The 123,335-nt window shown below is 43.9% G+C and overlaps 2 protein-coding genes and 1 long non-coding RNA gene across 3 annotated transcripts; 1 reads left to right on the top strand and 2 right to left on the bottom strand.

Moving 5' to 3' along the window:
* Nucleotides 1-4,175: 4,175 nt before the first annotated feature.
* On the bottom strand, nt 4,176-11,501 carry LOC309855197. The gene is made up of 3 exons (XR_014306657.1): nt 11,315-11,501; nt 8,105-8,158; nt 4,176-4,366 (listed from the first exon to the last, which is right to left on the bottom strand). It is a non-coding gene; the product is annotated as an uncharacterized lncRNA (long non-coding RNA).
* Nucleotides 11,502-35,935: 24,434 nt separating this feature from the next.
* Nucleotides 35,936-89,405, bottom strand: AGPAT5 (1-acylglycerol-3-phosphate O-acyltransferase 5; the record flags this gene model as incomplete). Its single annotated transcript, XM_082715129.1, has 8 exons — nt 35,936-38,518; nt 40,624-40,747; nt 47,435-47,596; nt 56,661-56,751; nt 67,955-68,044; nt 70,198-70,313; nt 75,581-75,650; nt 89,187-89,405. 8 exons carry the CDS (start codon nt 89,403-89,405, stop codon nt 38,293-38,295), a joined length of 1,098 nt encoding a protein of 365 aa, XP_082571255.1. The 3' UTR covers nt 35,936-38,292.
* LOC309855141 (uncharacterized protein) lies at nt 89,380-92,865 on the top strand (the record flags this gene model as incomplete). Its single annotated transcript, XM_082715130.1, has 2 exons — nt 89,380-89,963; nt 90,872-92,865. The coding sequence occupies 2 exons, from the start codon at nt 89,380-89,382 to the stop codon at nt 90,954-90,956; spliced, it is 669 nt and encodes a 222-aa protein (XP_082571256.1). The 3' UTR covers nt 90,957-92,865.
* Between the last annotated feature and the right edge of the window lie 30,470 nt (nt 92,866-123,335).

The following is a 123,335-nucleotide window of genomic DNA, read 5'->3' on the forward strand; positions in this document are numbered from 1 at the left end:
CCAAGGTCAACGAAGGGCATCACTGAGATGTGACAGTTCTTCCTTTAAAGGCAACACTTTGTCTTTAACTTACTTTAAAAAATGGAATGTTTGATAAAAGGACAAAGATGTGCTTCTTCTTCTTCTTCTTCTTTTTTTTTTTAATTTTTCTTATACCTGAGGTTTAGTCAACCACAAATGTGAGCTTTGGGCTCTCCGTGCCTTCAGGGAAGCAGCATGACCGGGAGACCGTGTGGGAGATTAGACCTGGGCTCTCTCTGGACTCTTTCTCTAGCTAATTCCCTCACTGTCCCTAAACCAGTCCCCCTTCCTAAGCCTCAGAGTCCTCTCCTGTCAGGAGGGGTACTATACGCTGGCCTGGCGAGGTTATAGGATTCTTACTCATGCCCACCAAGGCACAGGGTGAACTGTCCGGCCCTGGTGTCAGGAGCCTTCTCCCCCTTTCCATCTCTCATGCTGACCCTCTAAAGAGTCACAGTCTGACAGGCATCCTGTGCGTCCAGGGGTCTGCTGTTTGCCGCGGCCACGGAACCTGAGGGGCCTCCATCCCCTGTCCTGGATCTTGGCTTGTCCCAGAATAAATGCATATGGGATCCTGGTGAAGAGTTAAACTTGTTTTCACTAAAAAGTTTCACAGAATTTGCTCCAAGGTCATAGCCACATTTGGGGGGCATCTTGCTTTGGGCTCGTGACCTTGTTTGGCCTGAGAGCCAGAACCATCATCCATGGTTAAAGGGTAGGGCCGAGACCCTTCTCAGGCCTCGTGGGCTCCAGGGTGATGAAATGGTGCCCGTGGAAGGACCAGCACACACGCTGGGAATCTGCGGAAGTTCTGGGAATCGGGAAGAGGACCGAGTCTAGCCGGGCCGCATGTATCCGTTTGCTTTAAACCCAGCCTCGGTAAAGCGAACGAGAAGGTTTACCTGCCTCCTCCGGCCGCGCTTCCCGTGCTCAGACGTCCTAAGGGCTGGGAGGTCAGTACGGAGTTGTCCCCAGCGGTCGGCAAGCAACGTGATTCATCCGAGTGCGGGGTCAGGCGACGAGGGGCCCAGGTGAATTTTGTATGGCTGTAAGAACTGGAGTCGTTTGAGCTGGTTATACGGTTTGGAGTCATTTGTTGTTGTTGTTGTTGTTGTAATTTTTTATATTTTTTATAAACATATATTTTTATCCCCAGGGCTACAGGTCTGTGAATCGCCAGGTTTACACACTTCACAGCACTCACCAAAGCACATACCCTCCCCAATGTCCATAACCCCACCCCGCCTCTCCCCTGCTCCCCCAGCAAGCCTCAGTTTGTTTTGTGAGATTAAGAGTCTCTTAGGGTTTGTCTCCCTCCCGATCCCATCTTGTTTCATTGATTCTTCTCCTATGGAGTCATTTGCTTGAAATACCTGTCTGCTCGAAGCTCAGCCTGGCTTAGTTCCCACTTGGGCTGGGAATAACAGGCCCGGTGCCCTCTTCTCTCCTACTCCACGGTCGTGTCTCGCCCTAAGGACGAGGTCTGGGTAGGACCTGCGCCGCGCAGAGGTCAATGCCCTGCGTGCTCACCGACCGGCGGACGTGGCTGATGGGGACCTTCCGCGGGGGCGAGCTGAGGGGGCAGATCTTGTGAGTTCAGCACAACTTCCCACTCATGTTTTACTCTGAGACTTAATGCCCTTGTAATCTGGCCGGATTCCCAGCCCTGGCCAGAGCGCAGCATCCTCCCCGCCACGGCCCGCGGCTGGCCCCAGGTCCCCACCCCCACCCCCCACCGCGCAGGCGCGCGCTCCCTCCCGCGCACGCAGGGCCGCGCGGGCTCGGCAGGTGGCGCTGTTGCCTCTGCCGCGGCGGCGCCGGAGCCCGCGCCCTCCCGGGTCCTCCCGCCAGCATCCCTCGCAGTGTAGCGCAAGCTGCTGTGACGGACGGTCACGCCCGGACCCCACGGGGACGGCGCCACGCGCGTGTGCGCGCTCGGCACACACAGAGCCTGCTGTCTTTCCTCAGCAAGCTCATGACCTCTCCGAGTTGCAGTCGCGGGCTCAAGGGTTTACTGAGACCGTTAGGTTATCCTTCCCCATGGAAGGAACATGAGGAATGTCCCCTTTCAGTAGCAAGTGCCCTTCAGTTCGAAGTCAGCACTGTGAGCTACCCAGCGTCTAATCCTTGAAGCTCATCTTGAGACCCGACGTGCATAATACCTAGCCGGCATTTCGGATGACAGGGGCCATCGGGCTGGTTTTTATTACGGGGACAACTACTATTGCTGTTAAGGAAGAAAACAAGCCCTTTTCTGTGGCCCTTTAGGGACAGCGGATTCTGGAATGTGCCAGCAATTCTGTTTTCTGGCTTCCACGTTCAGTCTGATTTCCATGGAGCTAGAGAGCGCTTTTCATGTCTATAAGTTGAGAGTCACCCCCTTTTAGACAATGGAATCTGAGTTAGTAGTGAAGATGAGTGACCCGGGAAGCCATGAGTAGCCACGGAGGAACTGTAAGAGCATATCCCTAAGTGAAAGAAGCCAGTCTGAAAAGTCTACACGGTGTGTGATTCCAACCACATGACATTCTAGGAAAGGCAAAAGTATGGACACGGCCAGATCCGTGCTCGCCAGAGGGTGGGTGTGGAGGGAGTAACGGGCAGAGCAGAGAGGAATTTTTAGGGCAGTAAAACTCTCCTGTGTGATTCCGTATGCGGACACATGTCATTATACATTTGTCTAGAGCCACAGAATGAGCAGCACCAAGACTGACCCTGATGTCCGCGATGGCCTCTGGCCGACCAGGATGGGGCGGGGGGTGTGGGTTCATCATTTGCAACACTGCATGTCTGGTGGGGCCGTGGTGGGAGGGAGGCAGAGCGGGTGTCAGGGTGGAGGGATGTGGGAAGTCTCTGTGGTGTTCCCTCAACTTTGCTGTGAATCTAACACCACTCTAAAAAGGAGTCTATTTCCAAAAAACAAAAACCAAAAACCAAGGAACGTATGTACGTTCTCTTCTCAGGGATAGACCAAAACTTAATCCTTATCAAAACATCGACTCAGGTCCCTGTAAGCGGCCGGTGCTGGAAACGGAGGCCCTGCTCTTGGGTGTGGGAGCCCAACAGAAGACAGACACGGGGGGGCGGGCAATGATGGGTCATCTCCCCTGTGGCCTTGCTCTGAAGATCAGATGCGGCCGCTCATGGATCAGTTCCCTTCACTCATTACGGGGGCTCTGCCGATGTTGGCTTGGAACCTGTGAGTAGGATGTGGTCTTGAAAGACCCGCAGGATTCCCACCACCCTCCGCAGAGGCATCTCCATGGAAGTCTGGTCCGGTGGACAGAGCACCCACATTCGGTCCGCCTCCCTGGGTTTGAATCCCCGCTCCCTTCCTTGTGAGGTGAATAGCTTCACCTTTCTGCGGGAAGTGTCCCTCTCTGCAAAGGAAAAGTGACAGGAGCAGCCTGCATATTAGGACTGTGTGTCGAATCGAGTAGGATAAGACCCAAAAGGCATCTAGCCAAGTGTTTGGCACAGATTAAGAACACGGCGTTTAGTGAAGATTAGTTTTCCAGGTGGCGGGCCTGTGAAGAGAGGTGAGTAAGCCATGAACTCATTATCTTTGTGACTACATAGAATTACACGACTTTTCTCTGAGATGTTTGAAGTTCCCTCAAAACTCGCAATACCCACGTGGCAGCTTTTGTCGGCCCTGTCCTCCCCGGGAGGAGCCCACGATGGGGACAGAGACGGCACCCAGCCTTCACTCGGTCCTGGGGTCTCACTGTCAACCCCCTGGCAGGTGTGTTCAGACTTTCTGAAAGCCAATGTGAAACTCCTATGGGGGCTTTTTGAGCCCGAGATAAAGTCAAAGAGTAGCTCTCCTAGAACTTTCTCCTGGAAAGAAAAAAAGGTTACAGTTTTTGTTTTGTTTTGTTTTCTGTGTTTCTTCTGGTTTAGAGAGTTCCTGACGTGCTTCTTCTTGTTTTTCTTCATACTTAGGGACAGCAGAAATGATGCACAACCTCCCCATAATCGCGGGGTGCTGTGCGCTGGACCAAGTTATATTTACTGAGAAATTTTTAATAAATAAACCACAGCCATGAACCCATGCGCCCTTATAAACCAGCCGTTTCTCATGGGGAGAGTTCAGGAGATTTTATGGAGCAATACTGTGTTCTCATGAGAATTTTATTAGAAATCAGAGACTTGAAATCCATCAAGCAGGAAATTTATGAGGTTACATGGGAACTATCCATTCATTGTGACATTCTGGGTTAATTTACTTCTTATATTATGTTGATTTACTTTGTAAATTTCAGCCCTGAACGTTGTCCTGAATTTCTCAGCAAACTCAAGCCAGCTAATTGATTTCTTGAACTTTTCACTTTCCATTTTTATCCTTAAAAGAAGATAGATAATTATTGATGGTCTATATAAGAAAGCAACCCCCCCACATCTGTGGGAAATGCATATTGCTGGTCAGAAACGTGTCCAAGCAGGTCTTTTCAAATGCCAGGGGATAAACAGAGCTTAGTGGAAAAACATTTTTATAACCACTTGCAATTCTTTACGTCTCTAACTTTTCCGCTCAATAGTTTCTTCAAATAACGTTTTTTTTTTTTTTTTTAATTGTGTTTTGCGAAGCACCCGGATAAAATTTCACTTACCAAAAAAACAAAACAAAACAAAAAAAACAACTTGTTTATCATCATGTAACCCAACTTGGAAAATAGCCCAAACCCAGAATAGATGTTTGTGCCGGGGAAGTGAGAGGAAGTGTTCTAAACAAGTGTTTCGTCTGGGCCTGTTCCAGCCCTGCATTAATTGTCGTGTTAATGGTGTGAGGAAGGAGGCCAGGCGGGGACTGGCCTTGAGCAGAGGCTAGAAAGTGAGTGGTGACACAGGAACTGGGCTTCCATTAACCAGATGACCCCTTTGCTGACATTTGAGCATGTCTCCTGGGGGTAAAGTCCCCAAATTAGCTCATTCTCTTAATCTCTAAATTTAATTTTTTTTTAAGATTTTATTTACTTATCTGTCGGGGGGGGGAGCAGGGGGAGCAGTAGGAAGGGGGAGAAGGAGAGGCAGGCTCCCCGCTGAGCAGGGGAGCTCCATGCAGGTCTCCATCCCAGGACCCAGGGGTCATCACCTGCGCTGAAGGCAGAGACTTAACCCACTGAGCCACCCAGGTGCCCCAAGACCTTTTTTTTTTTTTTTTTAAAGATTTTATTTATTTAATTGACAGACAGAGATCACAAGTAGGCAGAGAGGCAGACAGAGAGAGAGGAGGAAGCAGGCTCCCCCCTGAACAGAGAGTCCAGTGCAGGGCTCGATCCCAGGACCCTCGGATCATGCCCTGAGCTGAAGGCAGGGGCTGAACCCACTGAGCCACGCAGGCGCCCCAGGGAGTTAGAATTTACTGAGATGCCACAGTGGTATGGTTACTTTGTTTTAACCTTTTCTACCCAGCCACGAACCAAAGTTGCTAATTTTAGAAATAATATTTGTAAGAAAACAATCAAGAAGTCACCTGCTTGCTGGCCTCAAGTTTCTTGGTATCAGAGAGTGATAGCAGCTGCCCCATCCCGGTTCTGCTCCTCTTTGAACCAGCAGAACTTAGTTGTTCTAAAAAGCCATTAACCGTTGTTGCCACTAGCTCGTCTTTCTGAGTGCTGCCCTGTGCCAGGCTCTGAGCTACGTGTATCTATCAGCACGTTTACCCCTGGAAGCTCTCTAACGTGGAGCCTTTTCCTCTCCCATTTCCCAGATGGAGAGCTTGAGGCTCAGGTTGGGGAAGCAGTCTCTCTAGGATCACACAAGCAGACGCGGGGCCCAGAATATTCGGGGGCAAGCTGCTACCTAGCTGTTGGGGGTGGGGGGGGCAGACCATTCACACAAGCTCCGCCTTCAGGAAGCTCTCGTTCTGGTTTCAGGGGCAGAGGACTTGAGAGGGTAGCCAGTACTCGGGTCCGTGATGGCCCGGGGTGACCGCCGTTGTGTCTGTCTGTGTGGGGGGAGGAAGAAGCCCGGATGGGAAATAAGCCCAAGGAAAGAGGCTCCATGTCGTGTGTCATCGGGGAAGCGCAGAGGCAATCAGGGAGATGCCGCGGCGCAGCATGAGTGGCCCAACTCTGGGAGCACCGACGACACCAAGTCCTGGAGAGGCTGTGGAGCAATGGGGACTGTCACCCACCAATGGGGGCCTGCAGAGTGTGCCTTGGAGACAACTTGGAGACAAGTTGGCAATTTCTTACAGATTGAACCTGTTCTAACCGTACGATCCAGGGGCTGTGCTCCTTGGAACTTACCCAAAGGAGTTGAAAACTCAGGTCCAGGCAAAAATCTGCACATGGATATTTATAGGGGGTTTATTCATAATTGCCCAAACTTGGATACAACCAAAAGGTCCTTCAGGAGGTGATGGATACGTCAACAGTGGTCCATCCAGACGAAGAGAACTACGGAAGAGAATCACGGCCGTAAAGAAATGAGCTATTGGGCCGCGGGAAGACGGGAGGAGCCTTAAATGCATGTCCCTCGCTAAGTGAAAGAAGCCGATCTGGGAAGGCCCTGTGGTGTGTGACTCCAACTCTCTGACGTTCCAGAAAATGCAGAACCATGGGGGCTGTGCAGAGATCGGAGGCTGCCCAGGACTGGGGGGGTAGGAAGGAAGGACTAGAGCTCAGAGGGGTTTTCAGGCGGCGAAAAGGCCCCCTACAGCACCATCACGGTGGAAACACATCATTATACATCCGGGCAAACCCACAGAACATCCAACAACAAGAGTGACCTCTGGTGCAAACCACGGACTCCGGGTGATGACGACGTGTCCCCGGACGTTCATGATTCTAACAAAGGTACCGTGTGGCTCAGGATGCAGGTCGTGGGGAGACTGTGGAAGGGGGATCAGGGACCGCTGGGAAATCGCTGCACCTTCCATTTAATTTTGCTATGAACCTCTAACGGTTCTAAAAAAATTAACACTCTGAAAAACAAAACAAGGAAATAAGAACGTCCTTGACTTTAGGAAACATTCACTCCAGTGGTTTGGGAGCAGGGCACTTTGAAACAGGGCTGTACATATCAAGAAACATAAAAACAAATCAAAATGACAAATCTGGCTCGTTGATGTGGAGACCATATCAACGAGTGCTGGTAAGAAGGGAAGACTGCCTGGTGGAGGAGGTCTGGAAGGGCTGGAGGGTGTGTTTGACTCATGGCCAGAGGAGGAGGTGAAGGCCAGCCCTGGACCAGACCTCTCACTCGGCCTGGGGTCTTTCCCTTGGGATTTTGCCTCCAGATTCTTATCCCTCCCCTCCTCTGGTCTCTTGTTAGGGGAATTGGTAACCAGTTGATTTGCTCTAACCCTGGGCAAGCTGTGTTTGGTGATGGACCAAGGAAAATCCCCACAGAATACAAACCAGTCTCCCAGAACATACGCAGGAAAGTGTTGCTGGCAACAATCTGTCTTTAGCAAGCAGCCTCAGAATCAGGGTCTCTTGGTCCTTCCACAGAGGTCTGAGGGCCCCGAGTGCAGACTACACATTCCAGGGGTGTGGCCTCGGCAGGACCGCCAGGAAGGACCAGCAGGTGTCGGCAGGGCCTTCTTGCCTCTCCGCTGGGACATGGGATATTCCCAGCATCACACACTAAGCGAAGTCCCCCAGCCCTCAGAAGCTCTGGCCCCGAGGGAAGAGATCCAGAGAGCACCCCCTCCAGATCAGAGCGGTGCGGGGGGGGGGGGGTGCCACAGCAGGGTCAGAGGGCAACGTGGTAAGTCCCCGTGGCTCTGACTGCTGCCCAAGTCTCCTCCACATCCTCTCGCCCAGCTGGGGGAGGAGCAAAGGGCACACACTTCATATTTGAGATCCAAGCAGGCTTCCCACGGGCACCCTCACTGCAGAGGGTCCCCAAGCCCCTGTCACAACCTGGGCCAAGAAGGTGACCCACTTTCCACTGTCTCCTGCTTTCAACCCATTGTCTTGTTGGGGGTTGGAATGGCAAGGGTTACAGGTGGCTTCTCTCTGCCTAGAGAGAGTTCTGGAACATTTGAAAAGGCTCTGACTCAACCAGAGGCCAAAGATATGGGGGTTGAGCAGCAGTCTAGCAGTGTCTTCTAGAAAAGGTGCTGACTCACCCTTGGATTGCGGGTTTTCTCCCAAACAGCGATGTCTTCATCCAGAAGGTTGAGCTGAAAGCAGGACAGGGGTCAAAGCCATTGCACCTGATTCCCTTCAAAGAGAAAGCCGTTTCCTCACCGAGGTAGAGCAGAAACACTGGCCAGAGCCCCAGGTGATGGGGCATTCCCGCTGGAGATTAAGCTAACTTTTGCAATATGTTCCTGCCCCACAAGAGCCTGTGTTGAGCACTTAGTGCACTGGGTTTAAGAAGCATCCACAACGGTTCTGCTTTCTACCAGCTGTTTTCCTCCACAGAAGGCCATCAGGGGACACCCTCTCCCCAGAAACTTCTGGCAGCCAGGGACCTCATCCGCCCTGCTCCCCTGCATCCCCAGGGCTTACAACCATGCCCAGAATACCCTGTAGGCAATACAAGTTTACTCAAGAAAGTGATTTTTTTTTTGAGATTTTATTTATTTATTTGAGAGAGAGAGAGAGAGAGAGAGGCAGGCAGAGAGGGAGAAGCAGAATCCTTGCTGAGCAGGAAGCCCAATGCGGGGCTCAATCCTGGAAGTCCAGGACCACGACCTGAGCTGAAGGCAGATTCTTTTTTTTTTTTTTTTTTTTTAAAGATTTTATTTATTTATTTGACAGAGAGAAATCACAAGTAGATGGAGAGGCAGGCAGAGAGAGAGAGAGAGAGGGAAGCAGGCTCCCTGCCGAGCAGAGAGCCCGATGTGGGACTCGATCCCAGGACCCTGAGATCATGACCTGAGCCGAAAGCAGCGGCTTAACCCACTGAGCCACCCAGGCGCCCCTGAAGGCAGATTCTTAACCAACGTAGCCACCTAGGGGTCCCTAAAGTGATTTTTTAGTGCCTTTGACTCTGCAGTGCAGTCGTAAAGAGATCTAAGCTCTTCCTGTCATTGATGAAGAGCCTGAAGTGAGGAAAGCCCACAGAGCCCGAGGACAGAAGGCTGCCCCGCCACTAACTGAAGGGCCACGTGTGCTGGCAGCCCAGCCCTGGGGCTCGGCGTGGGGGTGCAGCCCGTGCTGCCCAGGCCCCCTATCCCCGCCTCATCTGAGCCTCTGCAGGCCAGACTGAGTCACACAGGCAGGACATGCGACGGCACCATGAGCCCTACACTCGCACCATAGTGACCATCCTCCAGGCTCCTGGAGAAAACCAGCAGAGTGGGAAACCGAGTTCACTGTAAATTCAGCCTCTTGATTCCAAGCAGGGATCTTCGTGCTTTTTCAAAAATGCTTGATTCACCTCCCCTCAGTCCCTAAGACCTTGCCCATGACGTTGACCCCAGCACGGTCCTTTCTGGGAAGATGGAAAACGTGTGTGCAGAACCTGCTTAATTCCCCACGTCTTCCCACTGTAGAGGCTTTGGATTTTCCCTCATCCTCTCCTCGCCGTCCTGTCCCTCCACCATACAAAAGCCCGTCTCCCAGCCGGCATGTCAGCACCCCTGCTTTGTCCTTCCCTTTCTCCCTGAGTGACCCACTTCTCTGTCTCTAGATGCTTCCCCTAAGATCCCGAGCGGAAGATATGTCGCCCGACACCTTTCCCTCGGCCCTGCTGCTCTCCCTCCCCGAGCCTCACTACCCCCAGCTCAGCCCCACTTCTGGCTCCTTCCCAAACAGGGGCGGCCCCCCGCTGAACACCAAGAATATATTGGAACTAGAAGAAATCTCAGAGGCCACCAACCCAACACTCTCCTTTTAGGCTGCAAGATGAATGGAGGTGACATTCCTGCCCAAAGTCATAGGCGTTCAGGTGGGCTCGGAATCAGAGCCCTGACCCCCTTTCCCATTCAGGGCTTCCCAGTCCCACATGGCTTCCCCGTCCCCGGACCCCCAAAGGCAATGTGCTCACTCCCTTGCCCACAACTCGGCTGGACCTCTGCCAGCAGCTCCCACTGCTCCCCCGTGGGCTGAATTTGCGCCTGATTGTCTGCACACAGACAATCCCTCACTCTCCAAAAGCTACCCATGGTGCTTTTGACCTCAACGCTCTGCGCATGGGAAGTGATGCTCTTACCCCTTCTCTCCCACAGTGCGATGCATGGCACAGACTATCTCCTTTTGCTTCTGGAGGCTTTGCCCTTGAAATGGGGAGTCTTTCCTCTCTTGTTCCATTTCTGTAGGAATTACGACAGTGATATAAACAGATGGCCCCGGTGTTACTCAAACAGTGGGGTAAAGGGTTGAGGCAAAATACATCTTAGAATAATTTAATACCTAATAATGGGATTGTTACACATGAATATTTTCCTGATTTCCATTCAACAGCATACAGTTCCCCTTCAGGGGTCAGATTCAGCAATCCTCATCAGATGCTTCCAGCATCCTTCTAGAGGCTTGAGTTAAAGGAGCTCTCTAGGGCTGTGCCCTGGAAGAGATAACAGATGTAATAGCATCTAACTGACGATTAGGGTCAGGGTTTTTATAGGAGAAATTACTCCTCAGCGGCACGTTTTCAGTCATTCATTTTTCACTGATTTCTTTAGCAAATTCTCTCTCGGTGAGGCTGAAGTCTGTCTGGATGGACCGCGAGTGCCTGGTGCCCACACCTCGGCTAGCTTCTGTCTGGACCACGGGTCAGAGAAGTCCTTTCTTCCTCTCCCTTCCCTCCTATCTCCAAGTCAGCCTTTATGTAGAAGAAGAAGAAGAAAAAGAACAATTTCAGGACACGTTTTCAGCATCGTCATCACAGAAACCACAAGCCCTTGTGTGAAAATGTGCAACGATGCCCTTTGCCATCTCATCTTCGAACACTTTGAACGTTCCAAGATACCTGCTTCTACTTTTGCCATCTCACGGAAAGATACATTTGTATTTGAAAGTTTACACAGTATTTGTAAAAGCAGAGCAGAAAATAAAGTACATTGATGAGGGGCGCCTGGGTGGCTCAGTCAGTATGGCGTCTGCCTTCAGCTCAGGTCATGATCCCAGGGTGCTGCGATCGAGCCCCACATCGGGCTCTCTGCTCAGCAAGGAGCCTGCTTCCCCCTCTCTTCCACTCCCCCCTGCCTGTGCTCCCTGTCTCTCTAACAACAAATAAATAAATAAAATCTTTTTTAAAAAAACAAAACCATCAGTGGGCAGCAGAGACCTCCATGGAGGGTGGGGGGTGGCGGGGAGCAGGCAAATTTGAAGAAAAGTTCTCAGCTGTCGAGTCTCTCAGGCCTGCTGGTGGCCATGGCCAGGGCACCTACCTTGGGCCTCAGTCTCCTCGTTCACAAACTGGGCCTCCTCCAACACGTGCCCAGCAGCAAGGTTGTCGGCGAATTTGAGATCGCGTAAGTGAAGCACCTACTATGGTGTTTGGCATATTACATCTATAATAAATATTCATGACAGAAAAACCCGAAAGGCAAAAGAAAAAAACTTGGTTGAAATACTTGAGCGATAAACACTAGTTTCTTCCTTCTATGGGTTATCCGCGCTTCACTCATCGGGAGGGGGTTCCAGCCATGATCAGCTCCCACGCCCCCCATACAGGTCAATAAAAGGCTGCCCCGTCTGGGTTGGGTTCCACTCCCCCTGTCCCCTCCGCCGGAATTCCTGTCACAAACTACAACTTCCACGGCTGTGCCCCGTGGCCGCTTTGTCACAAACCAGAAGATTCCGTATGTGCTTCCACCATACCCTGACGGATTTGCGTATCCGGTTCTCCAATCAGTTGGTCTTGCTCCGTGCACGTAGGGCTTCGTTTTCCACAAGACTGTGCTCGCTTTGCAGCACATATACTAAAATTGGAACGTTTTCCACTGGGCCCCCGATTTCAAAGGATCCATGGAACCACACAAATGGGGCCTGGAACTCTTCTCACAAAATCTAACCAAAACGTCCCCCTGGCCAAGGGCCGGGTGTCAGCTGGAACGCAGGAGCTGGGACGAGGGCCGACCGCGCGAGGAGCAGCCGTGGGGACACCCGGACGAGGGGCTGTCCCGGTGCCTGCCCGAGAGCGGCCAGGAAACGCTTCCTCGGAACCGCGTGAACACGGACGGCACCTCAAGCCGGTGTCCGTGCAGGTGCACAGAATTTCCCGGCCCTTCTCAGCCCCTCCACGGGCGTCCTGGCCTCTGTGCAGCCAAGCTCTTAGGGGTGGCCTTGTGGGGCCCCTCTTTCTGCTCAGTGTCTGGGGAGTTCTGGCAAATCGTCTTGGCCCCACAGATGCGACACTGGAGTAGTCAAACCCCACCATGGGGCCCTATTCATGCATGGGGCTAACGTGCAAGGAGAAACCTCGCAAGGCCGATATGGGGGCGGCTCTGGGCTTGAATTCACGGGGAGGGTCCAGGAAGCTCCCTGGGGGAGGAGAAGAGGAGATTGGAACAACCAAACCTTCTCTCTCAGCGATGGGGGGTTTTTTGACAGCAGCGGTGGGGGTGGGAGGCTGTGCTCACGTACACAGGTGACTGGGACCACCTAGGATCAGGCCATGACTGTCCGTCACATTCAGTCATAATCGTGGCTGTAGTTTAGGGCACACACGCAGCGTCCCAATCTATTCCTCAAACTGGTCCTACTCTCCTCATTTTGTAGATACCAAAACGGCTGTTTAGGAAAACCCAGGGATTCATCCAATGTCCCAAGGCGGCAGTTGGCAGAATCAGAAACAGAGCCAAGTCCGTCTGACCATTTGCCCTTCTCCTCGCCAACCCCCAGCGGCTCCTCATGGCCCCCCGAGTGTCACCCCATTTTCCCGGACACACTCGCCGTCCTCCACAACACTGAGGGTGTGCACGTTCACGTCTTCTGCCCATAGAGAGAATGCTCTACGGATTCTCGAAAACCCTCTGAGGGATCCTCCCAGCCCGGGCTGAAGCCACGTGGCGGCCACGAAGGCACGTGCTCACCACGAGCCGAGGCTGCCGCTGTGGCTCCCCCCCGCCCCCGGAAAGCATGTTACTAGGCAGCATTTTCAGCCACGTCTCGTCTGTATTAGGTGTTTAAATATTGGGGAAATTGGAGAATTGAGATTTTAGACAAAGATTTGATTATCTGCGTCTGAAAAAAAAAAAAAAAGGTCTATACGCACAGTGGTTTTAACAGAACCCCTTCGCGCTGGGATAGTCATCAGGGCTTTGGGCAAAGGTCCTGACTCTCCTCTCCTTCCCGTTACACGGAGGTAAGCGCGGCTGTGCAGGTGCCGCGGCCAGTGACATGGGAAAGTGGAGGAGAGTGTGTGGCCCTTCTGGATGGGAGCTCCAGGGAGCGCCACGGCCAGGCCGGGGCTCAGGATGGCGGTTCCTGGAGAGCCCCTGGACCACCTCGCCGGCACTGGTGGGCCAGATGATGACCCTGCAGGCCACACCCCGAGCTCGATCACAGCAGCCCGAGAGGGGAGTCCCCCGGCCCGCCCCGCTCCCCTGCCCCCTGCCAGCCGGCTTGCGGTGCTCCGTTCTGTGCCTCTTGAAAAAAACGAGGGCCGTTTCCTGAAACAAAACCAGGAGACCTCAGCCAAGCCAGTCAGTAATTCCTCCCACTTGCAGTCCGCCTCGGTGCCAATGTGGAAAACTACTAGGCTGGAGGGAACTTTCCCCTCTCGCAGCGTTCGTATTTGGTCTATAGGAAAGGTCACAGGGACCCCAGGGAGGCTGTGCTGCCGGAGAGCTGGTCCTTACCTGCACCCATCCTCCGCCCCCACCAGAAAACCCTGCTTCCCGATGGCGTGCTTATCCTTCCTTTTTTTTTTTTTTTTTTTTTGGTCTTTTTCCAGTCCCATGAGCTGAAGCAATTTTTAGGGGAAAGACATTGATTACCAAGGACAACTCTAGTGATCGGATGTGAAGATTAATGAGGAGGAAATGCCCCGGACGCATGGGCCAGGGGTGAGTGAGGTCTCAAAAAGGTAGCGACAGCCAAGAGGTAGAAACAGCCCACGCGTGCATCCAGGTTGGAAGGATAAACAGGATGTGGGGTCGCCCGACAGCAGAGTGTGAATGAGCCTTGGAAAGGAATGGGATCCCGACACCTGGCCCAGCACGGATGGGCCTCGAGGATGCCATGCCCAGTGACAGATGCCCGTGGGGTCAGGAGAGGTGCTGTGTGATTGCACTTACACGAGGTCCCTGGCGTAGCCTAATTTTAGGGACAGAAAACAGAGCAGAGCTCTCCAGGGGCTGACAGAGGGGGAATGCAGCGTCCGTGGGTAGTGGGAACAGAGTTTCAGTTCGAGAAAATGGAAAAGTTCAGGCAGTGGACCACGGTGATGACTGACCAGCCATGAGACTGCGCCGAGTGCCACTGAACTAAAAACTGTGAAAATGGTAAATTTAGGTCAGGTATTTTTTTTACCATAATTTTTAAAAGTAAGAAAAGAAAAGGGTACCTTGTTCAAAGTAGTCTTTGGAGTAGGCCAACCTTCTTGCATTTTCTGTCATGGGCAGAACCCACATGGTGCCCTCTGCCCGGTCCGACACCCACCACACCCTGGGTGGTCTGATGCCAGGCCTTGTCCGGGCTGTGCCGACCGTCCCATCCTCTGCGCCCACCCTCCCCCCAGGTAACGGAGCTAAGGTGAGGGCCCTGGAAGCTCAATGAAGAGGATCAACTAGATGTTGACTGGCAGTTACCGTGCTAAAAGCCAGTGCCATGTAGGCCCTGCTGTGTGTCAGGGGCTTTGTATGAATGTTTCATATTCGAAACAAGCCTAGAGGTGGGTAAGTGGAGCTCCCATACTAGGTTATGGGCTGAACTATTTCCCCAAAAATCCATACGTGGAAGTCCCAACCTCCAGGCCCTCAGAATGTGGCATGATCTGGAGAAAGAGTCTTTGCAGAGGTGAGTGAGTTAAAATGAGGTCATTGGAGTACGCTCAGGTCCAATGTGACTTGTTCTATCGTTTCCCAGGATGATGGTAACCAACGACCACGACCAAGGCTGAAGCTGGGGCTCAAACAGCAGAGGTGCCTTTCTCCCAGTTTCGGAGCTGCGGACCTAAGAGGAAGGTTCTGGCCCAGCTGCTTTCTTGCGAGGCTGTCTTCCTGGTTTGCTGATGGCTATCTCCTCGCCGTGTGCTCACACGGCTTTCCTCTGTGTGCGTGCACGCCTGTGTGCGCAGCGAGACACACACACAGAGAAAGTGGGCTCTCTGGTGTTCCTTGTCATCAGGATGCTCATCCTGTTGGCTCAGGGCTCCACCCCTCAGACCCCACTGAACTCTAATCCCTCTCCTGGAGGACACATCTCCACATACAGTCAAGCTGGGTGTTGGGGCTTCAACACATGAACCTTGCAGGGACACAGTCCTTTTGTCTCTAACACTGCTGTCCTGATGAAAAGGGGGATTGGAGCACAGAGACTGACCCACAGCGGGAAGATGTGAAGAGCTACGGAGAGGAGACAGCCATCTACGAGCCAAGCAGAGGGACCTGCGACAGATCCTTCCTCTCAGGCCTCAGAAGGAACCAACAACACAGACAACTCACTTTCACACCTCCAGACTCCAGAACTACGATTTAAGCCCCAGTCTGTGGTATTTTGTTATGCCTGCCCCAGCCAACAAATACAGAAGAGAAAATCCAGGCTGGCCGTGGCTAAGTGATGGACAAAGAGTCATGTAGCTGGCAAGGAGCAGGGCAGTAATTCAAATCTGGTCCAATGGTGTGCTGGTGGCTCTCAGGCACGGGCGTGGGGGTCCTGACTTAGAGCTTCTTCCAGTTAGTGCAGTGTTAATACCCCCCATGGTGGATTGCCAGCTTCCAACATGGCGTCACCGACCAAGGCACTGGGGAGAAACATGCCCGGGGCTTTTGGCTCCCACAAAGGAAGCTAGCCAGCTCCAGTCCAACCCTGTCTGAGAACTGTGTGGTTTTTCCTGGTCTTTCCTACTAACAAATGCTTTTTTAAATTTTACTTTTTAAACACATAAATGCTTTTACATGTATGGCTGGATAGGGTAGAAGTTGGGATACAAACTGGAAAGTTATTTTCCTATTCCCTCCCCTTACACGGTGTTAAAACCAGAAGGACTTCGGCAACCTCGAGACTTAATCACCTTGTAACTGTACCAGGGCTTGAACATCTTGTAGCTTCTCTGGTATCATTTATCGAAAACAAGGGTGAGGTGGGATGGGAAGGCATTGGTCAAAGGCACAAAGTTTCAGTGATGCGAGAGGAGAGAGTTCTGGAGCAGTCACAGCAGGCCGGTGATGGTCCACAGTCCTGGGCAGTGTACCTGCAAGTCAGTAAGGAGACAGATCTTCAATTCAATCTTCTCAACACACATACCCCGTGCTACTGGGCTGAGGTGATGCCCAAGTTATATTTAGTTTGATTGTGGTGGTTATTTCAGGATGAAAACATCGTAGGGGACATCTTACCATGAAACCATCAAAGATATCTCAGTAAAGTGGTTAGAGAAAAATAAAATAAAACAATGGGGAAAGCAGTAGCAATTATTAAATAACTGAGCGAGATAAGCTCTACCCCTTGTTTTGGAAACATGGAATAAACTAGCCATTTAAGAAGGTCTGTTGCATGACGTCTAGTCTATCCTGGGCATATTGGGTTACATCGTCTTAAAATACTACCTCCACTGTGTCAAAACAGCAGCATCCACAGGCGGGTCAAGTGCTCATGGCTCACGGCAGTGTCCCGTGGTGCTCAAGACACCAGGAGACCCCAGCTTCCAGGGGAGCGTCCCCCAGGCCCCGCCTTGTAAGACTGTGGGAAGCAAGCTCTTAGGAGGATGCCAAGGGTCTGGACGCATGCACCCTTCTCCTCCCTTTAACACGCCCCCTCTCAGCTTCCATCAGCTTCTCTCTGGGAAGTTCTCTGCCCGGGAGCAGGGTTCCCTCTGCCGCTCAGAGAGAATCCTGTCTCTGATGCATGTCTGGACCCTCTCTTCTGGAACAGCTCTGCCTCCTCCTGAGCCGCTTCAGAGCAGAGCCGTGGTCTTTGTTGCCCTCACTGGGGACGCAGAGTCTGAAAGCAGCACGTTAAGTCCCGCCCAACACGTAGATTAGACAACCTTGTCAAGCACCTTTGGGACCCAACAAAAGTCCCATATCTCTCAGTCCAGACAGGATTCTTCAAGGCAGCGAGCAGAGAAGTTGAGGAAAAGCCATGTTTGCTGAAGTTGGCTGGCCCAGGAGAGGTCACTGAATGCCCGAAGCACAGCCCCCTCTTGCAGCAGGGCGCAGCAAGGCTTTCCAGGGTGCAGTGGTGTGCTGAGCAAGAGAGAGAAACAGTTTGATGGTAACATAGTAGCCGGCACGGCAGCGAAGTCCTTGAGGAAATGCCAGTTGAATGAATGAAGAGGTGAGTGGACAAGTGGGTGAATGTCAGGAACCAGGTCCCTGCGGTCATAGCCCCATCAGCTCCCCAAAGTAGACAGAGAAGGCGTGTCCACGCAGGGACCCCTCTGAGGGATCGCAGTTACCAGCACACGACAGGGATAAATGAACAAAGGACTGGCTTTGCATCTCCGATCTCAGCGTTGCCCTCAGGGCAGACACAGATCGGAAAAGAACAGACAAGGTTGCATCCCTGCAGTTCGCTTTGGAGGGGGAAGTAGAAGCGACCTATCTGTGTAGAACCCGTCTGTGATCCGTGGTGCAGCATCTCTGAGGATTTTCCTGCTGCACATTGGCAAATTCTGATCTAGGGCAAAGATTTTATTTCCATGGGAAGAGTCTGCGATAGAGCCTTCCGTGTTCTAGGAATGATTCAACATGCAAGCTGAAGTTCACGGCGTGCTAGTGCCTGTCCTCATGTAATTTCTTCTCGGTCTGTATCAAATGCTCTTACAGATGAAGTTTTATGATGATTGTTCCCATTATAACTGGAACCAGAGCAATTGAATTTTTCCTGAGATTAACACGTAAGGAGATAGATGGTCTTAATGGATACAGGAAAATTTAGAGTGAACATGTTGAATGAACTGTTTTTTCTTTTTCTATGAGGACGGGAAGAACACTCATCAGATAGCGTCTGTGGCAAATCCATGCTAACTGAGCTACTGATATTCATGTAATTCATATACTATGTTCATGGAACTCATCCATCTTTATGTCGTAGATATGCAACTAGAATATTTATATAAACAAAATACTATTTGTAACAAAGTAATCTTGAATTCTTTAGTAAACTTACTATCTAAAGGCATTCTACACATCTTTAAAACAAACAACCGATATTTTGAAAGGAGACGATGATTTTCTAATTTGTCTGTTTTCAATCACCTAGCAAACGATGTATGTGTAAATCCTGTCGATTTATAGGTTTTGGTCTTCATAGCCGACTTGCAGGTGCTTATCTGTTTTTAGAAACTTCTTCTGAAAATGGGGTTAACTGCATTTGGCAGTAGGTTTTTCTCTGGTCCAACAATTTCGCTACCCATAATACTTGTTCATGAGACCTAAGAGAACCTCGAGTTCTCCACTTAATTTTGTTCTCTAAGGAGTCAGAATCCTCGATGAAATCAGTTAAACCTCCTTGCTGAGCCCACATGGGTTTCCTAGGATAGCCATACTGAGGTGCCACGGTCTGTGTGGCCAGAGCATCATCTCCCAGGTCTGGAGACTGGAAATCCAAGCTCAAGGTATCAGCAAGGCCATGTCCTGTCTGAAACCCCTCAGGCAGCCTTTTCTCACCTCTTCCCAGCTCCTGGTGGTTGGCGGGCAAGCTCTGGTGGTCCTAGGCTTGTGGATGAAATCTCCAGTCCTCCTTGTTCTCGTGCACTCTCCTTCCTGCCTCCATCGCGCGTGTGGGCGAATTCTTCAGTGCAATTAGAAACCTTCTTAACAATCTCCAGTCACTGTCTCCTCTCTGCCATTGCTGACATCCAACGGGTTTCCACCTTCAAACTCAACTAGAACACAGCTCCAAATTCACTCTCAAACTTGCAAAAGTGAGACTTTTTCTGACTCCTCTATGGGTTTTTCACCAAAATTCCTTATAAGCAGCTATCCTATGGCTTTTGATGCTCACAGATGTCAGACTCCTCAAAATCCTGCTCTGCTGGAAGCTTTCTGCTTTGCAACTTGCCCAGCCACAAGGTAGAACACAAGACAAACGGGCTGGTGGCCCCGGAGTTTCCTGGTGGTTATACCAGCCTCATTCTGATAAGCGAGATGCTGGCTTTCCTGCCATCCTGCTCTCTCCTTCCTCAAAACTCCACCTCCTTCCTATGCAAGATATTGAATTTCTATTTTTTAATTGACCTCCCCGACATCTGATTGCTTTAAAATAAGAACTGTTTGGTCTTGGCTGGGACTTGGAGTAGTTAGGACAAGAATGTGTTGATCTGAGTCTTAAAGGCTGCAAGGAACAGACAGGCTGATGTCACCATCCAGAAGGGGCCCTTGGAAGGTCAGCTACGGGACACACAGGGTCTCTAAGTTTCGTAGACCAGGGAACGCAGCCAGATGTAGGTAGAAGTAGGGCAGGGGTTCCCCACAATCCAGAATACAGCCTCATTCACCTGCTTCTCAGGGTTCACCCTCACTTTACAGGGCTCCAGAAAGGGGATTCAATGGGGTGGTTTGCCACCATCCAATACGGTGGACCAGTATCAGATGGAAACTCACACCAAGTCCTTTGGGACTCAGCAGGACTTCTTCCCGGTCTGTGCTCTATTACGCAGGAGGTCTTCTGTGTTTCTTCCCATGCACACAGCAGAGTCCATAATAGCTTTGTTGGGGAAAACCTGTTGCCGTCAGCATTCTTAAAATGCAACAGGCATCTAAAGCTTCAGAGACTTTTCCAAAAGTCTTTAGGAAACATGGTAACCCCTCTTGCACTTCTACTGACAGTGTTACAGGGCACTGACCTACCTTATCACATAAGCAGAATCATTTGACATACATTCACAAACGTGCAGCAAGTTTGTTCTCATGGTTCCCATAATCCTTTGGCAAATCCAAACCCGACCAGCATGGCAGCCCTTCCCCTCCCACACTGTATCACAAAGCTTCACATTCCTGGATTTTATTTTTCACAGGCTAACCCTGTTAGTCTCTACCACCTCAATTTGCAGATTGATATACAGACGCTAAAAAGGAAGAATGCATCTAGATCCCACAGTCTGTGTATAAATACCGTTAGGGCAGCACGTGGCCCACGTGGAGCCTAATCCCTGTTCATCCTCAGACGATCTCGAAGCCAATGAGGGACATCACATTCCCAGTGCTTTCCAACTGAGTCAAGTGGCGGCGGTTGGGGAAAAAATTCAAGTTAGACCAGATGGACTTTCATCTTTCCAACAAGGTCACGGCTTCTGTGGTCAGACTCCGGGGAAATGAAGTAGGAAATGCTTCTGACATCATGACGGGCAGAGGACTCCAGGGCGGGGATCTCTCCCATTAGGTGTGGTTTTTCCACGTGGAAAGAAAGCCATCACCTAGCCGGCAGCCTCAGACTGGTCCGTGGCCAACAGGAACCTTCCCCACTTCATGGCAGACGTCATACGTGGAAAATGAGCCTACATCGTTTTGTCGTGTCCCAGGAAGGGTACTCGTGAGTGACTGGGCGGTCGGGCGTGATGCAGCCAGGGGCTTCCGGCCTGTCCCAGGGGAGGCCTTGCGATGGGATGCCTACCCACAGCTGTAAATTTCCTTCAGTTCATTTGCTTGTTTACATTTGCGAAGTTTTTTTGTCGTTTTTTTTTAACGGAAAACCAAGCCAAAACGGAATTTTGTTTTCTTTTTAGCCTGAAGATGGTAGTTTCCCATTCTAGAAAAACATACTAGCTTAAAATTTGTGTTGATGATGGGGCACCTGGGTGGCTCAGTGGATTAAAGCCTCTGCCTTCGGCTCAGGTCATGATCCCAGGGTCCTGGGATCGAGCCCCACATCGGGCTCCCTGCTCAGCAAAGAGTCTGCTTCCCTTCTTCTCTCTCTGCCTGCCTCTCTGCCTACTTGTGATCTCTGTCTGTCAAATAAATAAATAAATAAATCTTTAAAAAAAATTGCGTTGATGTCCTTGGACTTCTTGTAATGCGTTTTAGTCTTCAGGTAATAATAGCAGATACTCATCAAGCCCTTGTTACGTGTCCGCTGTGATGTCCTGCTTCGCCGGATTTCTCCAACAATCCAGTGGGGAAGGAACGGTTACCCTTTCCTGTGCTGCCAATGAGGGAAGCCGAACTCAGAGACTCGTACCCAGAGCCGACCAGTAGCGGCCGGAAGCCCACAGGACAGGGGAGAGAAAGCCCACACTTTCCACACTTCATAACCTTCCCGTCCACGCCAGCCTCACTCAAGTTGGAAACCAGCACGGTATAGCAGGAGCCCTAAGCATTTTGAATCGTTGCAGGCTATGCACGGGCCCGAACCCTATTTTCATAACATTTTATAATGTTTTCAGAACATTCCATAACGTTTTCCTCCTCCGAGACCCTCGTCCACCCCAGGCCTGCAAGGCCAGGCTCTCTGCGAGTCCCCTCTTTGCAGCTCTTGGAAACTGTCCCTTTGCTTTAGATTTCCGGCCAATATCCTTCCCCTGGGGTCCAGAGAGAAAGCAGAACTCTCTATTTCTGGGTGTTCTGCACAGAGTGAAAGCCCGCCTGTGCCCCACATGTCAGAGGACCCTGACCAGGTGTCCCGCCACCACCAGGCTCCTCTGAAAGAGGAAGGCCCTGTGCCTCCCGACCGTCAGTGGAAGACGGTCACTGGGGTGTGAGACGGCGGCCGTGGAAAGCTGGGCAGAAAGTGTGGGGTGGACAACACGAGCCAACACCCCTTGGCCGCTGCTGTCTGCCGTTGGGGGCCATCTCCCTCCTCCGCAGCGCCTGGGGCGCGGTCACCGGCAGGCGTCGGAGACAGTGAGTTTCTGGGATCCTCTCAGACCTACTGACTCAGGCTCTGTGGGATGCACCGGGGACAGTCAGTGACCAGACAGGGGTCAACGCCTACTTCACGACCCCCAGCTCGGCTTCTGTCCCCAGCGGCCGAAAGCCCAAAGTGAAAGGGGCCCCCTCACATGCCACCCAGCCGGACCCCCGCCTGGAGAAGGTTGCGGGCGAGAAGCCAGAAAGAGAAGGGACGTCAAGTCTAGACGTGGTTTTCCTCAGGAACAAGGGGGAAAGCACCGAATGCAAAGGCCTGAACCCGGAGGCCAGTCTGGGAAACAGGATTCAGCCAAAGTGGGTCTCAGAAGCAGGAACGCTCGTCTGTGAAGGTCAAGGTTGGCACAGGCCTAACTGCCTTCCTCCCAACTCCGCCAAGTGCAGGAGAAACGGGTCGTCCCCAGCCGGTGCCGTGGGAACCGGCTGCTTTCTGTCCAAAGGCCACATCAAAAGTCGTGGTACTGGTTTTTATGTTTCTGTGGGTTTAGCCTCTGGGGCTCTGCATCCCCCGCAGGAACCCCCGAGCTGTTTACGCCTCTGGGTCCCCGGGAGGGGCTTTTCCCCCACCAGACCGGCTCGGGTGCTGTGTTTACGAGGCTGGTGTAAATCCTTCAGAGCCAGCGGCCTGGACCCTCCCGGGGCAGACACCTGCCACCGTCCTCATGAGCCCCGCGTACCCAGGCCCCCCGGGCACGCTGCTGTGACTTTCCACCGGAGCCAGCGCTGCGGAGGCGGGAGAAGCTGAAGCGAGCTGGCCCAGAGGTTGGGACCCCCACATGTCCCCTACCCCAGGGGCAAAGACTGACTTGGGGTGGACAGTGAGTCCCTCCGAATCTGCACCAGTTGGGGCATCTGTCCGCTTGGGCGGTCTTATTCTGTGTGCTCGGTCCGAGCGAAACCCAGGGGGTGAACAGCAGGTGGGACACGAGGCAGGCGTTTCTCTGGGCAGGAGCTGTTTGCAGAGGGGCTCCTGCCTGCCTCCTTCCTGCGGGAGGTCTGCGGGCTCCCGAAAAACAGGAAGGCCTGGGGAGAGGAAGCAAGAAACAGCCTTCAGCCTCCTGCTCTTTATTGTGATCCCCTTTAGTAAATGGTCTTTTTGTCAAATAAAGGAGGCCTTTCCTCACCCCGAAAATATCACCAGCTTGTTCTCGCCTGCCTCTGAAGTAAAACAAGCGGACACAGTAGCATCCAAAGTTTACAGCGTAAGTTCCCAGGTTGCTTCCGACCTGTGGGGCGGCGGACCCTGGGCATCCTGGTAGCTGGGTCCTTCCTGCTAGGTGCCAAGCTCTGCCCTGTGCTGCCGAAACCCGGCCCCCCTCCACGGGGCCCCCTCAGCGGAGAGCCAGCAGCCTGCGTCTCTGCTACTCCAGCCGCTATAAGAAAACGCTACAGCCCGCAGGCCTGAGCCGCCCACAGGTGTTTCTCCAGCTCTGGAGGCTGGGGTCCGAGGTCAAGGTGCCCACAGGTCCCATGTCTGGGGAAGGCCTGTGTCCTGGTTCGTACACAGGGGTGGGGGGTGGGTCAGGGCTGGGGGGTAGCCAGCTCTGGTCTCTTCCTCTTCTTTTCTTATCAGGATGCTAATTGCCTCACTTGAGCCCTGCTGTCAGGACTTCATCTAACCTAATTACCTTCCAAGGGGCCCCACCTCCAAATACAATCACATTGGGGATTGGGGCTTGAACATTAATTTGAAGGGGACCCATTCAGTCCATGGCACTCTGGCCAGAGTCTGTTTAACAAAGACTGATCCTGTTAAGGAGGGGCCGGTCAGCTCAGCTTGGGGAAGACAAACCCCTGAGATGGGTTTTGAGACATGTGTAGGAGTTTGTTAAGAATGAAATACATGACAGACCGAAAGAAAGGGGATCCTACCCAAGCATTTAGGTAGTCACAGTTATTCTTAATTGTCCCAAGAGCAAAACAAGAAGCCAATCCATCCAATAAATCTCTCCTCCACGAAGCATTTAAGGCACTCAGATGGGAGTCCCTCAGTGAACAGCTGAGAAGTGAGTCCCTGTAGACTCTCCAGAGCAACCGTTCTGCTATAACGGACCTTCAGAGATCTCCAGACAGAGGGAGAAGTGTTGAGTCGTTTTTAGAATGTCAGCATTGTGGGGGATGTAGGTCTCGGCAAGTTTAGGATGGCAGGGAGGTCTAGAAGCCTTATGGCCATCTCAAGTCACCTCCGTCTGGGACAGCCTCAGTGCGCATGTGCTCTGCCTGCTGCGGTGTCCTGAAATGGGAATTAAATACAGGTGTGAAGGGAGCAGCGCGGGGGAGAGGCAGAGAGAGGCAGGACAGTCCTGCAGGGGCTCCACCAGCATTCAGAGATGACGGGGGCAGGCACAGGGAAAGCACGTTGCTGGCACACAGACATTTAGGCACGAGTCCCACCTGCTGGACAGTGAGTCCTCTGAGCTCGGGGATGGCTTCTCATTGATCCGTCAGTCTGCCCTAACAAAATACCACAGACCGGGCAGCTTCAATGGCAGGAATTAATTTGCTCCCAGTGCTGGAGGCTGGAGGTCTGAGGTCAAGATGTTGGACCTCCGGAGGCCACTCTCCTTGACATATAGATGCCACCTATTTGCTGTGTGTCCCCCTGCAGCCTGCCCCCCTCCAGTCCCCGTGCACATGCATCCCTGGGCTCCCTTCCAGTTCTTATAAGGACATCAGTCAGACAGGATTAAAGCCCAACCTTGATGACCTCATTTTACTTCCGTCACCTCTTTTAAGACCCTATCACCAAATATAGTCACATTCTGAGGTCCTGGGGTTAAGAGTTCGATCTATGAATTTGGGAGGACACAGTTCAGTCCGTAACAATCCCCATGAGCCCAGAACCAAGCACAAGCACCTGGCACGTTGGTGGGGGTAGGGCTGACATGTACTGATTCACTCAACCTAAACATCTTTTTCCTTCCACTGGACTCTGCTAACTCTACTAATGTGCTAACTTGCCAACGATGTATTTACAGAGGCTACACATTAACAGATATTTTGAGAGCAGGAGGATCTATGAATTAGGCTGGGGAGGTCGGAGTGCCACGGAAGGAGGCAGTCAGGAGCCCCTCTGCAAACAGCTCCTGCCCAGAGAAACGCCTGCCTCGTGTCCCACCTGCTGTTCATCCCCTGGGTTTCACCTTGACTGAGCACACAGAGTAAGACCGCCCAAGCGGACAGATGCCCCAACCAGCGTGGATACAGAGGGACTCACTGTCCACCCCAAGTCAGTCTTTGCCCCAGGTGTCACCTGCGGCAAATAAAGGCAGAGCTGACTGCTCCACACTTGCTTTCTTCATCATACACGCAAGCCCCCGGGCGCAGGCACCCGCCTGAAGAAGACACAGCTGCTGAGAGCGGACAAGCCCTGCAGGAGAATGTGAGCGGCGCAGCCTCTCCTCCGAGTCTCTGGTTGAGCTGGGACAATGTGGCCATGCGTGTCCCCGCCACAGCTCCCCCGGAGGCAGACACGTCGTAAGCAGGAAGGACGCGTAGAAAGCAGGAGGAACAGGCACCAGGAAGTATCCACTGTTCCTTGGGCCCGAGCTCGGTCCTGCCCAGCAGGTCTGCTCTGCAGAAAGGAGGCGGCGAGCCTGGGTTTCTGCACCCGCTGTGTGAGGGCTAACGCAGGTCGCCAAGCCCACGCGTGTGCTTTTCCAGCTGCCGGAGAGCTTGCAGGTTACCCGAGCTACTTATTTTGCAAAGATGCGGGGACGGACCCCGTGCCGGGTGCCTTACAAGCTGAGCCAAGGGAGCAGATCGGCCTCTTCTCACATCCAGGGGCTGGTGCTTCCTAAGGTCCCATCAGAGGTCCCGGGGAATGGGGTCAGGCCAACAGAGGGGGGGCCAGCCCCTGCGGGGGCTTTGCAGTGGCCTTTCTGCGTGACTAACCTGTGCAGGGAAGGCTCGATGCACGCCTGTCCCCTTGGGGTCTGGTGGGGAATGAGCAGGAGAGTGCACATCAAGGCTTTCCGGGCCGGTGTAGGCCAGGCAAGACTGAACGAATGTGGGGCCATTTCCTTCTAGTTCCTCAGCCCCATTCTCCCAGCGGCTCTGCGCCCACAGTCCTGCATGCTGTCGCTGTCACAGGCAGGCCCCCCCCACCTGGAGACCCCCAAATTTCCTCCCATGTGCTCGGGCCTGAAACTGCCTTCCTGCCTCCGACGACTTTGCAGAGAAGCACACGTGTCATCATGGACGGCAGCTCTTCGGCGGCTGGTTCGGCCGGAGACGGGGGCGTCTTTGGCCGGTTCCGGGCCTGGTCCTCTCAGCGACACGGCGGGACCCATCGTGCCTGCTTTATAAATCCGTGCGCATGAGGTAAAGGCGGGCCAGCAGCCGCCAGGAGGTGGGCACGGGGGACACGATGGCCGTCGCAGCTGGTGGGACTACTCGGTCCAGCTCACGGTCCGCGTGCTCTGCGAAGCCGGATTCTTCCTGGAAAGCAGAAGCCGTTAGATGCGGTTGGACACTTACCTGGTCTCAGTCATGAGCTCGTCTGGCTGCATGTCGCCCGCCGGGCCGTGCGCTGTGTGAAGAGATAGTGGCCGTGGAAATGGGAGGACGTTGCTACTCTGGATGATGACAGGCAAGACTAACTGTCACCCTCAGCAGCTGGGCTGTCCCGGCGGGCCCCATGGGACATGCCAATGGCGCATCTTCCCAGAGCATTGCTGGAAGCGTCCCCATCCTTTTAGGGCGGTTCAGATCTGCTGAGGGTCATGGGTGTTGTTCCTCCTATTGTTCAGGAAGACGCCAGACACTGACCTTCAGGCTGACAAGAGTCCGGCTGAGGTTGTCTCTCAGGGAAGACATAGGCAAGGTCGAAAGCTTCGAATGTAAAGGGTTAAGCGTGACATGATGATGTCCCTGTGCCCTCTCCTTGGGTTTAACACAAATTTCCATGTAAGCCTTGGGGGAAACCAATGGGGTCATCCTGGGGGAGGACAGCCCAGAGGTGGGGAGGGGAGCTGTAGCCGTGGCCTCCGAGACCCGGGCCTAGACCCACCAGTGCCCTCTGTGGACCGCCTCCCGGGACAGTCCTGCCAGGTCTTGGTGGCTCAGAGCCAGAGAGGGTTCTCCAGCTCCTGGGGGGACAATGAGAGTCGGGGGGCGGGAGGCAGAGGCTCGTGTGTGGCGGAAAGGGCTTGGGCTCTGCTCTCACGGCCGCCCGCCCCTCCTGCCGGCCTGACCGATGGCGTCCGTGTCTCTGGGCCTCGCCCATGGTGGGCAATGTGCTGGGGCAGCAACATGCTCAGCATGCCGCCGCCGCCGCTGTCAGGGGACCCTGGTCCCAGTCCTCTCGGAGGAAGGGAGCCCGGCCCGGCGTCTCCACTGTGGCCTCGGCCTCCTCGTCTGAACATCGCTGTCCAGCTCCGGGATGCGGGGCTCCCGCCTCCCACACGGCCAGCCTGTCTCGGAGGTGCGGTGGGGTGCCGGGGGGGGGGGGGGGGGGGGGGGGCGCAGTGGCGGCGAGGAAACAGGCACGTCCAGAACCTTCGTGGGGACTGGGTGCCAGGCTGGCCTCGGGAGACTGAGCCTCCTCAGCGGGGCACTGCAGGCACGTCGGACCGAGGCACCGAGCCGGAGCCATGCTTGCCGGCTCGCTGGCCATCCCAGCCAGTTAGGGTACCGGGAACGGCGCTCCCGGGGGCGGGGGCGGCTGGACTGTGCCCCTGGGCCTCGGGTGGCCTCGAAGAGAGGGCAGCCCCCAGACGGGGACACGGGCCGGGAGCTGAGCTCTGGCTGCGGGTTTGCCATTTGCCTGCGGGGAGCACGGCCTGCCCGGTGCGGCGGGTCTCTGGCACCCGCGCCCCTGGAAGAGGCTGAGATGAGGTGGTTGAGGCGGGAGCCGGGGAGAGAAGACGCCGGCAATGTTTGCTGTGGCTCCGTTGGTGCTCGGGCGTGGCAGGACGTGTGAGCGCCCCCCAGCGGTCTGTCCTCTTCCCGAAGCACTCTGCTGCTGGGATGTGGCCACCAAGGGGTGGCAGACAGTTGTGGCGAAGACTTGGACCCCAAGAGATGCCGCTGGGCCCCCAGCTCGGTCCCTGTCCCCATGCTTGTGTCGTGGCAACCGCACCCTTCCCCACGTGGCCCGTCGAGACAGGCCTCAAAGCCGGAAAGCCTGAGCTGTGTTTGATCGCGTCCATGAACCGGGCCTCAGCTGATGCATGTTGGCCGCATCCAAGGTCTGTGGCTGATCGTCTCGGTGGTGGCGTCTCTTACTCTTCAGAGTCCCATGCTTGTCCTACATCTCCCAGGGCAGGGGAGGCGTCCTTCCCGCTGGGGCCCCACCAGACGTGCTCCGTCCTCTCTGGGGCGGAAGAGTCAATGTCAGGCATCTCTTAGGACTCAGCTCTGCTTGGGATATTTTAAAAAATGAAATCCGTATTCACTGAAGGACATCTGGGGATCCTTCCCTACCCCACGAGGTTATCAAGAGAAAGTAGAACACGTGAAGCGCTTTGCACATTGTCTGAGTTCGTAAACAACATAGGATGGTCTTCCGCTATGATGCAGCGTTTATTTCAATTATGGATACGGCTGAGACTTTGGGAATTTGTCAGCTGTAAAAGTTTACGTTATCTACATTATCCATCACATATTGCCACATAAAGACCCATCGCTGTCGTGGACCAGCAGAGGCAGATGAACACGGCGTGAATATGCATATAGATGTAACACGTTATACTAAGTAAAGATTTCTACAAGTGGTTTAGAGAGAGGGTAATTGCACAGGTGTGGAAATTAAGGAACACAGGGCAAGTCATTTATGTCAGAGTCACTGTCTCCAAACTGACGGAGGCTTCAGGGTGGAGGTTGGTTGAAGACCTCACTGTGCCCTTGAATGGAGAAGCAGGTCACCCACCTACAAACCAGGGGGGACTCTTTTCAGAGGTCACCTAGACCCTGGGTTCAACATTAAAAATGTGAAGACAGGGGGCGCCTGGGTGGCTCAGTGGATTAAAGCCTCTGCCTTGGGCTCAGGTCATGATCTCAGGGTCCTGGGATGGAGGCCTGTATCAGGCTCTCTGCTTAGCAGGGAGCCTGCTTCCTCCTCTCTCTCTCTCTGCCTCCTTGTGATCTCTGTCTGTTAAATAAATAAATAAAATATTTAAAAAACAATGTGGAGACAGGTAATGCATCACTCTGAAAAATCCTTATCCTCAGTGGGAAGTATTTTCTGCACCGCTGGGTATGTATGCGCACACATGCGTATTTCATATATCTGAAAGCACACTTACGTATCGTGTACCTTCTCTTATTATTTTTATTTTATTATGGATCGATGTGACTTTATTATCAGCAATAAAATAAGAGAAGATACATGATACTGTGATAACCTAATCAAGTCACCGTATTTCCTTTTGTTTGATGATTGTTCTGCATCTGGACAGTGAACCGGCTGTGCACCACACCCCTCTGCTTCTTTTCTTCCAACTCTTCAAGTTTCTCAACTGTATCACAGCACTGAGTTTTTTTTTTTTTTTTTTTTTTTTTTTTTTTTTTTTTTTACGATTTTATTTATTTATTCGACAGAGAAAGACACAGAGAGAGGAAACACAAGCATGGGGGACCAGGAGAGGGAGAAGCAGGCTTCCCTTCGACCAGGGATCCCAATGTGGGCCTTGATCCCAGGACCCTGGGGTCATGACCTGAGCCGAAGGCAGCCGCTTAACGACTGAGCCACCCAGGCGCCCTGTAACTACCAGTCTTAGTCTGCAGTGTCAAAATCATTTACTAGATAAAAAAAGCATTCTTTTAGCAAAACAAGGGGAGTCATCTGGTTTCCTATGCACTTCTCGGAGCTAGTGGCTGCTGCCTTGTTAAAACCCTCATTCTTTTGCTGTCCCCATTTTTAATGTGTCTTCTGAGGCCACCATAAACACTCTGTTTTTCAACACAATGCATCTCAAATAATTTCCTTTGGGAAGAGTAAAAGGAGCAGACAGAAGTAAAAAATTTTAGATCTTTATTACAAGCAGATGCAACCGCAAATATTTCCATTAATTATTTGGTATCGTAGTACCAGGTACCATTAACTGATTACATCCATTTAGATACACCAGAGGAACTTCCAATTATTTGCAGATTGTCAGAGTTTACTGATTGCATTCATACTTGGACACGTGATCAAGGGAAAGTGGTGACTTATTTAACTAGTGATCATGATACAATATGGAATCACCTTCAGATAATATTGCTTGAACAATAACCTATGTGCTTCAATTTAACATTTTCTAATTTGTTAAAATTTAAGGATACAAAAACTACAAAGAATAGTATGACATAGTGACCACTGCAAGCCCAATCCAAAATCACATGACTCGGTACGGTCGTATTTCTTCCGACTTTGTTTATTGGTTGTACTTTGCTGTCCCGAACACCAATAATTTCTAGAGGATCCTTCCAAATCATACCTTCCATATCACTTATTAAATATTTACTGCATATACCATTGACTTTTAAAAAGGAATTTGTTGGCTTCAGGGAGTAAAGTCAAAACATAATGGCTTTAGAGACTCTTCAGCTTTTAATCACTGAATCCGATACTGCAATTAATCACACAATGTCTAGCCTCAGATGTCTATCTGTTGAATAAACACGTCCTGCTGAGTGCCAGATATGAGCTGGGAATTGTGGTCGAGTCTCAGGATAGAAAAGTCCAATAGAAATATAATGCCACACAACAATATAATCTTTCATTTTCCAGTAACCACGTTAGAAAAAGGTGAAATTTTAATATGTTTTATTGAACACAATATATCCAATGTTATTACAATCTGTGACCAACAAAAATACTAATGGACTACATTTTTTAAACTAACCAAAAAACAGTCTGGTATGCATTCTACCCTTACAGCACAGCTCGCATATGGGGGACCCGGGACGATGGTCACATGGGAAGGAGCAGGTGTGGAGGCGGGGCGTGACTCCCACATCGTCAGAGGGGAACTGGGAAGCGGTGTCCTGGCCGGGAATTTGGGGGTTAAGGGGCCGTGATGGGGTGAAAGTTGAGAGAGAGGAAGCTACTGGGGGCAGGAGGGAGAAACCCGCAGGCAGTCTGGCCCGAGGAGAGAGGTGGAGGGTGGCCATGCGTCAGATGTGGGGGGCTGGGAGGCCGCCTGGACAGGGCGGCACGACAGATGGGCAGGTGGAACGTCTGCGGGAGATGGACTCGATTCGTGGAAGTGACCCACTGTCACAGATTTGGGACCTGGCTGCCCACATCGGCAGGTCTCCTGACTCTCAGACTAACGTTTCTGTGCCCTGCACTGCTTCCACGCCAAGTGCGGTTTGGGCCTGGTGCCGCTCTCGGTTTTATCAGAGCTCGCGTCAGTGACAAAACAGATCCGGGAACAGAACGACACGCTAGGGAAATTCAGAGAACCAGGAACCAGAGTGGGCGCGGGAATAAGCCCGCTGAGGACAACCAGAGCCAAGAATACAGACACATGGAGGCTGCTCGGTACCCGACTTACTTCTGATCTAAAATCCCTTTTTTATCTCAACTTCTAGAAACAGAGGAGAGGACACAGAGAGACAACAACATAAAATAAAGATATTAGCACACGAGAACAGAGGGATACGGGTGTTTTAAACACACTCTATTTCACAGTGTCACGCTTGTGTTTGTCTCCTGCCAGCCTAGAGCAACAGATCACAAAGGCACAACAGAAACGGCCTTGGTCCTTGGTTCGAGCGTGAGCAGCACGTGCTTGTCGACATCGTAGGAAGTGTCTGAGGGGTTTACAGCAAAAGGCACGAGTGTAGCAGAACCTGAGCCAGTGTCCTCCCCAGTACTAGGATTTCTGGGAACAGGGGTTACCGCCTTCACCGGGGCACAGGTCGCCAGAGCGCGAACACTGGTACCCCGGGCACCGGGCGCCTACCACGTGGCAGGCACGGACCCAGGTACAATCCGCGTGTCATTTTGGTTCTTCCTCACAGACAATTATTGCCGTCTGTGTTTTGTAATTAAGGAATCAGAGGTTGCGGACTAAACCAAGTCCCCTCAGCTGGCGGGGGGCCAGGGGAGGGACTCGAAGGCCAGTGGCCCGGCACCGGAATCCACGCTCTCACTCCTCCCCGAATGTCCTTCACAAAGAGTAAGAGGGCAAATGAGTTCTACAAACCTATTTCCACCACCTGCACCGCAGAAGGCCCTGATTTTAAGACCCACATGGTGCATGAGCATCCGTGGTGTCAGTGGTGTGACCGACGTGTGTGTGGCCATCGGGCGCACGGGAGTCAGGGGCCAGTGCGTGGACTCGGTCTGGGATCAGGGGCGTCGCCTCCTGCAAAGAAACAGCCCCCGATGGCCTGCGTCGGGAGCAGCTCTCGCGCCCCCCAACCCCGGGCCTGGCATCACGCCCTCGCTGCGGGGAGGGCCGGGGCAGGGCCGCCCAGGCCAGTCCGCGGGCGGGACCCAGCCCCGACCCGGCCCCCGGCTCCCGGCCGGCGGGCTCCCCGGGGTCCCAGGCGGGCAGCCCCCGCGGCCTTCCAGGCTCCTGCAGGGACAGCACGGGAGCAGCCGCGGACAGGGACGGGACAGCCGCGGACAGGGACGGCATCGCAGCCCGGCGTTCTCAGAAGGGACGAGCGCGGTGCTGCCCGCGACTCTGCCTGGCCTCCTACGAAAGGGTCAGCCTTCAGCGGCCACCATTCCGAGTAAAACCCAGACAGCCGGGGCAACACCGCCCCACCGGGCGTCTCACAGACGGACTCACTGCCATGGCGCCCTCACAGCCGCCGCCCGGGGACCAGATTCTCCTTCACCTACCGCGCTCTTCCTTCTACACTAGGTTTTCTTCATCCCCTTTTCCGTTAGACAAGAAATCATCTTCCAGGGCGGTCCCTGCCACGTCCCATTCGGGCCAGTGACAAAACAGTGGCACGAGGGGTCGAGGGGAGGAACAAATCCCCTCTGCCATCTTTCCGTCTGTCCACAAGACGGGGCACAAGACAGGACAGACAGAAGGCGCCCAGGAACGAGCGAGACGTGGGGCACCGTCCAGGAATCACTCAGCGGACCTGGGACCCAGACCCACAGTAACTCGGGACGCGAGGACAGGACGCGGCACCGCGGGGGACACGCTGGGTCATAAACACTGCTAACCGTCGAGCGTCCGAACTCCAGAATGCGGCCGAGAATAACGGACGATTAATTATCCACACGTCATAGGCGGGAAGTAGAGCCGAGATGGTCTAGGAAGAATTATGATAATCTCTCACATTTATGTCCAACTTTATTTAAACATGGATTTTACAACTATTATCTCCTTGGACTCTAGGCTCTAGGAGGCAAATAAGCGGTTCCCTTACGTTATTGCTAAAGGAGGGCTCCAACAGGGGACGTCGTGTGCTGCAGGTTACACGTCTGTGGAGTGAGAAGGCACAGACCATCTGATAATGGGGCGTTTCCCACGGGAAGCGACCCTCAGCAGGACCATTTCGAATATTACTGTGCTCTGTGCCTCTGCAAGGAAAGACCTTCGACTCTGCCAGTCCGCATCTCCCTTTGCCAACGTGAGGACCCCGTGCTACCAACACAAGGGACAGGCACCCCTCAGCCCTCAAGCCCACCACGGAGTCCGTTTGGACACCATGACGACTCCTCATCAAAGATGGAGAATCTTTCCTTTTGTAATTTCTGTGTTTGACTTAGATTTTAAACGAAGCCTCTTTAAGTGACTATGATTAGTTAAGACCATCTACTTGTAAAGGCACCGAGGCAGTAGGAAATACTGCAGTACATCTTTGTTAAGCAGAAAAGAATGGGCACACGTTTTTCTGCTAGAAGTATTTGTGGGACTTCGGGGTATTTTATTCACACTCTCAGAGTCTCCGTTTCCTCATCTGTAAAACTGGGAGCAAGAGAAGTTGAAGGACAAGATTCACTGAGCAGCGGCTACCTTCCATGGGCTACGACCAGGGCTCGGATAACTCGGGATAACTCACTGAGTCACCAGCCACCCTTTGAGATAAATGCGACGATCATCAGTAATGTGCAGGGGAGAGCATTTAAACAGAAACATCAGGTAGAAACAGAAACTTTAAAGAACTCGTCCAAGGTGGAACACCAAGTGGGAGGACCAGGACTCACTAGCTGGCGGTTGGCCCGCGGCTGTTCGCCTCCGGGCTGAGCGGGCTGAGCGACCCTGCTGCCCAGGGTCACATGTGAGGAGATGAGACAACTCGCTAGGATGTGAGCACACGGCCCGGCACGCAGTAAGCACTCAACAAACCTTGGCAAGTATCAGAAAAAAGCAAAATTATAACGTATCCTATAGCTGTTACCTGGCAATAAAACATCCACGTACATAAAACATATACATTATTATAAATATGTGAAATAACCATCACCCAACAGATATTTTATCATCCTATATCACCAAGCAGATTTTGAGATTTATATATATATATATATATATATATATATATATATATATAATTTTTTTCTGGATTAATGAAGCACCAATAAACTCAAGATAAATCAGAATTTATTCTGAACATACCATAAGGAGACAAGACTGTTAGGCAAATATCCTTTGCTCCTGAACATACAGAGAATATCGGTGGCATCTTTTTATTTTTTTCTTTAAGGCGCAATGATTTATAAAAATATAATTAGCAGAATAGGTCTTTCTTACATATTCACACATAAAGTCATGAACCACTACTAATTTAGAAGGCATAAGTGACCATGGATAAATAGGTATTGAGGGTTTGCTCTACAGATCATATTTTAATACAGAAGTAACTGAGCTTCCTATTTGGAGTGGCTTTCCGAACAATCACTTTTCCCCCAGCTCGGGGTAGGGTATTTGTCCCTCTGACCTCATGCATGACTACTCTGAGAATAACTCCCCAGCTGGTAAAAGTAACAGATTTACTTTCTTGTCCACAAACTGGAAAAGGTGGCAAATGATGAAATCTTGGGGATAATGTTGAGTCATAACTACTCTAAACTAAGTCAGTAATTGTATATCTAGCAGTTCAAAATACCTGAGCAAAGTTGTATATTCAATTACAAGGAGCTTACCCATATAATATCAAATATCTGAATGTTTCCAAATTGTCAGTTTGACTAAGTACCAATTTTCATTCTAATGTTTGACTCTTAGGTTAAATTAGTCTGTGTATAATGCCAAAATACTACATGGTAACACATTCCAAGTAAGCCAATCTTTAAAATTATGTGTAACCCATAATAAAAACCATTCTAACCCCACCCTCTCCCCCCAGAAATCCTACTTAACAAAGATATGTAACTCACTACAAGGTGGTATCTGGAATATCTGCCAGGACAGCCTTTTATTCAATCTAATACATCAAGAACAATACTATTATGGTTAAAATCTATTAGTACATCTGCAATTGTACACATGAATTATCATTATGATTAACATTTCTCTTCCTAAAGGTGTGTCCAATAGGTATCTGGCAGTTACTTCGTGTCTCCACCTGTTGGGCAAATTTTATATATACCCTATTTGTATAATGGTCCATCTATTTAAAAGATCACTTTCTTGACACGGATCTGTTCAGTGAATGTAATAATAAACCATGTAACATTGCAAAGGAAAAATAAAGCTTTATATGTGAATAACAGAAAATTGGGACCATGGTACAGGAAACAAAATCACATGGGAATGGAAGACATGAAAGAAACCATTGGTATGTACAGGGCAGGGATCAGTCAGATTGGTTCTTCACTTACCAACCTGGCTAAGTTGAGGCCCCGGACAAGCCTCAGTGAGGTACCCTAATGATTACGGAACTGTCAAACAACTAACACTTGCGATATACATTGTGTAAGAGGCATAGATGAGTTTGTATAATGAAACTAAAAGATTGCTTCACAATTTTGAGTATTGTAATGTATTTTTTTAAAAGTTTGCTCAATATTTATGAAAAAATATTGTAATTTTATACGTTCAGAATGTAGGGCCAGTCACAAAGCTTAGGATGTAACTGAAGAGTGTTGGGGAATTTCTGGGTCGCAAAATGTTAAATAGCACAGACAGGAGAGACAGTGAAAGATTTTATTTTTTCTTTTACTTCCATCCAAACACACCCTTTTCTGGAAAACATAAAAGCATGCACATTGATGGCATTCTTATAAAGAAAACAAGTAATAACTAAGCTGCAAATCAATAATGAGAATAACATAAACATAGGCTTAAATGATATGTGAAGAGATTTACAGGTAGATCCAGGGCTCTTAATTTTAGAAAATAATAATTCAAGTCATATCAGCACATGTTAAAAAGAAGCTTCTAATTTTCCAAATATTTGGATACAAAATTTTTAAACTAACAAATATATTTTATAGAACTGCTATGAGAATATAAGTATGTTCATAAGAAATAAGATGTTCAAAGTGATCTTATGCAGTTCACTGTGACTTCTTAAAATCAGTTATAATCAACATAATTCCAATGTACTACTACTTAAAATTGAAATGTAGAGCATATCCATGATATTCAAAGTAAGTTGCCCAACTTACATATACTTTGATCTAATTAGAAACAGGTTCTAACTTTAGGATTGTTAAAAAATATATATATTAACAAAGACATGGGATGGATTTAAATTTCACTTTACAAGTAAGAGAAAATGACAATTTGGCATGAGAACAATTTTCAGAAGTGTGACCCACACTGCCGTGCATAATTAGGCCGCTGTGTCCTGTGGGGATGTGTGTACACACACTCACACTATTGTACACGGACAACTCACACTACCCAGCGGTGCAAGGTGCTGTCTGACATGGCCTGCTCTCTGGGTCTGGAGAAAAACTTGGACGAAATTTCCTTTCTTTATTATTTTCATTTTGTTCATCATGATTCAGCTGGTGTGTTTCATCTGGTGCACAGATACAATTTTGCAACAAAAATCCATGAAGCAGAAATGTTATCCTAACGGACTGGTAGGCAATCAAGCTGAAGTTGTAACATCAACACTGAGCAGATCCAAAAAAGGTCATCCTCTTGCACATCCATTATTTCGTGACTGAAAACTGAATCGGGTGATCTGTTTCCTGAAACAGCGCTCTTGTTCGGAGGTGATATGGATTAACTGTGTAGCCCCATTAAAAGTACTGAGAACTAAACAAATTCATTCAGGTGATGGATTCAATCTTCCTGGCTCGTGGAAGGTCAATCTCTTGACATGAGACCAGCGCCAACTGCCTGTGGCGCAGCCAGCAGGGCCGCTCACGAGAGCTCCCACGGGCCCGCCCTGTGGCGGGACAGACACTGGCTGGCTCAGAGCCCTCCTGCGCGTGTCCTGTGCCAGGCACGGGGCAGCACGCGGACAGTCGTCCAAAGGAAGAGAATCCAAACACAGTGGAAACTGACTGTGATGACGTGAAAAAAAAAAAAAAAAAAAAAACGACTTCCGAACTAAATGTTGTGCTAAACTCAAGAGTAACAAGCAAAGGCACGTGCTAGTAAATCTAGTCAGACGTCTGGAGGCTCCCATCTCCTCAAATATCTGTGGACTCAGGTCCAACAAAGGTTCACACTGATTATTTTGATATAAAAAATAATAGGAAACCTGAAGGTTTTCAAGTAGTTATGGCACAGATGTTGGGAAGTACTAAGAGCTTAGCTTAACTCTTCAAAAAGCCGGGCAATGTAAAGTTCTGCTACAGTGAATCAGGGTCACGATTCTAACTTAAACTTAATTCTCATATTTTATACATTATTCTTTTGTAGACAATACAGGGTGTGCAAATTTAGCTGTTTCAATAAATATTAGAAATGTTAATTACTCTGCAAATATAAAGTAAAATCAGCTAATAATGCAGTACAACAAAAGCATGCGCTAACCAGAGCTTCCTCCCCATGGACAATTTCTTGCCCTTTTCCTTGGTATCTCTCTTGATACTTACATACAATTTCTTTCACTCACTTGGAGAAATTAAGCAGAAAGCAAAATATTACATAGCTCCAAGATACTAAATACTTTAGTGATAAATGCTGGACTAGTCAAAGTTGTAAAAAACTAAAAGTAACAAATACAGTGAAATATACGCGAATTAATGTTCATGAATGCAGCTATCTGAATTACAAAACAATAACAAATTATACAATCCTAATAGTCTTCTGAAGATGACATTAGTTCATAGGAAATGCCAAGTATAGCATAAACTGTTTAGCTTTCCCCTTTCCAGCAGCTTCTGTTCTAAAGTTGTAAAACCATGTATGCTTGCCCAAGACCATCTGCATGCCGGCTTTAATCAGAAATTCTATTTTACCCAATGTTCAATCAACAAGGCTTTATTTACACTTCTTATTAAAATCAGGAAACAATTTGACGGAAGGTGTGGCTGCCAACACTGAACCACGGAGCACATCCCACTGCCTGCAGACAGCTACTGCTCAAGCTTTTATACTAACCCACAAGCAGCCAATTAAGGTTCCATAAATCCACGTTCTTACATAGAGTTTCCTTCCAGCCTCGGTCATAAGCAGACCAGCAGTCAAACCACTTAAGATCAATAATGATGGTAAAGTCTTCTTGAGACTTAATTTAGAATTAACACTTTCTCCAGGAAATTTGTTTCTTCTTTCTGGATCCACTGAATCATAAAATTCTATAAGCAACCTATGGCCAGAATGGGAAAAAAAAAAAATTAAAGTTTCAGGTTTAGTCATTTAATATTCTAATTTAACAAATAGCTCTGTTTGCCTATTACATGCTAGAGAAGCTAAAGGTCCTTGGGATAAGGAAATACCTAGAGACTTGATTTAATTGGGCTTTCTAGACTTTGAAAATAGCTTTATATGTTCATGATTAGTGATGAATTGTATTATATGTCATTTTTTAAAAAAGATAGTTTTAAGTAATTTTGTGGGGATGATTTTTTTAAACTTCAGATTTTTAATAATTTTGCAAGCACCAGACTCACTCACACATGGGTAATAACCAACCCCACTTTGTCTCCACCTTCCCCCCGTCTCCACTCCTCCCTTCTGTGGCTCCCAATCCATCAGAAGTTAAAGAGAAGATCAGCAGTTCTTATAACGTATAATGGAGTTTCCCTCAAAAAGCCCTTATTTGCATGGGATTATAAAAATAGGTATAAGAAGGAAAAAATGGCATAGTTAATTCATTTTCCTATCTTATTTAAAAAATGTAAAGTTATAACAGCAGGAGAGACTCAGCAAAAAACTCTCAAACACAAATACAAAGCAGAAAACCCTTCTACTACCTTAACACACTCCTCAGAGATAACCACTGTTTTAAAAGGTCCAGGCTCATTCTAAGTATGTATTAGCGCCTATAACATGAAGTACATTGGATGTTAAGCGTATTGTTCGGGGTTTTTTTCTGAGAACTGATTTTCATGTCAAAACACACATATTTTACTTTTGAAATTTCTTCTGTAACCCACGTGGGTGACAGTGAATGGCTGGTGGTATAAATTCCATCACGTACAACTGATGGGACACGAACTAAGGGAATGTAGCTACTTGTCCATAAACTTCATAAAGTTTCATTTTCAATGCAGCACACTTTTAATAATTTTCATTTTCTAAAGTTAACTCAAAAGGGTTAACTGAGGAAATAATTTTATTGTAATACAACAAAGAAAGGGGGACCAGAGCAGTCTGCTGAGAATCGTATCAGGAGAATTAAACACAAGTCAAATTTCTGAACACAAGCCTAATTTTGGAAATCTTACTTCTGAGTCTGTAAAAACGCCATAGTTGGGGTTTTAGTAAACCATACATACTATAACTAATGGATCTGTTTTTTTCAAAAAGAGGGTAAAAAGTAGAGATGTTTAAAACATATCTTTCAAAAAACAGGATATGCACCAAAGGATAAAACTCCCACTGACACCAAACAAACAACAAATAATATATCCTAAAGTTTTCATCCAAGAGAATTCAGTTTCTAAGCATCATATCAAAACCTGACATCCACTTTTTATCTTCCTAAAAAGAGAAGAAAATTCTAAAATTTTTTCCTTTAGAAAACTGTATTAAATCCAAGGGGTTCTATCATCCCCTATGGAGGGCCCCTGGCCCTTCCAGATTTGCTCTTGGGTAAGCAGAACTTCACACTCTCTCCCTCGGTTCGACCTCATTAAGTCGTGCCTCACCCAGGCGGTGTCTAAATACACCCGTAATTCACGGGCAGCCAACGCTCAACAAGGGTCCACACCACTGTCTTGCTCTGAAGTGATGTGAATAGCACAGATGAACACAAGCTCAACCCCAGAAACTGTTTAGGCCCCAAAACACTAACAGCAAAAGACATTCTGGTCAGAATGTCACCTGGCCCTTCTTCCAGCAAGTATATCCATGTCATTTCTACACGTACCCCAGACACAATGCTCTATCCCACAGCCTCGCTCTCTGGGCACCGCGGGCCTGCCAGCTAGTTCTCAAACACAACACCACTTTGCCTGACCCGGGAATGCAGACGTGGGGCATCTCACAGTGAAAAGCTGTGTGTGTGTGTGTGTGTGTTTTCTAATTTTATATCGCACCACAGAGTACCTCTGGAAAATATAGAGAATGAAAACAGGAAGGCCTCCTAAAACAAGTTCTTTCACAGACAACAAAACAGTAAGATTTAAAACATGAACAGACTGGACTTGAGTTTACAAAAAAACATACATTAGTTTAAAATTGTTTATTTACTACACTGAAATGTAGCCAAACCCAAGTTTTTGAAGTAGGAGAACTGCTGTTACTCACTTATCTTTAATTTCAAAACGCTCATGAAGCCATCTTCTCATAAATGCTTGTTCTTCTGGGACATCTTTTTTGTCTATACGATCAATGTGAATATGAATTTTTGGACATTCTTTGCAAAGAAATTCTAACAAGAAACAAGAAAATTCATTTTTCGTTATTTTACAACTCATCGTTATATAAAACAACTGAAAATGAGGTAAAATATATTTTTAAAAGATGAAAAAGCAGATTCTTAAGCTTAAAAAAGAAAAAAGTTAATAGAAAAAAGAAATATATACTGATGGTTTTAGGTTTCAAGCTGAAGTAGAAGAGTGCTATAATGTCCTAGTCTACCACAATTACCTGAAGTCATTCAGTTAAATCAAAAGTACCAAATGTTACTCTGCATACACAAACCTTCCAGTCCGTACGTGGCCCAGGAACAGAAACTTGTCCCCAAATGCCAACCACCCTCAGGCTCACTAATCACCTGCATGAGCACACCATGTCGCTGCGTCCAAGTGTATCACTCGTCACACACTGTCACTGCTCTTCCCACTAGACTGTGAGTCCCCGAAGGGCAGAGGTGAAGTCTGGCAGGTTCACTCTGCCAGAGCACTGGCAGGACGAGGCACTTAACCCCCTGAGTCCCTAGTGCCTCGGCCGGGTATGTCAGCCTGTCACGGAGGGTCACACACCCAGCACAGACGTGGGAAAGAGAGCTCCACTCCTCCAGGACTTGATGTTGGTTTCTACTCACTGGTACCCCCAGCTCTCCTGCCTTTGCCATATTTTCACATTCATACTCTTTCTGTGGAATAGCTACGAGCTTTGAAGTGACTACAGTTCCTAAGACACGCTAATTTGAACAAAGCAGGCAGTTCCTTCTCAGCCTGCACTGCACAAGCCATGAGTCCAAGACAAGGACTCGGAGCTGGGAAATTCCTCTTCTCATGGACGCCTTTCGGTGAAGAGCTGATATCATGAACAGATTAAATTCCCTGGACAATGAGGAGATGGTCCGAAGAGATTTCAAAGGAGACTACGTTCCCTAGGTGGGAATGCAAGGAGGCTTAGACCTGTTTTCTCGAGTTGAAATGCGTTCAAAGACAGGGTTCCAAGAAGTGGTGACTCACATGGTCTGCAGCTGAAGGACGTTTCTGCTTCAATAGGAGTCTTGGGACTCCACAGGCATCTCTTTTTCGCTCCGGATTCTCTATGATGGTTCTTAACCACCGGTGTCAAGCCTTAATAGCACGAGGCATCTCCAACGTCAAAACTGTCCTGTTACATACTTTCAGGAGTGAACTGGCTTTGAAGATAAAGGCACAGAAAGCACAGGGGGAAGACCCGACTCTGCAGAGTTTTGGTCCTTGCTTTCTCAAGTTCCGCTCTCATTTATGCAGTCGAAGGATCTCAGCGGCAGAGCCGCACAGAGGTTCAGAGCACGTTTAGGGAGCCAGGCAGGCTGGGTCCCCTCCCTGGTCAGCCCCAGGCAGAGCGGTTCGCAGTTGGTGCCTGTCTCCCAGTCCGCAAGACAGAGATGAGGGAGCAGCGCTGGTCTGATGGGGCCGCCGTGAGGAGTCTGGATGCCGAGCGCTGTGAGCAGCACCAGCACACCGTACGCCCTACAAGTCGGCGATTCCAACTTTCTGGCTGCACATTACTTCTCATCTTGCCCTCTCACTTGCATTTCTGATCCATAAAAATGCAGTGCCTGATACCAAGTCCCCAACCTTCACCTAATCATCTACATCCCCCGCTCAGCATCGCCATCATTCAACGGTAGGCCAACCCGTAGTTAGCCCTGATGCCGCAGGGATGCGCAGGGCCGCAGGCTGGAGATAAACGTGAGCAGCCTTGGGGGGAGGGGGTTGGGAGAAGGGGGGTGGGGTTATGGACATTGGGGAGGGTATGTGCTATGGTGAGTGCTGTGAAGTGTGTAAACCTGGCGATTCACAGACCTGTACCCCTGGGGATAAAAATATATGTTTATAAAAAAAAAAAAAGTGAGCAGCCTTGAACTTGTAATTGTGGTGCCTGGGAAGTGTAGCAGTGTCTCTTGCGAGACATCAGCTGAGGATGGAAGACACACGGATACTGAGAAGGACTCCCAAATTCATATGGGAGTAAAATCTACATGGTACCCTGGTGTTTACAACCCAGTTTCGTCTACACTATTTCATTCGACCTGCAGGAGTCCGTGTAGGCAAGTGCTACTACCCTTGGCGGGCTTGGAGAGGACCAAGACCCAGCACGGACGGCCGTGGAACCCCAACAGCCCAGTTCCTGGGGTGGGGACCCAAATGGAAACTAGGAGAGAATCATCAGAAAAACACTAAAAGACTTTCAGGAGACCAGAAAGAAGTGACATAAATGTTTTCTTCCAAATTGAATAAAGCTCGTGTCTCTATACTTGTAAAAACTACATTAGTTGGTGCTTATTTTATTGTATAAGCAAAAATTTTCTCATACTATTCAGAAATATATGGAAAAAGTATTTTAATTAAGGTATAACGTTTTTTAAAGATTTATTTTTTTAGGAGGGAGTGAGAACACGAGGCGGGGCTGGAAGGGGAGGGAGAAGCAGGACCCGCCAACCAGGTGCTCCAAGGTATCATTTTTTTCCAATTAGAACTTTCCCGGTGGAGCCCTCATAGAGCCCTAGAGGACATATATGCTAGGGTAATAGGAGTCTTTCAAGTATTCATACCTGTCACAAGGACTAGTCTCTGGAGAAACTAAGTTCCACTTGGTCTGTGCCTGGGGAGCCAGGCAAGGTGGAGACAGGAGAGAAAAGCAGAGCTCCAGCAGCAGGAGCAGAGAATGTCCATGTGCCGCATGGGGACAAGCTCCACACACCTGGGCCTCACCTGGCTCCCACACTGCTGGCTCGTAACCCACCCCCTTCGCCTCTGGGGAAAAATGACATAAATCCAGGAGTAGAAAACTAGGTAGATAAGCCAGTATACCCTCACATCAATGGACATCATGTAGCATTTTTAAGACATTCTAGAAGTGTATATACTGACAGATAAAGATGTTTATGACTAAAAGCAGGACATAAAGAAAACAATATATACAAATGACCTTATCTAAAAATATCCAAAGGCACATACTCCAATACAGTGACTTTATAAAAAGGAAGATTTTGAGGAAAATATTCAAATTGTTAACTGCATCTGGACAGGTCAGCCTGTGGAGTTTCTTCCTTCTTCTTTTGGACCACCTGTAATTTTCCCCTCCCAGTAAGTTTTATTTTCATATAAGAAAATGTTAATAGGAAGAAGCAGCCTAGCACCATACTAAGTGGTTAAACAGAACATCAAACGTTATCTTTAACTTCACAATTTATTGTGGTATACCTCCTACTATAGAAAAGGATTTTAAGTAAGTCTATAATGAGACTGGCCTGTCTCTCCTCTGCCTAGTGAACACTGTTCAGGGAAGACAAAGACCCTTATAACAAGCCCAGATGAATCACAAAGCACAGAGCCAGGTGGGCTGCGATCAGTATGCACCTTATAACAAAGACACCACAAAACGGGAAGCACCAGGGACACTACCTGCTGCCTAGCTCTCTAACATGAGGCCTCATTAAGGCCCAAACTGTAAGACTCGTGATCACAACAGTTCATTAACCCTGCAGGTTCTGCCCTCCCTTGCAGCCAATCCACACTAGCAGTCTAGGGTGAGCAGAGGCCTGCGCAGTCAGCAGTCGTCCCAGGTGACTCGGAGGGAACTGCAATACGTTTGGAGTATAATGCAACTCAGTACGCTTTGAGAAAGACTGGCCTGTGGCATATAAAAGCACAATCTAGCAACTATGGAAATAATGTTTTTTAACTGGGCTATCAAATATGAATACTAAGTGATAGTATGTATGGAGATACTATTTAATACTTATCACACGGAACCACCAAGTACTTATGATACTCTAACTTATGGAATTTTATACCTAACTCAACGTACATCATCAATTTAAAGTGCATCTTAATCTATTCTAATTAAAAGTTGAGCAGAATAGCAATCAATTTATATAATAATGAGAGTGGGGATTTTCAAGCCACAGGTCCCAAACTCACAATTAAAATCAACATGTGACACGGAAAACCAGATGTCGCCTCTCCCGTGCACAGGCACACTGGCAGCAGTGGCGATGTCCATGCATTTGTGGAGCTGGCAGACCCTGCCAGGGCGGCTTCTGCGGAGGCTGCACAGCCCTGCACCCCAAACAGCAAAGTACAGACGTGACTCTTGTACTTGAGTTTCATCCATGGGCCTGTTACCAAACCCGATACTGGGATTTTTGCCAATCTGATAGTAAAGATGATACCTCGCTAAAAATCTTAATTTGTATTTTTCTTACTATGAATGAGATGAAGCATTTTTTTCTGTAACCTACTACTGAGTTACTGATCACCTTCTTCTCAATTTGTAGAAGCACTTTCTACATCAAGAAAACCAACTTTTTTCCTGTGATCTAAGCTGCAAATATTTTCCCAGTTTGTCTTCAGTCTTTTGATTTTACTCTGGAATATTCTTCCTTGTGGAAATATTCACCCTTAACTGACTGAAATGACAGATTTACTTTTCACATGGCTTCAGGGTGTGATAGTTAGAAAGGCCAACCTCTCAAAGAGACAATTTGTAAGGAAAACACAAAGCCACTGGCACTAATGTGTATGCAGTAGAGGAAGCAGAGCAGTAGGAGCGGTGCTGGGCTGCAATCTAGACAACGCAGCTCTAACGCGGTTTCCTCCTCAAGGCTGCCCACCCATGGGGGAAGGTAAGTGATTGCCATATGCTGAGCGCCAACCTTGTGGCTTAAGCACTTAGTGCCACAGGACCTCTAAAGCAAGAGAAAGCAAATGAGTGAGGGAAGAGGAATGTTGCGGTAACAGCCAAGTTGGGGGGGGGCACCAGAGGAGAGGGGTTTCGTCCTGGCCCTCACACAGCCTTCCATTCCAGAAGGCAGTGGAGTGGAAGAGAGCGGACAGCTAGGATACAGACTCCTCGCAGGGCAGGCTACAGAGGGCAGGACTCGGCCTGTGAGCACTGCCAAAGCCAGGAGTTCCTTATGACGGGACAGCGGCATAATGAAAGCGGCCGGCGAAGGTTCTCATAAACGTCAGATCTGCTTCTCCTGAACAATAAAACAATGCTCAATCTTTGTTTTTTTTAAAGATAAACTAGTGATAATATTGTTGAACTAAATGAATGTGTTTTCAAATATAAAAATAGGTCAATGACTCCTCTGATGGTAAAAAAAAGAAAAATATTGACTTTTTGACAAGAAGGGAAGAATTTCTAGAGTTAAGAATATAGATTTAATTTTGCACATGTGATACACAAACACTTATGAAAAGTGGTTACCTCTGGGCAGGGGAAGGTGGACCTAGGCGAAGGGGGATGTGGTGGAAAGCAAGCCATTTCACTGTACATTTTATACAGTTGTGGTTTTTAAACTATCTGATGTAGGATATGTTCCAAAAATTTTCATTTAAAGTGAAACAAATTGGGGCGCCTGGGTGGCTCAGTGGGTTAAAGCCTCTGCCTTCGGCTCAGGTCATGATCCCGGGGTCATGGGATCGAGTCCCGCATCGGGCTCTCTGCTCAGCAGGGAGCCTGCTTCCCCCCCTCTCTCTGACTGCCTCTGCCTACCTGTGATCTCTGTCAAATAAATAAATAAAATATTTAAAGAAAAAAAAAGTGAAAAAAATCTTCAGCTTCCTACATGACAACTGCTCTGTGTCAAAGGCAATGTGAGAGCGATCAGTCTACTACTTCAGATTTGTACTTCCAGTCACTGTGACCGAGTTCACCCCATTCACCTCCAGTTAGTGCTTCATCCTTCGGTACCTCTCTCCCAACTTCCTGCTCTGGGAAGCTACTCTCTATGTCTTCTGGAAGTACTTTGGACATCAGTCATTAGGAGGTCCCACTGACACACATACTTGACAGGCCTGGTATTTCACTCTTCAACACAAGTGTTTGTATATCACATGTGACATACAAAGTTCGGGTTCGCTCTCTCGATCACAGCTCGAATGGACACTTCGGTAAGGCAACACTTCCCATTTCCTTGTTTGCCTAATCCTGTATTTAAATTTCTCTACCAGTCAAGAGTGTCTTTTTGGTTATATTCAATTAAAATATTCTGCCCACTTAAAATTCTATTTTTTCTTGTTACATCTGACATATATATATAGGCAACAGCTAAAAAGTCTTTAAAACCCAACATAGGTTAGAATGTCTGGGTGGCTCTGTCAGTTAACTGTCAAACTCTTGATCTCAACTCAGGTCTCAGTCACAAGGTCGTGGGTTCAGGCCCTTTGCTGGGCTCCACGCTGGGTATGGAGCCTACTTAAAAAACCAAAACAAACAAAAAAACAAAACCCCCACAAAAACCCCAGCACAGGTTTGAAAAAAGAGAGAGTCATATTTAACTGTTTCTTCTTGCCAAAGAGATACTAAATTTCACAAGTCCACACAAAGGTGGCGCTGACCATCAGCAGACCTACATACGGCTGGGTTAGCTCTCTCCTCCCCATCCTGCTCTCTGATGTCTGCAGCCTTCCGTCCTTACGTGCCAACTCTGGGTAGAAGGAAACTGAGCTAATGATAATGGGGAAGTCTAAAGGACTACTGTGGCAACCAGGAAAGACTTGTAAAATTCAAACTGTTATGGATTAGTAAAAAAATACCTGGAAAACAGATCAAGCATACACTTGGAAAATACATCAAGTAAATATTATGAAGTACATGTACCCGCTGAAGAGACTAATGACACACTCGCCAATATAGGACGTCACTGAAAATATCAACTCACCGGCCATGGACGGTGCTTCTTTCCGCTGTCCTTTATCATCAATAGTCCCTTCAAAAGCCACTGTCACATCATAGACCGCATCTAAATAATTCTTCATAGAGTCAAAAGCAACGTGAGTTGCCTTTATTCTTGGTGTCAGCACATGCTTTAATACTGCAAAGCCTAAAAGAGAGGTTGTGGCCATGAGTTAATTACAAAACATCTCAGCAGAATATAATATCCAGACTGTCTTTAAATTTCTAGGAATAGACCACAATATATTAAATATATTAAAGCTATATCTCATATACATGGACAGGGCTTGAGGTTTAGAAAGCACTCTTAATTAAGACTTGATATATTTAAATCAACATTCATTTATTACATATTTATTAAGCATCTCAGGTACGAGACGCTGGGGAAAGCTGTTAGAACACTGGCCCTCAGGAAGCTTATGACCTATCAGAAACCCTTCAATCTGCTAACCCCGGGCACAGGCAAGTACTACCATCCTTATCTCTGGCCACAGAATCAAGGCTGCATCATCCTGCCCAGGATCACTGCAGATTCAGGAGTACGATATGTAATTCTGACTCCTAGTCCACGATTTAATTTTATTTCTATTCAAATAGGGACGCAGGAGGGAGGCAGTACCTGAAAGACCCCTGCCACATCGAGTGCCCAAGGGAAGAGCTGCTGTGGTCTAGTTCATGTGGCACACTGGGCTTGATGCTTAGAACACTGTTGTTGTTGTTTTAAAATTAAACTGAGATACCATTTACATGCCATAAAATTCATCATTCCAAACTACGATTCAGTGGTTCTTAGTAGCTTCACAAAGCTGAGCCACCATCACCACCATCAAATTCCAGACCATGTCCGTCCCTCCAGACAGACGCCCCCGCCCTTCTGCAGATACGGAGGGCTCTCCTTGCCTGGGCCTGCCTGTTCTGGACAGTCTGCACAAATGCAGTCCCAGTACTGTGGCCCTTCGTGCCTGGCTTCTTTCACTGAGCACAGTGTTTCTGAGGCTCATCCCTGCTGGGGCAGGGATCAGTGCTTCCTTACTTTCCGTGGCTGAGTAATGCTCCGCTGTATGGCTCGGCTACACTCGGTTTATCTGCTGCTTGGATGATAACCCTGGAGTTGTTGTCAACCTTTGGCTACTATACATAACGCTGCTGTGAACATTCATATGAACTGTGAGGGCTCAACGAGTTTCTGCATGAACACAGGCTCTCTGTTCTCTTGGGTATATCTGAGACACAGACACAGACACACACACACATTGTATATACTTCTCAAAGTTTCTGTAATTGAGAAAACACTGTACTTTATACAGGATAATCAATCACATCCATTGAGTGTCCCACTACTGTTCATACTCCCCACGGCCTCTCTTCCTCTTGATTAGAATATTTACTGACCGTGTAACAGAACAGAGTAGCTTTCTGAAGTAACATGAAAACAGACTAGACAAAAGTTAATTTGGATCTTCTCCTGCCTCTCTCCAGGGAAAATCAGCTGCACAAGGAAGAACAGCTATAGTATGTTGGGATCCTCCTGCAGAAGAATTTTTAAAATGCAAAGCGGTGTGGGAAAGAAGAAGATCCCCACAACCACATATCTGACTGAAGTCCCCAGGGAAGAAGCAGCTTAATTTATTCAAAAACTTCTAACAAAAAGCTGAGTAGTATACAAGGCTGGGAAACATTCATTTGTCGATTAAATTAGTTAATACATCCTTCTTTGCTTTTGGAGCTCACCCAATTTTATTAAGTCCAAAGCTCCACAGAATCACTCTGTGGTATTCAGTAAGAACACTTACTAGAATTCATTAAGTTAGTGAGAAGACAGAAAGGCAAAGCAGTATTTTAAAAAATTATGCTGAAAGACAGAAAAATCAGTTTTGTAACAGATGAATAAGAAATGCCCATCATTAATATGTAAGAAAAGCTAAGGAAAAAAAAAAATCTTCTCACTGCAGAATGTGCCAGGAGCAGCTCGAGTGCCCCGACACATTTTCTCGATCCGACCCACATTCTGCAGCTCCCACCTTTTATCTTCCAGCTCTTGAAAGAGAACAGCCAAAGAGGAAGGAGAAAAACAAGGAGAATGGGCTGACACAGAGGCTCTGAGAAGAAAACATCTCAAGAAGGAACTAGTCAACGAAAGAAACGGAAAGATCCAGAACTGAGAAGTGGCCCCCTGGCCAAACAAAGGTCACCTGTTACCTGGAGGAGTACTTTCTGAGGAGGGGTGGGAATGGAAGCTTACAGAACGGGTGAAGTGAGGTGAGAAAACACCAACAGCCCACTCCGTCCTGCATGTGTTTATTAACGCCCAGTCTGTTGCTCTTCCAAGCTTAGAAAACCACAGGACCCCCTTACCGTCCAACAAACGGATGCCGCTAAGCGAGAGGTCACTGGGAAACTGGAAGGGAACAGACCTCTTCAGAACAGGTGGAGTCAAATAGGAAAATGACAGGGGCCCAAACTTCTCCTTTAGCACAAAAGAGAGGGAGAAGAGTGACACCACCTGTGTGCTACACGTGGGTGTGTGAACACGCACGCACACATAGAGTTTGCTTATATGAGAATCAGACCACGGCAAACCGGGGCAAAGCGAGTAGACAAGAGCGTGCTGGTGAGGTGTGCAAAAGGCAGGTCTTAGAGCAGTGACATTAAAATCGTGAACTACAGAAGGATATGCATGACTCATTGATGCAATCTTGTCAGAGAAACAAAACTCCTTCAAGGCAAAGACACCCTGAGATGTGAGGTGAAAAAAGAACAGATAGTTCTGTTCAAAAGGGAAAAGGAAAACAGAACTGCTCGGGTAGGGAGGAGCCAAAGTGGATCAGGCAGGGCTGAGAACCGGCAGGGTCCAGTCACACCGGCAGGAGCAGGAGCGGAGTGCGAACTGCAGGGCGGTGGCAGCAGGCCGCAGGGCAGGGCAGGCGAGAGCTACACAAGGCCCAGAGCCGAAGAAACCAAGGAAAGCGAGGTTAGAATCAGGCCGAAAGCAGGCTCAAGGCAAGGAAGAGCGAGCAAGAGGGAGAAGGAGACAGAATTTGCAGGCCCCACTACAATTTCAAGACTGTGAAACAGAGCACCGGACCGAGCCCAGGATCCTGTGCAAGCAGAGATCTCCCCTAAAAGCCTCCAAAAAGGACCACAGCCCACCACCCCACCCCTCCCCACTCCAGCCCAGGGAGACCCACATCAGACTTCTGGCCTCCTGACCCATGAAAGAACACACGCGTAGCGCTGTAAGACACCAAGGTCTCCGAATGTGCTTCCACAAGGAGCAAACACGCCCCCTCAGCTCCCTGCTAAAGAAGTGTGCCCGCTCCACCAAATGTGGGTCAACACTGGGCAGTAACTTTCTTTTTTAATGTTTGCCAGGTTGACATTTGTTCGTGTGTGGATCATTCATATCTCTTAATCTTCCCATTCATGAGCTTTTCCCATTTTTCCAGTTTATATTTTTTTCTTAGGTTAGCATGTGCTCTTTTAATATTGAGTTGATTAACACCATATACTGCAAATACTAGTTTAGCCTGCCACCTAAACTTATTAACATGACATTGCAAGGCGTAATAATTTTTATTTAGTCTACAAAGGAAAAAAATTCCTTTTTTGTTTTAAAAGGACAATTAAACCTACACAACAGTCTGTGCTATTCATAGGATAAAAGCAAATGCTATTAAGCCTAAGGAGTTTTAAAACTACAAGGATCTTATTTTACTTGTTCCAATAATTCGAAAATTCGAGGTATTCAGTTTGCCATTATAGATACGTCCCTAAGTTCATCTTTTTTATTATTACTAGGGTTACTAAGTCTAAATATGTCACCTTGCCAGCTGCTATAGTAAAAAACAAAACAAAACAATATGAAGCTCACTTTAACAGGTTTAGGAGGATTAAGATGCATTAAGATTCCAAATTTCTTAGTAACCTCTGAAAAGCAATATATCTATAATGACTACGGGAACTTAGTCAAAATCAAACATTTCACATAAGAGAAGGGTAGGAGCTATTACAGCAGCAGCAGTGTCTGGATGTTACCAGGACCCACGTGGAGAGCCTCCCTGTACCCACCTCCAAGTCTCCTACAGTGGGTACGTAACTGCCACCAAACTCCCCTGTCTCTTAGTTAGGCCTAAGTATAAAATAAAGGTTCGCTCACCAATAAATATTAGATCCACATGTCCTAGAAAACACAAAAATCTGACTCAAGTAACCTGCTGAGCACATGACTAATCTTATTTAAATGAGTGGTTCTAAAACTTTCGGAGGCACCAGAATCGTGGGGAAGGCAGAACGCTACCCCTGGAATGTCTGATGTAGCAGATGTGGGGTGGATCTGGATGTCAAGGCATTTCCAAGACAATGCTGATGTTGCTGGCTCAGACGACACTTCAATAACCACGGACTCAGAACGTGGGCCATGGCCTGAACAGCTGAATTCTTAATCACAAATGAGCCAGTCAAGGAGTGAAAAGGCTAGGGGAATAAGGGATAATATTTATTTTGGTAAAAATTTTAAGTAAATGGTATGGAAGTGGCCTCAAGCAAAACCAAACTTTAAAAAGTCCTGGACATTTGCTCTGTCCAAAGCCCTGCACGAGCATACAGTGGTGACTTGATCCTCTCTACACTACTCCCCTTGGTGCTCCCGGCTATCATCCCCAAGGCTGTGACTTGCCTAGGGGCCAGGCGGAAACATGCTACAGAACCGGGGAGGAAGAGTAGACCAAAGGATGAGAATGAGATATAGCTGTAATTCAGACAGTGATGGAGAGGTTGATATGCAAAGTGAAACAACCAGTTTCTTGGGAAGCACTATAAATATAAATATAATTTAAAAGCTATCTTACTCCCTTTATTCATCCCTATTCTTTTCCAAAAATGCCTTGCATACAGGAATAAAAAATTCTAGAGGTGCTTGAGTGCCTCAGTTGGTTAGCTTAAGCGTCTGTCTCCGGCTCAGGTCCTGATCCCAGGATCCTGGGATCGAGCCCCACATCGGGCTCCCTGCTCGGTGGGGAGCATCCTTCTCCCTCTGCCTCTGCTCCTCTCCTCACTTGTGCTCTCTCTCTCTCTCTCTTACTCTCTGTCTCAAACAAATAAATAAATACAAAGAATAAAGAATTCTAGACTGGGAATACAAGTCCAATGTGATTCTTTTCGATTTTTATATCCTGAACCATCTATGATCTTTCATTCAATAGTAACTGAGGCCCATGAGATTTATGTTGTAGCCTTCCTAGGAACAGGCAGAATCCTACACCTCACAAATCACTGCAAAGATTGACAGATACCTGACAACACAAAACTGCATTAATAGTTCAAAAACTGATAAAGAAATGAACTACCATGGGAAGTCAGAAGAGGAAGACGTCATTCCTTGACCAGTTTGTTGGATTTAAATTAAAATGATCTAATTGGGCATGTCACAAAACAAACATTTAATAAACACAATTTTAGAATGATCATTTTTATCTGATACTATTTTATTTATATTCATATAATACTATTATATTTACATATTCTGTTGCAGTTTTTCTTACTAAATGTTTCATCACTGATTTTATTTGTTTGTTTGAGACAGAGAGAGCACAAGCAGGGGGAGCAGCAGGCAGATGGAGAGGGAGAAGCAGACTCCTTGCTAGGCAGGGAGCCCAACATGGGCTCAATCCCAGGACCCCAAGATCATGACCCGAGCTGAAGGTGGCCACTTAACCGACTGAGCCACCCAGGTGCTCCTCACCATTGATTTTTTTAAATGACAAGTTGCATGCTAGCCTTTCTAAAAATAAAATTCCCTTTTCCCTAATTTACTATTACAAAGTGAAACAGTTTCAATATATACCTTGCTTACCTGACATTTAAGAGTTTCTTGAAGAGTCTACTTATATTTCAGACCTTTTAAAATCTTAATTTTTGTCTTGGAGAGACTGTAACTAAAAACAAAATCTTGACTAATTTGTTTAGAAATATGAGTAAGTCTTCTTTAAAGAAGTAACTAACATTCAGTTTGAAGTGAGAAGGAAATTTAGAAAGCATTACAATGACAACCTCTGAGGGGAACAATTAATATTGTTAAGAATATTAATATTCTTAATAGAATTCATGACATGGTAACACAGACATTCTCTTAAATAACAACCTTAATACCGAATGGCCATAGTCTGTGGCTAATACATTTTTTTTTTTTTTAAAGATTTTATTTATTTATTTGACAGAGAGAAATCACAAGTAGATGGAGAGGTAGGCAGAGAGAGAGAGAGAGAGAGGGAAGCAGGCTCCCTGCCGAGCAGAGAGCCCGATGCGGGACTCGATCCCAGGACCCTGAGATCATGACCTGAGCCGAAGGCAGCGGCTTAACCCACTGAGCCACCCAGGTGCCCCCTAATACATTTTTTAAGTAAAACGCTTCTAAGAAATAGTAATAACCAGAACCTTAAAATATTTAGAGTTAAGACAGACACACCCATATCCATCACTCATACTTCTTAAGCCAGCCAGTACCAATGACCATGAAAAACTAAAGAGTAGAAGGTGTAATTATTTAAACACATTAACACATATCACATGTTAAAAATCTAAATTAAACAGGCTGGTTTGGGTTTTTCTATTATTTTTTAAAGTTAGATTCAAAGGAAGGTATTTTAGGAGCAATATTAATAATGTGACTATCACGGACTAAAAGGTGCTACTAAGTTTCAACTTTCTCGAAGAAAAATTAGTTTAACAGATGGAGAAACAAGTTCTTTCATTTTTATTTTGAAGTAATCTTGATTATAGTTGTGACCTAAGAGGAAAGAAAACAGGAAACACTTTTTTCTAGATATATGGTTCACAAATCAATTTCTTTTGTGTATGGTAGAAAATAGTTACCTTATAGTCATGAGAAAATACAGTTTTGATAGAGAGCAATAGTTTCTCCAATTGTAGAATTTAAAGAAAGAACAATCAGTAATTAAAAATTATATCTATAAGACAAATTATTCATTTTCCCCCCTTCTGGTAACTTTAAAAAGATCTACAACTCAGAGAAAAAGAACAGATTAATAATGATTAATTACAGGTGAGTGGGTTATTATCAGATTAAAAAGCTAGGGTATATATCATGATTATGCCATTTTAAGAATTACTTAAAAATACTTGATCTAGCATTACAAAATTACTGTGGATTTTTAAATTTAAGTATCTTTTAGGAACTATCTTAAACAGACATCTTAGTGAGATTGGATAATACAAGGTAAATATTCATCTTAAATTATTTTAAAAAGTAATGAATTAAGAAATATTAGTATTAAATAGAGTAACATATAGGAAGATAATAGAAGACCCTGTTATGGACTCATGTGACCCCTCCATCCTCCAACCCCCCAAATTCATTTTGAAGCCCTAACCCCTAAGTGACTGCATTTGGAGATGAGGTCCTCAGGAAATAAATAAGATTATGCAAAGTCTTTCTCTGACTTACGTCACCTAGCATTATAACTCTCAAGATCCACCCACATCTTACAAATAGCAAATTTCATTCCTTTTACGGCTGAGTAATATTCCATTGTATATAGAGACCACATCTTTATCTATTCATCAGTTGATGGACATTTGGTTCTTTCCACAATTTGGCTATTGTTGACAATGCTGCTGTAAACACTGGGGTGTATTTGTCCCTTTGAATTAGCATTTTTGTACTCGTTGGGTAAATACCCAGTAGTGCAACTGCTGGATGGCGGGGTAACTCTATTTTTAACTTTCTGAGGAAACTCCATACTGTTTTCCAGAGTGGCTGCACTACTCTGCATTCCCACAAACAGAGCATGCGGGTTCCTCTTTCTCTACATCCTCACCAACACCTGTTGTTTCTTGTGTTTTGATTTTAGTCACTCTGACAGGTGTGAGGTGATATCTCATTGTAGTTTTGATTTGTTTATCCTTAATGGTGAGTGATGTCGAGCATCACTGGCCTTTGGGCCAATCAAGTGAAGATCTCTTCTGGGCAGCTACACCTACAGGTCTAGAGTCAAACAGATGCGGGTGGAAGAAAGCTTTTTTGAGCCATCAGCAATCAAATAAACGGTGGTCAAAGCTATGGATCTGGATGAAGGCCATAAGAAAAAATATGAAAATGAAATGAATGAAGGAGCAAAGTCAGACATTAGAACAACATATGAAACAGGAGAGAATGAAGCAGACGAGGAGGCTAGAAAGGAGACTGCCGGGAATCACCAGATAGGGAGGAGGAAATGGAGACAAGCCCTACAGAAGTCTAGGGAAAGAATTCCAATAATGGAATTATCAAGAATTTTGTATCAGATCCCAATGAATTAGTTAAAATTAACAAAAATAAAAATTCATTTCCCCTGATGCACTACCACATGTGGGTAGGAGCTGCCATGTTGGTCAGAGCAGATTGAGACACTGCTCTTGCTGCCAACAAGTTCTCCGAGACAGCCCCATACACACCTCAAGGCATGGGCTCAGGAAGTGCTTAGGGATCAATGTACGGAGATCGTATACTAATTCACAGCCCATCATTAAGGGCAATAGGGAGAACACAGCTCAGCCACTGTTTTCTGTTTATATCCCAAACTGGCGAAACTGAATAGGTTATAGGTATATTAGTTTTCCAACTTTCTAAAACACAGATACTAAGAACATTCCTGTTATTGGGGACATTTGTAACTTCCAAGTACTGTGAACCAAATTTGCATGACATTCTCCAGTAGGAACTTGACATACTTCTAATGTAATTCGTATACATAGGCAATCATAGGTATACCTCTGAGGTACTATGTCCCAAGAGATGAGGAGACAAGCTGAGTCCATGAGGCAACTCGCACCCACATACCTGACGGACGTCAGAGTTGGGACTCTAGCCCAGGTCTGTCAGCCCACAGAACAGAGACTCTTTCCATCACACAACCCACAATGGAGAAAAAGCTCCACAATCTGGTACCCAGCCAGATTTTCACTAAATCCATGGCACTGGAATATGTATTTTAGCAAGGCCTCGAATTTAATCTCATATATATATATATAAACATGCATAAGATTTAATGAAGAAACTTCATTTCCAAAGAGATGACACATATATTCTCTAAAGAAATAAACACATTAACTCATTTCCATTGCTTTAAGACATAAATATCCTCTCCAGGAACAAAAATGAAAAAGATATTTATTTTTAAAAATTATTTTTCAAGTACAGTCAAGTTTTTACTTACCTTCTTGAGCAGCAAATGTTTGACTAGCTGAAATGACTTTTGTTAGTTCTGGATTATACCTTGTTCCTTCTGGAAAAATCACTAGATACATCTGTGAAACATAAAGAAATTTGGTTTGTTTTGTGTGAGCTTTTTTTTGTTGTTCTTGTGAACCTACCAGTGCCAATCCTATTAATGCTGAGAGAGTACATTCTATGGTAGGAAAAAAGTATATTCGTTTTACATGTGACCTTCATTTCAAGCAGAGCAAACAAAATGCAAAAATGCAATTAAATCTTAGCATGAATTATATTTAAAACGCAGTCATAACATTCACTGGTAGGTCAATCATTAAGATTCTAACAATGTTTCTAATTACACACCAATATTCATTAATTAAAATTTTGCCCATGAAATTCTGACTCATTTAAAGCCTCAATTAATTAAAGAGCTTTTTCCCCCTAAGATTCTGAAAAATGACATTTTTAAATGATGCAAATTTTAGACATTAGTGTCCCTAACTATTAATAATAAAAGCTTATCCCATCCAAAGCAATATCTAAATTTCCACAATATTAAATGTAGTAAGTATTCACATTTCAAAATTCCCACTATTATTTTACACAGCTTCCTTAATGCATTTTAAATAATTCAATTTTTAAGCAGCTTCATAAATTGAAATAAAGCACTTATAAAGGAGAAAGCTGGATGTTTACTAAGTAATCTACGTTTTTACTTTTATCTGCTTGGGAAAATAAAGACAGAAACAGTGAAACTATACAATGAGAAACTCCTAACGTTAGAAGTGAGTTACCCAAAGTACACCGACATTGCTACTTGATAGCCAGAACACACGACTGAGGCATTTGTAGCAAATCTTTTCAAATACAAACAGAATACAGGAAACACAGGGATAGGAGGATAGCAGGAAAGAAAATTATGTTCCTTTTATCCAACCTCATCTGATTCCAGGTGATGCTGTCTATCTATATACCTGGTACAGACTCGTTCCCTTATCTAAATGGTCTAGGATTATCAAACTCCTACATAATAAATTTATGGGAGAGTTCACATTTTTTCATTAGATTAACATGATTAATCTCTTCCAAACTTTCACCCGAAAAACTTGTATTAATGGCAGCTCTACAATTCTGCATTTTCAACTTCCCTGAAAATACATACATTTTTTATTCATCCATATAAATTGTCTTTAGAACCCACTATCATTGCCTAACTTAGAAGTTAACAGATTTCTATGTATCCTGATGTTTGATAAGAAAGGTTAACCATAGCTGCCACAAAAATGTAGAAAAATGAGTAAAATTAAAATTAGTTCCCAAACCCACAAATTCATTATCATGAGAACATATTTTAAATCAGCTTATGGGGCAACTAGCTGGCTCACTCGGCAGAGCATAGGAATCCCCATTGTGAGGTCATAGGTTCCAGCCCCACACTGAATGTAGAGGTTACTTAAAAAAATAATAATAATTTAAAAAATAAAATCTTTAAATAAGTGAACTTTGTAATCAAAGCCATGAAAGCAATTACTGATGATTTTTAGCTTTTGGTTCAAGCATTCAAAAATAAAGTGATTCAAGATTTGAATGGTTAAAAAAAAAAGAAGATTTGAATGGTTATTAATAATTCATGTGGTATTATTTTCCCATTTCTTATACATTTCATTAAAAAGAACACTGATGGTCAACAGGAAAGCAAGAATGAACAGTTTTTTCAGGGCTCATTCAAAAAGTATTTCGTATACACCTACTGCGTGCCAGGTCCTAGGGAGGATAATGATACAGATACAGTCTTTGGAGACAAGTGAGAAAAAAGTACATTAAGCAAATTTTATAATTACACTTCTGTGACTGTGAAGAAAAAGAGCAAGATGTTATGAAGGAGAATTACAAGAGGTTAACTGGAGTGAATGATGGGTCTGAGACCTAAAGAATGGGAACAGAATGAGTGCTTTCACCAACACATGGGGAACAAGGCAAGGACGCCTACTCTCCCCAGTGCTAGTTAAGGCTGTACTAGAGGTTCTAGCCAGGGCGCAAGGCAGGACAAAGAAACAAAAGGCATCCAGATTAAAAGAAAGAAGTAAAACTGTATTTATACACAAATGGCATGACTGTTCATGTAAGAAGTCTAAGAAATATTACTATTTTTAATGTTGCTAAATAATAGGTCCAGCAAGGTTACAGAACAAAAAGTCAATAAACTGAATGTTTAGATACTAACAATCATAAACTAAAATAAAAAACAATGTCATCTACAACAGCATCAAAAGACATGAAATTAAGAATTTATTTCAGCAAATGTGGATACCTTTGGCAAAAGATGAGTAAATCTGTAGAGTTAAAAGCCACAAAACACTGCGGAGAGACATTAAAGAGGACCTAAATAACCACTGCATTAAAGAGGACCTAAATAAACACTGTATTTTTGGATCCAAAGATCCAATATTGTTATGATAGCAATTCTTCCCAGAATGATCTATAGATTCAATGCAATTCAAATTAAAAAATCCCAGCAAGCTTTTATGCAGAAACTGACAAGCTGATTTTAGAATTTATACAGGAAATGCCAAGGACCTAAAACAGCCACGCAGCTTTGAAAAAGAATAAATATAGGAGATTTAACCACACCAGATTTCAGAACTTATCATAATCAAGCAAGAATAATCACGAGAGTGTGGTAGAGGCGGGGGGAGATCCAGATGGATCCGTGGAACAGAATAGATGGCTCAGAAACAGACACATGTGTCTGCAGTCACTTGATTTCAAACAACGGGGAAAAGAATGACCTTCTCAGTACGTGGAGATGGATGTCCGTATTCGGACACACAAATCCTCACCTTACACCATATACAAAAGTTAACTTGAAATGGGCCACAGACCTAAATGCAAACTAAAACTAAAACTTCCAAAAGAAAAACAAAGAAGAAAATCTTAGTATCACTGAGTTTGGCAAACCCTTTTACAGTAGGACAGAAAAAGCGGAAATTTTAGGAAAGAACAATAAATCAGACTTCAGCAAAATTTTTTAAACTTTTGTTAAGACTCTGTTATCATATGAAAAGGCATGTCACTGATGCAAAGAAAGACCTGTACAGAGGCACCTGGGTGGCTCAGTGGGTTAAGTCTCTGCCTTTGGCTTAGATCGGGATCTCAGGGTCCTGGGATCAAATCCCAAGTCTGGCTCTCTGCTCAGCATGGAGCCTGCTTCCCCCTTTCTCTCTGCCTGCCTCTCTGCTTACTTGTGATCTCTCTCTCTGTCAAAAAAAGAAAAAAAAAATTTTAAGACTCGTACAGGAACATTCTGAAGGTCACATTTTAACAGCCGCAAACTGGCCACCACTGCACAAAGCAGATGACCTTCTGCAGGGAATCAAACACACAAAGACTGCAACTAGAGAAAGAAGACAGAAGAGTCTGACTACTTGGCTTCAACCTCCAGACTCCACTTTCAGGCCCCGAGAGCCGGGATAAATTCCTTATCCTCTCTGTGCCTGAAGCTTCTTGTCTGCAGGAGGAAAGGATGATCGTACCTCACCTCCAAGAGCTACGGTAATGATAGCAGGTGATAATTTACGTAGTCTAATTAGCGTGCGCTTGGCACAAACTATACTGCAACTTGCTGTTGTTAAAATGAGGACAGATGTGCTTTCCCAATGTGAGACGAAGCATCGGGACAAAGGGGAGCGACAGGAGCTGCGCAGCAGCCTCGAGCCTTCCCCGGAATCAGCTCCGCACGCCGTGTTCCCAAAAATGGCCTCTGAGGGCCACACGGCCGAAGCAGGACTCCTCATCCTAAGGAGAGCTGAGCATGCCACAGAGCACACACGCAGAGTCACGATTCTAGAGTAAAACTTTTCTCCTCCTTCAGCTGTTCCCACCTGATAACTTCCTCACCGCCGCTATCACACGCCAACCAGAAAGACCGAACTCTTCCGCAGTTCCCATGGAGATGCAGAAGGTGGCAACAGAGGGGAAGGAAGAAACATGAGGAATCGGGGCAAGAAAAGAACTCCGGGGAGGTGTGACATCTCTGGACTGACTTCTCAATCCAGGAAAACCCCTGCTCGAGGACAGGGAGGCCCCAAGGAAGACAGGAAAGAACTGGCACACAGTCCCGACAAGCCGAAGTATGTACAAGGTTATTGCCACTGCTCACAGAATCTTTTATTCTGCTAAATTTTCATTTGGAAGGAACCAGAGATTCTGTTTTCTTTAATGAGGGCTGACTTTGCATCTAAGATCTCTGGTTAAGATGTGGGGCACCATTCTAAGTGTAGATACTTCCGCCTCTAGTGGAAATCAGCAAGCTATTTCATACTAAAATTTCATTCAGAAAGAAAAGAGCTATTTAAGAATTTGAAATATACTCATATTGCAACCAGTTATGGAACTGATGACTTTCTGTTAAAAACAGCCTTTCCTCCGTGCTTTGGATAAGTTAATTTACTTTTAATTGAGCCTCAGTTTAGTCGCCAAAGGAAGACTGAAGATAGCTGTGAGCAGGAAAGGAAAATGTGAAAATGTCAAGCACTGTGTGGCAGTCTCGTTACATTGTTTCCTTCCCCTCCGGTTTTTAAAAATTCTGTCTAGTTCACTAAAGAGTTTCAAAGCAGGCACATTGATATGGAAATGATATCTCAGAACTTAATATACTTTGATTAGCTAGACATCTCTTAATTACTGCTTTGGCTTTAAATAAAAATCCATTTCATATTTAGACGTACAGAATATAAATAAGATAGTTCATCTCTGCTTTCTTCCCCCCAAATTAATCCAGTCTAGTAAATCACAACTGTTAAAAAGAGTTTACAATTACAATCAGAAACATTCAACTCATTAAAAAATTCCATTATACATTTACAGAGGGAAAAATGCAAAAAAAGTGATGGGATACAAAGTAACAATCTCCTTCCTCAAAGAGATTATTATTTAAGTATGGAAGTGCTACACATATGATCAGAAAACAATTACAAAGTCACACAAATGCATACATGAACGTAGCAGGCAGAATAATGTCCCCTCCCCCAAATGTCCACATTTGGATCTTTAGAATCTGTGAAAACATTACAGAACATGGCAAGGGGGCTGAAGACTGCTAGCACTGGACTGAGGGATAATGAGGTCAGCCTAGAATGTCTAGGTGGGGCCAATGTTATCTCAAGGGTTCTGAAGATGAAAGGGGGAGGCAGAAGAGTCAGAACCAGAATGACGGCTGCAAAAAAGACCAGAACAGCCATTGCTGGCTTTGAAGACAGAAAGAAGCCATGACCTAGGGAATGCAGGCAACCTCTAGAATCTAAAAGAGGCAAGAAAATGGATTCTCCCTTAGAGTTTCCAGAAGGGACCTCCACCCCAATGACACCACAATTTTAGTCGGTGGGATCCATTTTGCACTGCTTATCTCCAGAATGGTTAAAATAATAAATATATGTTGTTATTTTTCCTAGGTGTTTAAGGGTATGATTGACAATAAAAATTATACACACTTGAGGTATATAATGTAATGTCTTAATATACACAGACATTGTGAAACGATTACCACAAAGTAATTAACCTATCCATCACTTTGCACAGTTACCATATTTCTTTGTGTGTGTTAAGAACACTTAGAATCTACTCTTTTTAACAAATTTCAAGTATACAATATAGCATTATTACCTACAGGTACCACGCCTACCGTATGTCCTCGAACTTACTCCTCCTATAACGGAAAGGTGGAACCCTTTGACCTACATATCCCCATTCCCCCCAATCCCTAAGGCCCTGGTAAACCACTGCTCTACTCCCCAGTTCTTTGAATTCAACTTTTTAAAATTCCATATGTAAGTGAGACTACGCAGTACTTGTCGTGCTAGGATTTATTTCAGTTACTGTAATGCCTTCGAGGTTCACCCACATTGTCATCAATGACAGAACTTCCTTCTTTTTTAACACTGAAAAATATTCTGTTGTGTATACATACTACATTTTTTTAATTCACTCATTTGTTGATGCACATTTAGGTTATGTCCACAGCCGGCTGTTGTGCACAGTGCTGCAGTGACTACAGCGCAGGACAGAATCCCATTTCCTTTGAATATATACCGGGAGCGGAATTGCCGGATGTGATATTTCTACTTTTAATCTTCTGGGAAAACTCCGCTCCATTTTTTGTAGTGGGTGTACCAATTTATAGTCCTGCCAACAATGTCTAAGGGTTCTCTAAGTCCTCAACCAACCCTTAACTTTTGAGAACTATTTAAGAACAGTCACTGTAACAGGTGTGAGGTGTTCATCTCATTAAGCTGTGTCTGGCATTTGCCTGACGATGACTGAGGTTGAGCACCTTTTCATACAACTGTCGGCCATTTATTTGTATGTCTTCTTTGGAGAAATGTCTACTCAAGTCCTTTGCCCAAATAACTCAACTCAAAGTTGAGTTATTTGCTCTTTCTTTTTTTGCTGCTGGGCTGCATGCTAATCTTAAAAATTAACATCAGGTATGTCACTTGCAAATGTTTTCTTCCTTTCTGCAGGTTGTTTTTCATTTTGTTATTATTTCCTTTGCTGTGCAGAAACATTTTAGTTTGGCGTGGTCCTACTTACTTATTTTTGCTTCTGCCACCTGTGCTTTTGTGTCAGTGAGTTTGTGGTAAACTGTTACAGCAGCAGTTGGAAACTGCTACAATATGCCTAACTTTCAATCATGTTATTTAATCCTAGCTGCCCAATGAATTATTAACAGCTGTAACATATAAAGAAAACAAGCTTACGAAGTTAAGTGACTTGTGCAAGGTAACAAAGTTTACATGGCAGACCTGAGATACGACCCCAAATCTGGTCTGGCCTCAAAGCGACAAGCACTCATGGCAGCGCCAGTCTGTAACTCAGCACTGTTGCACGAACATTGAAAAGCTAGACTTCTGCCCTGGAAAAACAGAAAGTTCTCTGGTAGCCCAAAGTAAAAGATTAGGTTATTTGAACAAGCCTTCCTAATGAAAATTTTAAAAGCTGGATATAACATCATTTAAAGAGTATCAAAGAGCTGAAAAGATCAAAATAAAGCCCGCAGACCTTCTAATAAGAGTGAAAAGAAGTTCGGACACCTGGGTGGCTCAGTCGGTTAAGTGTCTGCCTTCAGCTCAGGTCATGATCCCAGGGTTGTGGGATGGAGAGTCCCACATCGTGCTCCTTGCTTAGCAAGGAGCCTGCTTCTCCTCCTGTCTGCCACTCCCCCTACTTCTGCTCGCTCTCTCTCTCAAAAAAAAAAAAAAAAAAAAGAGTGAAGCGAAGTAAAGGAACACCGAAGACCATATTCTTAGGGCAAAAGTAAACCAGAAGTCAATCAGTCTCACATGGATTTGCAACTTTAGTCCAGTTAACCTCAAGTTCAGAATTTGGTCTGGGTGGGCTCACAGTGAAGAAGCCTTAAGGGGCCCAACTAAAACAAATGCAAAGATTCTCTGGAGGAAGGCACTTTTTACTCTTTGGAGTTTATTTCTACAGATAATTTTCCAAATAGAATCAGGAGCAGATAAAGTTAACCAAGCACATAAGGAAAGAAAGTACCATAAGCAAGAACTGGTAGAAAATGACAGGGATTCACATACTGATATTACTAAACACATATTTACTCAATACAACTTTTAAGTGATGCCTTCAAAATTTAAAGAAACAAAGTTTGAAGATTAAATCAAAAATAACATGGGCGCCTGGGTGGCTCAGTTGTTAGGCATCTGCCTTCAGCTCAGGTCATGGTCCCAAGGTCCTGGAATTGAGTCCAGCACTGGGCACTCTGCTCAGCAGGAAGCCTGCTTCTCCCTCTCCCGCTCCCCCTGCTTATATTCCCTGTCTCTTTCTCTCTGTCAAATAAATAAATAAAGCAAAAATAACAGATTTGATAATAGCCATACAGTATGGCATACCATGAAAAATACAAAATAAAGTTTAAAAACAGGTATTAAAAGGATTTATGGTATAGTGGATTGCATCTTGAAACAAACAAATAAAAAAGGACATTAGAAAAACTAGAGAAATTTGAATAGTCTGTAGCTCAATTAGTAGTACGACTTCAATGTTTCTTTCTAAGTTTTGACAAACGTACCATGGTTCGGAAAGATGTTAACATTAAGACTAGGTGAAGAATAAATGGGAAACTCTGTACTATCCATGCCACGTTTTTGTAGATCTAAAATCATTCCAACTTTTACAACACATTAACAAAAGAACAGGACGAGGCTTCCATTTAGGACAAAGATATTACAAGAGTATCTCTCCAATGTAAAAACAAACAAACAAACAAACAGGACAGAAAACAACAAGCTGAACCCATCAGAGTTGAAGTTGCAAGGCAACAGCTCACCTGGACATCTAAAAGAAGAAAGGCAATTCAGAGAGAGGAGATGCACGCATTTATTTACCTGGGGCAAATGCCAACCGTTGGCAAAAACAAGATTTAGTTACAATTTTAAGCTGCAAAGGCTAAGTAGGGCTAGTTCAAAAGAAGAAGCCCTGGGGGCTACAGACACAAGATAATTCACCACAACTCAGAAGATTTACTCTACAACCACACTTTACACACACACACACCCCACATATACACACAAACCGCACAAACCAAAAAAAAAAAAAAAATGAAAAAGAAAAAAACAGCCGGGCCAAGGCAATGTCCTGCACACTCATTCTGGTGATGACGATGACAGCGGTGATGGTGATGGAAGGCTTCCGGGAGGAGAGAGCCGGTGCTGGGAAGGCACAAAGCCTGGCTGAGAGCCTTCTTCTCTACCTTGGCTGCAGAACATTCTTAAACTCTCAAGTGATGAAAATCCAATGCGGCTGGGAGATGTGTATAGCAGGTTAAAACTCTCTGCCGAGAATGGGGCAGGAGCACATCCTGGGCACAGATGCAGAATCAGAGAAGGCTGTACCCACGACCTCCCTGAGACAGACAAGAAGCCACCCCTCCCACCTCCGCCTCCTTTCCCCTCCCAAGCCTCCTCTCCACCCTACTAGCGAGAATCCAGAGGACATTGTTGGGGGAGGTGCAAAAAGGAGACTCTAAGTGTAGTGCCAAAAACTGAGTGTGGAACAGGAACTGAGAAAAACTCTCCAGCAAAACATCTCCGGCCCTATACACAGAGTAAAGAACGCTACAATAATTTGAAGTCTCTGAGAAAAATTATTTCAACAGTAAAACCCAAAGTCAATATAACTCCTGACTAAACTGGTTCAAGCCCTCTGGAAGCCTCGAAAAGGGACCAGTGTAGCCATTCTCAGATATCAAGACTACTTCAGTCTCGACTATTCTACTCAAGAGGCCCAATGTTCAACAAAATCCTAAGAGTTATTAAAAAAGTGAGATAAGTCCAAAGAGACAGAGCAATGAAAAATTTGAGGATCAGATATAGCAGGGATGTTGTAATTATCACATGGGGAATTTCAAGTACATGCCAGCAACATAATAAAGGTTATAGCAGAAAAGGAGGTCAATCCTCATCATCAGACGGCTGCCGTTAGCACAGATGTGCAAACCATGAGACAGCATCCAAAGAAATTCCAGGAATGAAAAACAGGAACAGAGATGAACAACACTTCTAACTGGCGCCACCAGCCGGCTAGGCAAAGCCAAGAGAACCATCAGTGAACAGGAAAATAGGTCAATGGGTATTATCAACACTAACACAATGGTGAAAGAAAGTGGAAAAAAAAAAAAAAAACATCGAAAAAAGCTTCCAAAGACTGGGGAACAAACAGCCCCAAAGATGGGTAATTGGAGAAGAAAGAGAGAACAGGACAGGAATAACATTTACAGAAATAAGAGCCAGGGATGTTCCAAAATTAATGACAGACACGAAGCCAAAAGTCCAAGTTCAGAGAAGACCGAGAAGAACAAATAGGGAGGGAAAAAGAAAAAGAGCGCACTAAGATGTACAGTACTTAAAGTGTTGCAAACCGAAACCAAAGAGAAACTTGTGAAGGTAGCCAGAGAGAAAAAACACATAACACAGAGGAGGCAGTGGGGTGGGGGAGCCAGGGAGAAAAACACCTAACAGAGAAGCTGGGGAAACTGCATATAGAACGCTGAAATCCGTGCAAAGAGGGGACTGTCCCCATCTGTCTGGCGCAGACGAATGTCTATAGAATAGCCAAGAAACCAACTGGCAGCTCCCCTGCCCGAGATGGCACACAGCCAGAAGGCAGCAGAGGGACGGACTCTGTAATGTGTAAGTCACTGCTGAAATTTAAAATTATTTTCTGAAAAGACAGTAAATATACATATTGCCAATCTATTTTGTCTTGTGGTGATCTATAAACAACAGCCCCCATTCTGCCCAAATATACCAAATTGTTCAGAGTAAACATATCTTTCAAAAGGCTACACTGCGTTCTCAAGGGTAAGTAGTAACTGGCTCAAGGGGCAGTGTTTATCTCACCACATTCTACACCAGCTCTTCCCCAAATGATGCAACGTCATAAGGTTGACACAGCCAGACGAGGTTCCTAAGCAAAACTCTTGGCCATTAGGGCACCTCATCAGCCGACTGTAGTAGACTCGTCTTTAAATATGAGCTCTGTGCTACCTCTGGGCGCCAGCAAGGAGAGGAGAAGAGAAGGACAGCTCGAGAGAAAACAAAAGGGAGGAGGAGCTGAGAGAGGACAGGGCGGTGGGGGGGGGGGGGGGATGATAACAAAACAGTAGCCGCAAGCCAAGGCCCTGAGCGCTGGTGACCAAAGTGGCTGCAAGCAGGTGCTCTGCCCTCAGTGGGGCCAGGGGGCAAAGCCATTGGGCAGCAGTTAGCATTCTTCGAAGAGAATACCAAGATGCCTTTTCCAGGGAGCAAGTTTTTATAACCAATATTTACACTGAATGATTCTTCATTTGTAGATATTCATACCTTTTTTAAAATAACTGAATATACACAAGCAGTCCAAATTTACACGGACACACAGAAAAGCTGTTCCTTCTCAAACTACATGTGATGCCGGAGAGCAGCGGTGAGCAGCGGAAGTGCAGGGTCGCGGGTGTGGTCTGGCCGTCCAGCCTCAGGCCGCAGACACCCACCGTTCTCGCTGGTCCTCTGGGAGGTCCTTACTGGCCCCCCAGCGAAGGACAGAACCATCAGCAGCCTCCTCCGGGGCCGAAAGCAGCCGCTCACCTACACGGAGACGGCGTGTACTGCCTCAGCAAAGCTCCCAATCATTTACCACCCACAGGACAACACATTTCCAAAACAATTCTTAAGTTCTAATTTAGTTCTTAAATGAAAAACTGGGAATTGATAAGGAAAACAGTAAGAAGGAGCATGATCTTACTGGAGTTCCCGCGTTCATGTACCTCTGCAGCTTGTTTCTCATGTCCTTTTCGTTAAATTTGGCACTTCGCTTTACATAGATCCCTCCGTGCTGCCGCATTTTAAAAAAAAAAAAAAGGTGGAGGAAAGAATTTACTATTAAAACATCCAATGGCTGGTCATCAAAAAGGTAACTTTACTCCCCAAAAGAATAAAATTACATTTTAGGAATTAAACTGTATTTAATATATTCAAATATGAGCATCTCACAAACGTTTAACTGAAAGCTGTCCTAGGTGTCAACATAACTGACATAAAAACCACATGCTACATGACACTCGAAAAACACATGAACATTCTGTTTTGTGGACAGTTAAAAACGCTTTCATTTTTTAAAATAAAAAGCTTGATCAGTAACATAGTTCTTAGTGCCATAATCACTAAAAGTGTCCTTAGAATGTCAATACTCACAGTCTTTAGGGATTTTTAAAACTGTCCCAGCTACAGGTGCTTATGTAGCACGGTTATGAACTCAATTGTGTTCCCCCAAAATTTATATCTTGAGGCCCTAATCCCCCCAGTGTGACGGTATTCAGAGACAGGGTATTTAAGAAGGTAATCAGGTTAAAAAAAAAAAAAGAAGGTAATCAGGTTAAACAAAGTCTTTAAGGATGGGCTTGAATCCAGAGGACGAGGAGGTTACGCATCAACAGGCATATGCACAGAGGAGAGACACAGGCAGAAAGCAGCTGACTGTGGGCCAAGAAGAGAGGCCTCGGCAAAAAACAATGCCAGTAACACATTGATCTGGTGCTTCCAGCCTCTAGAGCTGTGGGGAAACAAGTATCTGTTATCTAAGATCCAATCTGTGGTATTTGGTTAGGGCAGTCCTAGCCAACTAACACAGGCACGGTCCTACCAATTAAGAGATCCTTCATGAAACTTCCTACGTGTATGTCACCAAAACTTTGCATCAAGTTCCCATGCTAATTGTCTATGCTAAATTTGAACTCATCTGTAAAATAAACCAACTGGCTGAATTTGATTTCATCTTAACCAAGAATATGAATAAAAGGAAATGCACAGATAGGGACAAGGAGGGGACTGTACAGAGACCCTAAAGAGGAGAGGAAGCAAGGGAGCCCTCCATCTTGGTGGTGGTTCCTTCCAGATCGAAACTGGCGTGCCTGACTGCAAAGGAAAAACTCCAAGTGCTCTACAGAAGGCATGCCACTGCTAGCCCAAGTAAGAATAGATTCATTCTTTACGCAACCTTTAGAATCAAAAACCACAGCATGCGTATACCACAACGTAAAATTTCCCCAAGCTGTAGCAGACGTGATGCCTACTCTTTACATACTAGTTAGTTCTCGCCATCATTGAATTTGCTTCTTAAAGCCTATTTTAATTCAAAAGCACCTGGGTTCCTGCCAGGTATATGGAAGCCACGGAAGTGAAGGCCAGATATCTTTCCTTACAGAACTTAAAAACTAGTGGGGAAGTGAAATATGTATACAAGTGCGATACCAAGAGAATCTGGTAAGTGTAGTAATAAAGAGAGCCCAAGACAAAAGCAGGGTGGAGGGAACCGCCAGGCTCAGGAAGGGCTCCTAATCGCAATTAAACTGAGCCTTGGAGACAGGAAGGCCTACTGCCTTGAACTAAGCAACAGCCTGAAGAAGGACAGGGAGGGAGAAACCGGGTCAGGCTGGAAAAAGAAAGGTGGGCTGTAGGGAGGCAGGGCACGGTGGAGCGTGAATGCCACACACGGGAACTGGCTCGTGATACAGCTGAGAAACACACACTTGGAGCAGGTCAGTGGCCTGACCAAATGTATGCTGCAGAAGCAAATTAAGGGTATTTTGGAAAATATCATTCACTAAATGTTTATTATGCACCTGATACTCATGCTCAACACGCTGTCTTACAGCACACTATTTTTTAATATCCTACATATCATAATTCAGTTTTACTATTAATTTCTTAAGGGAATCATCTATCAGATTGTATGCCTTTAAATTTTCCTAGTTGTCTGATTTTTGTATGCTTGTATTTTTCCTATTTAACTACCTGGGTGATCAGACATGCACAAAAATGCACACCATTAAAAATGTCCCAGTAAAATTACTTCTGTTTGGAATAAGTAATTAAACCCATAAAAATAAACAAAACAACCTACACATTTATATTAAGTGCATATTAAATTTCCAAATCTAAAATTCTTATAAGCTACATATATAATGAAGAAAACATGGGAAAAGTTACCTGAGAAAAATAACACCCATACAATGGAAGCCACTTTAACCCATCTTTCAGCACGTAGCGGACATGTCCAAGAGCATTCTGCCTGATGGCCAAAATATCCGCAATAATCCAGTCCACTGCAAAGATACAACCCGAATAGTGCGTAAGTCTGGCACTCCTTTCCCAGAAACAGAAAAGGCCTCTTCAGAAGATTATACTAGAAATATACTTTTGGAAATATGAGTAGAATTTCAAAACTATATCAACTGCAGATATTTAAAAATTACAAATTTCATTTTAAAACATTTTTGTTGGTTTTTTTTTCTTTTTGCATTTCTTTCTTTTTTTTCTTTTTTTTTTTTTTTTAAAGATTTTATCTATTTATTTGACAGAGATCACAAGTAGACAGAGAGAGGGAGGAAGCAGGCTCAGGCTCCCTGCCCAACAGCGATGCTGGGCTCCACCCCAGGACCCTGAAATTATGACCTGAGCTGAAGGCAAAGGCTTTAACCCACTGAGCCACCCAGGCAAACTTCTTTTTGCATTTCCGAAGGGCTTTTGATTTCAGAGGCAAAATGCAAAAAGTCACAAACTGCCAAATGAAAGTAGCATGAACAAAAGTAGCATGAACAAAGAATAAAGCGTCTCTAATTCTTAGTCTAAAAAAATAACAAAATTATAAGCAAAAAATGGCTAAGTGAGACTGTCATATATATTGTATATATACTAATACGTTCCACACAAGGCGAGGACACTTCATCTTTACTGGTGAATTCCAGGACACAATCCTAGCTTACAACGTCAGAGCAAAGCCTCACAGCTGCACTCGGCAGATACGTCCCTTACAGACCCATGGCACACGTACCCAGGGGGCGAGTAACAGTCATACATGGGTATGTCATCACTAAAGGGTTGCAAAAGCAAAAATAAGAAGCCATGAGCGTGTTAACAACAACGTTTATAGGCAGAGAAGAAAATCCAAACAGAAGGACTAGTCCGTGCCGAAGCAAAGATCCAGAAACCAGGCAACTGTGCATAGAAGGTGGCAAATAGGAGACAAGGTCGAAAGAGTCTGAGGAAATGAAGCAAATGAAGCAGGAAAATAGTAAAGAGTCTTGAGGACCAGAGACTTGGGTCTGAAAGCAAATGGCTACAAACTATCTCTTTGATAACAATGAAAACTGAACTGGAGTTTGGGATACCGGAGGGAAAATAATAGTAAGAATCTCTGAAAAAAATATAGTCTTACCATCACGTATGTATCCAGGGCCATAAAAGCCAGAACAAAAGGACTGAATTAGAGGGGAAAATGTTAAAATAAGATCTGTGGCAAATAAAAGCCTGGAAACTTAAGCAGTTAACAATAGTTTAAACAAAAACGGACAGTTTTCCACAGGATTACAGCTGTTTGCAATCCTCTAGACTATACATCATATTAGAGAGAATATTCTAAAGAAGAGTTAAACACTAAAAATTATTCTTGTGAAAAATCATTTTATCAATTATTGCAAATCTTTTTTAAAAAGATTTATTTATTTATTTATTTATTTATTTATTTATTTGACACAGAGAGAGAGATCATAAGTAGGCAGAGAGGCAGGCAGAGGGAAAGGGGGGAAGCAGGCTCCCTGCTGAGTAGCGAGCCCAATGTGGGGCTCAATCTCAGGACCTGAGCTGAAGGCAGAGGCTTAACCCACTGAGCCACCCAGGCACCTCTGCAAATCTCTTTTTAATGTCTATCATTCACAAATTCTTTCTTGATGACTCAAGTTATAATTATACACTTTAATGTATTACAGCTCCTTTTAAGTAGAGTGTCGCGGAGATATCCTCCTACACGGGGGAGCCCTCAAAGCTGTCAGCGGAAGACACCTATATACAGAACAATCAACCGTCACTCTACTCTGAGGTCTGTGCTGCCTGTGGAGGCCATCTCCCTAAGCCCCTTCCTTCTCATTCAAATCACCTCCACAATACTGATAAGCACAGCTCTTTCTGATTATATCTTGGAAACCAAATGACCTACCTTGTAGCAACCGTACCTAATGTAAATAAACAGTGAGAACTAAATCATCCTGGAACATATTTGGGGTACAAGTCTAAAAACAAGATATGGTATTTTTTCTTGGAACAATTATATTTTTAAAGTTTGAAGGAATTTTTAATAACACATTTTTATATTGAAACAAGCAGGGCTACACATGGCCTAGAATGCACCTTCCAAAACTTTCAAGATTCAGTGTAAAATGTGTCATGTTGGTATTAAGTCCCCTGGGCTTATGACCTTAAGCTTGTGTAAATTTTAGTGGAACAGCTTAAGAACAAATTAAGTAGTTAAAACACCCAGACTTTGTGCCATCAATTTTTGCTACTCAATTACCTTTACTTTTCCTGTTTATTCTCACCCAGATTTCTGATAGGAGACACGAGACTACAGCTAGGTTGCCGACAGCTGACATGAGAATATGCACCTTTGCAATAACTACTCACACAGCTACAGCAGTGTCATTGTTCCCATGAACAAGGGAGAGACAGCATGAAAAGTGAGGCTTTTCTCATCTACGTTCTTATGTAACAAGAGGCCCTAAGTCCTAAGGTACTGTGTATGTAACCGAGATGCCAGGCAGGAAGCACTTGCCCAGCAGGGACACAGCCGCCGTCATCGGAGTCACCACCACCACCCCTGCTGCTGAAAGCCTCCCATAAACCAGGCACACTGAGAGACTAGGAGCTAGCCCATGTAAACTGCCTAAAAACCCTGAGCAGTAGACCTTCTCACAGCGTACAAATAATGTTAAGAGAAGCTAAGTAATTTGCCCATGGTCACAGAGCCCACTGCAGAACAGCACATGAACCAGGGTGTGACGGCAAAGCTCACACCTTTTTATGATGATCTACTCACCACTCGTTTTGTTAGTTAAGGCGAGTATCACTGAAACCAAGAAAAGGGTTCATTTCATGAGATCAAGGTAACCGTGGCAAAAGCAGGGATTTAAAAAGGTCAAGAGGAAGGAATAAGAGCCACTATACCCTCTCGGCAGAGAAGTAAGAGACCAAGAACAGAAAGACAGCAAGGACGATCACGTGAAAACGCCAGAGAAGAGATATTAATTAAAACATCAATGGTTTGGAACATGAGGCCCAGAATAGACTTACATTCTGGCAGGCCTACTAGAGGACAAACAAGAAAATCCAGGTTGAACAGCAGTCCTTGAAATATGCTTCCTGCTACTTACATTTTTAGATACTCATTTGTGGTTCTTAATATATCTCAGAAGGGTCTGGATAAAAGGGTACCCAGACCCCACCGGCCAATGACCTATGACCATGGGTAAGCTTCAGGAACCTAAAACTATACATAAATTCATATGTGCCCATTTTTCTGGGCATCATCTATCATATTCTGACTAAAACCTGCAATTCTAAGGTGAGTTAAAAATCACTATCTAGTTTTGTTCCAAAGTTACGGGTTTTTTAAAAGGCATTCAAAAAAGCAGCTTTCTCAAATCCCAAAGGCTAACTGGTATAGGACCTGGTCCCAGAGTCTGAAGCCCTGAGGGGTCAGATAAAGGGACGAGGAAATGGCTCTCCTCGCTGAGAAGTGAGGCTTTTCCAGGCTGGTTGTGGGCTGACTTTGGAGCTCTTGCTTCCCTTATTATCTTCCAGTTCTAAATACGTAAGTCAGAAAGAAAACAAAACTGCTTTCTTCCAAATGTTTTTCCCAGAGGCCTCACTCTGAAGTAATGTATATAAAGGTCACACGTAGTAAGCACACCAGTGACAGCAGTGGTTCTCCTTTTATTGCTAGTGTTACTGCCACCACCTCCAACGTGGAGAGTACTTACTCCGCACGGTCAGCCTAGGTCTGCAGCTCTGTTAATACGGCTACTTCCACACTGAAACCCAGCAAAAAAAGTTGGCAGAGAACCTGAACAAGGAATTTTGAGAGAGATCCTCTTTAAACACATACAAAAAAACTCCAATAAAATGAACCAATGGGTCAATATAAAGGAAATTTGGGTTGTCCTGAGTCACTCCCTACCCTGGACTTATAAATCCTTCATATCTGGATATCGGAAGCCTGGTAGAAACGTGCCATTGGCAACAAGACTGCAGCAGCAGGACTCGTTAGTTAGTAGACCCAGCGTGTCTGCAGAAACGGAATACAGGAAGAGTAAGGCCGCTCTGTAGGCCAGCGCTGCAAGCGGACCCTGACCCAATCAGGCTGCGTGCTCTGCTAAAGTCAAGTATAATTATACTGTCCAAGCCAGTCACATTCATAAAGTCAGGGAAAAACACAGATACTCAAAATTCCTATCAACCCTTCATAGAATCAACTCTTGCCCCATAAAACTGAGTGTAATCATTAATATGCTTAACTGAGAAAAATACATTTCAACTTTTTACTTTCTTTACCTTATCCATAGTATAGGCAGTAATAAAAGCAACAAAACCATAAAGAGACACAAGTGACAGGAGGAAGATAAAGAACAGCCATAGGCTTAAGTGACATTTCCATTATCCTATAATCCATTCAGGTTGTTTTTAGCTTTGAACTTCTGGGTACTATATTTCTTAAAGTAATAAAAATGGAATTTAGGAAGTGTGCATCAAAAGCAGTTATAGGCTTAAAAAAAAAAGTGAGGTGGGATTTTCTTTGGACTGAATTTTTCGTATGACTAAAAAGTACCTTAACCAATGTCAATTTCTTGGGCTTTGATACTGTATGTACAACAGCTATATAACATGTCATCATGGGGAGACAACTGACTAACAGGTCACGGGACTCCATATACTGCTTTTGCAAATTCCTAAGAATCTACAACTATTTCAAGACAAAAAGTTTTTTGAAAAGGTACTTTAAAGTATATACTGCACTATAATTGAAGACCAGACTCTTCTGAGTCTTCTGACAAAACAGCAACCTGTAATTAAACCAAAACATTTGATGAGGCAAAAGGAACTGCAGACATTAGAAATTAGTACTGTCTTTAGGGAAGTGGTAGTCACTTACTAGCACAACCTTTCTGCTTACCAATCAAAAATGTAAAATGTGTATACACTTAGACCCAATTTTACTTCCAGAAACAGAACTTACAAAAGGAAGAATGCATAATTTTTTCAAAGAACTATTCAAAGAAACAAAATAAATGAAAGAAAATGGCTCATTTATACCCATCAGAGGGAAGAAGGCAAATTTGGGAAAATTCATAGTTTTCCTATGACCAACTTTCCAAAAAAGTAAAATCACAAGAATACAAGGTCACAATATAATATCTGCATTGAAAATTCATGCTATAACAATAACCAAAAAATTTTTTCATGTAAATAAATAAATATATTACTTTGAATACCCATCTACTTTTTGTAGAAGACCTAAATTTCATGGAAATGAAATACAAACCTGTGCTTTGATGATTTGCTAAATATATTATATTTTCTTTATTTTTTGGCAAATCTCCATATAGCAATATCTAAAAGATAAAACAAAAAGAAACATTAATATTTCAAAACATGCACCACTGTAACAAACAAAATAGGACTGGCAAAAAATTGAAAATGTCATGACTATTTCCATCCATGATTAACAAAAATTAGACTTCTCTTAGAAGCAGCAGAGACCATAAATGACACATTGATAAAGTAGTTAAGTGCAGGGCAGGTAAATTATAAAGTGAAACACAGTAATCAACAGCCCCATGAGAAAAAGACAACAAGCATTTATTTACTGACTGCTCACAATATCTGAAGCTTTTTCTGGAAGATACATCTTCCTTCAAAAAGCCTATAGTGGGAGAGACAGCCATATAATACTTAACTGCAGTAAGACATAACACTTACAATATAAAAGGACACATTTTATATTCAAGAACTGTCGACCACAGAACAGAAGCAGCATCCATTAGGTGTGGTTTCAGCAGATGAGATGAAGGAAGTTCATGAAAATGTGGACAAAGAAATGGAGTGGTAGCGTCCAAGGCCTGTGGACTCCGCGCCCCGCCCCCCACTGCAATTTCACAGTAAAACCACGGCTGCATGCAGAGTTGGTAAGGAGGAGCAAGGAGACCCCTGGGAAATCTGGACCAGAATGGGAAAAGTCTTTTGAATATCAAATTGAAGATGATTTTGTAAGTAACAGGGAAACATGGCTCATGATTAGGACTCTCTGTATCTCTGTAAAGAACAGAGAAATGTCACTGGGATGCCTGGCTGGCTCAGCAGGTGGTGTGTGACTTGATCTCAGGGTCATGGGTTCCAGCCCCATGCTGGGCGTAGAGCTTAAAAAATAAATAAAATCAGAAAGAAAGAAAGACAGACGGACAAAGTTCAGGATACAGGTGACTTCCAGGACTGGGCCGGGGGAGGGAGGTGACATGGTAGTGGCACATGGCGGTTTCAGCTCTAACAGTCATGTTTTATTCCTTAAACTAGATGGTGGGTACACAGGTGTTCATTATGAGTCTGTATGTAGTTCGGTACGTCTTAAATACTTCACACAAATTATATAAAGAAATTAAAAGTATATTTTTATAGACTTTAAAGGAAAGGACTGCTAATAGTGGTATTTTATTTTTTTTAAGTCAGGGCATTTTTACTTATCTTGTCATCATGGCTTATGCAAGATTATAAATTAACTAAGGGTTTTTAGGTCTATGTCGTTAGATGTCCACACAGATCTCTTGGTCACAACACTCTTCGTTAACATTTTCACACAAGAAGAAAGAAAATGACATTAACTCAGCATCTCTGTAGAAAAGTGGAACTTAACACTGTGGAGGTCAGGGACTCAGACTGAAGTTTCTATTCTTTCCCAGAAAACTATACCTTGCTACACACGTGCAGTATGTATTTAGATATTTGCTCGATTTTTTTTTTATTAATAAAGTCTATCAGTGCCAAAAGACAAAACAAAATCTTAAACCAGCGGTTTGATCTCTGCAGGGTTAAAAGGGGAGCTCTTGCTCGTGAACGATCCCCATTCTCTTGCCAATACGTCCTGCTTCGAGAGCACTGGGTATGACTCACTGCGCTGACAATACTGCAGCCACGCGACCTTCTATTTTTTGGCTTAAGGTCCCTGGATGGGAGATTCACATTTAAGGGTTTCAGTTTAGTTGATTCAACCTGATTGCCACTCCTTGGAGACCTGCTGCCCCCAAGCTGAAGCCAGCACCTGAACCATCCAACAAAAGGGTCTCCCTTTCCTTTCTTACTCTGAGCTTGAATAACAGACTGTCAGGCTGAAGTCTTTGAAGGTAGATTAAAAGGCTTTTTTTAAGTTTGATTGTGGTATTTCTGGCATGTTCTGACTCTGTTTGGGGCCGGCAGCACGGGTTGTGAAAAAAAATCACCCAAGGCAAAGCATAGGAGACAGAAGTTGATTGAATACACTGCGAGAACAGGAGCAGGCAGGCTGGCCAAGGAGAGACTGTCTATCCAGGCAGAGGTGAGGGACTGTAGTAATAGGTGCAGGAACATATGGAATTCTTCCTTTTTTGGTAACTGTGCCTGGTTGTAAGCAGCCCTTTGGTAGGTGAGGGCCTATAGCCATTTCCAGGTGGGCCGCTTAATGAGCCTGTTTGCATCCAGCTCAGTGGTCCCTGTGGGCTCTTTTCCCTTGCTCACATTTCCACTGCTGAAGCCTGCTGCCTGCCTCAAAGTGGCCTCAACGGTATCTACAGAAAATCAGTAGTGAATTTAATTGGGCAACACAGATGGCAAAAACATAGTTCTACTGCTAGATCACTCTGAAGGAAAAAAAAACCCAATTCATAGCTACTGAAGGGAAAATATATACATGCATCCTTCCAAACTTTTTAAAAACTATTCTTCAATATGCATAGTATCTCACTGAAATAAAAGGCATTTCCAAATAAAATGCACGAAGATAGGGAAAAAAAGAGGGTAAGGACCCTCACAAAACATAATTTAGTTATCTTAAAGTAAATATGTGGACTGATTGCCTATTTAAATTTTTTTCATTTGCCACTATAAATTGGTTGGGATTCATCAGAAGTGAGAAAAGAGGAGCCCTTCGTAATTAAAACCTGAAAAAATCTAAAAGCAAAGTAAATGAAATTATGAACTATAAATCTTATTGTAATAGTTGAAAATCTTTATTAAGTATTCTGAATAATGTTGACAAATGAAAAATGTTTCAAAGAAAAAGCATTTCATTCTAATTTAAAATTGTCAAATTTCTTTCATTCATTTAAGTGGAAGGTTTGTTTTTAAATTTACTAACAAGGAGGAAAACAAAAAATTTTTACTCTTTAAGAATGCAGATTCTCAAAATACTTAACAGCTATCACTATGTTATTCACAAATACATGGTTAATTAGATAGCCGTAGTTTCTAAATTAGAGTTCTAAGAACTTACAAAATACCTATACATATTAACATATTAATTATTAAATGATTATACAGGGACCAAGGGCAGGCTGCCCCTAGACAGTCCACTCTGGCATAAAGATTAAGTAAAAAGTAATCAAAACCCAGCAGATGCAGGAAAAGCTATCTGCCTGGCTCTCAAAGGCCTACCTTTGTGTTGGAAAGGAGAGCCTGTTCCAGAAATGGAGCTCTAACCAGACTCCCCTTTACCTAAGAAACTTAACTACATCATAAGGCACCTCCTTTCACCTTCCTGCTAACAGCCTTCTCCTTGTTGTATCCTAACCCCCTCCCCTTAGCTCAGGTACGCTTCCCATTGACTATCTTTGGAATCTCATGTGGGTGTGGAGTCCCCATACACACACCATTAAATTTGGTTATCTCCCATTAATCTGTCCATGGGAATCTGATTCTAGTCCTGCTAGAAGGACCACTGGGCAGGAGACGGTCTTCTTCCCTGACCTTTATATGATGACCTATAAGCCTACCAGCGCTGTCTCAGTGTAATCATCTTAAATCCACTCCTCAGCACGCACTCACCTCTTCTCTGAAGCGTTCCCGCCTTTTAACCCAGAGCCCGGGATTAATCTCACACACACACACACACACACACACACACTCCCATTTTGCCCTGGAACAAACCCATTCACACTCCTATGGGAGCATCAACCACATGTTGTGCGGATTTATCTGCAAGTCACGTGTGGGGGGCTCATAAGCTCTTCCGTGGCACGGTCTTCATTTTTCTACCCCCGGAGCCTGGCACTCAGATGGCTTTCAGCACAAGTTTACTAAATTATTAACTTGCACTTTTACTTTTCACAAGTAGATAAGGCTAGATCTCATTTTCAGCACTAAAAGGTTTTGGAATAAATGTAAGTAAAACACTTTAAATGCACCAATGACTTTTTAAGGCGTTCTGTGAATCTTCTAGTACATATATTTTTAATCACATTAGTCAGGTCTTCTGCAGATAATTTGTTCCTTCAAAACAAGGCACATGAAAAACATGGCTTTTTTTCTTCTTCCTAATTCTTTAATTTTAGGTTCATCATAATTGTTTAATTTTAGGTTATCCATTTTTTAAAAGCTCATCTAAAGTCTCTACAGAGGGCTGCCTGGGTGGCTCAGTCAGTTTAGGTGTCTGCCTTCGGCTCAGGTCTTGATCCCAGGGTCCTGAGATCAAGCCCCACAGCGTAGAGAGCCTGCTCCCCCTGCTTATGTGCGTGCGCTCTCTCTCTCTCAGTCAAATAAATAAATAAAATCTTGTGGAAAAAAAAAGAAAGTCCCTATAGAAAAAAGAACAATTTTTCCTTTTCATTTTATTAATTCAGAAGGGGACAATAAAAATGCTCTTTGAATAAATTATCTTCATTGCAACTGATCCTCTAGTTACTATTATTAGTCAAACAAACTTGTTTAACCTGCACAAACCGGCTCTCAGAAGGTGGCCTGGATGTAGAGGCAGACTTCTTTCACCTCATGTTGACTGTATCTTTATATTATTTTTAATTTTCTCCCATGATATGTAAACAACCTAAAAACTCTTTATATCCTGAAAAAAGGGAGTAAAATGGAATCTATAGTGACCATGTGTTTAAAACAGCAGAGTATCTAATAATCCCACCAGGACATAAGTGGACAGCAATTTTTTGGGGGGGGGGGGACAGATTCTTTATCTCAATGATATCCATTTTCTTTCTGTATGCAAAATGAAATATTTTTTAAAAAAACTTTTCACTGCCCTTAGATCTAGACTCTGTTCAGGGTGACCAGAATATGCTACCCCAAAATATGTCACATGGCATAAGCATATTTGAGGTGAAGACAAGGGAGAAGCAGCAAACACAGGAAGACCTCTCTGCACCCCCCTTCTGCCTGAGTCCTAAGCTTCCCTTTGGAAGGGTGATGTTAATACCCATTCCTAAAGGTGTTCCCTTCTACAATGCCAGAAAAAAACAGAGATAGCACATGATAAGTCTGCCTGGCAAACGTTACTAAACCGCTCTGATCTCTCACCCATTCCCTAGTGACCTGCCCACAATTTACCAGCCCTAATGGCCAAAAGCCCTTTCTCTGTCATGTTGAGTTACTGCCCTTGTTAAAATGACATATAAACCCCTCAAGCTGAGTCTATTCACTTCTTTTCATTTTCACTTATTTTCTGTGAGGCACCAACATGTAAAAATATTAACATCAGTAAAATAATGTGTCTTTTCTGCTGTTAATCTGACTTTTGCCAGTTCAATTTGCAGATCTCAGCTAGGAAACTAATATTAACATCAGTAAAATATGTGTCTTTTCTGCTGTTAATTTGACTTTTGCCAGTTCAATTTGCAGATCTCAGCTACGAACCTAAGAGTAGAGGAAAAGTTTTTCTTCCTCCACTGCAACATAATAGTTCACCTAGAACACAGGTTAAAGTATTTAAGACTTGGATTTGAATCCTAGTCCATCACCTTACTAACTGTGTGAAATTGAGCAAGTCCCTTACCTCTACACATCTATTTCTTTACATGTAAAATGAATGTCCTAATGGCAACTACTCCTAATTAATGAGACCAGGTAAGCTACTTCATACAATGCCTTGAACATAGTAACCATCTCCCCAAAACTTAGCTGTTGTTATTATTATTGTCCAATAAATTGAAATTTTTTACTCACAACTATGCTATGTGATTAATGGATAAGAGGGGAAAAAAGTCTGTAATACATAAAAATGCAACTATAAATTGTTTTAATATGATTACATATATAATTTATACTCTATGATATTTATAATCATTTGAAATGAATTTTTAAATGCATTTTTATGCCAATGAAATATATCACAAGTTAACCAGCATAAGGTATCTACTGTAACACATACAAACATGATGTTCTTTTTCTGCCCAATCTCAAACACTTCACTGAATAGGAAAATTACAATGCCCTCTGATTAAAGTAGAAACGTAGTCATTTGTCTAATAAGCAGTATGCTATAAGGACCATGCAACATTTAAAAGGAACCTTACAAAACACAAGGCTTTCTTACACATTCTTCATGTGTGTCCCTTGGCACAGTCCTTACCCTACAGGGTGTTTCGCTAAGCACCTATGACATGCAAGTCACTGAGGGCAGCTCCGCACGCTGCCTCATTCAGTCTTCCAGACGGCATGACTAAGTATTCACTGAAGGAGCAGAATATGGAGCTGGGAAGCTGATGAACTCAAGCTGACACATACTCTGTCAGAGAGCTAGGAATTACGCCCAGGTTTCTCCCACCAAGATCCAAAACTCCTTCGAACGTTACAAAAGTATTCTTTGCACAAATTCCAAATACGAACTTTGAATGAGGAAACTTCCCATTTATTAGAAGCTTATGTGATTTTTTTTTTCAGTCTGAACACTAAGGAGATAAGAAACTCACAAAAAATTAAATTATTTTTTAAATTATTTTAAATTATTTAATATTTAATTAATAATAATTATTATTAAATATTAAATAATATTAAATTATTAAATATTAATATTAAATATATTTTATAAATTTGATATATTTAATATTAAATGTTGATATTAAATTATTAAATATTAAATATATTGTTTAATTAATAACAATAATAAATAATTATTTAATTATTTTAATTTTTAATTATTTTGGACACAAAAAATATTCCTCCAGAAAGGCAAACGAAGGCAGGGAACAAAGCAATACACGGGACACGAAGAGCAGTGGCCTTTCGCTCCCTCCATGGGCCCTGCAGTCCCCGGGTCCTCCACTGAGCCCACAAGCTCCCTGCAGTGTGGCAAGCGCTGGGATTCAGCTGCAGAGCTCTTGTTTTCCCATGACTCTTGATTCCTTTCTTTTGTAACTTACCTCATACATGCTTTTATAAAACTGACTTCTTTCTACACTGCTAAACTGTGTGTTGAGAGTACCGATTATTTTCTCATTCTAAACCACGAGTGCCCAGGGAGAGAGCCTGGATGGCTCAGTCGGTTAAGCGTCTGCCTTGGGCTTGGTTCATGATCTTGGGGTCCTGGGATCAAGCCCCAAGTCGGGCTCCCTGCTCAGACCAGAGTCTGCTTCTCCTCCTGCTGCTATCTGCCCCCTGCTCATGCTCTTTTTCAAATAAAATTGTTTTAAAAAATTAAATTAAGTTTAAAAATAAAAGAAAACATGAACGCCTAGAATATGATTAGCATTTTAGGTAATGCTCCAGGTATCACTCCTGATTTCTTCTTCCTCCTGAACTCCACCTGAAGACCAGGCAGAATCAAGCTGTCTTCCAAATACCACTTTCACTTCCAGAAGCATACAGTCCTCTAAAATACTCAGACAACACTTGGTTATTTGGGATCTCCAGTGCTAGTTCCCATACAGAAAGAGGAAACAAAATAAGCCTTAGAGAACTTCATAGGTTCAAAAGTAGCAAAAATTACAGGTTTTTATGGACAAGCAAACAAAGGTTTCTCTATTTTGCTGGCTGTTGCAGAACTGCCTCCTTTATAAGGTCTCTGACCTTATTCTTTCACAGTCTTACTTCTAAGTGTGTGGTTCACGTTTCTTTCCCTTTTATCTATTTAAGTAAAAAATACAATTAGACTCACTAGACCTGTAGTCCCTATTAAATCAAAACCTGTCAACTAGTAAGCTCATTCAAGAACCCACTCCCGTTAAAAGTGAGATTCATCTACATTTCCACAAAAACTCAGACCAGTATTCCCTGTACTCTGCCCTTTTGTTAAAAGGGAAAAATTAAGATATTGTCCCCTTTAATGCCATCTCCACAAGTTTACAAACTTGTAGAAGGGATAATACAAACATTAGAAGACGCTAATGTTATGTTACTATTTCATATGTTAATTCATGTGTGATGCTGACACTGGGAGAGTGGGTGAGGGCAAGTTGAGGCTTCAGCTAGAAGAAAGTATACACAGGAGTCCACAGGCACATGCTTGAAAAGACACTGGTGATTTGGAGAGGCTGGGGAAGAAGCAGCAGTTGGGCTACAGTGAAACCAATAAACAGAAATACTGGCCAGCGCAAAATTTAGACAGCTTTGAAGGCCACACTTAGTTGTCTTCATTTTCATTCAGGTGTCCGGTGATGGCCTCTTTCCTAAACACACCATGATACTTTCTCCCATTTGAAGTAAAGATTCAAAGCAACTCAGAATAATTGATAGAGCCTTCTTGAAGAATCCAGGTGAAGTTATGTTATCTTTGTATCACAAAGCTAACAAACACTCCGATTTCAGTATTATCCTCTACTGGAATTGTTTGTCCGTATTTTTCCTAGCACGAATAAACTGAGAGCAGGAATCTCATTTCAACCAATATTATCACACCATCAAGCAAAGCATCTTCGGAAAATGGATCCTGAAGACAGAGAGCCTTGTACTGAATCCTGCCTTAACTCCTACAGAGGTGAACTACGGGCGCCTCCGTGCTCATCGGTAAAATGGGAAGTTCGGTGCCTATCTTGTGACAGGGACACGACTGACACAGTCAGCCCCAAGTTTGTTACAGACCCCTCCCTCTCCTTTCTCTTCCACAGCCAGTCACAAAGCCCTATCAGCTACTTCGAAAATAGATCCGGGAGGGAGGGGAGTCTTTACATTCTCTCCATGTCCATTCTGTCCACAACTCCGACCACCATCCCTCGCCTGGCTTACTGCTCCGATTGGCCCTTTTTTCAGAGCTCAATACAAATGTCGTCGGTTTGGGCACACTTCCTCAACCACTAGCCTAACAATCTCACAGAGCACAGTATATTTTCGTTTTCCTGTCATCATTTGTCTCTCACTAGAATGCGAGCTCCAGAAGGGCAGGGATCTTGCCCCCAGTTCTCCTCACTGTGTCCCGCAGCATCCAGCTAAGGATCTGGAACAAGGTACCCACTCCGACACTGCACGAATGAAGGAATGAAGAGCAGTTTGGGGGGCTTCCTTAGAACTTACTACTTAGTTTTGGGTTACATTATCAACCTGTGGTTGAGAAACCATAATAAAACAAGAAAATATTAAAGGAAAAATCAATTTCTTTCTCTCTTTTTTTTCAGATTTTATTTATTTGACAGAGAGAAGCACAGCGAGAGAGGGGACATAAGCAGGGAGAGTGTGAGAGGGAGAAGCAAGCTTCCTGCTGAGCAGGGAGCCTGATACGATGCCAGGACCCTGGGATCATGCCCCGAGCCGCAGGCAGCAGCAGGCAGACGCTTAACGACTGAGCCATCCAGGCGTCCCAGGAAAAATCAATTTCTAGTCCATTTACGAAGAGTCAGCTGTCAGTTCATTCGGCTCGACAAATTCAGACAAATTCACGAAGAGGGAAAGTAAATTATGCCTATAGATTCATATTTTCCTATCCTCATCATAAAAGTATTGAGGTGTCCCCACAGGTTACAGACATATTGGGTGCGACTATAAAACCCTCCTGAGAAGTTAATTAATTGGAGAAGTCTTCCCACAATTTACGTTTATTTAAAAACTCTTAGAAGGAATCTAAAGTTACACACCAAACGGTTGCATACCTGGGAAAGGTATGTGTAGGCAGAGGGAACTTTAACTTTCTCAAAATATTTTGGCAGTGCATGAATGTTTTATTGCATCTGTGATTTAAAATAGAAAAATAAGACATTAAAAGGAATCTTAGACCAATGCAACCAAAACAAAAAACTTTCTTGCTCAATCAGGGATTTTTATTTATAACAAAGTACAACAATTTTTATTTATAGGAAAGTTCTAATTACAGTTCTCTAAGATTTTTTTTTTAAGATTTTATTTATTTGACAGATAGAAATCACAAGTAGGCAGAGAGAGAGGAGGAAGCAGGCTCCCCGCTGAGCAGAGAGCTCCTCCCAGGACCCTGAGATCATGACCTGAGCTGAAGGCAGAGGCTTTAACCCACTGAGCCACCCAGGCGCCCCTCTAAGATTTTCTTATAAGTCTATTCCCTATACAGACTCAAAATGTGTTAGACTGGAATCCTATTTGATTTGGGAAATATTTAATTTCCCCTATGAAAGGCTGGAGTCATTCTTAAACACACAGAGGCAGAAGCACAACCGAATCTGCCGGGCTCTGTCAGGCCCCAGCTAAACTGAAGGAAGTCCTCTCATGTCTTTTAAGGTCTTCACATGGATGATAAATAAGCAGAGGAAAATGAAATTAAGGATACAAAGTATTCATATTCTCTTTAGGACTACTGATACTCAAGATGACTCTGGGCAACGTTTCAGCAGAAATGCAGACAGAATCCAGATGTGGTAAAAAGGAGGTGGGCTTGCAAGGTCCCTTTTCCCATTTTAAATAAACATGTTTTATTCAAATAGTTTAGCTGCCTTTAGCTATAAGACACAAATTTAACTAAAAGTCTAGAACTATGTTTGATGAGACAGTGCTACAAAAAGAACCAGTTATAAATGGTCTCCAGATATGAATGCCTTGGTTGTTCCGGAAGAACTTGAAACAATGTTTCAATTAAAAGTATGAATTAGAGAAGTTAAGAGTATTCTAACTGAATACATTTTTAAAAAATCAAAATTTTAGGCTTAAATTCTGTCATCTTGTTTCCAGTGTTTTCTGGACTACTTTATATTTGAAGTAGGTCAGTTGAAAAATTAAATTCATCTTATCTCAAAGTCCACATTTTGTTGTTCTATCATGTTAGCATTTGAGGAACAGCAAATCAGAAAATAGGGCCTGTAATGTAAAATACATTTTAAAGTAAATTCCAAATGTTAGAAAAGGATTTAAGCAGAAAAAAAATCTGACTAAAATACTTATTAGATGTTAATGAGGAGGCATGTATTATATCACTAGATATTTTTGTTCTGCAAATATCATGATCAGTTTTTAGTTCATCCCATTGGAAGGAGGGAAAAAAGCAGAACTTTATTTATTTATTTTTTTTAATAATGAGAAAGGAATTCTGACATTTAGGAAAAAAATACATTAACTTTTAACAGCTTCCAAAGCAACTACTTCCATCCAGTTCTTTTTTAAAACTTACAATTAAAAAGCATTAAAAATTCCATTTAAAATTATTCTAATTTATGCTCAACATCACTCATCAACAGGCAAATGCAAATCAAAATCATCAGTTATCACCTTACACCTGACAGAATGGTTAGTATCAGAAAGACATTTAGCAAGGATGTGGAGAAAAGGGAACCCTCGTGCTCTGCTGGTGGAAACGTTAATTGGTGAAGCACCGGTGGAGGTTCCTCAAAAAATTAAAAATAGAAATACTACCTGACCCAGTAACTCCACTATTGGGTATTTACTCAAAGAAAACAAAAACACTCATCAAAAAGATATACATATACCCCTATGTTTATTGCAGCATTGTTCCCAATAGCTGAGATACAGAAGAAACCTATGTGTCCACTGATAAATGAAGATGTGCTACACACACACACACACACACACACACACACACACACATACACACAGAGGAATATCACTGAGACAGAAAAAGGAATGATCTTGGCATTGGGGACAACATGGCTGGACCCAGAGGATATTATGCTAAGCGAAATAAGTCAGACAAATACCATTCGGTTTCACTTCATGTGTTATCTAAAAAACGAAACAAACAAAAAGGAAACAAACCCATAAACACAGAGATCAGACTGGTGGTTGCCTGATGAGAGGGGGTGGAAAAAATTCCAATTTAAATATACTTCTATAATTTATATAATTTAATAGCGAACTTCCTTTCATCCCAAAACTCAAAATTACTAACACTTCTTCAGAAATGAATCAACATTCTTATATTCAGAACAGAGATGAGGATCATCTCTGTTCTTTGCAAACTAGAGGTGAAAAACAATTCAAGGAGGGGAAAAAAAGTCCCCTAGCAAAAGAAGAAAAACTAGAATGTTAATCAAATCTTTACAATGACACTCACTGATGAAAACTAGTAAGTAATACTATAAATTAGGTGATAGAATGTCCTTATAAATACATTTCCTTTCCTTTATTATCCTGGATATTGTCATTCATGCATCTATAAAAGGATATCTAATGGCCCTTGAGTACAATTCAAAGTTTTATTTAATGTGTGTTCCTTAAAGTTTGTTAGGAATTCTAGAACTGATTGCCCACTGAGGATCAGTAGATTCAATTTTTTAAAAAAACCAAGTGCTGAGAACTCAAAAATTAAACTGGAGGTCTACACTGAACAGGGTATAAGACATACAATTTAGAAACACTGGAATTTTATAATTTTTAAAATAAGAAACTTGCTAAACACACTGGTATATTATCCATTATATTGCATGGAACATGCTATATTCTTTGAACAAAAATGAAATAACCCACCACAGGCAGTATTCTTTTTCTAAAAGGTAACTGACTTTGTCCTATGTTCTGGCTGTACCCTAGCCCAGGTCAGCTATCATCAGGTCACCATACATTTAGACAAATACGGTGAAGAGCAAAGGGAGGCAAGTGATTGGTCTGAATTTGTGAAAATTGTAAATGAAGACCATTTTTTTAAAAGCCAATTAACAGGAAACCATGATCTGAAAGAGCGTTCTTTCTTTTCTAGGAAGCACTTACAGATACTGGTTTAAATGTAGGCCCTGGCTTCTCCTACTTCCCCTCCCCCAAACAACCTCCAACTGGGGCAAACTCAAGAGTCATCAGGGATCCACAGCAGTGCAACTGCAAACTGAAAATAGTAGCTGGTTGACAACAGGGTGAAAACAGCTGCTTGAGGGAAAAAAAAAGACAAAAAGACAAAACCAATGCCATCGTATTCCCTTCAACCCAACCCCGACTAAGAAAAGGGGAGGAAAAAAAGCACTAATTGGATATAAGGAATATCCAAGAATCAAGCTCTTTTATTCAAATTGGGAAATGCAGGGAAAATCTGCAAACGTTATTTCTGTAAAAAGAGAATTCAAGTAACTAAAATCAAGGGAACCTTCTACATTTTTTTATACAAATTTAATCCACAGATCCAGTCTCTACAGAAAAAGTAACAGAAAGTCATCAGACAAAACATCAGTCACACATTTGAGCCCAGTTTAAGTTGGCAAGAATTCTATCTACCGTAAGGCGTCTACAGTAACAAACGTATTAATTTCCTCGTCCAGCTTTCACTTCTACTGGGGAAGAATGCAAAACAGAGTTGTAATTATTGTCCAAAAAGCAGCATTCATCGGTTTCAAGAGAAGGTCTCCGATTTTCAACGGCGCCCTTTTGACTTGAAACCTTACCAAATCTTCTTAGACCAAACGCCGAAAAACTTGTCAACTGCCTGCCCTACTTAAGTGCTCATCTGCACCCACTTAGCTAAGCACCGAGACAGACAGTCAAAGATGGGGAGGAGGGGGCGGCTGATCGCACTTGTGGCCTCCGAACCACAGAGCCACAGCTCCCTGGAGACCTGGGGGTACCTGCAAGGAAGCACCAGACCAAACCCTACCTAAGAGCGTGAACCCTCCCGCGGCGGTGGGAGGATGGGGCGAGGGCACGTGCTCTCGGGGCCGGATCTGCCAGGCCGAGCGGAACGATCCAAAAGTACCCTGGGGTGGGGGGCGGGGCGCGGGCTGGAAGGTTCCCGGCGCGGACCCGGGTGGAGAGCGGGGCGCCGCGCGCGGAGGGCGGGCCGCGCCCCTCACCTGCACGCCGGTGTAGTTCTCGAAGAAGAAGAGCACCATGCTCTGATAGATGCAGTAGAGCCGGTCGTCCACCGCCTGGTAGCAGCGGGCGGGCAGGAAGGCGGACAGCAGCCGCCAGGCCCCCCAGGCCAGCACGTAGGTGGGGGCCGTGCCCAGGAGCACGGCGGCCGGCAGCACGCAGCGCATCGAGTACATGTGGAGCACCAGGGACAGCAGCATCTTGCCGGCGCCGCTCGCGGAATGCTCCGGGGCCGCCCCGCGCCCGGGACGCCTCCAGGCCGCCCCGCTGCCCTCAGCCGGCGGCCAATCACCGGGCCGGGCCGGGCCGCGCCGCCGCCCCCTCACCTCTCCGGGCCGCCAGCCGCACCTGAGACGCCCAGCCCGCGCCCGCTCCGGCCGCCGCCCCCAGCCGCATGGGCCGCGCCGCCGCCTGACGCTGGGCGGGCCGACGAGTGCGGGGCCGGGCGCGCTGCTCGCGGCCGCGGGGCGAGGGGATGCCGCGGGCCTCCGAGGCTCCGGAGCTCAAAAGCGTTTACACCCCATGACCCTCGCCCGTCACCCAGCGCCCCTGTCGGGGGCGGGGCTCCGCGGCAACAACGCGCCGTCGGATTGGCCTCCGGTTGCCATAGTCCCCCGGAGGGGGCGGGATTCCGTGAAATTAACACATCCTCTGATTGGTCGAATGCGGGGAGAGCCTGGGCCTGTCCGCTACGCATGCTCCGAAGTTGGGTCTCGCTGCAGACGCGGGAAGCGAGGTGGCGACTGCCAGCCCGGTGGGTGCAGGTGGGCGCGGGCGGGAGGAGGGGGCCCGGCCTGGTGGGAGGGCAGCCCACGTTCCGCCCGCACGCTCTGTGGGCCGCGGTCCCGGAATGCGCCCTCATGCCGAGGTGTCCGCCGACACGGCGGGTCTGCAGAGCGCGGTCTTGAGTCGGGAGCACCCGTGCGAGCGGCGGATACGTCCCGGCTCGGTCCGGCTGACCCGCGGCGGCCCGGGGAGGGACGGGGCTGCGAGAAGCGCTGTCAGAGCTCCGCCCGGCTTATCTGCGCAGCGCGAGGCTGGGCGAGATGCTCCTCCCTCTCTAGGTGGCTCCCGCTCGGCCCCTTGCTCCCCCGCCGGCGCGCAGGACTCGCTTCCCGCGCCCGGCCGCTGGCGAGGCTCGGGGTCGCCCGCTCGTCCCCACCGCAGTAACGGTGGCGACTGCCTGTTGGCGCTCGGCTGCACCGCCTTCTCGCCAGGTGCTGTCAGACCATTGGGATTCACAACTGCTTCACTTCCCCGGCGCCTGGGGCTCTCTTCCCATTTTGTTTGAAGACGGAGCCTCGTGTGGGGGTCGCAATAAAAGCCCCTGGACTGCACATACAGGATATATAAAGTACGGACACACTTTTGTGACCGAAACAAAATTCTGGGAAGGCGGGGCCGTTGTTTTGTGGGTGTGAAGACGGATCCAGTGACCTCTGGATCCTTCTCCTGCCCTTTGGCTTCAATAAAAGTGGTTTAATGTGTAACCTTTTCTGGGGACAGTTGCACTTCCAAAGGATGCCAAAAGCTTTAAGTGATAAGATTCGTTTTCATTTTTCTTTTCTCCCCCACCCCCCCTTAACGGAAGCCTGTGGGGTAGCTTTATGCTGGGAGCCTTTTTTTTTTTTTAAAGATTTTATTTATTTATTTATTTATTTGACAGATCACAAGTAGGCGGAGAAGCAGGCAGAGAGAGGCGGAAGCAGGTTCCTGCTGAGCAGAGAGCCCGATGTGAGGCTCGATCTTGACCTGAGCCAAGGCAGAGGCTTACCCCACTGAGCCACATGATGGGAACCATTTTAATGGAAAATTCTAATCAGGGCCAGAACGGTGGCTACTCTCTGTGACTGTAGGGGATCGACATCGTGTAACAGGATTGGTAGATGCTTATCTTAGGAGACAAGGCCAGGTGAATAGACTTCTCAAGGAACCAGTACTTGGACAAGTGTATTGCCAACCGGAAGCATTACAGAAAAGAAGGATTTTCAACAAGGTTTCCCCTCTCTTTCTGTGGGAAGTAATGGCCTGGACTGTGAGAAGAGCTAGATTTCTTTTTGGAAGGAAAAAGTCCTGGGTGTGGATAGTGGGCTTCTCCAGTGCCATTCCTGCTTCCTTTGAGACCAGACATGCCTACAATTAGGAAAAAATGTTTGAAGACATAAACTAGGCTCAGTGTTCACATCACGATCTGTATGTATGAAGTCAGTAGATATGTGTGCTGGATATAAATACATTGCTTTCTGTGAGTTATGCTCCAGTTACTGTTGGTCACCCAGAAGTAAAGTTCTGTGCAGTTTTTTGGCGTGGAAACACAAAGCTTAAGTTCCTCTTGTCTCCATTTATATCCAGTCCCAGCCCTGCCTCCCTGGTTAGACCCCCGCTGGTCTCCCTTCCTAGTAGGAGTGGCAGATTCACTCTCCCCTCTGGTCACTTACTCCTTCCTTAAGCGATAGCCCACATTCTCTGATTCTACCTCTTTACCTCTACATTTTTTTTTTTTTAATCTCTTGCAGTCTAACTTCCTTTTCTACCGCTCTAGAAAAATGGTTCTTTTAGGGAAGTCCAGCTACCCTAGCCTGCATGCAGGGGCACTGGGATAGAGCAGTGGAAAGACCGGTTCTGTTTGTGACTTTCTGATGCTTAGTTAGGTGCAGTGAAGGGTTTCACGCGGGATAAGTTTTATATAAAGAGAAAATGCATAGTACTATGGGAACATTATTAAGGAGATTTCATTTAGTCTGGGTACAAAGAATACTTCTCCAGCAGAATGACACTTAAAGTGAAACTTAGCAGTGGAGTTAGCTAGGCGACAGCAAGAGATCAGAGGAAGAGGAAGAACCTCCCAGTGAGACCTTCATATCTGGAGGACAGAAGCTGAGAGTGCAGTGTACCCAAGCCCTGAAAAGCCTTGTATGGAGTGTTGGAATGGGGGACACTTTTTTTTTTTTTTTTTTTTTTTTTGAGAGAGAGGCAGCATGCACAACTGAGCAGGAACATTGGGATGCGAGATATGGGAAGCCGGAGAAGACTGCCTACTGAGCAGCTCCATCCTAGGACCCTGAGATCATGACCTGAGCCAAAGGCAGATGCTTAACTCACCAAGCCACCCAGGTGCCCCATAGAATGGGCCACACTTAAAAAAAAAAAATTGGATGCCACATAAAAGAATTGTATTTATTTCCCTCACACATTTTTAAGTTAATAGCTAAAACTTTTTATTATAAGTTTAGTTAGAAAAGTAAGTTCTAATGAATTATGGCATTTTAAAATAAAGTGGTTACAGAAATCTTTTAAATGGTCTGAATAGATTATGAATACCATGGTGATTTATTTACCCATCATCATCTGTTTAAATATAGTTTTTTAACCAATTAGAATTTTACATTGATCCTTTTTCTCCTTGAAAACATATTTCATTCCATTTGTACCACAGAATTTAACTTAACTGTCCTTTTATGATTCAAAGTCTTTTATTGCTCAAACTACATCATCAAGTATCTAAAAGCAAAAATTTTTCCTGTATTCAGCTATTATTGTTGTTAGCAATATACCATGAATCAGTGTGTATCACAAAATCTGATAATTAATTACTGTAAATAAAGTTTTATTGACAATGCCTGTCTTAATGATGCCTTAATTAAAATAAATTTTAAGTTATCTTTTGGTGTCCTCAAGTTTATTACACCTTTCCACCTCTGCAGTGCTGTGCAGTGAAGATTTGAGGTGGACCCAGTGGTGGGGACCATTGTGAAATGCAAGGTGGGTCTGGACTCCCGGGAGTCTTCATAGGCAGATCAGTTTCAGGAAAGTTAAGATTCTGAAACTCAGGTCCTTTAGAACTACTCATGACCACATCATCTTTACATATTCTCAGGGATACCCCGTGAAATAGTTTGAAAACTGTTGGTGGAGAAAGTAAGTGGGGCAAGGGAAGGTGACAGAGATGGTAGCGGTTGAATCAGGAAAGGGAAGATGGGGGAGGAACCACGTGATGGTGGGACTTAGGAGACGTCAAGGACCTTAGACCTTCTCCCAAAAGGTCTGGAAAGCTACTGAAAGGTTTAAAAAGGAGTTTTTAAAAAGTTGTTCTGGGCAGCCTGGCAGGTAGATCTGGAGCAGGTTGGAGATGTTGCTAACTCTCCGACATCTCAACTAGAGAGAATGTTGGCTTGGACTTCGTTGGTGACCCCGTATGGAGAACAAGACATTAATTCCTCCTGTACAGCCTTTTCAGAGGGAAATTTTACAGTGTCCGCCGAATGTGGACAGATAGCCTTTGAATTCAATCTAATTAAATAAGCGTCTGTAGTAAAATGATTACGTGAATTCACAAAGATGACAAGTGAAATGCTATATTGTAGGTGGCAAGAAACAAACAGATTGAAATGTATTCCCCTAGATCTCCAGCACATTAGGTGAAAGGAAAAAAAAAGGTTGCTGAGTAATCTAAAGTAAATATTTCTACATGCAAATGTCTAGAAACTACTGATGACAGTGAGTATCTCATGGCAGGGGGAGGGGAGTAAGCTCAGATCAAGTACAGCAGGACTTTCTGCATTGTTTCAGGTTTTTACCCAGAAATACTGATTCAACAAATGTATATCCACTGCTAGTCGTATATCCCACCCACTCTGTTGGGTTTCAAAGATAAAGAGCAGATGGAGGTCATGACCTTTGTGAGGTGTGTGTGGAGGAAGTATGAGATTTACTTACTACCTGGGCAAATAAAAATAAGCAGAGAGGTGAGTAAGAGATAGCTGAAAGGTGTGATCCATGGGAGTTAATTGACTGGTGGTGATAAATGAGAAAGCGAGGAGAGAGGAATGCCTTCCAAGTTTCAAGCTGGAGTCACCAGGTGGAATTTCATCTGATGGGAGTGGAAACAGGCTCTGTGGGGTATGGAAATTAGCTGGGAGAGTGGGAACCTTTGAAGAAAAAACACAAGTTTACAAATACTAAAGTAGATGTGAACGTGGATATTTATTTAGAATGGGAAAAGAAATCACAGAAAAAAATAGCTGGCAGATCACAAAAATAAAATATCCAGAAAAATAACATTATTTAAGTATATCGTGTATCTGTAGAGCAAACTTTTTTTTTTTAAGTTTTTATTTATTTATTTGACAGAGACACAGTGAGAGAGGGAATACAACCAGGGGGAGTGGGAGAGAGAGAAGCAGGCTTCCCACTGAGCAGGGAGCCCGATACTGGGCTGGATCCCAGGACCCCAGGATCATGACCTGAGCTGAAGGCAGACACTTAACGACTGAGCCACCCAGGTGCCCCTACGTTTCTTTTGATTATGAAAAACATTTTATGTTTGCTACATATAGCAAGAAAAATCGTCTTTCCTCTAGGGCGATAAATAGAAATTTAGTTTTTGTCACTGTTAGGATGTATGACATACTCAACATCACACTCTGGCTTTAATGCATATTCAATAGAAATATAACTAGATTTTTTTTTGTTTTTGTTGGGGTAGGTATGAAGGAGCAAGAGAACAGTGTAGTGGGATGTTGACAAATTTGTTCTAAAACTCATGAAGGCAAACAAGTAATTTTTCTAAAGGAGAAATACTGATTAATAGAATGACGTTCATCCGAAGATACCAATATAATTTCTGCAACTTGTGCATAAGTTAGTTTCCATGGCAGAAGAGAATGTGGAGACTCAGATGGAATTGAGGATTACTAATCAGCACACGTTGAGAGAATCTTGGGCTATCCAGGTTGGCCCATGTGATCAGCAGGGGCCTTTCAAATAGAAAAGGGAGGCAGAGAAGGTGTTCAGAGAGAGGCAGCTGGAGAGGGCTCCATTCGTTCGCTCGCTTTGAAGGAGGAAAGCAGCTGGGAGCCAAGGATGGGGGGCAGGCTGCCGAGCAGATCGCCTCCCTAAGCCCCCAAAGGAACCAGCCCCGCCAACACCTTGACTTTAATCCAGTGAGGCTCATCTTGGACTTCTGATCTCCAAAACTGTGAGATAACAAATTTACATTACTTAAGCTACTACGGGGTAATTTGTTACAGCAGCAGTAGAAACACACTGATGGGGGGGGGGGGGCTTTCTCCCGTACATATCAAACCTACTCTAACGCTACAGTAGTAGTATTTTCACCAGTGAACAGACAGGGGACTCAGCGGAGCAAAATGAAGAGCCCCCAAATCCATGCACTGGGAATTTTGTATTTTTTGAAAGTGGCATTTAAAATCAGAGTAAAAAGAATGAGTTAGTCAAAAAATAATGTTAGTACAACTGTCTGTGTTTTTGGAAAATGTTGTAAAGGAACATAACACCAAAATAAAAGTCAGATGGTATTGAAACATAAAAATATTAACAAAAAATTGGGGGGAGGAGTCAAGATGGCGGAGAAGTAGCAGGCTGAGACTGCTTCAGCTGGCCGGAGATCAGCTAGATAGCTTATCTAAAGATTGCAAACACCTGAAAATCCATCGGCAGATCGAAGAGAAGAAGAACAGCAATTCTGGAAACAGAAAAACAACCACTTTCTGAAAGGTAGGACCAGCGGAGAAGTGAATCCAAAGTGACGGGAAGATAGACCCCGGGGGGAGGGGCCGGCTCCCGGCCAGCGGCGGAGCAACGCGCACAAAATCGGGACTTTTAAAAGTCTGTTCCGCTGAGGGACATCGCTCCAGAGGCTAAACCGGGGCAAAGCCCACGCGGGGTCAGCGTGGCCTCAGGTCCCGCAGGGTCACAGAAGGGGGGTGTCTGAGTGTCGCAGAGCTTGCGGGTATTGGAACGGGAAAGCCGGCTGCAGAGACAGAGCCGACAGTGAGCTCGCAGCTCGTGTTACCTTGAACCGGTCGCAGGCTCGGTGAGCTCGGAGCGCGGCCGGAGGTCAGGCAGACGGGAGTAACTGGGCGCTGTTCTCTGAGGGCGCACTGAGGAGTGCGGGCCTGGGCTCTCGGCTCCTCCGGGCTGGAGACCAGGACGCTGCCATTTGTATTCCCGTCCTCCGGAACTCGACGGAAAGCGCTCAGGGAACAAAAGCTCCTGAAAGCGAACCCGAGCGGATTACTCACCCCGGGCCCCAGGTAAGGACAGTGTAAGGGGCAGACACTTGAGAATCACTACACCAGGCCCCTCCCCCAGAAGATAAAGAAATCCAGTCAAGAAATGGGCAGAGGACATGAACAGACATTTCTGCAAAGAAGACATCCAGATGGCCAACAGACACATGAAAAAGTGCTCCATATCACTCGGCATCAGGGAAATACAAATCAAAACCACAATGCGATATCACCTCACACCAGTCAGAATGGCTAAAATCAACAAGTCAGGAAATGACAGATGCTGGCGAGGATGCGGAGAAAGGGGAACCCTCCTACACTGTTGGTGGGAATGCAAGCTGGTGCAACCACTCTGGAAAACAGCATGGAGGTTCCTCAAAATGTTGAAAATAGAACTGCCCTATGACCCAGCAATTGCACTATTGGGTATTTACCCTAAAGATACAAACGTAGTGATCCAAAGGGGCACGTGCACCCGAATGTTTATAGCAGCAATGTCCACAATAGCCATACTATGGAAAGAACCTAGATGTCCATCAACAGATGAATGGATCAAGATGTGGTATATATACACAATGGAATACTATGCAGCCATCAAAAGAAATGAAATCTTGCCATTTGCGACAACATGGATGGAACTAGAGCGTATCATGCTTAGCGAAATAAGTCAAGCAGAGAAAGACAACTATCATATGATCTCCCTGATATGAGGAAGTGGTGATGCAACATGGGGGCTTAAGTGGGTAGGAGAAGAATCAATGAAACAAGATGGGATTGGGAGGGAGACAAACCATAAGTGACTCTTAATCTCACTAAACAAACTGAGGGTTGCTGGGGGGAGGGGGTTTGGGAGAAGGGGGTGGGATTATGGACATTGGGGAGGGTATGTGCTTTGGTGAGTGCTGTGAAGTGTGTAAACCTGGTGATTCACAGACCTGTACCCCTGGGGATAAAAATATATGTTAATAAAAAATTTTATTAAAAGTCTTAAAAAAATATTAACAAAAAATTTAAAAACATGGACATAGTAGAAAAAACAGACGATAATACTTCTACAATATTCAGATGGAGGAGGTCTTATTTGGATGATCCTAGAACAGTCCTCCTAAAGTATATATTCTCAAGAGATCTTGGAATCTCCACAGAATAATCTGACAGCAGAGTTGAGTAAATAGTCATGTTCTGTACAAACTACAGAATATTCATCCTGAATACTACGAGATTTCACGGTGTCCCTGAGGCCCTTGAGGAACGTACATGAACTCAGGTGTGGCGTGTCATTAAAGCTATAACCTGATCAAGTGTGTAAGTTGACGGTCCAGGTGCTAACAGGGTGCTGATTTGGTTGTGATGCCATTAGAAACAAACAGAAGCACTTGTCTCAGTGTGAGTGCTGGAAAGATCCCAAACAAGAACGCCTTCAATTCAACAACAACCTAAAATTATATAGCCCAGTACTCTGCCTCTGTTGGTCAGCTACCATGCAAGCCTTTATTTTTTACTTGTAAAACTAAAACAGGCATCCTTGTTCCAAAAGACCTAAATAATACTTTAAATATATATATGTACGTAGAATGAAATCTGGGTGTCTCTTTCAGTGCTGTTCAAATCCCACTGTCTTGCCTAGAGGTTAGAGTTGTAAAAGTGTTCTAGCTCTTCTCCTGTGCTTGTTAGTGGATGTTTGTGCATCTATGGTCCTTTTCGCCTCTTGACCTGATTGAAGGTTTTTATTTGAGTCAGATGTCCATCCCTCCCCCAACCAAGGTCCTGTTTGGGGGAAGTTGGCTTTAATCCGGGCTCTGGGGTGGGCCATCGGGCAATGGTGTCTGAAGTGTGGACCTTGAGCCCCTGAAGGTTGCCCCAGGATGAAATGTTTCTTAATGGCAGTGAACTGTGACTTGCCTTTCTTACTGTGTCGAATTTTCAGTGATGACCTTGGGTAACTCCACTAGCACCCTAGCATGCATCAGAGCCAAAATACCATGCGCCCACATGTTCATCTCCACATACTTGCGGCAAAAACACCCTCATTTCAGGTAATATCCTTGATGAAGCAACAAAAAAACCCCAGGCTTATTAAATCCTTACCCATTAACATTGTGTGTGAGTAAAAAGGGAGTATCTGTGAAGCATGCATGATTTCACTGAGTACAGTAGTTCCCTGGAGGAAAACTTTGATTTTTCAGACTGAAATAGCTACCTTTTTTGTTTTTCTTTTTTTTTTTTTTTTAAGGAACATCCTTTTTACTTGAAAGAATAACAAATTATGGTTATTCTGGCATATTTTCTCAAAAATGAACAAAATATCACTTCAAGGAAAACAATGGGTAGTATTGCTGGTAATAAAACTTGAGCTTTCAAATGAAAATGTTAATTTTGGAAGCTTAAATTTGCTCCTAGGAATCTGACCCGTTCTCAATACTTTAGACTCTTATAAAACTTTGCGGTAATAACCATCATGACTTTCCATATTGTATGTCAATATTTTAGAAGATATGCAAAAATAAGTGAACCAATAATCTGTAAGCCACTGCTTCATGTCCAAATCCTTGCATGGGTAAGAGGTTCTTCCAAAGTATAAGGGAAACCTGTGGATACAAAACTTTCCTATATTAAGTTCCATGATGCTAATAACCTCTCAGAAATTACCAGTTGCAGTTTTACTCTAATGTGTGTATTCTTTCTTCTCTATAAAGGCTAATACACTCCTTTCTTCCCATTACATATCTGATGGAGGCTGCAGTCTCTCCGTTTGCCTCCACCAAGAAAACATGGCAACAGAGTGAACGCAGGGAATCCAGCTGTATTCAATTAAGCTAACAGTAGAGAGACTTGCAAGACCACCTGTAACTGGCCACTCTTCTTATTAAATTTACATTTGGAGGTCCTTTTTTTTTTTTTTTTTTTTCGTGAAAATACTGTTAAAATGCAATGGGTTTTAAAGTGTTTTTAAAGGGATAAAATATTTTTAAATTTCTTGTTTTAATTTCCAAAAGAGTAAATATCAATAGATAGAACTTTTTTTTTTTTTTTAAAGCTTTGTCTAATGGTTTCTTACACCATCAGTCTATTATAAGTAGCCTACTTGTGTTCCTACAAAAATTGGTTTAGGGATGAACCTCTAAGGGTTTCTGAGACCCAAAGACCATTGGGGTATCCTGGAAAACAATCCTGTCCACTGTGCTAAAGAAGTTACCAGAAGAGCTGCTCCTCTCTCTCTCCACTGAGTTACTCGACTGGGCTGACACTTGCAGCTCCATAGCCACTTTGCTGTCTCATGGAAAGTCAGTTTTAGGATGGTGCTGACCCCCAGCAGAGAAATAGATAAGGACTTAATTTGGATTTTACTCCGAGATGGGAGGTTCTTGGACAGAGGAGTAACAAAAGGATCACGTTGGCCGCTGCCTTTGTTTGCTGGGGCTGCCATAACAAAGCATCACAGGCTGGGTAGCTGTTGAATCCAACCAGCTCTGAAACCCACCCTCAACCCTGGGGTTCTAGCAGCAAACAAGTCTCCCTGAAAGGCAGGTTGATGTGGGTTTCTGTCTCCTCTGTTATCTACCCAGTCCTCCACACTAGAAACAAAGTTACTCCGCATGTCTCTGTTGCTCACTGTTGGCTCTAGGGCTCCCTTCCTTCACTCCACCAGCGACCGAATGCTTGTGTCCAAGGCTCTGTTGTGGGACCTGGTAATACAGCCATGACCAAGGCAAATAAGATCCCTGTCTTGGTGTTACCTTCCATGTCTGTGGTAAGAGATGGATAATCGCATGTCAAGGAGTTATAAGGGCAAGCAGTGAGCTAAGATAACGTGATGTGATTAGTGGTGACATGACACCTTTACATGGCACAGGCCATGGAATGCCTCCCCAAAGAGGAGGACTTTAAGTTACAATTGGAATTAAAAGATCTAAGAGGATGGGATTTCAGGCTGAGGGAAACATAAGTGCAAAGGTCCTGAGGCAGGAAGGAGCACAGTAAGTACCAGTTTTAATTTCTCACTGGCTAAATCCTTACAGTCCTTCTTGATTCTTCTTCCCCATCCTGCATGCAATCTATCAGTAATCTCTACTGACCTCACCATCAAAACACATCCAGAGCCCATGCCCTCTCTCTACCTCTTTGACCATCCTTATCTAAGATGCCCCCCTCTTACCTATGCCACTGTGAGAGCCTTCATGTAGTCTCCCTGTTAATATTCTTGCCTCTCACATTTCTATTCACTATATTTGAATTGTCTTCAAAATTCATACAGTAAAGCCCTAACCCTCAGAATCTCAGAATAGGACCTTATTTGGAGGTAGGGGCTTAACAGAGATAGGCAAGCTTAAATGAGGTCCTTCAGGGGACTTTAATTCATTATGACCAGTGTCCATAGAAGAAGGGGATATTGAGGTTCTTTCACAGAGGGAATATGAAGAGACCGGTGGGTAAAGATGGTCCACTCGGCCAACGAGAGTGGCCTGGGTCCTGTTCTCCTCCTCCCTGGCCCTCTGAAAGAGCCAGCCCTGCCAACACCTTGATCGCAGACTTCAGCCCCAGATCTGTGCCACAACAAATTTCTGTGTAAGCTATCCAGCGTGTGCTGCTTCGTTACGACAGCCCCAGCAAATGAATGCAGCAGCGAAGGTGATCATTTACTTACTACTCTGTCCACGATCCTCCATCTTGAAGGAAATCCAAATTAAGTCCTGCCTGTGGCCCACCAGCCCCCAGGAGCCATCTCCTGACCACATGGAGAATGGCTGTGACTGTCTCTGCGTTTCAGCTGTGAGTGACCTAACAAAACCCTCCTCAACATGACATTATTCTTTGCACCAGCAAATTCTTGCCAGGAAGATAAGGCTGTAAATCAGTAAGTAACTTTTTTGTTTGTTTCACGAATCTCTGTGTTCGTCTGACACCGACAATGGGCTGCTCAGCCAGACCCTTTTCAGGACAGCCGAGGGCTCATCTGTGTAAATGGCCCTCTCTGGAAAAACTACTCCACAGGGTGCTTATCAAAGAACCGATGGTGTGTCAGACTTGCTCAGAAGTCCTTGCCTACCTGTGTCTACCACTCATGAACTGTTACATCACTAACGTTGTCCAAACCCAATTAAGTCCCCACATTGAAACCTTCATAAAACTATTCAAGCCCAGACCCTAAAGCCCTGTAAATGCGCTCTCTTCTCTCTTCTGGGACTCTAGGACTATCTAGATGATATTTCTTACTGTGGTAAGTAAGCAGTGGTCTTGCTTGATCAGTAAGTTACTCTGGTCTTTTTGGAGAGCCAATCAGCCTCCTCTTCGGCTATCCTTTCCATGCATTGAGCAGGAGGGTCTGCCCAGAATTCGACCTGTTCTTCCCTCATCTAGGAACATGTTTGCCCTCTTTCCCAGGCTCTGTCAAATGTTACCAGAGAGACTGTCCCATAACCATCGTGCATGACCTCTTTGTCCCCTTTGTGTTCTTACTGACCTTATAACAGACACTAGTTTCCACCAATATTCACACTTCCCTTCTTTTATAATAATTACATCACTCATTTTCCTAGGCACATGGCTGTATAAGATAAAACCCACTTCCCAGCTTTTCTTGGACCTAGGTAATCGATTAGCCAGTGAAATAGAAAAGGAAGTAGCATATGGGTAGTATGAGATAGGTTAGGTGGCCTTCTCTGTCGCCCTCGGCCGGCAAGGACGACAATGAGCCTGGTATGGTGTTAATGCTTCATTTCCATTTATTTAATCAACTTCCTTAGCTTATATACATCAGGGTGACCAATAAGGGGTCAAGCAATGAGGAGAGCCAATGAGAGTCCTGTTACTATGCTGATTAAATTTGATACAGCCAATAACTATGTCCTCCTTTAGGCGGGCTTCACCAGAAAGTTCATTGTATACTTGCAGCGTATTTTGCTAGCAGTGAGCCAAGCACCTTCTTGTAATGGCGGGGACTTTCCCGGCCGGAGGCAGTCCCCGACACTTCTCTTTTTAGATGAAGTTGTAGGTCATGGTTGGAGTTCCAGCAGCCAACCTGGTAGGCATACATGGCAGACCCATCCCCAAAGGAATGTGAGTTCCTGACACCATGAGGTATCCTTCCAGTGTTGGACTTACCACCTCCAGATATTATGAAAGCAAAAATGAAACTTTAACTTGTTTCAGCTTGTTTTTTTTTTTTTTCACTCCCCCTTATCCTGCTTTACATTACATTTTTTTTTAAAGATTTTATTTGAGAGAACAAGTGAAGGGGAGAGGCAGAGTGAAGGAGAAACAGATTCCCCACTGAGAAGGGAGTGCAATGTGGGACTCCATTCCAGGACCCTGCGATCATGACCTGAGCCAAAGGCAGACACTGAACTGACTGAGCCACCCAGGTGCCCCCAATAATACACTTATTTTTATGTGATGTCTTCCTAATTAGAATGTATTTTCCTTGAAATGTGAGACTGTTTTGTCTTTGCTGTATTTCTACAGCCTGGACCAATGCCTAGCAAACAATAATTCAGTGAATCTTTGTTGAATTAAAGAGGAAATTTGCATTCCAAGAAGATGTGCCATTTTTTCCCTCCCCTAGGGCATATTGAATACCCCTGGCACATTGTCATTATGTAGATACATATGGGGTGCATTCCTCATTCATGCCCCCTTCTTTAGGGGTGCTCCCCAGGGTCCCTAAGTGAGATCTGTGAATCAGGATCGTACAAGTATTAGACCCACTAAAATTATGTCCCAGACGATCAGAGACTGAGATTCTGAGCCCAAAAGAACTGAGAAGTAGGGCATAGAAATCATGTAGAATTACAGTCCTAATTGGCATCATGGAAACTCCAAATGGCACACATGTTGATGCCATGGGAGAACTAGAGCGAATGAACCTGCAGGGATAAAAGTGCAGCATGCACACAGCCCACGTACCCCACAAGAAAGGGGGAGAAGGAAAGAATCCTTGGTTCTTCCTCATAGACTCCCTTTTACCTAATCTGCTTTGGGTTGGTTTGTATGCGCTGTATTGGAACAATCCAGGCTAAGACCTCCTTAGATGTCTTTGGGGCATGTGTTCTGCAGGACAAGGCAGCAGGCCTTCCCAGTCTAGTCCCCACCTGCCTTTCTGACATCCGGCTTCATTGTTTGCCTCTTCCCAACCCGAGTTCCCTCCACAGAAGCTCCTTTCTGTTCTCTACGACCGCTGTGCTCTCTGGTACTTTAGTTATTTTGTAAGTCTTCTCACTTCTGCAGGAATGTTCTTCCTCCCTAACTCCTGCATCGGGACCTAGCTCAAGCTTTCCCCCTGATGAAAGTATCCCCAGACCTCGTCCCCTCTTCCTTCTCAGACAGTGGGACACTCCCTTGTCCCTCAGCAGTCCCTTGAAGATAACTGTTACAGGACTTACCACGCGGTACCATAATTTGTTGAAATGCTCGTTGGTGACTGCACTTAGAGGCCATCTCTTCTCCTCTTTGTAACCTCAACCCAGACCATTGTCCTGTATATGTCTGATGCATAATCCCTCACCCAACATTTTTCCAGCTGCCTGTGATCTGCCTTTGCCTACCCAAAGTGCTTAGGCTACACAGCTGCTCCAGTTCCCCATATGTTCCCGAAGGAGCCCATTTCCCTCTTCCTGTCTGGCTAATCACTCTTTGCTAATCTCCCTGGAATCTAGCCCAAAGCAGCCCAGACAGCCCAGACTGCCCAAATCTGCCTTGTTGGGGAGGGTATGTGCTTTGGTGAGTGCTGTGAAGTGTGTAAACCTGGCGATTTACAGACCTGTACCCCTGGGGATAAAAATATATGTTTATAAAAAATAAAAAATTTAAAAAAATCTGCCTCGTTGACATCTGAGCTTGGGAATGCTACAAGAATTTTAAATGTTCTTAGCAGGCAGCATCCGCATCATCCCCACCCTGCTTTTCCCTGAATCCTCTCCGTTTAATACTAAGCCTCAACATAGCCCTCCACTTTTCGCTTGGCTTCATTCACGCACACCGCACCCTGAATGTTATGCAGTTGGCTTGCGGGGTTCCTTTATTCCAATTCCTTTTTCAAGAAATGCCTTTTGACTTGCCTTGTCTTTTCCACTGAACCCTTGGCATTATTTCTGCTTGAGTACTGCATGGGTGCTTCGCCCCTCGCGCCCCACTCTGCCACCAGCACTGCTTTTCTAAAATGAACATGATCTTCCCCCTCTCCCTCTGAAAACTCTTCAATGACTCCTCTTTTCTAAGGATAAAGTCACACCTCTTTATGGCTTCCAGGGCCTTTCATGACCTGGCCCAGCTGGTTTGGCGGCAGTGCCAGGCACTGCTCAAGTGGAACAACAATGGCCCCGTACTGAGACGCTGGCCTGACCTACATCCACTTTCATCCTGTCCCACAAGTGGCAATCTTTCCCGCTGATGATAATATCCAGCCACCTGTTTCTCCTGGCTGCCTGCTTCAGAGATGACTCATGCTTTTGGCTTCGCGTTTCAGAAGCAACTCTTCCTTTCTAATTTTGTGTCTCCCCAAAATATTTAAACTTGACATATGGTAATAACTTGTGTGTATTTCACTTTGTTACAAATAAGCCATATGGTAACTTACAATGATGCATTCAGAGTAAAACAAGTAATAAAATGAGAAAACAAAATCAGGGATCGGTAGGTACTCCTCTGGCAAGAGAGGTGAGTGAAACGCATACTTCTCTAGTAAGGGGAGGACACAGCTTTATCCTGAAGGAGGTTCCCACTTTTGGAGCCAAGTGTCTGTAAAAGTTGCTCGAGAGAAGTACAAGTAATATTCCTATTTAATATCAGAAAACACGATCATCAAAAACTGCCTTTAGTGCACACAGCCCAAGGTCACCATGGCCAGCACGGGAAGCTGAGTCGAGGTTCTGTAATGGTCTTGCCAGGTCCAGGTGTAACTGGGCACCTGAGCTAGCTGAGCTGTGGCTTACACAGTGGCAAAGCAGACCTCCGTTTTTCTTCTTTCACACCCTGGAAGACGAAAACACAGAGCTGCAAAAACTATTGCTGGCGTCTACTGATAAGCATGGAAACTTACTTTCTGGAATGGAGGTAGTAGAGATTCCTAAGGTCCATTCTACCCTTCTTTGTGGTAAGAACCCAGAATTGAAGCTGGGAGGACCGCCATGCAGCTAAAGGGTTTCTGTAACTTCCCTTGGAGCAAACCATGGCCGTGTGACTGCGCTGAGTGCAGTCAGTGGGAGGTGAACAGAGGGGTTGTAGGAGACGGCTGGGAAACCTCTTAAAAAGAAGTTCTCCCTTCATTTCCATTTCTCTCTTCTGGTTGGTGGAATTCAAAATGACAGCCAAAGCTTGAAGAGCTCTTTCAGGTTGCGTGGCAGAAGAGTAAGCTGGAAGGACTTGGGGTCTTGGAACTTATAGGGTCCTTGCCAGGGGTGTGTGTGTGTGTGTGTGTGTGTGTGTGTGTGAAAATTGCAGCCAAAGTTAATCCTGACAGAAAATGATACTGGTTAGAAGTCAGAGCCCCATGCCCTTCCAGTGGGTAAGCATGAGAAGATCAAGGATGATGGAGAGGCAGTTTAGCTTCTCTTTTCCATCTGGCATTTTGGAGTAGGTGGCGTTCTTAGAGGCTTTAGAAGTTAAAACAACTGTTTTAATAAGAGAATGAGTGCACTCTGGGCAAATTCAGTTCTTTGGTTCTTGAGAGATGGTGGTGAAGATTTAGAAGAGAATCCTCCTCTGCACTCCCTATCTGAACGAACAGATTGGTAGCGGCCAGAGAAGAAAATCATATGGATATTATTGCTCTCCTGGTTGGAATGTTCTCATTCTACAAATGAGTTCTCTTATGTAGTGATTTGTTACAAGAACAGACTACAATTTACCTATCTGTTCATCAACTACAGTTCATCTTTTATTCTATTAATGTGCTGTATCCCATTCACTGATTTGTGTATGTGGAACTATGCTTGCATCCCAGGGATGAAATCTCCTTGCTCATCGTATGATCCTTTTAATGCGCTGCAGAGTTTGGTTTGCTAGTATTTTGTTGAGAATTTTTGCATCTGTATTCATCAGGGATATTGAATTGTAGTTCGCTTTTCTTGTGGTGCCCTTATGTGGCTTGGGTATCAAAGTAATGCTGACGTACTCCAAATTTTTATTTTATAAGAGAAGAAATGATTCATGATTAGTAACAACTACATGCTGACAATTTTCTGGTAATGTATCCAGTATCATTTCTACTTTTTCCCATGATGAAATTGTGGGGTGAAGCTACATTGGATTTTGAAAGATAAATATAGCCATCACTCTAGAATGTAAAGGGGTTAATCCTTTCTAACTTCTGGCCTTGATTGCATTTTGAGTGTATTTAGAATTCAGACAGTACTGGAGATAAGTAATCAAATGACACAAATATTATTTACTCCAGAAATAAAGGCGTAGGGAGATGGTGAGCAATAAGAATCCGTGACACGGGTGGTACAGAGATTGAACTTATACATCGTGGCTTTCTTCATGGATGGAGACACTGATATTCCCTCCCTACCCCATCGCAAAATGCTCATTTATTCTTTAAACTTACACAAATGACAGCCACCTATTAGGATTATTTTTCTATGTCTAGGAAGAATACCATTGGTATTTCAATGGGGACTTCATTAAATCTATAGATGAGTTTGGGTAGTATAGATATTTTAAAAATATTAATTATAATTCATGAGCATAGGATGTCTTACCATTAGGTAGTGTTTTCTTTGATGTCTTTCAGGAAAGAAAAATACAGTAAGTATTTTATTTTTCATGCTGTTGGAATGGAATAGTTTTTTCTATCAGATGTTTTGTCACTAGTATATAGAAATGCAAATGATTTCTATTGATTTTTCTATTCTACAACTTATCAAAATTGCTGGTTAAGATTTTTCTATATGCAAAATAATATTCTCTGCAAAAAGTGAGGTTTTCTTCTTTTCTTTTTTTTAATTTAATTTAAAAATTTTTTTTATAAACATGTATTTTTATCCCTAGGGGTACAGGTCTGTGAATCACCACGTTTACACACTTCACAGCACTCACCATAGCACATACCCTCCCCAATGTAATCCCACTTTCCTCTCCCGACCTTCCTCCCCCAGCAACCCTCAGTTTGTTCTGTGATATTAAGAGTCACTTATGGTTTGTCTTCCTCCTGATCCTATCTTGTTTCATTTATTCTTTTCCTACCCCCCAAACCCCCTATGTTGCATCTCTACTTCCTCATATCAGGGAGATCATATGATAGTTGTCTTTCACCAAATGACTTATTTCGCTAAGCATAATATCCTCTAGTTCATCCACGTTGTCGCAAATGGCAAGATTTCATTTCTTTTGATGGTTGCATAGTATTCCATTGTATAAATATACCACCTCTTCTTTATCTATTTATCTCTTGATGGACATCTAGGTTCTTTCCATAGTTTGGCTATTGTGGACATTGCTGCTATAAACATTCAGGTGCGTGTGCCCCTTTGGATCACTAAATTTGTATCCTTAGGGTAAATACCCAGTAGTGCAATTGCTGGGTCATAGGGTAGCTCTATTTTCAACATTTTGAGGAACCTCCATGCTATTTTCCACAGTGGTTGCACCAGCTTGCATTCCCACCGACAGTGTAGGAGGGTTCCCCTTTCTCCGCATCCTCGCCAGCATCTGTCATTTCCTGACGTGCTAATTTTAGCCATTCTGACTGGTGTGAGGTGATATCTCATTGCGCTTTTGATTTGTTTTTCCCTGATGCCGAGTGATGTGGAGCATTTTTTCATGTGTCTGTTGGCCATCTGGATGTCTTCTTTGCAGAAATGTCTGTTCAGGTCCTCTGCCCATTTCTTGATTAGATTATTTGTTCTTTGGGTGTTGAGTTTGCTAAGCTCTTTATAGATTTTGGATACTAGCCCTTTATCTGATATGTCGTTTGCAAATATATTCTCCCATTCTGTCAGTTGTCTTTTGGTTTTGTTGACTATTTCCTTTGCTGTGCAAAAAGCTTTTGATCTTAATGAAATCCCAATAGTTGGCTTCTGTTGTCTTTGGCGATGTTCCTAGGAAGAAGTTGCAGCGGCTGGGGTCGAAGAGGTTGTTGCCTGTGTTCTCCTCAAGGATTTTGATGGATTCCTTTCGCACATTGAGGTCCTTCATCCATTTTGAGTCTATTTTCATGTGTGGTATAAAGAAATGGTCCAATTTCATTTTTTTGCATGTGGCTGTCCAATTTTCCCACCACCATTTATTGATGAGGCTGTCTTTTTTACATTGGATATTCTTTCCTGCTTTGTTGAAGATTAGCTGACCATAGAGTTGAGGGTCTATTTCTGGGCTCTCTATTCTGTTCCATTGATCTATGTGTCTGTTTTTGTGCCAGTACCATGCTGTCTTGATGATGACAGCTTTGTAATAGAGCTTGAAGTCCAGAATTGTGATGTCACCAACTTTGGCTTTCTTTTTCAGTATTCCTTTGGCTATTTGAGGCCTTTTCTGGTTCCATATAAATTTTAGGTTTATTTGTTCTATTTCTTTGAAAAAAATGGGTGGGATTTTGGTTGGGATTGCATTAAATGTGTAGATTGCTTTAGGTAGCATAGACATTTTCACAATATTTGTTCTTCCAATCCAGGATCATGGAACATTTTTCCATTTCTTTGTGTCTTCCTCAATTTCTTTCATGAGTACTTTATAGTTTTCTGAGTATAGATTCTAAGCCTCTTTGGTTAGGTTTATTCCTAGGTATCTGATGGTTTTGGGTGCAATTGTAAATGGGATTGATTGATTAATTTCTCTTTCTTCTGTCCTGTTGTTGGTGTAAAGAAATGCAACTGATTTCTGTGCATTGATTTTATATCCTGACACTTTACTGAATTCCTGTACAAGTTCTAGCAGTTTTGGAGTGGAGTCTTTTGGGTTTTCCACATATAGTATCATATCATATACGAAGAGTGATAGTTTGGGTTCTTCTTTGCCAATTTGGATGCCTTCAATTTCTTTTTTGTTGTCTGATTGCTGAGACTAGGACTTCTAGTACTATGTTGAATAGCAGTGGTGATAATGGACATCCCTGCCATGTTCCTGACTTTAGCGGAAGAGCTTTCAGTTTTTCTCCATTAAGAATGATATTTGTGGTGGGTTTTTCATAGATGTGTTTGATAATATTGAGGTATGTGCCCTCTATCCCTACACTTTGAAGAGTTTTGATCAGGAAGGGATGCTGTACTTTGTCAAACGCTTTTTCAGCATCTATTGAGAGTATCATATGGTTCTTGTTCTTTCTTTTATTAATGTGTTGTATCACATTGATTTGCGGATGTTGAACCAGACTTGCAGCCCTGAAAAAAATCCCACTTGGTTGTGGTGAATAACCCTTTTAATGTATTGTTGGATCCTATTGGCTAGTATTTTGGTGATAATTTTCACAACTGTGTTCATCAAGGATATTGGTCTGTAATTCTCTTTTTTGATGGGATCCTTTTCTGGTTTGGGGATCAAGGTGATGTTGGCCTCATAAAATGAGTTTGGAAGTTTTCCTTACATTCCTATTTTTTTGGAACAGTTTCAGGAGAATATGAATCAATTCTTCTTTAAATGTTTGTAAAATTCCCCTGGGAAGCTGTCTGATCCTGGGCTTTTGTTTGGAGATTTTTTTTTTTATTTTATTTTGTTTGTTTGTTTGTTTGTTTGTTTGGAGATTTTTGATGACTGTTTCAATCTCCTTACTAGTCATGGGTCTGTTCAGGTTTTCTATTTCTTCCTGGTTCAGTTGTGGTAGTTTATATGTCTCTAGGAATTCATCCATTTCTTCCAGATTGTCAAATTTGTTGGCGTAGAGTTGCTCATAGTATGTTCTTATAATTGTTTGTATTTCTTTGGTGTTGGTTGTGATCTCTCCTCTTTCATTCATGATTTTATTAATTTGGGTCCTTTCTCTTCTTTTTGATAAGTCTGGCCAGGGGTTTATCAACCTTATTTCTTTCAAAGAACCAGCTCCTAGTTTCGTTAATGTGTTCTACTGGTTTTTTTATTTCTGTTTCATTGATGTCTGCTCTGATCTTTATGATTTCTCTCCTTTTGCTGGGTTTAAGCTTTCTTTGTTGTTTTTTCTCCAGCTCCTTTAGGTGTAGGGTTAGGTTGTGTACTTGAGACCTTTCTTGTTTCTTGAGAAAGTCTTGTATTGCTATTTACTTTCCTCTTAGGACCACCTTTGCTGTGTCCCAAAGATTTTAAACAGTTGTGTTTTCATTATTATTTGTTTCCATGAATTTTTTCAATTCTGCTTTAATCTCATGGTTGACCCATTCATTCTTTAGTAGAATGCTCTTTTGCCTCCATATATTTGGGTTCTTTCCAACCTTCCTCTTGTGATTGAGTTCTATTTTCAGAGCATTGTTGTCTGAAAATATGCAGGGAAGGATCCCAATCTTTTGGGACTGAGACCTGATTTGTGACCCAGGATGTGATCTATTCTGGACAGTGTTCCATGTGCACTAGAGAAGAATGTATATTCTGTTGCTTTGAGATGGAATGTTCTGGATATATCTGGGATGCCCACCCAGTCCACTATGTCATTGAAGGCCCTTATTTCCTTGTGGATCTTTTACTTGGATGATCTGTCCATTTCAGTTGGGTGGGGGTGTTAATGTCCCCTATTATTATTGTATATTATCAATATGTTTCCTTGATTTTGTTATTAATTTGTTTATATAGTTGGCTGCTCCCATGTTAGGGGCATATTTAAAATTGTTAGATCTTCTTATTGAACAGACCATTTATGTATGATATAGTGCTTCCTCATCTCTTATTGTAGTCTTTGGCTTAAAATCTAATTGATCTAATATAAGGATTGCCACCCCAGCTTTCTTTTGATGTCCATTAGCATGGTAAATTGTTTTCCACCCCCTCACTTTCAATATGGAGGTGCCTTTGTCTCTAAAATGAGTTTCTTGTAGTTGTCATATTGATGGGTTTTGTTTTTTTATCCATTCTGATACCCTGTGTCTTTTGATTGGGGCATTTAGCCATTTACATTCAGGGTAAGTATTGAAAGACCATTGTATTGCCTGTAAGGTGACTGTTACTGTATATTGTCTCTGTTCCTTTCTGGTCTACTACATTTAGGCTCTCTCCTTGTTTAGAGGACCCCTTTCAATATTTCCTGTAGGGCTGGTTTGGTGTTTCCAAATTCTTTTCATTTTTGTTTGTCCTGGAATCTTTTTATCTCTCCTATTTTCAATGACAGCCTAGTTGGATACAGTATTCTTTGCTGCATGTTTTTCTCATTTAGTGCTCTGAATATATCATGCCAGTTCTTTCTGGCTTGCCAGTTCTCTGTGGATAAGTCCGCTGCCAATCTAATATTTTTAATATTATATGTTACAGGCTTCTTGTCCTGTGCTTTCAGGATTTTCTCTTTGTCACTAAGACTTGTATGTTTTACTATTAGATGAAGTGATGTGGATCTATTTTTATTGATTTTGAGGGAGGTTCTCTGTGCCTCCTGGATTTTGATGCTTGTTCCCTTTGCCATATTAGGGACATTCTGTACTATAATTTGCTCCAATATACCTTCCACCCCTATCTTTCCTCCTTCTTCTGGAATCCCAATTATTCTAATATTGTTTCATCTTATGGTATCACCTATCTCTTGAATTCTCTTCTTCTGGTCCAGTAGCTGTTTGTCTCTCTTTTGCTCAGCTTCTTTATTCTCTATCATTTGTTCTTCTAAATCACTGGTTATCTCTTCTTCCTCATTTATCCTAGCAGTAAGAGCCACCATTTTTTATTGTACCTTATTAATAGCTTTTATTTCAACTTGGTTAGGTTTAGTTCTTTTATTTCTCCAGAAAGGGCTTTTATTTCTCCAGAGTTTCTCTACTATCTTCCATGCCTTTTTCGAGCCCAGCTTGCACCTTGAGAATCATCATTCTGAACTCCAGATCTGACATATTACCAATGTCTGTATTGATTAGGTCCCTGGCCTTCCATACTGTCTCTTGTTTTTTTTTGTTTGTTTGTTTTTGTTTTTGTTTTTTTGTGGTGAGTTTTTCTGCCTAGTCATTTTATCCAGATAAGAATATATAGATGAGAGAATAAAATAGTAAAAGGGTGGCAAAGACCCCAGAGAAATGTATGCTAGTCGAATCTGAGGAAACTCCAAATTGGGGAGAGAAGGAGGTAAAAAGACATTAAAAAAAATTTTTTTAAATTAAAAAGATATATATATTAGACCGGTGAATAGAACAGAGCCACTCATTTGATTTTGGGTATATTCTGGTCTTTTAAAATAAACTACCTCCCAAAATTTTGAGGAAAGAAAAACATATATATACACAAAAATAAGGGTAAACACGATGAAGGAATGGAATATGACCATAAAGATGAAAATAATAAAAATTCTAAAAAAGGAATTGATACTACAAGTTGGTTGGAAAAAGAAAGAAAGTGAAGAGAATTTGCTTAGGCTGAAGACTAGAACAAAGCCCTGTGCTAGATTCAGGGTATATTTTGATCTATTAGAAGAAATTGTATCCCAAAATTTTTAAGAAGAAAAAACCCTATATGTTTACAAAAAATAAAGTTAAATACAATGAAGGATAAAATATGACTATAATAATTAAAGTTTTAAAAAGATTTTTTTTTAAGAAAGGTATTGTTAGATAAACTAGTTAAAAAACGTTAAAAGAGGAAAGAGGAAAAGTTAAAACAATTAGAATAAGAAAAAAATTTAAATATTTAACTAACTTTGCAAGACTAAAGAATTATGGGGAGAAAGCCATGAATTTCATGCTTTGTTTTCCCCTCCTCTGGAATTCTGCTGTTCTCTTTGATCAGTGAGCTTGGTCTTAGCTCAATGTTCTTGCTGATCTCCTGCAGGAAGGACCTGTTAGAGTCTTTGCCTGAGGTGGAATCGTGCCACCCTTGGCGGGGGCCAGCCTAAGTAATCTGCTCGTGTTCGGGTTCACTCAGGAGCTTTTGTTCCTTGAATGTTTTCCGTAGAGCTCTGGAGGATGGGAATGAAAATGGCTGTCTCCCAGTCTCTGGCCAGAGGAGCTGAGAGTTCAAGGCTGCACTCCTCAGTGTGCTCTTGGAGAAAAGCAGTCCCTCTCGTCTCCCTGATCTCCAGCCACACTCTGAGCTCACCTGGCCTGTGACTGAGAGTTTCTGCCTCTGGTGCATGGCCCTGTTTGGAGTCTCCAAACCTGGCAGATTCCTGCCTCCAGAGATAGAAGGTGAGTCTCCCTGGGTCTGCCATTTGTGGGGTCCGTGCTCAAAGAGCAGTGGCCTGGCTGTGCCATGGATCATGGTTTAAGGTAAGCCCGAGCTGCAAGCTTACTCCTCAGCTCCATCTCTGTAGTCAGCTTCCCTGCTCTACACCTGTGAGCTCTGCCAGTCAGACACCCCCCGATTCTTCTGTGACTTCATGGTTCCTGAGACCATGCTGTCCCCACGAGGGATCCACTCCTGATTACCCTGGAGCATTGTCCCTCAGTGGAGCAGACTTCTAAAAGTTCTGATTTTGGGGACGCCTGGGTGGCTCAGTTGGTTAAGTGGCTGCCTTTGGCTCAGATCATGATCCCAGTGTCCTGGGATTGAGTCCCATATCAGGCTTCTAGTTTGGCGGAATCCTGCTTCTCCCTCTGCCTCTGCCTGCTACTCTGCCTGCCTGTGCTTGCTCACACTCTCTCTCTCTCTCTCTATCTCTGACAAATAAATAGATAAAATCTTTAAAAAAATTTAAAAAAATGAAAGTTCTGATTTTGTGCTCTGCTGCTCCACCGCTTGCGAGGAGCCAGACCCTGCCCCAGCGGTCTACCTTCCTGTTGCTTTGGATTCACTTCTCCACATATCCTACCTTTCAGAAAGTGGTTGGTTTTCTGTTCCTAGAACCGCTGCTCTTCTTCTCTTTGATCACCTGTTGGGTTTGTATGTGTTCGGAATGATTTGATAACTGTCTAGCTGAACTCCTGTGACCTGATGTCATCTCAGTGTGCTAATCATCTGCCATCTTAACTCCTCCCCCATAAAGGATTTTTACTGTAAGAGTATGTTGTATTTTGTCAGATGCATTTTCTGCATCTGTTGGGTTGATCCTGTGGATTTTTTTTTTATTAATGTGATGTATTACACTTACCAGTTTGCATATGTTGAGCCATTCTTGCATCCCACGGGATGAACCCCTCAGTCATGGTGTACAGCTCTTCTACTGAATTCTTTAATTTAGTTTGCTATTAGTTTGAGAATTTTTGCATCCATATTCATGGAGGATATTGGTCTATAGTTTCCTTAAGGTGTCATTATCTGACTTTGGTATCAAGATAATGCTGGGTTCATGTAATAGTTTGGTAGTTTTCCCTGCTCCTCAATTTTTTGGAAGACTTTGAGAAAATTACTATTAATTCTTTAAATTTTTATCAGAATTTGCTGGTGAAACTGGGCCTTGCATTTTCTGCTTCAGAGATTTTTCAGTTACTGACTTAATCTCTTTATTCATTATTGGTTTGTTCAGATTCTCTACCTCTTCCTGATTTAGTCCTGGTAGGACAGTGTATTTCTAGGAATAGATCCATTATCTAATCTCTTGATGAAATTACTCATCATAGTCTTTTTTTTTTTTTTTTTTTTTTTTTTAGATTTTTTATTTATTTATTTGACAGAGAGAAATCACAAGTAGATGGAGAGGCAGGCAGAGAGAGAGAGAAGGAAGCAGGCTCCCTGCCGAGCAGAGAGCCCGATGCGGGACTCGATCCCAGGACCCTGAGATCATGACCTGAGCCGAAGGCAGCGGCTTAACCCACTGAGCCACCCAGGCGCCCTACTCATCATAGTCTTAAGAGCTTATGTATTTCTGTAGTATTGGTTGTAGGGTCTCTTCTTTTATTTCTAATTTTGAATCTTTTCTTTTCCTTAGTCAAGCTGAAAGTTCATCAGTTTTATCTTTTTAAAAAAACTGCTTTTAGTTTCATTAATCCTCTGTACTGTTTTCCTCCTCTCTATTTCAATTATTTCTGCTCTGATCTTTCCTTCTCCTAATTTGATGCTCAGTGTGTTCTTCTCTACCTCCTTGATGTGTAAATTTAGGTGGTTTGAGAGCTTTGTAATTTATTAATGCATGTTATTTTTGTCATATCCCATATGTTTTAATATGTTATATCTACATTTACATAGTTTCATTCTAATTTTTAAATTATTTTTTATTTCTTTGACACATTGGTTCAGAGCATGTAAATTTCCACATATTTAAACATTTTCTAACTTGTTGAATTCTAGTTTAATATCATCAAACTCAGAAAATATAGTTGGTATGATTTTAATCTTAAATTTACTTAGATTTGTTTTGTCTTCCATTGTATGGTCTATCCTGAATAATTTTCTTTGTGCACTCAAAGATGTGTATTTTTAATTAAGATTCTAAGTTTATTTCACATGTATATTTTTGTCTTCCCATCATTTCCATTTGTGTGAACACCACTATTACCATGTCTTATAACATCCCATACATACTTAAAGCCAAGCAAAGGGTGGAGTTCTATCATTAAAAATAAACAGGCCTGGGTGCCTGGATGGCTCAGTGGGTTGAGCCTCTGCCTTCTGCTCAGGTCATGGTCTCAGGGTCCTGGGATCGAGCCCCACATTAGGGGCTCAGCATTCCCCCTCTCTCTCTCTGCCTGCCTCTCTGCCTGCTTGTGATCTCTCTCTCTCTTTCTCTCTCTCTGTCAAATAAATAAATAAAATCTTTTAAAAAAATAAATAGGCATTTTGGCCAGCACATTCTTGATAATGGAACCTAGATAACATATATCAGACATAGGAATGAATGTTCTCAGTCTGCATTATAAAAAGGACAGACAGATATCAACTGTTACAGAAATGAAATAAGATGGAAATTTTTAATAAACTGCTTAAAATGGTTTCTTAAAGAGACTTCCTCCACTGCCAGAGATCTTGAACAGCTTTTTGGTCATCTGGAAGCAATTCTTCATACAGTTGATGGAGTTGGCTTCCACTTTGGGAAGAGAACCACCTTTTTCTATACTTACTTGCATTTTTACTTTAATGTGCTCTAAGTCCTTTCATAGTTTTGAAAGTCTTTTCCTGTTACTTGAAGAGTTCTTAGCCTTTGATCTCAATGTTGATAGTTTTTAGTCTTCTCCATTCTGGTTTGATTTCTCTGCACATTTGTCTGGAGCATCTCATTATAAATTGCTTTACTGGTATCTTTCTTCAGCTTCCTGATCAAAATCCTCATCAACATTGTCTTCTACCACAGCAAGTTTAAGTGTTTTCTGTAAATCCTTGCTCCCATTTCCAGGGGCAGAATGCTTTCCAAATAAACTATGGAGTTTGAGGGATTGAAGTCCCCTTTATTATTGTGTTGTTGTCTAGTTCTCCCTTTATATCTGTTAGTATTTGTTTAATAAATTTCAGCTCTCTGATGCTGGGTGCATATATACTTGTTGATCTATTGACTCTTTTACCATTCTATAACAGGGTACTGTTTGGTTTGAAGTTGATATTCTCAGATAGAAGTATGGCTACTCCCACTTCCTTTTGGTTTCTACTTTTCATGGACTGTCTTCCATCTCTTTGCTTTGAGTTTTAGAAATGAAATTGGTCTCATGTAGGCAGCATATCATTGAATCTTGGGGGTTTAAAATTTTTTTTTAATCCAGCCACTCTTATGTTTTATTTATAAGTTGAATTCATTGGCACTTAAAATGATTATAGTTATGTAAGGACTTACTACTCCATTTTTTCTTTGGCTGTTGGGTTGCTTTGTATTACCATAGTTTGTGTATTCCCCTATTCCACCTTTGTAAACTGGTGGTTTTCCACGGCATTTGCTCCATCCCCATTCCTTTTTATGTTTTGAGACTCTAAATTTTTGCTTCATGGTTACCATGAATTTTACATTAAAACACATATAAAATAGTCCTATTTCTGCTGAAAGCAACTTACCTTAGTTTGCCTATGAAGTTTTTAGCCTTGTAATGCTTTTCAGATATCTGATGTCACAATTTACCTATCCATACTGTCCATTTGTTAGTTATTACACTAGTTACAGTTGTCTTTTTTTAAGATTGTATTTACTTGAGAGATACAGAGAGAGAGTAAGCACACAAGCAGGGGAATCAACAGAGGGAGAGGAAGAAGCATCCCGACTCAGGGGTTGATTCCTGGGCCCCAGGGTCATGACCTGCTTAACCAACTGAGCCATCCAAGCTCTTTTCCTTTAACCTTTATGCTATAGGTAATTAACACAGTGTTCTGATAGTTTTTTTGTTTCTGCGTTGCATAATTTCATGTTTTATATATTATTAATTAGCATCAATTTCAACTGAAAGAACTTTAAGGTTTTTTTTTTTTTTTTAAGATTTTATTTATTTATTTGAGAGAGAGACGGTGAGAGAGAGCATGAGCAAAGAGGAGGTCAGAGGGAGAAGCAGACTCCCCATGGAGCTGGGAACCCAAAGCAGGACTTGATCCCGGGACTCCGGGATCATGACCTGAGCCAAAGGCAGTCGTGCAACCAACTGAGCCACCCAGGCGTCCCGAGAACTTTAAGGGCTTTTGTTTTGTTTGTTTGTTTGTTTTTGCAAAGTAGGTCTAGTGGTGGTGAACTCACTAAGCTTTGTCTGTCTGGGCAAGGTTTTCTGGCTCCTACACATCTGAAGAGTAATGTGCTACATAGAATATTCTTGGCTTCAATTTTTAATTTTTCAACTCTTTGAGGATGTTCTTACACTCTCTCTCCAGGCCTATAGATTTTCGGCTAAGAAATCTGCTGAAAGGCTAATGGAGTTTCTTTGTGAATAACATTGTCTTTTCCCTTGGTTGCCATTAGATTTCTTTCTTTGCCATTGACTTTGACATTTCATTTCAGTATGATGTGTCTTGGAGATGGTCTTTTTAAATTCTATAAGATATTTTCTTTTTATTTCACATATCACTTGTAACTTTCTATTGAGGTATAATTGACATAAAACATACTAATTTAGAGTTTCCAACATAATGATTTGATATTTGTATGTATTATAAAATGACTACCCCAAGAGGGTTAGTTATTCATCACCACAGAAAATTATTTTTTGTGATGTTGATTTTTAAGATTTATGGGCAACTTTGAAGCATGTAATACAGTATTATCAACAATAATCCCCATGCTGTACTTTACATTGTCAAGACTTATAACTGGAAGTTTTTATCTTTTGACACCTCATCCAGTTCATTCATACCCTAACCCTGGCCTCTGGCAACCACCTATCTCTTCTCAATACCTGCAACTTCAGGGTTTTGTGTGTATATGTGTGTATTCCACAAATAAGTGATATCATACAGTATTTGTTTCATTCTGATCTATTTCACTTAGGTGAAATAGCAACACTTTATTCTTTGTTATTAAATAATATTCCCATGTGCGTGTATCATGTTTTCTTTGTCCTTTCATTCACTGGTGGGCACATAGGTTGTATTTGTGTCTTGGCTGTTGTAAATAATGCTTCAATGAACATGGGGTTGTAGATAACATGTTGAGTTAGGTTTTGTTTCTTTTGGATAAATACCTAGAAGCGGAAATGTTGGATGATACAATAATTCTGTTTTTAGTTATGTGAACAGCATCCACATTGTTTTCTGTAGTGGCTATACCAACTAGAATGCCCACCAACAAACATACAAAAGGGTCCACCTTTCTCCACATCCTTGCCAGCACTTACATTTTACATCACTATTACATTTCAGCAATACCCATTCTAACAGGTGTGAGGTGATTCCTAATTGTGGGTTTTATTTGCATTTTCTGATGATTAGTGACATTGAACATCTTTTTCATGTACCTGTTTGTCATCTGTAAGTCTTTTTTGGAAAAATGTCTTTTCCTATCCTTTTATTTTCTTGCTATTGTTGTAGGAGTTCTTTGTATATTTGGATATTAACATCTTACCTTATCTTTCATTTTGTTGGTGGTGTCCTTTGCTGTGTAGAAGCTTTATGGTTTAATGTAGTTCCACTCATTCACTTTTTCTTTTGCTGTGCTTTTGATGTTAATCCAAAAAATCATGGCCAAGACTGATGTCCAGAAGTTTATCCCTTATAATCTCCTCCTAAGAGTTTTATGGTTTCTCATCTTACAGTTAAGTCTTTAATCTAATTTGAGTTAATTTGGGGTTAAGGTATAAGATACTGGTTGTTTTATTCATTTTTTGCTGTAATTGTTCAATTTGCCAAACACCATTTATTAAAGCATCTTTTTCACCATTTTATGTTCTTGGCTCCTTTAGCATTAATTATTTGACCATATTTGCATGAGTTTATTTGTGGGCTCTCTATTCTCTTCCATTGATCTGTGTGCCCATTTTAATGCCAATGCCATACTGTGTTGATTAATAGAGCTCTGAAACATAGTTTGGAGCCTGGGAGCCTGATGCCTCCAGTTCTGTTTTTCTCAAGATTGCTTTAACTAAGTAGGGTTTTTTTGTAGTGTACACAAGTCTTGAGATTGTTTGCTCAATTTCTTTTTTATTTAACATCTCAATTTTATTTTATTTTTTTCATATTCCAAGATTCATTGTTTATGCACCACACCCAGTGCTCCATGCAATATGTGCCCTCCTTAATACCCACCACCAGGCTCACCCATTCCCCCCACCTCCCTCCCTTTCATAATCCTCAGTTTGTTGCCCAGAATCCAGTCTCTCATCTTTTATCTCCCCCTCTGATTTACCCCAATTCACTTTTCCTTTCCTTCTCCTAATGTCCTCCATGTTATTCCTTATGCTCCAAAACTAAGTGAAATCACATAATAATTTACTTTCTCTGCTTGACTTATTTCACTCAGCATAATCTCCTCCATTCCCAACCATGTTGGTATAAAAGTTGGGTATTCATCCTTCCTGATGGCTGCAATATATTTCATTGTATATATGGACAACATCTTTTTTACCCATTTGTCTGTTGAAGGGCATCTCAGCTCTTTCCACAGTTAGGCAATTGTGGAAGTTGCTACTATGAACATTGGAGTACATATGGCCCTTCTTTTCACTACATCTGTGTATTTGGGGTAAATACTCAGTAGTACAGTTGCTGGGTCATAGGATAGCTCTATTTTTAATTTTTTGAGGAATCTCCACACTGTTTTCCAAAGTGGTTGTACCAACTTATATTCCCACCAACAATATCAGAAGGTTCCCTTTTCTCCACATCCTCTCCACCATTTGTTGTTTCCTGTCTTGTTCATCTTTCTATTCTAAGTGGTGTAAGGTAGTATCTCAATGTGGTTTTGATTTGAATTTCTCTGATGTCTAGCGATGATGAATATTTTCTCATGTGTCTGATAGCCATTTGTATGTCTTCTTTGGAGAAGTGTCCATGTCTTCTGCCCATTTTTTCACATGATTATCTGTTTTATGGGTGTTGAGTTTGAGGAAATGTTGAAAAAGAAAAACAAAGCCGGGGGCATCACATTTCCTGATTTCAAACTTTATTACAAAGCTGTGATCACTAAGACAGCATGATAATGGCATAAAAACAGACACATAGACCAATGAAACAGTGAAACCAATGAAACAATGAAAGTCCTGATATGGACCCTCAATTCTATGGTCAAATAATTTTTGACAAAGCAGGAAAAACTATCCAGTGAGGGAGAGGGAAACCATCTCTTCAATAAATGGTGCTGGGAAAATTGGACAGCTATGTATAGAAGAATGAAACTTGACCATTCTCTCACACCATACACAAAGATAAACTCGAAATGGATGAAAGACTTCAACGTGAGCCAGGAATCTATCAAAATCCTAGAGGAGAACATAATCAGTAACCTCTTCAACACTGGCCATGGCAACTTCTTTCAAGACACGTCTCCAAAGGCAAAGGAAACCAAAGCAAAAATGAATTTTTGGGATTTCATCAAGATAAAAAGCTTCTGCATAGTGAAGGAAACAGTCAACAAAACAAAGAGGCAACCCATGGAATGGGAGAAGATATTTGCAAATGACATTACAGACAAGGGGCTGTTTGTTCAATTTCTATATATAAAAAAAAGCCCTTGTAATTTTGATGGGGATTGACTTGGGTCTGTAGGTTGCTTTGGGTAGTATGGACATTCAATGGTACTAATTCTTTGATTTTATGAACATGGAGTATCTTTCAATTTCTTTGTGCCTTTAATTTTTTCCAACAATGACTTATTGTTTCATTATACAGATCTTTCATCTCCTTGGTTATATTCATTCCTAGGTATGTTATTTTATTCATGTGATTTTAAGTGGGAATTTAAAAAATTCTCCTGACACTTTACTGTTATTTTATAAAAATGCAGCAGAGTTTTGTATATTGATTTTGTATCCTGAAACATTAATGAATTCCTTCATTCTAACAGGTTGTGTGTGTGTGTGTGTGTGTGAGAGAGAGAGAGAGAGAGTCTGAGAGAGAGAGAGAGAGAGAGAGAAGTCTTTAGGATTTTCATATATAAGATGTCATCTGCAGATAGTGACAGTTTTATTGCTTCCTTTCCAGTTTGGATGCCTTTTATTACTTTTCTCTGCTTAATTGCTCAGCTAGAACTTCCAACCCCACGTTGAATAAAAGTGGCAGGAGTGCACATTCATGTTTCTGATCTTAGAGGAAAAGCTTTTACCATATTCACCACTGCATATGATGTTAGTTGTGGGTTGTCATATATGGCCTTTATTGTCTTAGGGTTCCTCAATATTCCATTTGTTGGGTCTTCTTACTGTGAACAGATGTTTAATTTTGTCAAACCCTTTTTCTCCAGCTATTGAGATTATCATATGATGTTTACCCTTCATTTTATTAATGTGGTATATCACATTCATTGATCTGTGAATGTTGAATCATTCTTGCACTCCTTGACTGTATCCCACTTCATCATGGAGTGTGATTCTTTTCATTGCTGAATTTGCTTTGAATGGGGTTCCGGGAAGGTGACCCACAATGCTGGGGAAACTGGATGTCCACCTTGGGCCCTCTTGTTCCTACTGGGCCCAGGAAGGTTCTCTCAGTGTAATACTGCAGTTGCCTGGGGGTGGAGTGATGGGCGTGGAGGGTTACTCTTCTAATCTCATCTTAATTTGGTTCAGGGAAGACCAAATTAGCCTATCCCTGTGTTCAAGAATTTTTATGATAATGTCTTATATGGATAATTGCTAGTTTGTCATCTTGTGAGGGACTGAATTCAGGAATAACCTATATCACTATCTTGATATCATTCCAATTTTCTATTTTACTGTTTCCTTTGCAGAGCAGAAACATTTTAGGTTGATGCAGTGTCACTAGTTTGTTTTTGCTTTTATATATAATTGCTTTCAGTATCAACTACAAAAGATCATTGCCAAGATTAATGTCAAGGAGATTTCTTCAGTGTTTTCCTCTGGGAGTATTGTGGTTTCAATATTTAATCTATTTTGTGTTAAATATATTTAATACATATTTAATGTGTTTAAGTATTTAATCCATTTGAGTTGATTTTTGTATGTGCTGTAGTATAAGGTTCCAATTTCTTTGGCATGTGGTATCCATTTATTGAACATCATTTATTAAAGGGCATATCTTTATTGTATACTCTAGGCACTGTTCTCAAGTTATTTGTATGGCTTTGTTGAATTCTACATTCTCTTTTCTGTTTCATGCATGTGCGTGTGTGTTTATGCCTGTACCATACTATTTTTTATTATTACAGCTTTGTAGGGTAGTTTGAAGTCAGGAAAGTCACAGCTTTACCTTTCTAAGTCAAGACAGCTTTATTAAGGGTCTTTTGTCCTCCCAGAAAAATTTTAGGCTTTTTTTTTTTCTATTTTCATTGCTAATGATTTAACAGTAAGGATTGCATTGGATCTGTAGATTCATTTTGGGTAGAATGTACATTTTAACAAAATTCTTCCAGTTTATAAACATTACTTTTCCTTTGATTGATTTGTGTTACCTTGGATTTCCTTTAGCAATATTTTATAGTTTTCAATGTATAGAACTTTGACATTCTTGGTTAAATTTATTTTTAATTATTTTTATTTTACTACTATCATACATAGAATTTTCTTAATGCCCTTATGGGATAGTTTTTTATTAGTGTATAAAAATGCAACTTATTTTGTATGTTGATTT

Source organism: Mustela nivalis (assembly GCF_964662115.1).
Source record: "Mustela nivalis genome assembly, chromosome: 20".
In the NCBI taxonomy this organism is placed as follows: Eukaryota; Metazoa; Chordata; class Mammalia; order Carnivora; family Mustelidae; genus Mustela; species Mustela nivalis.